This window comes from Phoenix dactylifera, chromosome 2, assembly GCF_051530095.1.
Source record: "Phoenix dactylifera cultivar Ajwa chromosome 2, Ajwa_hap1_PhDact_Kaust_v1.1, whole genome shotgun sequence".
NCBI classification, from domain to species: Eukaryota; Viridiplantae; Streptophyta; class Magnoliopsida; order Arecales; family Arecaceae; genus Phoenix; species Phoenix dactylifera.
The window spans coordinates 38360937-38505115 of record NC_143191.1 but is presented as its reverse complement, the minus strand read 5'-3'; the positions used below and the strand labels follow the sequence as shown (position 1 = coordinate 38505115).

Sequence of the window (144179 nt, the reverse complement as noted above, 5' to 3'; positions counted from 1 at the left end):
GTCTCGGTGTGGGCCGATGCAGAGGAGAAAAAACATGCTATTTGGCATGGAATCAAGGCAAGAGAGGGCTTACCGGTGGTGGCAGAGGCAGTGGGAGGAAGATCTCGGCCGCCGGTGCTCGATCCGGTGGTCAAGCGGCGGTGGCGGCGGTGCTTTCCGAAGAGAAATCCCAGAGGAAGAAGCTCGGAGAAGAAGGCTTGAATCTCGGCGTTTCTGGTGATGGAAATCAGAGGAGGGGAAAGAGAGCTCGTCGAATCTCAAGGCAGTGGCCGGAGGTGAGGAAGGAGGAGGAGGAAAGGGAGAAGAGGGAGGAGAGGCTCGGTGCTAGAACAATCACAAAGGAGGAGGGATTTAAAGAAAGATCCAAACGGCTCACCGCCGCGATTCCCGCGGCGGTTGAGCGAGATCGGCGGCCGCTCAAGCGGCCGCGGGGCAGCCGCGGAATAGCCGCGGGGATGCCGCGGAACGGCCGCGGCGCCGCCTCTCCCGGTCATGCTGCGGAAGGAGGAGCAGGGGATCACAATCGCGATCCCCTGTTCTGTTTCCTTTTGGGGGCCAAGGGCTGGAGTCGGCTAGGCCTGCCGACTCCAGTCCATTGAGGCCCTATTCTCACACGTAAAACATCAATGAAAGTCCAGCTACACAAGAATGATATAGCATACGATAGCTCATAAATCTTCATTATTGTTTTCAATGCTTTTTCTTTTCATTCTATATTAACTTGATTCGGATCAATTATCTTTCCGACTTTTGGCTACATCCCGGTCACGTTTCCGGCCCGTGATGGGGCAATCGATAGTATCACATTTCCAGCCTGTGACGGGGCAATCGATGGTATCACATTTCCAGCCTGTGATGGGGCAATCGATAGTATCACATTTCCAGCCTGTGATGGGGCAATCGATAATATCACATTTCCAGCCTGTGATGGGGCAATCAATAATAACGAGATAAGCCCAAAGTCCCTGATCATTTAATCAATTCACAAACACACATCCATTTCCTTTTCCACTTTATTTTCGGCCTAGACTAACCATGGTCACGTTTTCGGCCCGTGACAGGGCAATCAATAAAACATGGTTAGTCCATACCACCACATCCATAAATCCAATTATACAGGTGTAGGTTATACACATATATGCATCCATCACAACACCAATCACAAGCTAACACGATCAAAACATAATTAATATAAAACTATTTTGCTTTGTCTGGATCATAGCATATCAAATATATATAGTGCAAAAATATCTATATCATGTAGGATTGGCGTACAAGGGTTCTTACCCTTTGTTGAAATCTAATCATCCGCCCTCACGGTGATCTATGAACCGGAATGCACAGGACTCTGCTCAGCATCCTCTCGTCCAATAGATTGTTCCCCTACAGAACCAAGTCATTATTAAAATTTATCAAAGATATATGATGATCTAGGACCCCTGTTTAATCCTCTAAAGGGTCCTCTAAAATTTAGCATCCCAAGACTATCTAGAGTCCTCAAAGCCATGATCTCCCCAGATCCAAATGTAAGAAGGGAACCCAACAACAAAGAATATAATAAGAGAAAGGGAGGGGAAAGACCCTCTCTCTTTCTCTCTTCTTCCTTCTTCTCGACGGAAAGGGGAGAAGGGGGTTCGGCCGCCGGTGGCCCACGGCCGGCGACGCTCCCTGGTCGTCGGCCTGTGTGGTGGTGCCGGCGGTGCCACGCCTGGCGGCGGTCGGCCGGAATGGAAGAGGAAAAGCAACCGGAACAGGGGAGTTCGGTTCACATCGATTCGGCGGCTTGCCGGCCGGATTCCCAGGAAAAACAGTGGCCTAAAGACGAGGAGAAGGAGGAGGGACGACTCATCTTGCTTCCGGCGAGATCCTCCCGACCGGATCGACGGCGATGGCCCGATCCCTTCCACGGCAAGCTAGAACCCCAATCTTCCCTCTTCTTTTTTTTTTTTTTTTTGGTTTGTGGGAGGCTCTCGGTTGATGCCCTAGGAAGGGAGGGAGGAGATCCTTGGCCTGATTTGGTAGGGTTTTATCACCCTATAACCTCCCTTCCGGTGGATTCGGGAGGAGGGGGAGGAGGAATTCCGAAAAACAGGGGAGGGAGGGTGTTTTAATCGGGAGACTCCCTCCCCCTTGCACTCGTTGGGCCGCCCTTGCTCAAGGGCCGGCCCAACTCAAATATGGGCCTTCACATTCTCCCCTCCAAAAAAAAAATTTCGTCCTCGAAATTGACATACCTGAGGTTTCAAAAAGCTGTGGATGCTTGACCTTCATCTCTTTTTTCGAGCTCTCAGGTAGCCTCTCTTTCCGTTTGATTGTTTTATTGCACCTTCACAAAAGGAATGGTTTGATGTCGGAGTACCTGATCTTTTCTGTCCACAATTCATGTGGGGAACTCCTCATAGGTCAAATCCTCATAAAGATGTAATGACTCATATGCTATCACATTACTCGGATCTGAGATGTATTTCTTCAACATTGACACATGAAAAATATTGTGCACACTGGATAAAGCCGGTGGTAAAGCCAGTCGATATGCCACATCTCCAACCTTATCCAAAATCTCAAACGGACCAACATACTTAAAGCCCAAATAACCATGAAACTCAAATCTCATCACTCCTTTTGTGGGTGACACTCTCAAGAAAACATGATTCCCCAAATTAAAATTTCAGTTCTCTCCTTCTATTATCAACATAACTCTTTTAACGACTTTATGCTGTACGAAGTTATTTTTTTTTGATCACTTGCACCTTATCTATGGTCTGTTGGACTATCTTTGGGCCTAATAATTTTCTCTCGCCCACATCATCCTAATAAATAGGAGATCCATGTTAAAACATTCCAAGTCTAAGATCAACCAACAACTCATCAACCATTAACGCTAAATTTAAGATGCCCAAGGTTCTCCCAAAAATTGTCAACAATAGAAGAACCTACTGGTGAAAATTACATAGCTACCTCTAGATCATCTATAGAATCAACAACATTCTCCTCTACTAGAAACTAACTCAAGTGTTCCATCATAATACCTTTTAGATCAAATATTAATGTCCTTAACCAGTTTCAAAATAACTCAAACCACCACACTTCCGCTGCGCACTCTGATTCAATCCATTAAATACTCTAAAGCCTCTAAATGATTTATGATCGAAATATCACTTGCACTAGGGGTAAGAAAATCCAAATTTCGAAACTTTAATTGAGTAGAACCTCTAGATCTCTCTATCCTCAATTTATGTAGAGTATACTAACAATTAACTAACCTTCAAGGCATTAATGAGGTTTATGGTCACTACATGATCTTCACAACCATTTTAGAATTCAAAATATCTAGGTTTAATTTAAAATAAGTTAACCGTGGATTTCCTCAGCAATTCGATTAAACAATCTACGTTGATCTTCTTTCCAAAAGATTTACTTCAAATTCAATGGTTTAGGAGTCATTGAGCCAATACACTAGAATTTAACTCGATCGATCTCCAGATCTTCCTTCACCAAGATTCTTAATATCCATCAGTAATGCTATATATGATAATTCATGTAAGCATCTCATGAACGAAGTCTCTACTCAATATGACATTTATTAGTGGCTTCATCAACAACGACAAAAGATCCCTGCTCAAATCTTAAACCTAGGCTTGAGTTTTAAATTAACATATCAAATAGTCTTCTACAATTATAAGTAAAATCCAGCAGCCCAATCCAAACATGAGAATTCAAATAATTAGAATTCTCCCATCAATATGCATACTCTATGGCCTCAAAATAATCAAATACATCCATAGGAAATAGACCTATTTGCAATATCCAAACATGTCAATACCAAATATAATCTCATATACAGATTTAACCTCGAGGAACAATCTGCTTTAATATTATGAAAAATCGTTCTTAGCTCACTCCAATGCTATGATAGATCCATGCACAAACTCTACTCTAATAATTACCAACAAAACCAAAAGTACTATTACATCTGCACCCATATCATGTTTGAACTTTCAGATCACTTACACAACATCTAAACATGATATAACTAATATGCCAAGGCTAACCTTCCTATACATGCCTTAGGTCTAACCTCTCTTATCATGATCAAAGACAATTTATACTTTCCTTCCACACTCATCGAAAACCAAATCCGATGCATACATTTTATCACAATGCCCAGTGATCTCACACCTTAAGCACTGAATTTAATTATCATGTCCCAAATGATCATAACCTTAAGCTATAATATATTTCAGTCACAGTCCCTAGTGATCTTATACATATGCTCAGATTCCAATTTATCACTATCCCCAATGATCTTAAACCTTAAACTCTAATGCCACTAAGGCCACAATCCCTAGTGGTCTTAAACCTTAAATTACATTATCATTCCTGTTACAATCTCAGGTGATTATAAACTAAGGCTCTGATAGGTTTCCGATCATAATTCCCCACTCACACTCACCTAAACCTAAACCCTAGGATACCTTAACCTTAAGCTCTGATACCACTCTGTCACGCCCCGAACCCAGCACCCGGGTCCGGCACGCGACCGGCCGCATGAGCCTTAGAGCAGTGCCCTAAAGATCATGCAAGGCCTATGATTATCAAAAATTCCAATAAATCCACAATTAATTTAGTAATTCAAATAGATAAATCCAACATGTCCACACCAGATAAACAAATTAGTTCAATTACAAGATCTTCAAATGTTCATCAACATCAAAGAAAGATAAACAAACCAACTAACTAATGACTCGGGTACTCGCACTCTGCGCCCATCCCGTCCAAATCAATGCATCATGTAACTCTGGTAAAGAAAAAGAAGAAAAGGGGGCGTGAGCTTACAGCCCAGTAAGAACCCCTACACATCCACACCAACACAACAATAATATAGATTTGAAAACCACAAGAAATTGATGCACATGTCATAAAATCATAAACCGGCTATCAACAAGCTCAAATAATCAATATAAGTATATACGTAAAACATCAATGAAAGTCCAGCCACACAAGAATGATATAGCATACGATAGCTCATAAATCTTCATTACTGTTTTCAATGCTTTTTCTTTTCATTCTATATTAACTTGATCCGGATCAATTATCTTTCCGACTTTGGGCTACATCCCGGTCACGTTTTCGGCCCGTGACGGGGCAATCGATAGTATCACATTTCCGGCCCGTGACGGGGCAATCAATAGTATCACATTTCCAGCCTGTGATGGGGCAATCGATGGTATCACATTTCCAGCCTGTGATGCGGCAATCGATAGTATCACATTTCTAGCCTGTGATGGGGCAATCGATAATATCACATTTCCAGCCTGTGATGGGGCAATCAATAATAACGAGATAAGCCCAAAGTCCCTGATTATTTAATCAATTCACAAACACACATCCATTCCCTTTTCCACTTTATTTCCGGCCTAGACTAACCATGGTCACATTTTCGGCCCGTGACAGGGCAATCAATAAAACATGGTTAGTCCATACCACCACATCCATAAATCCAATTATACAGGTGTAGGTTATACACATATATGCATCCATCACAACACCAATCACAAGCTAACACGATCAAAACATAATTAATATAAAACTATTTTGCTTTGTCTGGATCATAGCATATCAAATATATATAGTGCAAAAATATCTATATCATGTAAGATTGGCGTACAAGGGTTCTTACCCTTTGTTGAAATCTAATCATCCGCCCTCATGGTGATCTATGAACCAGAATGCACAGGACTCTGCTCAGCATCCTCTCGTCCAATAGATTGTTCCCCTACAGAACCAAGTCATTATTAAAATTTATCAAAGATATATGATGATCTAGGACCCCTGTTTAATCCTCTAAAGGGTCCTCTAAAATTTAGCATCCCAAGACTATCTAGAGTCCTCAAAGCCATGATCTCCCCAGATCCAAATGTAAGAAGGGAACCCAACAACAAAGAATATAATAAGAGAAAGGGAGGGGAAAGACCCTCTCTCTTTCTCTCTTCTTCCTTCTTCTCGACGGAAAGGGGAGAAGGGGGTTCGGCCGCCGGTGGCCCACGGCCGGCGACGCTCCCTGGTCGTCGGCCTGTGTGGTGGTGCCGGCGGTGCCACGCCTGGCGGCGGTCGGCCGGAATGGAAGAGGAAAAGCAACCGGAACAGGGGAGTTCGGTTCACATCGATCCGGCGGCTTGCCGGCCGGATTCCCAAGAAAAACAGTGGCCTAAAGACGAGGAGAAGGAGGAGGGACGACTCACCTTGCTTCCGGCGAGATCCTCCCGACCGGATCGACGGCGATGGCCCGATCCCTTCCACGGCAAGCTAGAACCCCAATCTTCCCTCCTTTTTTTTTTTTTTTTTGGTTTGTGGGAGGCTCTCGGTTGATGCCCTAGGAAGGGAGGGAGGAGATCCTTGGCCTGATTTGGTAGGGTTTTATCACCCTATAACCTCCCCTCCGGTGGATTCGGGAGGAGGGGGAGGAGGAATTCCGAAAAACAGGGGATGGAGGGTGTTTTAATCAGGAGACTCCCTCCTCCTTGCACTCGTTGGGCCGCCCTTGCTCAAGGGCCGGCCCAACTCAAATATGGGCCTTCACAGTTTTGCTTTTCTGAGTTTTATGAATTCTGCAAAAATGAAAGTATTCTTAGACACTGGATAATTAGACATACATCATAGCGTAATGGAGTGGTGGAGCGCATGAACATGAGAGAATTGATGTGTCTATTTAATTTATAAGAAGTTTGCATACTTTTTTAGGACTATGCATTCCATTTTGGCTCTACCACACCATGAATTGGGTGATAATGGCCACTCCTTACTATTATTCTTCAATAAAATTATTTTACACAGAAGAATGTTATATTTTTCAAAACTACCTAATTTGACAAGTAATATGTCACTAAACATAAGAAGTTGGCTCCTCTTTTTTTTTTTTTTGGTGGTAAAAAAGGCTACTCATTTCATATAACTCTAACGTGAGTACAACATGCCAGATTATGGAAAAATAAAAAATATAAAGGAGGAGGAACGTCTGATGCGGACGTCCAAAGAAAATTCCTGGAGTGCCGGGCGATAAAGGAGGCGCCTCAATCTGCTGCCTTGTTCGCCTCCCTGAACACGTGTACTACCCGAAAGTCGCCTATTATTTGAGCCATCCTGAGAGTCTCCCGGATAAGGGGATGACTATTACCATACCGATCCGCCCCCCAGATCCAATTGATCACCATAGATGAATCTTCCTCATGGTACATCCTCTCAACGCCAAGTACCTGCCTTGCATAGGATATATCCTCCCAGGCTACTCGCAGCTCTGCCCCGACCACTGCAAGTCCTGGCGTGCACCTCCCTCCTGCTGCTATCATCCTACCAAGGTGGTCCCTGATCACAAATTCAACCTCTCCAGTCACACCATCCATTGACCTACTGTCGTCGAAGATTACTTTGAGATAGCCAAGGGGTGGAGGTACCCAAGAAATAAGGGCAAAACAGGGCACTGAAATAGCATGAGTTGCCTCGATGAGGCATCTTAGTAGTTAGTGGAGATGCCCATAGATTTATAAACGAGACCTAAGATAGGAGCTCGTCTTAGAGAGTACAGCCTACCTACAATTTGTGCCACACAAATGCTTGACTGACTAACCGGCATGGGCCACAAACACGGCCACTCTGCAATCATTCGAGCCCATAACGGGACATGGTCCCTCTACTTAGGCCTGTTAACGAGCCGAGCTGCTCGGGCTCGGCCCGTTAAAAGCTTGGCTCAAGCTCGGCTCGTTAGTCAAACGAGCTCGAGCCCGAGCCTAAAATGAGGCTCGTTTAAATTCGAGCTCGATTCCGAGCTCGAGCCCGAGTAACTCACGAGCCCAAACGAGCTCGAGCCACAATAGTGAGACCAAAAAAATGGGCCTCATTTTAATGATGTAAGAGCCTCATTTGTGGTATTTAATGTAGATTTTTGTTATAGGGCTCGAGCCCGAGCTCGAAACGAGCTTTACGAGCCCAAGCCCGAGCTTTTCTTTTACCAAACAAGCCCGAGCTCGAGCTCAATACAAAGCTCGGTACCGAGCCCGAGCCCGAGCCCGAGCCCGAGTTCTGTGAAACGAGCCGAGCCCGAGCTCGGGCTCGGGCTCGGCTCGGCTCGTTGACAGGCCTACCTCTACTTTTAATAAACAGTGATGAGCCCGTCTTCGTACTTGCCATTGCGGCCAGTGGAGCCTCTGGACTCTGGTCATAGCAGTCTGTCGCTCCGAATTTTTGCTCGGATTAGTGGGCAGATGTCTGCTAAAGAGACATTACAGACTAGAACCTTTTGCTACCCAAACACAAGCAAAGAATTTCGACAAACCTAGTGTTTTCTGAATTATATGAAAGTCTAAAAATAAGCAAACAAAAATGGCTCATGGTGACAGATAGGAGTTTGCTCGAGAAGGCCAACTAGAAAATTTTCTCTCCTTTCACCAGGTAGATTTAGAAGCTAATTTAACGAAAGGATCCAAAAGTCGGACAGCTACAGGTTTAGTTGGTGGATGCAGCCCTGTACATGGCCCTAGATTGATGGTCACAGGAAGGACTAGCACTTAGATGTTGGGGAGTTTGCATTAACAGCTGCAGAAGGTCCATTCTGGCGTTGTTCGACCAAAAAAAATAAGATAGATGCCTAGTAAAACATCAATCCATGTTATTCAACTATGGTAACTATGTTGGACAGCAGTAGCAGCAATATGGAGTGCAGTGATTGTGGTCATAACGGTAAAGGTGACGTTGGCGGCGACTACATAGGAGGTTGTTGGGGCAATGATAGCCATGGTGCTAACGAAATGGAATCATCATGGGGGCTCTCATGGCAACGATAATAATCATGAGTCCAGGATTTTAGGTGCAAGTGATAGGCCATCATAGGACTCAACATTAAATTGGTTTCAGGTCTGAATTTCACTCAAACTCGGCCATTAGCTGAAGGTCCGTATCAAGTCTAACTAGGTCAGTACTACTAAACTATACATTGAACCATGCGCTGAAACCATCACTGTTAGAATCAAGCACAATGCACTGTGAGATAGACGTATGCCAGGATTTTAGGTGCAAGTGATAGGCCATCATAGGACTCAGCATTCAATTGGTTTCAGGTCTGAATTTCACTCAAACTCAGCCATTAGCTGAAGGTCCATATCAATTTTATCTAGGTCAGTACTACTAAACTATACATTGAACCATAAGCTGAAACCATCAATGTTAGAATCAAGCACAATGCACTGTGAGATAGACATACGCCAGGATTTTAGGTGCAAGTGATAGGCCATCATAGGACTCAGCATTCAATTGGTTTCAGGTCTGAATTTCACTCAAACTCAGCCATTAGCTGAAGGTCCATATCAAGCCTAAGTAGATTTGGTCAAGAATTGGAAAAGAGATGGTGCTCTATCTTTGAACAATCAACTCGTGTATTTGGTTGGAAGTCAGGTGTCCAATCGACCATTCCCAGAACCTGCCAATTGTTTATCTCCAATATACCAGGCTAGTACCATATGCCTTCTGAACTCTTAACACAGAGTGCATGAATGAGCCAGACAACTAAGAGTTATATGCTGCAGTCCACCATTTCCTTTTCATATTATTAGCTTTTTATTCTTATATAAGCTTTGTCAAACCCTGTGTGTATTGCCTCCTTAGGGTCAATGCCCTTCAAAAAAATTAAGCTTGTCACAACAAAATTTTCAAATGTGACAAAAAGCATTGCATTATTAAGAAATTGGCATCTTAGGACTGCACAAGAAAATATCAGTCAAAGCACTTATAAAATCATTTGTACATAAGGAAATCAATCGTACCGGTAGTCATTGTTTAGTCTATGTTCGCCACTCCCTCTAAAAAAGTCATTCTAGACCTGTTAGAAAAGTTGCATGAACCTTCGATTATAAGAGAAACAGAAACAAATAATTGCCACATAAACTACATATAATATAGAGAATCAATAAACATCAAACCATGCCAAATTGGGCAGTTCGGGCATGCTGAACCAGACCAGTCAATCACCAACACGGTTCAGCCATTGGATAACTCTGCTCTCTTTTTCTCTTCTTTTTTTTTATATAAAACCATCAAGTAGCCTCTCGAAGCTTCCCTCTCTCGATTCTTCTCTCACCTCGTGGTCTCTCTCTCCTCGAGATCCCTCGAGATCCCCCCCCCCCCCCCCCCCCGAGCAGTCACCAAGACCCTCTCCCTCAATCAACAGATCAAACAATATCTTCCTCAATTGACATCGACACCCACACCTCCCCTCAATATGTCTCTCTCTCCCCCTTTCTCGGTTCTCCTCCTTCGAGGGTTAGGGTTAGGGTTTCACCCTCTCTCCCTTCATCTTCTCCCAATCTCCACAGCTCAGTATGGTACGTACCGATACTGTATTGAACCAATCACCAGCCATTACGAGCCCTACTATAAGTTTGGTGAACCTTGTATAGAATAAGATGCTAATACTTCACTAGCTCAATTAAACATTTAAGAATATATAGAACAATTTATTTTCAATTGTAGACCAAAAATGGGCCCTGTCTCAAACAATAGAAGATCCATTAGCAATAGTTACATGTCCAAATGTCTAGCCAACAACTATTAGAGCAGTTGGCTGGCACCTCACACCTAAGGGCTTGGCCCTTTCAAGGTCCAGGCTTCAAATCCCGGGTATTGCTCCACATAAAAAAAAAAAGTCCAACTACCTACACAACACTCTGATCTGCTACCTAGATGTTCGCAGGTCAATCACTGCCAACAAGATTTCATATTTCTCTAATTAAGCTTGCAATTATAGAAACATTACACATGCAGTTGGGCGAGATCTCTTTTGTAGAAGGGTGTTGAAAAATTTTATGTGGCATCAACAAAGGATTAAGAGTCTCATATGCAAGCCTACTTCGATATCTAAACATATACATACTACATTAGACAATTTAGACTATATTCAAATGAATAATACCTCAGCAATGTAAAAAGAACCATCGCAGCAATTATCCAAAACATGCATATTAAGTGTATAGATTTGGTTGTATAAACATTCTTTGGATATCTTAGAAATGATGACCACGGAAAGGGTGGAAAATCCTTTCTCCAATGACAAACACTTCCTCTGCTTCTGTTCTGCTATCTGAGTCAATCTGGGAATTTGTCATCACCATGTCCCACCTCCTCTTTCAGCTGCTCTGCCTCTGATTTCACTGCCCTCAATATCACAAGTTAATGTAACTATTTACAAGAAACACATAGAAATATGAGATTTCTAATACTGATATCTAAAGTTTACCTGTCTGAATGAAATCTAAGGAAAGATAGCTGTGGGTAAATTGTAATTAACTGCTAAATATGGACACTACTATTGAATGGCTGAAAGCAGTCCACTTTGGACATGTATCAAGTGTTGGAAGGCCCCACTTCCTTTCTTGGTGGGTGAAGTAGTAGCATCTGATCTTTCCAGAACAAAAAGGCAGCGAGAAACTGATTCCCACCATTTCCTCGAAGCGATACCAGCACTACATTGATAACATAGGCCTTTAAAGCCATTAATTCCACTTTGGACATGTATCAAGTGTTGGAATGCTCCACTACCTTTCTTGGTGGTGAAGTAGTACCCATCTGATCTTTCCAGAATAAAAAGTCCAGGAGAAACTGATTCCCACCATTTCCTCGAAGAGATACCAGCACTACATTGATAACATACGCCTCTAAAGCCATTAATTTGCTGTAGTAACTTTTTTCCCATTTGGTTAATAAAGAGGACTTTTGATTTTTCTAATATTAATAGCTAAAGATGACCTTTCTCTTTCTAATATATGTTGCAGAGTTGAGTGTGCATACATGTGTGTGTGTGTGTGTGTGTGTGTGTGAGAGAGAGAGAGAGAGAGAGCGATATTTGACAACTGGGCAACGAGAGAATTAAGATTCACCCAGAACCCAACTCTACAATATATAGAGATCCAAAGATCCAAAAACACAACAAAAGAAGAGAATAGAAGGAATCGTCGCTTATTTGAGAATGCAAACTCTTCATGTTCTCCAAGTACACATGCATAAATACATGTATGTGTTGTGTGTGCATGTGAGAGAGAGAGAGCGATATGTGACAACTGGGCAACAAGAGAATTAAGATTCACCCAAACCCAACTCTACAATATATAGAGATCCAAAGATCCAAAAACACAACAAAAGAAGAGAATTGAAGGAATCACCATTCATTTGAGAATGCAAACCCTTCATATTCTCCAAGTACACCTGCATGCATGCATGCATGCATGAATGTATACATGCAAGCATGGATGCATGGATGGATGTATGTATGGATGCATGGATGTATGCATGCATGGATGCATGGATGCATGGATGGATGTAATCTCTTTAATTTGAGAACGCTGTTGAGATCACAGGATCTGAGACACAAATTTTTAAGAAGCGGGAAACCCCAATGGAAAATTTTGAGGGAGAGGGTAGAAGAAAAAGAAATGCTCAGCCCAAGTCCTCACTAGAGATGGGCATTGGGCCGGGCCGCCCATGGCCCGGCCCGGCCCGGCACGAAGCGGGTCGTGCCAGGCACGGCCCGCTTGCTACAGTAACAGGCCGGGCCTAGCACGGCCCATAAAAGGGGGCCGGGTTGGGTTACGAATTCCTGGCCCGCGGGCCGAGCCCGGCCCGGCCCATAAGGGCCTGGGCTGGCACGATTCGTGGGCCCAGCACGGCACAGCCCGCAAGCCAGCCCGGCACGGCCCATAAGGGCCTGGGCTGGCACGATTCGTGGGCCAAGCACGGCACGGCCCGCGAACCAACCCGGAACGGCCCATAAGGGCCTGAACCGGGCCTGGGCCGGGCCAGGCACGGCTCGTCCCCCTTCAAATAAATGGGAATAAAATGGGAATAATTTTTTTTTAATAAATTAATAAATATTGGGAAGTAAGGATTTATTAATATAAAGCTACCTTAATGGTGGGGGGTTTGGCATAGACCCCTACCAGTTTATTAATTTAAATCAAAATGGTACATGAAGGGAGGTTTGGACCTTGGTCTGACCTCCAGAATACAATAAGAAAGAAAAAAAAAGAGATGACTCACTTTAACAATTAAAAAAATAAAAATGTACAATTATAAAAAATTAAGAAATAAAAATAAATGATCAAAATCTTACTAATCATCAGTATTCACTATTCAGTAGTGTTTGTATCATCATCATCAGAGGATGTTGTATCATGTCCACCTTTATCTTGAAGTCTCGCCTCAGCATCCAACCAATCTTTGAAGCAGAGAAGCATCTCAACTGTTTCGCCAGTCATCCTACTTCTCTTTTCGTCAAGAATACGCCGACCTGCACTAAAAGCGGATTCCGATGCTACTGTGGACATCGGCACAGCTAAAATATCGCGTGCAATTGCAGACATAACAGGATATTGATTTTTAACACTCTTCCACCAAGATAATACATCTAGACTCTCTATTTGATTTTCATTATATGCAGACTGAAGATCATTTCGTAAATAAAATTCTAGTTCACTACTTAAAGATGAAGAAGATGAAGATGAACTTGAAGCATGTGTGTGTTTTCTCTGTGCAATGAATGAAAAAATAGATGACGAACGAGAACTACTAGAAGAAAAAATAAAGCTTTGTACGAAAAATCTAGATCCACGAATTTTTTCATCATATATAGCATAAATATCATAAAGAAGTTGTTTTACCTCAATTTTAGCAGGTTCAGGATCTTGAATCATATTTTCACAATATGCATCAAGTAAAATTAGTACGCCATTCAATTTAACTCTTGGATCAAATACAGCAGCTAAGTTATGCATAGGACATATCTTGTCCCAATACTCATTTCATTTAGATTCTATTTGTTCAATAATAGGCATTAAAACATCATCATATCTATGTTCTGTAAATTTTTGACTAATCATATATGCTAGTTGTAAAAATGAACATGAAGTTAGATAATAAATACCAGAAAGAACATTAGTAGCATTATAAAAACTAAGCAAAAAATCTTCCAAAATTTTTTCTTTATTCCAATCAATTTCAGTCAATGTAAAGCCTAATCCACGATCGTTAATATATACACTTAATAAGTTTTTATATCGGTATGCATCATATATCATGCTATATGTTGAGTTTCAACGAGTAATTACATCAAGTTTAAATTTTTTAAAATGTTTACCATGATTTATACATAGTTCCTTAAATTCTTGAAGTCTTGATCTTGAAGTATGAATAAAAGAAACTGCATTTCTAATTTTTGAAATGACATCTTAAATCATGCCCATGCCAGCTTGAACAAAAAGATTTAAGATATGACATGCATATCTAATATGCAATAAATTTCCATTTAACATGGGATGCAATGAGTCCTTTAATAATGTAACAGCAGAATTATTATTAGATACATTATCAAAAGTAATAGACATAATTTTATCATTAATATTATATGAACATGCAGTTTGATAAATGGCATTTGAAATTTGTTGCCCGGAATGTGGAAAATCAAAAGCACGAAAAGCAAGAATACGTTTATTTAATTGCCAATCATTATCAATATAATGAGCAGTAATAGCAATAAAACAATTACTACCTACAGATGCTGACCAAATATCAGAAGTTAATGAAACTTTTACATTTAAAGTAGAGAGTGTTTCAATTAAACTTTGTCTCATTGCTAAAAAGTTAGTCATAGCTACTCTTCTAAATGTACGCCTACTAGTTCTTTTGTAAGGAGGTTGTAGGTTTAATTGAACATATTCTTCAAAATTAAAAGATTCACATAAACTAAAAGGTAATTCATCCTTAACTATCCATTTTACAAGTGCTTTTCTTTGATTTTCATGATTATATGCAAAATTACCTAAAAGTGATCCCCTTTGTATATTAAGGGTACTTTGAAGACGAGAATCATGCATCCTATGACTCTCTTGATGCTTTTTAAATAGCCTGTTCCCCCACTACTACTACAACTATAAAGTTTGGCACATTTTTTACATTTTGCTTTTCAGACTCCATCAACCATAATTCTATCAAATTCATTCCATACAGCACTAGTCCTCTTACGAGAAGAGGTTTGATCTTCACTCGGTTCACTAGTTCTAGAGGAACTAGGAACATGGGGTTGGGGATTAGTTTCTTCTCCCTCAGAAACAGGAGGAATGCCAAAATGACTTTCCTCAAAAGATGACATATCTAAATTGATGAATGCAAAAAATAAAAACTAACCACAAGGAGGAATTGAGTAGAGGACCAGAGGTAGAGCCGAGATTTGTGAGCTTCCTCGTGTGCTCTCAACAAGAACCTCCTTCTCTTCTCAACAAGAACCTCCTCTTGTGTAGCACTTGAACACTTGCTAAATGCAAACTAAAAATTAAATTGCTAGAAGAGCACTTGCTAAATATTGCTAGAAGAGAGAAATAATAGTAGTAGAGAAGGAGAGAAGAGTTGGTTTGGTGTGGTGAGAATGAGGGAGATAAGGGGTATTTATAGGACTCCAAATATTTTTTTTCCAAAATACCCCTCAAATTAGCCGTTTTATGATTGTTGGGAGGGGTATTTTGGGTAAAAACCAAAAACAGCCGTTATGGCAACCGTTTTTTTTGCCAGACGGGCCGTGCCTGGCACGGCCCGTAACGGCTATTTTTTGGTAGCCAGGCATGGCCTGTCTCGTGCCTGGCACGGCCCGTAACGGCTATTTTTTTATTGCCATACGGGCCATGCCAGGCACGGCCCGTCTCGTGCTAGGGCCCGGCACGGCCCGCCACCCCACGGGCCTAGGGCCGGGCCGGGCTTAGCTTTTAGGCCAATCGGGCCGTGCTTGGCACGCCCGTTTAGTAACAGGCCGGGCCAGGCACGGCCCGTTTAGTCTGTGGCCCGGTGGGCCTGGGCCGGGCCGGGCTCGGCACGGCCCGATGCCCATCTCTAGTCCTCACCTCTTCTTGGAGATTTGAACAAGGCATGAAGAAATTGGAGATCCATATAGGGGTGTTAAGTGTACCTCTCTCACAATTTGCATTTAAGTAAGTTACAAAAAGAGTACTTCTTGGAATACTGCACCCAGTATGTGTGCCAAACCATGATTTTGTTCGTCGTATATGTTGTAGGTCATTCATGGAGGGCTCTATTGCCCATTTTACCCCTAGTTGTTAGAAAAAACCAGGTTGGGACATGCTAAGGGGTACACAGCATTTTTTCTACAAGAATAACTATTTTAGACACTCCACATAATGTTTAGCATTAATATACTCGTCATAACCCTGCAGGCATGCGAGTCTGTGAGAATGGATGCTCATTTAATTTCCTAACATAATGCTAAAGGGAATGATTACCTGCTTATTATGGAGTAAAAATATATAAATATTTGGAAAAAAACTAATGCTGGCATGTATTACAAGAGAGAAAACTTGCTGACCGTGACCTGATATCAGCAGACAACAATGTCGGGTAGGCTTTGACTGAAGACCTTCATTGTTTCCTATCATTTGTCTTAAAACATATAGGCAGTGTAGCTTCTATCATTTGAAACAGGATTCGAAGATTAAATGATGTGAAAGATTAAAATTAGAGGATGACAAACATAATAACAATTAATAATGACCAAGAATGCAATTGCCAAAAAGATCAGATGATGAAAGACCACCAGGAACACAAACAACACAATATTCCACAATATCAGCAAAAAAATAGCACATATGGAGCCGAGAAGCAAAGTTTACTACTGTAAACCAAATTCATCAAGGAAATAAATTGATATCTCCAGTAATAGACACCATAAAGAAGGTGATTATAGTAAAAATGACTTAATCAGAAAAAGAAAGAGTTGCAAAAAGATCAGACGTTCTAGGACCAGCAGCACTACAAACAAACTGATATTAACATGAGCATGTATAAAATCAAGTGGCCATGTGTATTTCTGTGAAAGTAATCCCTAGAAAACAAATCTTCAGTAACAGATACTATGATTGGTGATAAAACTAGATCAACAAGAAAAGCAATACAGCAATGTTTAAATAAGTGCACAACCACAAAGTTATCAAGCATTTAAAACAAATGATTTCTTGCAAAAGTAAATATTGCATCAAGAAAGTTAAAGCGGATTAAACATTGGCAACACAAAGCCCTAATTGGGGATCAAGCAAAAGCAGATAAAGATCACACATGGAGAAACCCTAGAAATAGTTGCAGGCGGGTTCGGAAAACCATCAGGATGCCCAATTCGAAATAGGTTATCATAAAGATAACTATCAAAAATTTTGTCTAAATAACAGTTAAAACTCTCAAAAAAGAGCCTGGATCGCCTACGGACCAACTATACCTACAGCCCTTCCGATCTTTAAGCGACTCCTAGTTGAACGGCCTTAAAAGATGAGTAGTTCACTTCACAACGTACCGAGCATCGGAACCCCAATTATGCTAGTAAACCGATGGATCCACAGGGAATAAAAACATTAAAGGAACATCTACTCAAATCCTAAATCGAAGACCTATATTTTCTTGCAAATAATCTCAAGAACGATCTCAAGAAGCATAAATAATGATCAAGAGAGAAATACTGAGGAGGATATTTTCTTGCGATAGATCTAAAGAAGCACCAAGAACGATCAGAGGAGAAGACCAAAAACTCATACCTTGACGCAACGAAAAGAAGCTGACCTTCGTATGCGTACGATGATAGTGATTCCTCTCTGGCGGACGGAGGAGACAAATCGGAGTCGTTGCTCGTGGATGAGACTGGAGCCTGAGAGATTCGAGGAGAAGGAAGAAGAAGAGAAACCCGTCCGGTTTCGAAAGCGGGAAGGAGGGAAAGACTCACTCGAAGACGGGCATCAGGGCATGGGGCCGGGGAAGCGGAAGGGGCGTTTTATAAGCCAGCGATGGTATACGGTATGAGTCGCGTAGAAAGACGTTGTCATGTGTAAAACTAGGAGGTCGGCGTGACGCTCCAGGCGTGAATTGGATGCACCAAGGGATACAGTGTGAGTCGTATATAAATATTATATCTTTATATTAGCGCGCTGATGAGCCGTATAAAACTCTTAAGACGGTGGTCCTCACCATCGCTGCATTGAATTTAAGAATAGCCGTTGATGACCGCTATAACGGTCAAATTACCGATGTTTAATCTGTTTAGAATTTTTTTATACATATCCTCCTAAATATTAAAATTTATATAAATATCTTCCTAAAATTTATATTTACATATATATCTTTATAAAATACTTATTTTACATATATACTCTTCCTTTATTTTTCTTTTTTTCTTGCGGATGTGTCCACACCATTAGATGCTGTCAAGAAATTAGTGGTTTAAAATTAAAAATAACTAAAATATTCTTAATGTGTAAATATACAAAAAGAAATATTTATAAGAGTATATATGCAAATAATACTTTGTGAGGGTATTCATGCAATTTCATATATTTAATAGGGTTTACATGCAAAAAATTTTAATTTATTTTTTTTCTATTTTAAGCTATTTTAACATTCGGATTTGTCTAGTGCCTGCGCCTCGATGTTTTTCATGAAAATATTATTTAAGAAAAAAATGATTCGACAATTGCATAACAAAAAGAGTTATGAAAGCCCTTTCACTAATCATAGGATTATTCTATTTTATTCTTCTTCGTTTATAACAACCATATATCTTATTTCATCAAAACATAGCTTATGATATTTATTGTTATAGATGTATATATGAGAGCATGCATTAGAATATAAAAAAAAATTAAAATCTCTTAAAGACACATGATAGATTGCAACTATCAAGCTTTCTTACTACTGTTATGCTCATAAGTAGAAAAACAATATCAATCAACCCCAAGCAAAATCATTAAAAGACTTCAAATCTTTCAGACTTATTAACAATCTCATGGCCATGTGGTAGAAGGCCACCCCTTATGCTGTGTACCTTAAGCTATATTTTTTTTAAGAAAAAAAAGATCCAATATATGGGGCCCATCTTGTCATAGTAACTTTAAATCAGCCACTAGGCTATATATGAGAAATTTTTCAACTCTAAAAGATATACATTACAAATCTTATGCATGTACTAAAAGATAAATATTGCCAATCTCTCATAATACTTTTTTTAAATAATTTATAAAGCTAAATGTTTGACCATCTTCATATAAAAAAGATACAATGAATGGTTGTCTATGGTGGAGAAGGGAGTCAAAAGAATGGTTTTGCTTCCAAATGGAAAAAGAGAGGGTCGAGAGAGATCGAAATTTTTTTCAAAAGAGGTAGAGATATTAGTTTCTAGTAAGACCTGTTAACTTGTTACCCACTTTAGAAATAAAAAATATTTTAATAATTTTAACTAATTTTTAATTTAAATAAATATGATTTTGGCTCATCAAGTTAATTGATATGTCAAATTAAGGTATTCATACAAAAATACTGTTTTGTGAGGGTATGTACGTAAATACTAATTTGGAGAGCATTCATTCAAATTCTAGTATTTAGAAGGGTATCTATGCAAAAATTCAAGGATTTTTTTTGCATGTATCCCCTTCTAAATATATGAAATTGTATGAATACCTTCAAAATTGCTATTTGCATGTATACCCTTATAAACCTTTCTTTTTGCATATTTACCAACTAAGAGTATTTTTGTTATTTCAATTTTAAACCGCTAACTTCTTAATGGCGTTAGATGGCATGGGTAGATATATATATATATATATATATATATATATATATATATATATATATATATATATATATAAGAAAGGTATACATATAAAACAAGTGTTTGATGAGAATATACATGCAAATATCAATTTTAGAAAAGTATTCATGCAAATTTCAATATGTAGGAGGGCATGTATGCAAAAAATTCTTACTTTTATTATGTGCCTTGCATTAACTATTAAAACAGATGGCTATTAAAGTGTGACCTTTAGGAGACGGCTAGGATTTCTTTTTTGTTTAGAGCCTATCTTGAAAGATCCCCTCACTAGGTTAGATTAAGCAGACCAGATAAAAAGGGGCTTTGAATGTAGGGGCTCTTCTTATTTTACCCAAGGGATTCAATTGAGTCGTGGATCGAGTTTAGGCTTTCTTGCTTCTCCAGTGGGGACCTCTCCTTTTTTTATTTCTAAAAGTCAGGAATGAATCAATCAAGATCAACCTGTCTAATTTATTTAATAGAATAAGCCCAAATGCTAACCTAATCTTTCGATGCTTGGGTCCATCAACATGAAACCCATAGACCCACAAACAAAAATCCTTTGGTGCACACACCAGAGAATATTTTATGGGACGGGCTTCATATTTTGCCATGTTTCTTCTAACGTCCATCTTAAATAGACAATCTAAAAGTCAAATCAAGATGCGACTCCTACTACTAACGAAGTTCATTAGTCATGTAACTCTAATAATAAATAAATAAATAAATAAATAAAATTGTGCATGTGAAGAGAGACCATCCGTTCGCATTCTCTCTTCTTGACAAGCCTCTCTCCATCCATCCTCTTCATCATCCAACCATCTCTCTCCTTTATGAGGCCTTCCTTCTCCTCTTCGAGTCCCTTTCTTCTCCCTTTAATGTCTCTCTCTTTTCTAGGATCAAAGAAGGTTACGATATGTATTAGGAAGCCGACGAGTGTATATCACCTGGCCATATACTATATACCAATAATCAAACCATATTCTGAAAATTGTATGTCGATTTACCTAAAGGTATGTACTGAGATGCTAGATGCGTACTATTTTGCTAGATGTATATCATTTGGCTAGGTAGTGTGTACTAATTTATCTAAAGATAGATATTGGGGTGCTGAATGACTATTTTGCTTTGTATCACCTGACCATGTACTATATATTAGCATATACCATATTCTGAACATTGCGTATCAATTTACCTAGAAGTGTGTATTGGATTACTGCTGGGTGTGTATTAAAGAAGCTTATAATATGTATTAGAAAGTTAAAGAGTGTGTATCACCTAAAATTATGTACTGGTGAATACCATGTTTTGAAAATTATATATCGATTATTGGGATGCTGAATGACTAGTTTCCTACGTGTGTATCACATGACCATTTAATGTGTATTTGTAAACACCATCTTCTGAAAATTGCATATCGATTTATTCAGAGATGTGTATTGAGACATTGGATGACTATTTTGTTAGGTATGTATTATCTGATAATATGGTGAGCACCAGGTTCTTTAAACTATGTATCGATTTACCTATAGATATGTATTGGGATGCTGGATGATTATTTTGCTAGGTGTGTAATATTTGGTCATATATTGTGTATTGTGTATCATCTGGCCTTCTTCTGGTTTGTTTTTTTAAGTCATAGAATTGACAAACTCCATTAGCAGGAGGAATTCGGTCCCGATATGACTTTGAGGTTTCCTCTTTAAGACGAGCGCTAAAGAAAATGTGGCAAAGAAGAAAGCACACCCCACAACTTTCCTCCTCCATTCTACTATCTAGATTTCCAAGAAAACCCTTCTCCTTCCCAAGCGAGCCGACCAAAACGAACGCTATCCAATTTTCTAGGAAAGCCCTTCTCCTTCGGCTCCTCCAAACCCTCATGAAAATTGTTCAAATCACGACCCTTTTGAAACCTCAAGGACAAAATTGATATTTTGATCCTAACATGCTACCGAGGCACAGTGCTTGGAGCTAAAAAAAATTGGAGTTTGGATCCTCTGTGGTGCAACTTTGACACCACAATTCTATACTATCATGAATATATAGCCGCCACGTCATCCAACTCAAGGACGAACGATTCTCCTTTATTCCTGTAATGCCACAAGGCACTGTTAGCGCAATACACGGCGTGTCGCGTTGATGAAGAATAACTGACAATATCCAAAATGGATGGCATTGCGGCCATAGATATGGTGGTACAAGACTCTAGTGTGCAAAAATCACGCTACAGAGAACCCTGGTTCAAAAAGCGGAGTATAGTGTTCCAAATTGGTAGGAGATGTATTCAAAAATTACATTTTTTTAAAAAAAATAGCTATTATTTCATGAATAAGAAACATAACATTCATCACTCATCAGGCTGTCACAATAACTCTACACCGCATTTCCATTAAATGTTTTCAAAAATGTCCATACGCATAAAATAAAAAATCTTACATATTTAAATAGTGATGCTGTCGACAAGTAATGCTATGGGGTATTCCATTAGCCTGGAAAAGGTTCTCTCTATCGTGTGGTAATATGGAATCTTCCAGTGCAATGGAAGCAGGCCGCAGCGCAAGCTCTTGCATCGCGTGGATATGATCGTATCTTGCATCCATCTCAACACAAATCCAAGAGCCCATGTTATGTCAGACCTTGACCTCTTCTACGTGCAAGTTGCCAAGTTAGTGACATTGATGTATACTGATGAAACCAAACAGGTTACAGTTCTTTTCTGTTGTCGATCTATCTGAAAGAACGACGCATGAACATCTAACAGAACCTATTGAGGACAATGCAGTATGGTTTGTAAGTTAGGTAATGGGAGTTTGCTGATCATAGACCCATGGCTAAGAATATGGAAATGTAATTTTAGTTCCATTAATCTTAAGAATGGAGCAGTTCTATATAGTAAAGATGGGTTTGGCGCCTGAAATTTATGTTTAAAAAGTGATAAAGGAGGTGGTCAGTCTTAAAACATCATTCATCTCTCACTCTGTTTGATCTGTTCATTTTCTTCCTGCAATCGATCAAGGACATGAAGTCAAATGAGTTCCAACTTTGAAGCTGACACAAGGCTACAGGAGCTAAGACTTTCATGATATCATTCCGTGGAGAGAAACCAGAAGCTAACTTGTTCGTTTTGTTTGAACGGATGAGAATATACTCAGTAGCAAGAAAACGGATCACCATTACAACTGATGGGTGGTACGTAGCTTATTGGAAGAATATTGCCTCGTCCTTGCGCAACAAAAAACGAGGGTTTGCTTCCATCAGTCTACCATGCGCACAGAACTACTACAAGGCATTGCCAACTACAAAGACAGCATATTAGTGGTTGCTTGATCTGACAGCAATGGCGAACTAGTTGGATGGGTGCATCTAGAAGATCAAAGGTGCGTGACATCAGTCAAGGAAAAATCAACACAAGAAGGTTGCATGGACATTGAACGTTGGAGTCCACCACATGAGAAGAACGGACAGGAGTATTAATTGTACCTCCAAAAAACTAGTAGATGGCAAGAAAACGCGTGTATGTGCATCCACACAAGTATGTATTTTGATGCATGCATTTACGCTTTGAGAAGTAATAGGATAATAAATTTCAGGTTGATTCCAAGCAAAAGATAGATATATTGTCAAAAAACATTATTTATGCCTGAATCTATGCTAAACCAAAAGGCCGCAAAGTATGTCAAAAATATCAATAAGAAAATCCAAAGAATACTATCAAGAGACAGGAACATAGAAATGTCGCAAGAATGAAATAAACCTATAGAGTTAGGCAAGTAAAGATGTCATTTAAAATGCACTTATATAAAGCTGCATGCGGATGTCGTATGGAGAATATCTTTTTCAACAGTAGGTAGAAAAGAAATAGAATTTTGCTGTAGTAAAAGAAACACAAAGCCAACTGGTCTGCAGACAAGGCCCATTTGGATCTGTCAAGAGAAGCACGGCATTGACGTCGTCAACAGGCTGAGGTGGTCAAGCCAAAGGAAAGCTTCACATAAAGAAGATGATTCTGGGTGGCCTTTTTCAGCCTCCCTTATCCTCAAAAAAAAACATAAAGAAGATGATGTGGGAAACAAAGGTAATTAATGCCTTACAGAATAGGGCATTTGCTGAGGTTAGGACTTAGGATTGTTTCTACTTTCGACCAAGACTCATGAATATAAAAGAGAGAGAGAGAGAGAGAAAGATTAGAGGAGGTAGCTAGGCCAAAGGATGGGAACAAAAGGAGCTAGACCATGGAAGGCAGGTCAATCTCCTTTCCATTTTTTTCCCATGCACTTTGCTTAGCTATGGCGACCACGCCCAACTTTGCAGCACACACAAGTGGATATGCATCACCAACGAGCTTGAGGCAAAAGGTAGCTCATTGGAACTGGGAAAGCCTTGGATAAACAGAAGCATTAATATGCCCCCCACGTAGCGACCTAGTCGGAAAGCCACAATCCACCTTCATTCCTCCCCTCCTTTTCCTTTGTAGTAGCCTTTCCAGTTTGTTAATGGAGGCTAACCACAAGGATTGGCTTTGATAAAGCCCTAATACACCATGGGGCCGATTGATCGGGCGCGGAACTAGATCAAATTAGGGGTCCCAGAAACAAGTCACTCGTTGGACGGTGATGGAAGAGCTAAAGCTAAGAGGTAAATGAATTTAGGGGCGGAGCTCTCACCACCCAGAGATCAAGGTGAACTTTGATAAAAGTGTGTCCATAGATAGAGACGGTGGAGGTATCGGTTTTGTGATCAGGAGTCATGACTCCAGATTAATTATAATTGGGGGCACCACACCATTGATATGATAACCATAGGGACGGAGCGCGAGGCAGCTTGGAAGAGGGATTGTGGCTCCTTCTAAGCCCTGCACATATTCAGGGTGGCAGATTGGGTCACCTCCTTTACTACTCAATACTCAAAAAGATTCCATGGATATGTTATATAGCTACCCCTCCATCATTGCACCACATCCTCTCTTTCCCTAGACTCTTGTGGCATTGTTCACACTAGTGCTATGTGAGTATCCGTTATACCAGAAAAAGAAAAACGCGAATTTAGCCTACTCGGTTTCTCTAGTCTAAGTCGGTCTCCCCCCTTGGCGCCATATCAACTACTTAAACGAATCAAGAAAGCAAGAGAGTGAGGAAGGAAGAGGAAAAAGAAAAAGCTAAACCTCCACCCTTCGCACTATAAATCCCCTCTCTCTCTGAACAAAATGAGCGTCATCGAACAGAGATTCTTGAGAGAGAGGAGGAGGAAGGGAAAAATGGCAGCAATCTTTTCTTTCCCCTGTTTCTTTCTGCTAGTAATTGGCATGGCCTTCAAGGGCAATGGCGTCGGAGTGAACTGGGGGAAGATGGCGACTCACCAGCTCCCATCGGACATGGTGGTCAAGATGCTACTGGACAACGGGTTCGACAAGGTGAAGCTGTTCGACGCTGATGCCGACTCGCTCACGGCCCTCGCGGGGACCGACATCGAGGTGATGGTCGCGATACCAAATTACATGCTTGAGGGCCTGAGCAGCAATCCACAGGCCGCTGTAGATTGGGTGGATGAGAACGTGACCTCGTGGAATTACACAGGCGGCGTAAACATCAGGTCGATAGTCCCGTCCCCGATTCTTCTGCTATCTATATCTCGTTCTCCTTCTTCCTCATTGCAAGACGGGTTCTTTGGATTCTTTTGTTCTTCCGTGTTCCTCTTTTTAACTGAATCGATATCATCAGGGGTAGTCTAAATTGGATTCTTTCTTGAATATTTATTCTCCAATGAGATGAGTCTGCTCTCCCTTGTTTAAATTCAGATTTCGATCCTTAATGAGTTCTAGTTTGATGTCCATTTCTCGCTGTTTGGAGTTAAATCTTGAAAAAAGGGTTCCTTTCGCTCTGTTCCTATTTCTGTTTAGCAATTTTCAGCTGAGGATGCTCTTCTTTCGACATATTTGAAATGCTCGAGCTTTTGGTTTCGTCCATGGCCTTACTGGGTCTTTTACGTTTCCCCCTTTTCTCGACTGGGATTCTCTACTGCTCCATCTGATGCAGTCTTTCTCTGTTGTTGTTTGCTGGAGCGGTCTAAATTTCTGCGAGAAAACTTTATGCTTTATGTACGATGATATTACGCGGTGTTTCATCAAATTTTCAGACAGTCTTACTTGAAAAGGTGTTTACCAAGGTGCTACTTTCCAATATCTAATTTTCCCGGGTCAATCCCTTGAGAGCGTTGTGAGCTTAGTTCAGTATTATAATATCTGTTTCCTTCACTGGGTTATCAAGAGGAAGTAGTAATTGTATCTGATCGAGGACTTGCAGTTGGTCAGCCAACAGCTACCAAACATGGAGACCAATCTATGCATGCCAAATTTAATTCTATGGGATTTGAAGCTAACGCAATCTAAAATTTAAACGTTGCAGATATGTAGCGGTAGGCAACGAGCCCTTCCTCCAGACATACAAAGGCATCTATGATGAGCTCACTTTGCCAGCCCTGGTGAACATTCAGAAAGCCCTCGATGATGCTGGAGTGGGAGGTCGTATCAAAGCCACCGTCCCCTTCAATGCAGATATATACGACTCTCCAGGATCGGCCCCCATCCCCTCCGCAGGTGACTTCCGTTCGGACATCCGAGACCTCGCAATCCAAATCATACAATTCCTCTCGGAAAATGATGCTCCCTTTGTTGTCAACATATACCCATTCCTCAGCGTCGTCGGCGACCAGCACTTCCCCATGGACTTCGCTTTCTTTGAAGGCACCAACAGGAGCATCAAGGATGGCGATGCGGTATACACCAATGTGTTCGATGCCAACTTCGACACCCTGGTCTGGTCCCTGAAGAAAGCTGGCTACCCCGACATGCCCATCATAGTGGGTGAAGTGGGTTGGCCGACTGATGGAGATAGGAATGCGAATATAGAAATGGCAGAAGACTTCAACCAAGGATTGCTTCGGCATCTGATGAGCAGCAAGGGGACACCAGCAAGAAAGGGAAGCATCGATGTGTACTTATTTAGTCTTATTGATGAAGATGCCAAGAGCATAGCTCCGGGTAACTTCGAGCGGCACTGGGGGATCTTCGAGTATGACGGGAAGCCAAAGTATGGATTGAACTTATCAGGTCATGAAGAAGATATGAATCTGGTAAGTGCTCATGGGGTGAAGTACTTGGAAAGAAGATGGTGCATTATTGATCCAGATGCTACTGACCTCGCCAGCTTGCCAAGAAGCATGGATTTTGCCTGTACTTTCTCAGATTGCACTTCCCTCAGCTATGGGTCAAGCTGCAACCATTTGGATCTCCGTGGGAATGCATCCTATGCTTTTAACATGTACTACCAGGTGAGGAACCAGAAGGCTGGTGACTGTGATTTCTCTGACCTGGCAATGATAACTGATCGGGATCCAAGCGACGAGAAGTGCCGGTTCCCGGTGATGATTGCTTATGGTTCGGTGGCAGCACCAGAAATAAGAGTGCTGGATCTGTTAGCAGCTATTCTAGGAGGGATTTCGACATTTCTTTTCTTATAAGAGGGAGGTGATGGGCTTAAAGCAAATGCTTAGTTTGAATTTGCTGCTGCTTTTACAGTTCTCATCGATCAGATGTAATTCTTAGTATACATGAGTAGAATATCATGTCAGGATTACCTCGAGTACCAAAGAAAGCAGATGCAGATGCAGAGAAAATCTGTGTCTGGAACTTTATATTCTTGCATAGAGCTCTGTTATCCTTGAAAAGTAATTTCTCAGACTCGTCATCTTAAAACAGAAAAGCAATTTGGTCTATAGGAAAATGATCGGCCTTGTCAACTTGTTCATCAAGAAGACTGCACCTACATTTGAGACCATTTGAGACCTTAGTAGCTTTTAGGCAGACGGAAACATATATTTAGCTGCTTAATTTTGATGCTGTCTTGAAAGATGATGATGCTAGTTACATAGTCAAACTGCTTCCTCCAGAGCTCAAGCAATTCTCCAGAATGTTTTCAGTCATTTCCAGGAGTCAGTTTCAAGTACAATGTGGAGAAGAAAAGCCTCAGGTTTTAAATGTATCATTGGCTTAATTGTTATGGTATCGCAAAACCTAGTAAGAAACTGGAACTAGTTAAATCCCAACTAGCTGATCACTATTCCAGTTGATAGCGTAATTCAGAGCCATAAGATGTCAAAAATTGTATTGGAAGACAAAAGTCCCAGCTAGCCTTGTTGTACAACAGTAGGAACCTTGCAGCCTCAAACTCTCCATGTTATTCTGAATTCGGCATCAATGAGTTTCGGAGTTGCAATATTAATTTTGAGAAGGACCAACTGACCGAGTCCCTTAACCGAAGTTTTTGGAAGGTCTTCCATAAATTGGATTCCTTTGGCCTCGCTATCCTGGAGACTTACCTTTTAAACAATAATTCTCTGAGACTTCCTCAAGCTACCAGTAGACTAGAAAAAAAAACTTCTTGGGATGGACCCGTCTGCCAGCAAAGATGACCAAATTATCCAGTCCCAAACAAATTTAGGTTTTTATCAGGGTGAATTATACCGCAAAACAATCATTTTGAGATTACGTTGCTTAGATTGCCAAAGAATGATGCTGTGATAAACATTATGAAGACATTCTCACTCATTAACCTTTATCTACAATGGAGAAACTTTGGAAATCACAAAAGGTTAAACAGATAAAAGAAAAGGATTGTTGAATCTTTTGGACAACTTATAAATTCGGTCTAGTAAATTCACAGGCGACCAAAAATGTGATAACAATATCCTGAAGTGCCCAACATAGATTACATAAGCAAGGTCCATACATCCTTATGCTGCTATCTAAAGACAATCTATAAATCTTATTTTTGGCATTTCTCCTTGTCAGTCTTGCAGCATATGACATTCAATCAACTTACTGAAAATTTTCATGCTGCTTCTCCTCGTGTAGAAAACCTGCTAAGAGACACCTACTTTAAACTACAATTTTATTGGAGAAAGCTTCTGATCAATTTCACTGAGCTATGAAACTGATATTTTGAGTCGCACCTCCAACTTCAATTTATATGACATCCAATCAGAGACAAGCTTAAAGCTAACTAATTTTTGATGGAAAGTTGGTATTTTGAGATCCATCTTCAACATTTAGTATCTGAACATCATCATCCAGGGATATTGGCTGCTCATCTGGAAACAGGTTCTCCAAGTTTTGAGACTCAGTGAGGTTTGCATTTGCTTTGAGTTGCTGCTCAAACATTTGCCGAAGCTTTCGGCCCTGTGCTTCGATTCGCAATTGCAAATTTCGTTGAATCTGGTAAAAGAACCGTAAGACAAAAAACAGTCATGTTGTCATCTAAACAAAATCGTAAACCAAAGAAAATAAAAGAGGCCCTGCTATATTGCTGAAAATTAGTGTACCTCCAGCTGCTCATGAAGACGCCTTTGGACATCAAGTTGAAGCTGCAGTGCTTCTGTGATCTGCATTCCACTGCAAAAGTATGGAAACATCAAATTACCTAAAGTAGTTGGAGCCAAATGAAAGGTCATATATTTGATGAAAACGATACATTTCAGAATATGAAAACAAAATGTTGTTTTGATTATCTAACAAATTTTTAAGGAATAATGTCAGCAGAAGGTACGTTTTTGGATCAAGCTGTCGCATGTCATTTACAGAGGCTCTTTTCTCAAATTTGCCTGCAAATATTAGGAAATATAGTCAAAATATGACGGGAAATTATTTACTAAAACTATTAAAGGAAAAAGGATGAATTTGTTATGGTTGTACACACACTAACGATATGCCAAAGTACATGAAAAAGCTTCTTTTTAAAAATCAAATGTTCTGTCCAATTGGAGAAACAAGGAAAATGAATATCTAGATAAGTGTTGGATCTTTTTTGATGAATGTGTACTATTGAAAGTGCATAAGAGTGATTAATATTTTTCGAACATACAAAACCCAAGGCAGTGCTGATACAGGAGAGTTCCAGAAACTGATAAAATGTGATGTTCATATTGGACTAGATTTACTAAATACACCATGAAAATTTACTGATTAACCTATTCACTATCTTTGCTTTTCCCAAACATTTAATTTTTAGAATATACTCACAGACTGTCTGCAATCTGCCAAATTTGTAATTATAGAATCTTAAGATTTTCCTTTACACATCATCAAGGAACGAACATGAGCAATACCTGCTTCATTCAACTCTATTTGACTTGGACCTTGTTTGAAGTGAACAGGATTAGCAATATGTTAACAGTTTAAATTAATGGTAAAGATGCAATACCTATTGGTCTTGACAGGAAAAATGAAAGTGTGAGTCATATGGATGGGCTAGCCTTTGTTTTCTTCAGGCATAGATAGACTGCTAGTGTCAACATATATTTTTGGCCGATTCTTTTGGGATCATTTCCTTCTAGAATTAATTATTAGCAAGTGCAAAACAACAGACTTAATGCAAGAAGAATAAAACAGGCTTCCTATGGAGACATATGCAAAGATTCCTTTATGAATCGCTGGAAAAGCTTCAATCTGGCTGATGCTCAAGTCAGTCAATGAGGTAATCAAAAAAATATAGGACGAAAAAGGAACACAAGTCAAAAGATGACTAGCTTATGACAGGTAGTTTTCTGAGGCTGTTTACAGAACTCTTAGAAAATCTCATATTCTTAGCAATGAACATCAAAAAGTTGTCAAAACAAATGGTTATAAGTGCATGGTCTTATTGTCATGCACATGTAAGCACCTCAATGAAGGAAAAAAGGACAAACAAACACCTACAACTCCTAAATTGGTTTCTACATTTTCTTTTCTTCGTGATCCATTTAAGTTTTTTTTAAAAACCTACAACTCAACATGTTTGTGTTGAGTTGAACACTTTACATGATCACAGTAAAATTGGAGTTTCTAAACATTACAGGGAAGTTGATGCCGTATTTTTTGCCACATGCAAGATGTTCAGTATTTGGCCCTGGTTATTTCAAAAGCAAAGCCAAACTATACCACCATATATCCTTGACTTGTAGAAAGTTCAAGCAGGAAGGACAAGTAATTCCTCAACCAACTTAATCATACAATGATCCTCTGACATCTTTAGAAGAAAGATAGCAGAGAAATAGTTGTAGGTGAGGGGTTTATTAGCCATAAGAAGATGGAATTCAATGTTTACCTACGACCTAAAGAGTTTAAGCGAATTCATGCAAGGACACAATGCTGTTCTGCATATCAATTTCCATAAATAAACGTGAACTGGAGATTCATTTGTGGGATGCCGAGGACTTCATAACTCAATTACATTATAAATCCCTGCAATATTTTTTTAAAATCTCATACAACGTTGACAAAGCCTATTCCTATGCTGTTTCTATGATTTATACTCTTTTTGACTTTGCATACGATTTATGAAAGGCTTTAACACGCTTGCCTCACTTAACCAGAAGGTTTTTCAATGAATATGAAGCTAGTGCCAAGGAAGCAGGATAAATTTACCTTCGGAAGACTCCGGCATGTACTTGGCAATCCTGTATTTCTGCACATAAACATAATTTAGAATGCCCAGTTTTCAATTTTAAACTATATAAAAGTCATCTGTATCTAACAGAATTACCTGTAAGTGGCTCTTGACATGATATATGGTTAATCCATCCAAATTCATCAGCTTCAGAATTCCCTTAGGAGTTGCCTCTGCATACAGTAAGCCAGTGCATGTCAGAATCCATTTCGACTTTTGATGTGTGAGAAGGACTCAACTGCATTTCTCTTCTGCGACATACGATACTTCGACTACTTACTCTCTGCACCTCCAAGGCGATTAATGCATTCGACAAACCGCTCGTGGAGATCTTGAGTCCACCTAATCCGTGTTTTATTTGGCACAGATGTTCCAGATGAAACACCAGTAGGAGTAGTAGGGCGACCCACCGAAGTTTTCACTAGTTGTTTCTCGGTTGGAGGCTGAAAACTTGGTTTTGCTGCTGAAGCATTCGATAGATTATATCCAACCTTGACAAAAGAACAAACCATCAAACAGTTGAAGAACTTACTCTAGAAAACGATCGAACAATTAACAAGCACAAAGAAGCAAGAATCTGTAAATGTTGTAACAGCTTTTATCTATCAGATAAATACTTACGCAAGGTCTACCAAAAATAGAAATACTTACACAAGGATCATGAATCCCTTGAGGTGAATATAAGTGCCTGGAGTCCAAAGCGGAATACCCATCGCTTTGCTCACTTTGCAGCAATGATCGAAGCTCAATCTCCTGACGATCTCTACATGGAAATCTGCTGGTATTATCAGAAAATCTAGAAGTTCTACTTTCTTGCAGAGGAAATTTCGTGACCGATTCTAATGCATCCCCAGTCTGGCAACCGAAATCACTTTGCTTCACTGTATTAACACACATATATGACTCTGAAGGCCTATTGTGTGAAGCTTCCAAGTGAATCCCTGGCGATTTAGACAGCAATGGAGGGGTGCCAAATTGGTACTCCAATGGAGGAAAACCCATTAAACGTTCAGCAGCATAGAAGTCAGAAGGTGTTGATCCAACACAAATAGGAGCAGTAATAGAACGATTAGGAGCCATGAAGTCTGGCTGCGGCGAGCCTTTCTCGGAGGAGAGGGACGAATCAGAGGAGTTGGCAGCGTATTGTCGAGGGCTACAATCCAGTGATGTGGTCTGGAAAGGAAACCCTGTATTCCATGCCTGCTGAGAAGTGAAATTTCCACAAGAAGGGTTTAGGAGTTCAAATGAAGAGCTGTTTAATGAATCATCGTTGCGATCATGGAAGTTGATCCTCCGGGTGTTCATTTAAGGACAATCTTAAAAAACTTTCAGAACTCACAGATCTTGTAAGCAACAACTACTTCTCACAACTTCAGAAGAACAAGCACAAACGCAACTACAATTTACTCAGCAAATTTAAAGCAGAAGCCAGACGAAGCATGCATGCACCAAAAAAAGGGAAGCAAGCAGCCGACGCTGCCAAAATTCAGAGGTTCCATTTGGAGAGCTAGTGTGCCTCATATTCCACGAGACTTCATGCACAAGAGAAGAATAATTCTCAAAATCTTGAGTCCACTTTATTTATTCCTACGATGGATAGATATGATGAATGATTTAATTGAAACAACAAGATAACACGTAACTGAGAAATTTACAAAAAAAAAAAAAAAAAAAAAAGACAATGAAACATTAGCACAAAACAAGAGCGGTGGATCGGAGATAATCAAAACTCACCAATTGACTTACAACCCAGATAACGAGCTAACAGAAGAAGATATTGAGAGACACTGAATTAAAAGAACAAGTTACAGAATAATGGAAGCCTTTTCTTATCTGAAGATGGGATCGCAACCAGGCTTAATAAATACAACTCCGAAAAGAACAAGATAGCTTCTTGCAGCTGTCCCTTACATCAATGAGCTTCTTCCAGTCATCTATAGCCGCAAAAGTCCAAATTTGCCCCAAGAAGTTGAAGTTAACGAAATCGGCCTTTCTTCAAACACTAGAACCAAGTAACAAAAACCAAAAATATCACAACATGCATGTGGAGCCAAAAACCAGGCATAAAGAAGCTGCTTTGTGTGTATCAGCCAGTCGAGGCGATACCCTGGCAGAAAGACCGTCTCTTTTAACTCTTTTACATGATACTGATATGTAAATGCCTTTCCAAAACGAACAGATGAAGGACACCAAGGCACCTCAACATAAAAATACCTTTCCTTTAATAAAAAAGAAAAGAACTTTATATGACCACAAATATACTAAAAAAACAACGACAACAGCCCAAAAATTTAATTTTGAAAGTCCGGGTTTTTTTTGGTTCCCATATTGGAAAGTTGGTGCTTCTTTTTTTTTGATGAGAAATAAGCTAAACGGGTATTGGAAAGTTGATGCTAATCAACTTTTTGGGGAAAAAAGAAACAAAAAGAGTAGGAAACTGGAAAAAGAAAAGAAACGTTCGCTCCTCCCATTTTCTGGTAGGGTGTTTGGAATTTGAATTCGGGCGCTTTGGAATCTCCAAGCCACCGGCCGCTGTCCTAGAATATCAGCAGCGCCGCCCAGGCCCCACCGGCCACCGGGCTCTGCCGAGCTTAGGATGTCCCGCGGAGGAATATAAGAATTTCGTGTTCCATTACCCATTTTAGGGCGGAGGGCGGTTACCCCTTCTAGGTAGGGATTGCAAAATATGACCCGACTCGCTAATCTGATCCGTGTTCGACCTGCCATAAACAGCTTTGGGTTTGGCCTAAACAGATTCGAGTCGTAAACAGATTGACCCGTTTAACCTGTTTATTAATTGGGTCGGATACGGATTTTAGATGTCTGATCCGTTTAAACCATTTAATCTATTTAACTGTTGGGCAGGTTAAACAGGTCTAAATAAATTAAACGGGTTAAATAGGTCGAAACAAGTTAAACGGGTCTAAATAGGTCGGGTTGGGTAGGTTAAACAGGTTGGGTTGGGCAGGTTAAACAGGTCTAAATAGGTTAAACGGGTCGAGTTTGGCAAACAAGCTTAACAAATCAGATCGGGTTGGGCAAACAGGTTATCTGTTTATTAAACATGTTAAACGGATCAGGTCGGATTACCTGTTTATTAAACATGACAAGTTCATGTTGTAATTTCTGATTTGTTTAATAAACAGATCAGGTTCAAATTTATGATTTTCTGTCCTGACCTGCATGTGATCCGGCCCGATCTGATTGCCATCCCTACTTCTAGATCCTCATACATGTGGGGTCCACGTTGAATAGCTGCTTGCTGCCAAATATTGCACAGATACGGAGACACGTTCATTTCCTCTTGATAGGATTGTAGGGCCCACCACAATTATTTGTACTGCGGGGATCAAGGTAGTACAAATGCAAGCGTGGGGAGATTGTGCTCCAAGGGTAGACGCGGTTCACGTAATGCCGGGACCTGTTGCTGATAATTATTCTCTAGAGATGGAGAAGGAATAACGAATGAAACGTGAGGGATCAATACTTAGTTCATGATATATATATTTGCATCACCTTTGGGTTGAGCATAAGACTGTTAGAGGGTAGAAGGAGTCGATATTTAGATTTAATTCAGACGGAGTCGAGCTATTTTGAGCTGTGTAGAATCGGTTAATTAGAAATAATTTTATCTGAACTGCGTAGAATTGATAAAGTAAAAATAATTATCCCTCCTTTCTTTGCAAATCTTAATCTCTCTCAATTTTTCATCTTCAAAATTTTAGACCACTTGTTTGCTACAATGTTGCTGCCATCGATCGCCGGCTTATTGCTGCCAAATACCCTCAACGAACATCCTTGTGACCTTGTCTATCACCACCAAGGTGGTAGCTCAGTTGGAACGGGGCGTTTACTTCCAACCAAGTGGTTCCAGGTTCGAAACGCGCGAGCGTCGATTAAATTTGGGGACCGAATGCTCCACGCCTGGACACGGGGTCTGGAAGTGCCACTGGTCGGCTGATAGCCTGGGTGGTGCCAGGTGTGACGTACTCACACGGAGGGTCGGGTCGGGTAACCAAGCCGGCTCACGGGTGGGGAGGGTATAAGTAAAATAGGTCGGCGTGCCCAACACACGACCCGGTTTGCCCGCATCGAACATTCTCCTGGCGGGGTGGGGGGCCCAGTGGGGGCTGCTACGCGGGGTTGGGCTTGTCCCTTCCTCCCCCCTGCTCCCCTTTTTTTAGCAAAAAAAAAAAACATCCTTGTCTATCACCCTCATCAGTCACTAGCTACCAATCTCATCAACATATCATGTATCAGTGTATATCGATACAAGACAGTACCATAACCACTCTATTTCCGATTATTGAGGATTTGAGAACCTTGGAGTGACAATTACAAGCAAGAATATGATTAGCTTTATTATGCATCGAAGTATGCACAGGCTTGTCTATTTTCTACATTTTTAATATGTGGATGGCATGGTAAAGACGAAGACTAGATGAGCATTAGAACCATTATTATGTTAGAGAGCGAAGGACATCATTAGAGAGGCTATAGAGTTCAAGCTCGGCTACAGTACTAATGTATATGAGATAGCAAGACTCTTACTCTGGCAAGATTCAATCTCTCCATGACAAAAAAGGGTTTGCACTTGGTCTCGCACTTAATAATTAGGAAGCCTTCAAGCTAGTGCTGCGCAAATTGTTGCACTTGTTAAATAAACCTTATTGTTGTGCAAGTGTTGCATTGTGTATGATGCTTATTCTAGTTTCGTAATCATTGGATGTTACCATATAACAGTTTAGTGCAATTGTGCAAGTGTTGGCTCCTATATATATAAGTCCAACTAGATGTAATGGCAAGCAACCAAATGCACGAAACTATTGTTTGAACAATCAGGATATAGTTGATAACAACATAACTAGTTTGACAACAAAGGTGGGAGAGCTGACCCACAACATGAACTATTGGATGACATAATAAGTGTCATATACTCGACTAGTGCGAGAGATCGCATATCAGATGCAATGCATGGCATCTATGGGTAACCATTCACTCTCTTTGCTCGGATGGATAATATAATAAATATCTATTTTGATTCAATTTATAAAGCCAAAAAAACCAGCATGCACACTTTTTTTTTGGGTCACCATCCACGACCCACCTGCGTTTAACTAAACCACTTGGCCGGTCATCTGTTTTAATAATTTAAACTGATGGTATAGAATAATGACCCTCATTTGATGCACTTAGAGCCTTTCTATATCATGTTTGAAAATTCTTCCAAGCAAAAGAACAAAATCATTGCCAAAATATTAAGAAATTAATCTCCAACAGCACAATCCGACATGTCAGATGCATCAGAAGCAAAACAAGCCGAAAGTTCTTCTAATCTCCATTTCTATCATTGTTGATAAGCAATTGATTATTATCATTGTTTTTCTCAACTTACGTGGTCTATGTTCTGTCAAGTGGGTGAAGAACAAGTATGAAGCCAGAGCTCACGATGCACCTTGATGCAACCAAAGAGTTGCCATATGGGGGACGCGATTTTATCTTTTGCATGAAAGAAAGACTCTATCTTTCACATGAATCCATCATTGGATCACCCACTGCATAGATTTCAAAGTGCTACAAACTTTATCGCATAGTGCGAGCCGCACCTTACTTGAGAATGAGATCCCATGCAGCAAGTGGCCTTGCACCATTCCGGCCAACCGCCATGCAGACACAGAGAGCATGCATTGGGAATCAAGTGCCAAAACATATGCTCCCACAAAGTAAGATATCTAGATGTTTATGCGGCCAAAAGATACGTGAACTAGTTTGGCGACAAAACCATGCTTAATTATATAAAGAACCGGGGTCCTATGACAAGCAAAGCAAAGAAGATTATTATGGATTTGGAAGGTCTTTTGAATGAAGCAAGTTGTTAAATAATAATGAGCTGGAGGAACCTGTCAAGATTCTATGCATTGCACAATAGATTAATTAGCATGTCCCTTGGAGATTTGAAAGGATAATGGCCCTAAAGGAGTCTGACCCCTCGTTTCAAATGATTGGAGGGTCCTAAGGTTCCCTATGGGTACATTTTGTTGGATCACTTCTTCGGTGGAGCTAAAACAGATGAGAGAAGGCTCTACAAGGAAGAATGGAGAATTTGGCTCTTCGTCATTCATACAAGCACGTCCCGAACTCCATCTCCAAAGCCAAACCATAGCGACTATATATTATTGGTCTTTTTCTAACAACTAAAGCTTTTCGGGTTCAGAATTCACTCAACATGGTATAAGAGCTCAACTTTGCTAGAGTCTGCAAAGATCGAATCCCCTTCATACTAATTATTTATTTAATTATAGAAACAAGCGCTATGTAATCGTGCCCTGTATCTTGCGCTATAAGTCTGCAAAGATCGAATTCCCTAGTGTAATAACTACATTACAATCAAGTGTGACTATGACCCAAATCCATAATCTAGATACATTGATCAGAAAGTTATTCCAAGGCCAAGGATATGCAAGGGTGCTTACCTGCATCATTAGGGGATGTTTTAGTATTGTATAGACAAATGTGCTTTAAAGTAAAAGAACTACTTCTTGATAAACATAAATATTGCCATCAAGATGGTAGCCTGGTGGTAAGGGGGCGATAATTCCATCCGAGTTGTCTGGGTTCGAAATGCGTGGGCGTCGATTAAATTAGGGGACCGGATGCCCCATGCCTGGACGGCTCGTTGACGGATATGCTTTCCTTCCATCTGTACCGAGGTGGCGCTGGGGTAACGTACCCACATGTGAGACGGTGAGCCCACGGGTCGGAGAAGGCACGCGAAAATCTGCGACATGTATCGAACATTCCCTAGTGGAAGGGGAGCCCAATAGTGGGGCTGCCACACGGGTGGACTGGTCCCTCCCCCTCCCCTCCTATTATTTACCAAAAAAAATAAAAAATAAATAAATATTCAATAATATCATATAAAAAATGTTTCTATAAGAAGAAAGGTCGTCGAAAAAGAAAATTTAGAAGAAGCTAAAAAGCCTATCTTATGGCTTCTCCTCTTCTCGTAAAGTAGAAATAATATAATGGGTATGGAAGACACTTAAGCTTAAATAGTTTTCTACCTTATTTACTATGTAATAAAATTTTGATTCAAAAATAGAACCAAGCCCATTCATCTTAAATATTAATTTAGTGCATTTATTCTGTAACATCTCGATAGGCACTAAGTTTTTTTCCATTTTTTTGTCAAAAAAGAAAAGAAAAGAGATTAAGTTTTTGATCCAATTAATATGTGTTAGATTTTCATCTTTACTAAGGTCCAACCTCTTTAAAATAACCACCACATGGTTACTATCTCAATGTTCACCCTCTTTAAAATGGCCACCACATGGTACTGCCTTGATGCTCTCCTTTGAAGTTTGAATACAAATTAGCTACAGTAGATTCACATTTTGGTTATATTTCATACTTTCGAGGCCATTTCTCTCGGAAAAAGAATAACAATGTTAATCAAAATTACAAGGAAGATTCGTCTTTCCCCCATTATATAGAATCATCGCTTGAAAGATTCGTCTTTTCCTCATCTTTTATCTTTGGCCTTCCATAGTTTGTGGAAGAACAATTCTAATGGGTACTTGGTAGCAATTATTCATGTCCTTGCCGATGGTAATGGGGAAAGAACCTTCAAACCCTAGAATTTGTCACATGGATTTGCTTATTTAAAACAGGAACAAATTAAAGATGGTCTCCTTTGGAGGACCATTTGCAGTCACCGTATATTCCCTTCTTTAATGGATTCCACCGTCCACTAAATCCCTGACAAACACCTCCTACAAAACCTCGCTTTGTCAAGAAGGTTGCTCGCCTTTTGCTCCCCTCAATTTGCCTGCACTTCTGACTTGCCCAATCCTCCCCGAGGGCATGCATGGTGGGGGCCTTTGGATAGCATCTTTCGAGAAATTATATTCTACACGGCATGGACCAAATGATGTCGCTTGTTTCTGTAATCGTGCACCAAAATAAGCGCAAGATGAATGAGGCTTATAGAAATAAGTGGCTGTGATTGGCAGTCTGCATGGCCATATGGTGCATGCAAAACAAGTGTAGGAATCTTATACGACAGTCATGCTCCCCATTTTGGAAAGAGACCGTAAACCTTTCCAAGTAACGCCAAGTAAACAAGATTTTTAGTAGCATAGTTATAGACATTCAATTGATTTTGAGATGCAACACTATTAGAGACGTTGGTGCAACATTGGCGTCGCACGTTGAGAGACGTTGATCTATCTTTTTGGAAAAGGCTGACTCACATCAGGATACATAGCTTATATAGTTGCATATTGAAGATACAGAGATTTTTCAAATTACTTATGAAGTTATTCAGTTTGTTGAATAGTTTAACAAGTCTACTTACTGATCACTATCTTTTATAAAATATTTTAATTGCCCTTTTGTATCTTTTTTAGTGCAAATCTTTTATAACTAATTTCTGTAAACTCTTTTTTCTAATAAAGGTAGGGTGGCTTTGCTTCCCTCTTCATCATAAAAAAAAAAAAGAAAAAAAAGAAGAAAAAAAAAGAGATGCAACACTATGCAAATGTGGAGATATCTAAGCTATTTGAAGCAATTAAGTATGCGCTCGCTAGGGATTCTTTCTTGATTGGTTTTTAGAAAAAAGAAGAAGAAGAAGAAGAAAAAACTGTCCATATAATACTTCACCCTACATTTTCTCTCTTCATTTCAGCTACAATTTCGACTAAGATTGAAGAGATAATTTGACATTATTTACTCTTTATTTCTTTTCCCTATTTAGAGGAAATAATTAATTTCACTGATTCTAAGAAAACAAAATCTGAATCTCATAATTGTTGGCGATCCCATGCCTATCCATTTATCCACTCTTTCAGAACATAGTAGTCTCTACCAGCCAACATTCCACAACCCAAATAAGCTTTAAAATTTAAAGAAAGATTCAAAATGAAAATACTCCTTTAACTCGACACAATTTTCCCAGTAACCACTATATATACATTTTGTTATGCACTATAAAATAAACTTATCTATAATAAGCTGTGATACCTCAACATCAATTTTCCCATACTATACTTTAGCTGCATGCATTGAAATGTGTCAGTGGATGCAGTTAAGATACTGGCTATTTGTTCCTTCATCTCCATTTAGCTTTTCTGAAATTTACTTCCTTCCTTGGCCACTTTAGACAGCCCTCTTATTTAGAATAAGGGGAACCTCCACAATTTGACCGTTGCAACAGGCTGTAGGTATAACGTATTCTCTCTGTCGTTCTCCTCTCTCCCTCACCTTTTGCATCCTCACTCCCTCTCCTTGTCGGGTGCCACATCACCATCCAATCAAAAGAATAAATAATTCAAATTGTCAAATGTCTTTGTTTAGTGAAGTGCATAATTTCTGCTATGTTGATGTGCACAAAATATTAGGAGGCACCACATCCACATTGGACCATTTGGGTGCTCTAGATGTTGCACCATTAATGGTGATCAGGGTTTTGGTTAATCTCCTTCGTGGTGACATACTTCAAGAGCAATTAGGATAGATCCTCTGCTAATTCTATTAACATTTTGGCTTATTTTTTCCATGTTTTAAAAAATAATACATTCACTATGAAATATTAGAATTTCAAAAAAGAGAATTTACTACCGAGGTGGTAGCATGGTTGGAACGGTGCGCCCGAGGGCGAACAAGCTACGGATTAAGCGACTAAGATTCCACCAGAATAACCCAGGTTCAAAACGCGTGGACGTCGATTAAATGTGAGGAACGGATATCCTCCACCTAGTTTGCCCGGTGGAGTCGCCATCTGGTCTGTCGTTACTTAGGTGGTACTAGTGTAATGTACTCACATGTGGAAGGGACTGCCATGTTGGTGGGGTTCTCCCGCGGGTGAGGAGGATATGAGTAAAACTTATCTATCCGTATCGAAAATTCTCCAGTGGAAAGGATGCCTAGTGAGGGTTGCTACACGGGTGAGGTTCTCCTCACCACCCCCCCCCCCCCCCCCCCCCCCCCCCCCCCCCCCCCCCCCCCTTTTTTCTTTTTCTAAGCAAAAAAAAAAAAAAAGAGAATTTCAGTGACATGGATGAGTCTTATCCAATTCCTTCATCTAATGATGATAATCATGTCATCCTCTGTGATTAGTTGCTAAAAAAGCATCTTATACAGTTATATCATGGAGCAAGTATGATAATTTTGCAATGGGCCAAGATAGTGCTAGGTGCAGTATTTTGATTTAAACAGCATTATTGCTGTTCAGAATTTTTTTTTTTGAAAAAAGAAATCTCATCTTTCTCTTTATAGGGTTCATTTTCATATTAATTTAGTTGTTTAAGTTATATTGGTTTTGCACTATTGCGGCCCCCCCCCCCCCCCCCCCCCCCCCCCCGCGCGCAGTTGAAAGGCTTTCTAGAGGCCTCTTTGAGGAAGTGATAATCACAAATACAATTCCAGTAGCAGAACACAATTACTTCCTTTAACTGACTGTCCTTATTTTTCTTTTTGTGCTAGGACGGGTAACTCATACCTAACGTGTATGAATACACCCAATAAAATCAGAAAACAGAAAATCTCGAAGTGCCCGGGGCAACTCTCTATCCCCAACCCATAGGGTACCACCCGTATAGCTGGCCACCCAATCTGCAACTTCATTGGCTTTGCAAAATACAGGCTTGGCCTGAAAGGCCCCTTCATTCGTCGTCATTGCCCAGATGTCACGAAGCAACGGATGGTTGCTACCGGCACCTCTTAGACCCCCTAAATCCAACTGATAACTGTGAGCAAGTCACCCTTCAGGATGACTGAGTTGGCTCGTAACTCAAGCCGGGTGTGTCGAAGGCCTGCCCGGGTAGCCCTCAGCTCCGCACTAGGCATGGAGATGTCGAATAGCTGACAACCGCCTGCTGCCACCACCCTGGCGTCTGGATCCCTGATAACAAAACCTGTGCCTCCCCTCATACCTCTGTTGGAGATGGATCCATCAAAATTGATCTTGAGGAAACTCGGAGGTGGGGGCTCCCAGGTGAAGAACACCGTACTGGGTATTGCCTGAGCAGAATGGGAACCTCAGATGTCTTGAGCTATCAAAAGCCCTTCTAAGGATGAGATATGATTAATTTTCGCCGCCTGTGCTCGGGCGCTCTCCACCACGAGCCTCGGCGACATTCTGTACTCGCCAAAAGTTCGAGCATTCCTTAACAGTCAAATCTGGTAGGCTGTGCAGATCGCTCTGACAACCTCTTGGCGTAACAATGGCATACCCGACCATCTGCGAATGGCCAGTAAGAACTGGTCCCGTTAGCTCGAAGCCTCCACGGGAATCCTGCCACCTACCACGTCATCCTTGCCCATATGCACTGAAACATCACATTGTCCACCATCTCGTCAACACCGCACACCTCGCATACCGAGGGAATCCTCAAACTATATCCACTAAACACTGCTCTCGTCGGTAGGCGATCCCAAACCACCTTCCATAAGAAGGTGGCAAACCTTCTTGCTGAGATGATCCGGCGTGTTCATGGTGATGGCTCGGCGAATAGCATATTTCGATGATATCTTAAATGGTGGTGCAAATATTTTCCCCTCTTTCACTGCTACCAGCTGCAAATTTGGCTTCCCAGCCCCTTTGATTTCAGTTCTTAGGTTTGGTAAATCTACAGTTTTACTATTTTACCGATCAAGATCATACAGTTAAGTAACAATCCATCCTGCCAATTTTCCCACCTGCTATAGTTCAGGGGTCACAAGATTATTATGCATCTTTTATATGGCTAGAGTGCATGTTTATCTGCATATCAGCCACAATTTTTGTATACCATGATATTAGTTTATTTTCTTCATTATATATTTCGAATATCTGCAAATGATGTCTCTTTTTATTCTGTTTCTATACAATCTTTATCGGTCGAAGTTGCTTGTTGTGAACTACTGTCATGAATCTTACAAATGTTTTTACTTGGACCTTAGATGCATTTTGAGTTATCAAGAAAGTTTGATAGTGAAGAATGTGCCTCCATACCTGACAGCAGGAATAGATAGAAACTAGAAACTTGGATAATCTAGAGTCTTCTTGCAGGGACAATATATCCAACGGTAATATATATGTAAGCAATAAAAAAAATTCAGTTAATTTAGAACATTTGACTGAATGAATGCAGCTTCTGTACATGGATTCCGCCAGTGCACAGAAAACGCATTGCTCTTTGTCACCTTCTGCATTGAACGCCTTGGTGATGACTCTTCCTGGATACACCACAAACCTCTAGACTGTCCTCATGTTAGTCTTCGCCTCTTCATCATTCTCCACCGAAAGCTTGATTTTGTAGCTCAATTTAGGATTTTCAAGCTGGGCAATTAGTCTTCCGCTTGGCTCAGTTCAAAAATAAGCTTAACTTTAGCTTGAAATAGTGGTAAACAAACCAGATTGATCTTTTGTCAAGCTTCAAATTAATTTCAAACCAAGCTTGATCAGGCCCAAGCCCGATCAATCCTGGCTTGGTTACAATCCCTAGCTTGGATTCAATAAGAACACTAGAAGAAAATGTGCAACAAGTAGGTGAATACAGATGCACCAAAAAAGAAAGTAGGAGAATACCGGAAGAACTGCTTGAGGCTATACTATTTGTTACCATGATGTACCTGATGCTCAATATCCGTTGTTTTGAGAACTGAGGAGAAATCCCAATCGAAATCAAAGTGACGGCCGGACTTGAACCCAGGTGTTTGGCACCAACTTTCAGTTTAGTTTGACTTGACCAAATACATTTGGGGCCTGTTTGGAAAATCCAATAGAATTGCGTTGGATTTTCTATAGTAAATAGGCATATTAGTTTACCTAGCCTTTTTTTCTCAAAAAAAAAGAAGCTTATCTTAGTCTTGGCCAAAATCTCATCTACAGGCATGTAGGACTACGTGATGAAATAGGATTTGGGTAGTATAGGTCTTACTCAAATAGACTGTAATCCATGATCCAACAGAAAATCCAACCCAATCTTGTTGGAGTTTTCTAATATGCCCTCAAAGTTTTTTTTTACCTTTGGATGGAGAACTTCCTATTCCTTCTCTTATCACGCCAAATAATCTTTTTGGCCAGGATGGCTTAATTTTCTCCCTAATTGCATACGGAGATATCCCTCTCTCTTAAAGGATAAGTTTATGTGTAGAGAGGGGTGGAATTAGGGATGCCAATTTATGACCCAACTCATCAACCCGATCTATGAATGACCTGCTTTAAGCAGGCTCGAGTTTGACGTAAATAAATTTGGGTCATAAAAGAATTAACCCATCTAGACATGTTTATTAAATAGAATTGGTTCAGGTTTAAACTTTTGACTCGTTTAGCCCATTTTGACCAATTTAATAATTGGGTCGGGTCATGTCATAACCGAACCCAAGTAATCCGTTTAAGATCTGTTTAACTTGTTTAAAACCTACTTAACCTATTTCTATCATATCTAAATTGACCTGCTTAATCTACTTAACCTATTTAAATCTGTTTAATTTGTTTAAAACTCGCTTAACCTATTAAAACTGTTTAACGTGACATGACATGTTTAATAAATGGGTTACCTTTTTAATAAACAAGGCAGGTTCAAATCTGAATTTTTCACCTGTCTAATAAATAGATCAAGTTTGGGATGATGAAATTTTGATCTGACCCATATTCGATTAAATCCGACCCAATTGGCACCCCTAGGTGGAATATGCTTATTTCCTCCCACATCATAAGCCAAGTTAGCTTTTTACCTTAATCTAGTTACTGTTAAGTACAAAAAATAAAATGTGAGAGGGTAATTTTGTCTTTATGAAAACCAATCAACATGAAATTCAAAGCGGATGGAATGTACCATATTCCGTTTCCTTATCTCCTCCCACTTATTTCTCAAACCAAACGCAAAAAGATGCTTATCCCACAGAATGTTACGATGCTCGGATAATTTTTTTCTTGCTCCAAATTTATTTCACAACTAGATGTAGCCAAAAATCCTAACTCAGGCTATCTATCTTGATTTTTATCGAAGACTAAGAATATCTCAAATTCATAGATATACTCAGAAAGACACTTCTACAAAAATATCCATCATTGTGGCATCACATTGATGTATGTTTAAAAATTTAAGAATATCTTAAATTCATAGATATACTCAGAAAGATACTTCTACAAAGATATCCATCATTGTGGCATCACATTAATATATGTTTAAAAATTTAAGAATATCTCAAATTCATAGATATACTCAGAAAGATACTTCTACAAAGATATCCATCATTGTGGCATCACGTTGATGTTTGTTTAAAAATTTGATGAGGGTATTGGATTGAACTCAAGTTGCCACTATTTTCTTCTTGGCTATTTTAGCTTGGCACCGGATGAGTCAATTCTTGATCACCCTAATTATATCTAAACAAAAGGATCCAAACAAGTGCAAGTCAATTTGACCCATTTATGTTATTATCATTGTTATTATTATTACTATTATTACTTTTTTATTTTTTCAAATAGAGGAGGCTAGATAATATGAACTCATAGCCCAAAAGCTTAAGTTGTTGGGAGAAGGACCGACCTAGGCTAATAAACCCACGTGTCACCCCTTTTATTAGTCAACATAGGACTATGATAATCTACCCCATACAACCTCGTGATGCCCTCGTCACAGTTGGCTCCTACTCGATAGGGAGGCCCACCTAGGGTCTGGGTCCTATTTGACCCTACCAGGTCCTACTCGACCCTAGTAACCACCAGTGAGGGTTCCATGTGACTAATAAAAGTTGTGACATACGATGAGCTTGACTTTGATACCACTTGTCACATGTTTTTAGGCTATGAGTTCATGACAAATCGTATCACATCCAGATCTATCATACATCACAATCTTTATTAGTTATATAAGATTAGGTTGAGAAGAACCCAAGCCCTAGGCTCGCCTCTCCCTCTCAGGTAGGAGCCAATCGTGATGAGGGTATCACGAGGTTAGGTATGAGAGATTATTATAGTTTCAAATTGACTTTTAATAGAAAGGGTGACACATTGGTTTATTAGATTGGGCCGGTCTTTCTCCCAATAGTTTAAGCTTTTAAATTGGTTTATTAGCTTGAGCCAGTCTTTCTCCCAACAGCTTGACCCATTTATGTTATTATCATTGTTATTATTGTTACTATTATTACTTTTTTTTATCTTTTTCAATAGGAGAGGCCAGACGACATGAACTCATAGCCCAAAAGCTTAAATTGTTGGAAAGAAGACCGACCTAGGCTAATAAACCTATGTGTCACCCCTTTTATTAGTTAATATAGGACTATGACAATCTCCCCTATGCAACCTCGTGACGCCCTCGTCACAGTTGGCTCCTACTCAAGAGGGGGGCCCACCTAGGGCCTGGGTCCTACTCAACCCTACCAGGTCCTACTCGACCATGGATTCCATCAGTGAGAGTCCACACGACTAATAAAAGTTATGACGCACAATGAGCTTGACTTTGATACCTCTTATCACGTATTTTTAGGATATAACAAATAGTATCACATCCAAGTCTATTGTGCATAACAATCTTTATTTGTTATATAAGATTGGGTCGAGGATGACCCAAGCCCTAGGCTGGCCTCTCCCTCTCGACTAGGAGCCAACCATGACGAGGGTGTCACGAGATTGGGTATAAGAGATTATCATAGTGTCAAATTGACTTTTAATAAAAAAGGTGACACATGAGTTTGTTAGCTTGGGCCGATCTTTCTCCCAACAGCTTAAGCTTTTAAATTGTGAGTCTACAATACAGAGTTATCCTATCTCTTAAATCGTCCAACCTCACTAAGGACAAAACCCAGTTAGCCTAAGCTAGTAGAACCAAAATTTATAAAAAAGTGAATTTCTCCCTTCGAGGAATTAGAATTAGAGATTTTTTTTTTAAAAAAAAAAAAATCCAGCCTTCTTACATATTAATATAGACAATAGAAAATGATGAAATCAAAATAAATAAGAAATAATTGTAAACTAAAAAGTAATAAATATTATGAAATGAGGGCTAAGGCTACATGGAATCGAACTTTTAAATTCTTGTCTAAAAGCTATGTTTGGTGGTGACCTGACTAATTAGATTAATCAGACAATTACATGCATAGACCTGAACAAAGTTTTAGTTGACTAGGTCCAACTTAACTTTGCAGCTGCATTTTTTTTAACCTAACTGCAAGTCACTCAAAAGGTCTGATTTTTGACCTTCAATGGGGGCTCTTTAACCTAAGACGCCATTGGGTCTGCATGGGCCATTCGTTAGGCACATGGTCGATCGCATGGTAATGTGTGAGCAGGCAGCGTTGTGCACACACTTAGACATGGTTTTTCTTGGTCAATTGATTGTAGACTTCTTCCCCCTCGCCCACCACCTCTTCTTATTCTTAGATACGTATATGGTGAAAATTGCATGGATATTATCAGTCGCAAATGTGTGGTATAATTTTTCTCCGAGCCAATTCCAGTACGTCCTTGATGTTCATATCATATATGATATGCTTATTCGGTGTAGTGGTGGACAAATGGAAGAAAATTTTAGATGAGTATTCTTAGCTTCAACATTGTTAATCATGGTCGAGTTCCCAACTGCACTTTTGGACAAGACTGCCATGTATTAGAATGCTATATACTAAGCCCGTAAAAGAAGTCCACCCTGATTATAAGATGCCTACAGCTTTGGAACTTGAGACCAGATGTTCTGAAATCAAAGCAGTGTTGACTGCTGAAGGAATAAATCATGTAAATAGTATTACACTGAAGTTCATTGAAACCTGGATGCTGTTCTTCGTCTCCATCTTAGGTCTGTATTCTAATTGAATTGCAAAGACAACTAACTCCATTACGATGTATGAAGTTATGCTTACAAAGAACACATTGATTAATCCGCGCCTAAAAAAAAAAAAAAACAAGAGTTGGCAGGAGGTAGAGCACGCCCCTACAGTCTTTTGGGATCCTCTAAGGGGGGTCCTATTTCATAATATCCGCGCCTGAATCAAGTAGAGAACTATATCTAGGTTTGAGATTGCGTTTAACTAGGTTATGGTTGGGAGTTTTTGTTGGATCTAGAATTTTATTGCCGCACTTAATTTGGTTTTCTAGATGCAAGTTTCGATGAGCCGAAAACATTTTCAGGCCCATGCATGGTCAAAATACAGAACCAAGTTGAGCACCGGATCTAAATGATAATTCGCATTTCAAAAGATTAGGTCTAAGCATGGTCAAATTTTGATGATGCTGAATTTGGGCTAGAACTTGGGAACAAAATTTCCTGCATAGAAATTTTTATCTAGTGTGAATGAACAGAATAGCCATAGCTCGAAAATAAAAAAAACAACCATCATGACATTATGGTGGCTGATATAATAATTCTTGTAATCTATAAAATATGTACTTAAAATATGACCATATTTAGCTGTTACTCTATTATAACTGTCATGATATATAAAATTATGATATGATCTAATACAAGATTTATAAATATTTATTAATCCAATCACTGTTCACGCAAATCATGGCTCAGGTCCTGGAACATACGGAACCATTACAGCATATCCGAACTTGAGAGGATCTGACTTGACTTGAAAATCTCACTTTTTTCTCTTTTCTTGGAGAAGTGAAAAATTATATTTTATTTTCAAGCAATTCGATCATAATGTCCCACCAGTTGTCCAGAAACTTCACGTAATGTTGTTATTTTCAGACCTTAAGCATCATGCATTACTTCAACAGACCGGACTCGAAAGTCCATTTCAAACCTCACAAACCCCTGAACGTCTCTTTCTTCGCAATGGTCAACAGCTCTCCGATTCAACGAACGCATTCACCATGCGTTCTTTTTCCACCCTTTATTGATTGAAAAATTAAGTCCAATCGTATAAGTTGGTTCGCCGAAAGTACAAAGTACTGCTAGGAAGTAACTTTTATCATGCCATAAGTTTGTGCTTTTTTTGTCAGCGATATAACTCCGTGTAAACACCGTATAAGCCAGGAAATCTCCGCGACTCTTTACCTACACAAAGCAATATTCTTAGCTCCTCAACTGCTCACCTCCTAACAGCGGCTATCCTGGTCGAGCCTCAGAAATTTAGGTGCATTTGTTTGATATTAAAATAAATTAAAATAAAAATTAGAATAACCAAATTTTTCGATGCATTTGGTTTATGATTGAAATTCGAAGTCGAATTTAAATAGGATTTAAATATAAGGAGGGAGTCTAAATTAGATTTTGAGGGATTGAAACTTTTTTATTTTTTCTAAAAATCAGAATGTAAATAGAACTTTTTCCAAACATAGTCGGCAAAAGAGTTACTCAGTTCCAATTTTCATTCCAGAGCCCAACTCCTCCCAACAAAAATATGCACTTTAGTTCATTTCGGATATAAATACATCAAACAAAGGCACGTCAAAGATCAAATATAAAACTCATCCAAGGGCATTTCATGGAGTGTGAGAATAACCTATGCTGAAATTCGTCATATGCCTGATGCTGTTCTTTGTTTTTCTCTGTACATCAGGATTCCAACCTGCAACTCCAAATGTCGTCATCTTCTAGGAGCTCCAAGCAGCAACAACGCAATCCATAACAATATAAATGTATACTTTACAGTGTCGAAAAAGAAACAAACATGAATGCTACAATATGCAATTTTAGAACATCGATTAACCAAAGTTAAAATTTTATATGGTACAATTTTTCCCTTTGTTGATCTGTTTATGCTTGGGAAAGTAGCTGGTAAGAGAGCAACAGATATTCTCTTTCCAGCAGCCAGCATGATTATGATGCTACAAGCAGAGGAAAATAACAGAGTCTGGTACAGTAGTCGGGAAATATAAATTCTTCTTCCTCTTCTTCCCTTTCTTGTTCTTCTTCTGCAAGGTAGACTCAATCTTTTCTGGAGAAGCTGAGGTGAGATTGTGTGCCTGCTAGGTTGGAATTATAAAAGAGATTCCAAAATTAACATATGGCATAGGCCAGAAACATAGAGAAGTAGAACTTAGCGGATTGAACTGATGTAGGAGGAAGGGTCTGGGGGAGCAGGAACCGCAACTGCTCCTTCTAGCATCTGAATCACCTTCTGCATTGAGGGTCTTAGAGATGGCTCTTCCTGGATGCACCAAATGGCCACCATTACAAATCTCTCCACTACACTCATGTCCGCCATAGCCTCTTCATCCTTCTCCACCAGGAGGTCCAACCTCCCTTCTCTGTAGCAGTCACAAGCCCAATAAGTGAGCACCATCACCACCTCATTTCCCACCCCTCGTTCTAAGCTTTTCCTGCAACAAATAATCTCAAGCAACACGACGCCAAAGCTGTAGACGTCCACCTTTGCGGTGATGGGCGCATTTTTAAACCACTCGGGAGCAACATATCCTCTGGTTCCCCTGATGCCAGTGTTCGTTCGGTGAGACCGGTCGGTTCTTAGAAGCTTGGCCAACCCAAAATCTGAGATCCTAGCGACAAAATTGTCATCTAGGAGTATGTTTTCTGGCTTTATATCACAGTGGATAATCGGAGCGCTGCACTCTTCATGCAAGTATAGGACTCCCCTGGCAATCCCCAATGCGATTTTGGTTCGCCGGTTCCAATGTGGCCTCTCGCTCGCGAACAGAAAGCTCTTCAATGATCCATTGCTCATGTACTCGTATACCAGAAGCCGATGCACCCCTTCGTTGCAGAGACCGAGCAATCTGACCAAATTCTTATGGTGAGTCTGGCCGATCGATCTCACCTCGTTCATGAATTCCTTGTCGTTTTCGTGGAGCAGCCTATCTAACTTCTTCACTGCGATCCACGTTCTTGAGTCCAATGTTAATGACCCCTTATAGACCCTTCCAAATGATCCACTGCCCAATTCCTCACTAAATCCATTTGTAGCCTGCTCGAGCTCACCGTAAGTGAAAACTCTCATGTTCATTCCGGGCACGCTCGATTCTGGTTTAATCGGCCTCCTGTTTCCGTAGCGACAGAGGGCATTCACCGATATCACAGCCAGGAACACCATATTCAGAAGCCCGGAGCTCCCCAGAAGCAACGATCCAACTAGAATTAAAGTTTTCCGATCCTTCTTCTCGACAGCTGCGGTCGAACCGGGCGGCTGAGGCGTGGAAGGGTTGCTTTTGGCCACTTTGATCAGAGCTGTCCCGGGGAAAGACGACGTCTTCCTCCCGTTGGAAAGGGGAAGCTTCTTCTTATAGCAGTCTCCATTCTTAAAGATGGTCACGGCACACATGCAGTCGCTCAGGCAGTACTCTTTGCACTGGTCTTCGTCCACGGTCGTGTAAAGCTCGTAGTCTGACAGCGGCCAGTCGATTTGGGCTAGCGGCTGGAATTCGAACGAATCTGTCTGGTTCCGCTCGCAGCTCTGCGGCGCAAAGCTCGGCATGCACCCTAAATATTTCCTCGTCGAATCGATGAATGAATAGTTGGGCGGGCACAGGCAGTCGGGCTTCCCACTGTCGCCGTTCGACACACAGTAGCTGTTGTATCCACAGGCCCCGCTCCCGTAATCGTTCATGATCGCGGTGCAAATGTTCGGAGGGGTGGTTCCCGCCACCTGCCATTCCTGCTGCCCATTGGATGCGCTCTTCGGATAGACGTAAAGCGTGAAGACGCCATCGGGGTCGAGCGTCGCCCTCTGGTAGTAGTCGTTGGTCGAGTAGGTGCCGTTGGAGAATATGGCCATTTGTGTACCGTTTGTGAGAGCAAGGTAAAGGCTGCCGGACTCGTTGAAGACGAGCCGGGAGTTGGAGCCGGAGTCCACGGTGCCGGTGGCCCAGTAGGCCTTGTACAAGTTTCCGGCCGGCATTGCCGACGGGTAGAGCACCAGGTTGCCGTCCTTCTGGTCGAGGAGTTCGAACCGGCCTTCGGAGTAGTCCAAGTCTGTCAGCCGTGACCGGAGACTGGATCCTGGCAATAGGGTTTGGCCCGGGAGGAGGGTGTCGTTCGGCGAGGCGAAGCTCTGCCACAGAGGGGAGGAAGAGCTGGAGGAGACGAGGATGAGGTTGCCGGAGTCGAGGAGGGCGGCGTAGGAGGCGTTGCTGACGCCGGGGTTCCAGACCTCGTTGCCGGACTGGTCGGTGAGGAAGAATTGGCCGTCGGAGGTGAGCTCGAGCTTGGACCCGGCCAGGACCGGGTTGTGGCCGTTGGCAAACCAGACAATGGCCTGGGGGGAGGTGGAGTTGTACCAGATGGCGAGGAGGAAGAGGGAGGCGTTGGAGTCGAGCGCACGGAAGCCGAAGGCGAAGTCGCCGGAGGGGGAGGGCCAGGAGTTGGTTGAGCCGAGGGGAGTGAGGATGGTGCCCTGGGTTACGTTGGTGTAGGTTTGGGCAGTTGCGGAGAAAGCTTGGCTTAGAGCAAGGAGGGCAACCAGGCTTACGAGATGGCGAGAGAGAGGAAGGGTTGCTCCCATTGCCATGGTATGGGAGTTTAGCCTTCTGGGAGAGGGGATTCCATATTATATCATATGTATTAATTTGTAAATGTAAATTTCCCTGTAAAATATTATTTTGACTATTCTGCCGTTTCAATTGCCTTCAAGTCAAAATTTGACGTCGGCTGCGAGGTTTGAGGTTCTTTCTTCTTACCTCTTGACCTGCTCGGTCGGGCCGGTTGGCCCGTCTACCAATTCAACGCAGTAGGTGATAGCATACGACGCTTTACGGGTCCTCACTGGCGATCTCTAGAAGTGCAAAGTCGGAGAACGAGTCCACGCGGTTGGGCCCAATTAGGAGTCATATAATATAATTGCCGGTTCCACGCGCTAGGTGGAAGAAAATAGACAGGGATTGAAGCCATGGTGGAAGGGCCGGTTCAGATTTATCCTGCTGCGGCTAAGGTGTGCAACTAGCACCACAAAGAGCTATACAGTTCTAAATAGCCATCACTTCATTCGATTATAAAGACAGACTGCTATTGATTAAGATATGCGTTGTGTGTCATGCATTGCGCATATTTTTGTATCATACATTGCACGATATTTGATAGCCATTCATCTTCATGGTCGAAATAATAACATAACAACCATTTTGAACTGTACAGCTCTCTACGTTGCAAGGCACACCATAAAAGATCGTGGGTCCAAAGAAGTTGGGCCCATATTTAGATATCGAATACCTAATTTCTAGATATTATCTATAAACAGAAAAAATTTAGAAAATAATTACTAAAAGTTTAGAGATTGAAATTTATTTTATAAGAGAGTCCCAATAAATCTCAAGAGGTTACCGAGGATTGTCCTAAAATGTTGGATGATTGATTATGATAAATAAGTGATTTATTTTGTTCTTATATTTTCTTTTTAAAAAAAAGGAGCAGCTAATCCCGGCTTCTACCCCAAATTACCTATTCTACTGCTTAAGTGGCGACGAATGGTACCTTCAGAGAAAGCATTCAACAGTTTGGGAAAACAAAAAATCTTGTTATTACAAAACGAGGATACTAGGTTTTTGAAGCTCATTCAATTCCTCAAAATTCACAGTGGTTGTTGCTGGCTTCTAAACGCTTTCACCCCACCTGTCCTCCAGAAGATAATATCTGGGTATAAAACATTTTGTCACCATCTTCTTTCCCATTATTCAAGATGGATGTTGGATTGGAGGCATCTAAGATTTGCATTTGGCTGACAGATCAGTCAGGGATGGTGGCTTGTGCGGAGACCGTTTGACCTACCAAAAGGTTGGGGAGGACTGGTCAAACTTTAATTTCACGGAGCCATATCCTGCTTTAAATGCCAAAAAAAAAGCAATTTGTTGTTAGCATTAACTAGATTTTGGCATGTTTAATTCGCATAGTTTACTATGGTTAGCCTTTGATTTGATGACGAGATCATTCAAAACTAGTTCAGCTAGGAAATAAATCAAATTGTGATACTTTTTCTAAAGTTTCAATCATAAGTAAGCCCAAATAGAATGTCAAGTCAAGTCAATAATCAAGCTCATTGAAGTTGAGTTCAATTTTGGGACAACATGGGGTCATGAAAAATCAAAACAGAAGTTCTCAAGCATCGCTCAGGCTCCACTTGATTACCCTAATATATGTTTTTTATTTTTTCATTTGTGCCACTCGTTTATTTAAAGATTGTGGGGATTACACTTATATATGTAATGAGACAAGGCTGAGCAATTTGCTACTTGGCTTAGCTTAGCTCATGCCTACTGTTAGTTGGCCTTGGACACGATAGACCCTTATAACTAGGGCTGATTATGGACCGAACTTGGGCACAGAAAAAATTAAATTTTAAATAGGTTCAGCCCAAAATTTGATTAAAAATAAATAAAATTTAGGCTCGAAGCTCGGTTCATGATCAGCTCTATTTATAAGTAATGAGACAAGGCTGAGCAACTTGATACTCCCTTTCGTCTTAACTGATAATGATAGCCCACCGGGCACCTCCAGTGATTGTTGATGACATGTTTCCAGCTTAATGTCAGATTGCCAGTCTTCCACTTTAATTTTATTTTGCCCCTCCATCTACTGCAATGATTATTTCCCTTGTCATCAAAAAAATATTTTAAAAAAATTAGATGGGCTACCAGCAGGAAATCAGAGATCCATGCACGGTTAAGAATTCTTTGTTCGAAAAAAAGAGGCCCATTCTTTCCCACTTGCTTCAGGTTCCTTATCATCCCTACTTTCCATTCAAGAAAAAATCGAAAAATTAACAAGCAAAAGAGCCATCATTGATTATTCTGCAAGACCGAGCCAATGACAGAGTTTATACTCCAGCGGAAAGCAGGAAAATAGGAAGAGAAAAATCATGTTTGAAACACTAGCCATCCTTTTCAGAGAGAGACTGGAACACTGGTCGCCCCTTTTTCATATATATGTATCACTAGTCACCTGTGCTCAGCTCTGAAAAAGAATTGTGAGTCTCACCTCAGAAGACCAATGGAACAGTAACAACAGACGAGACATGAATCAGAGGGAAGAGAAGAGGGGTACACCAGGCAATGTGGTACCAGCATCGACGATGAATATACTGCCCGACACGTATTCTGATGAATCATGGATCAGATACCGGACCAGCGACGTCAGTGCCGGATCCGATGTGTCCAATGTTTGCAAGGGAACAGTCCTCTTGGTCACTCTGTCAAGCCATCCTTTCTGCATGAGACCCTCTGTTATCTCAGATTTGAACAACCCGGGTAATTGCGTTCACCCTGATGCTATGAACCCCCAATTCCAAAGCCATCACCTGTTCATCAGATTCCAATTTCAGAATACTGGTGACGCGATTGAAAACATTGGAAGCAATTTGGAAGTAACAATCCATCAACTGAAAAGGTGAAGGGTGTTTCATTGACTACAGAATTCTTCCTTCTCAAAAGAGTTGGTGTCAAGGCTAATGTTTCATGGAAAAACAGACAATTACCTTGGTAATGGCACCGACACCTGCTTTTGATGCAGCATAGGCAACACCTCCAGGTAATTCTCCACGTTGAGTACCAGAAATAGATGAGATATTAATCCCTGATCCATTCTGCTTCGTGTCATGCATCCGTCTGCAGATATGTTTGGATACCAGCCATAGACCACTTAGATTCGTGGAAATGAGACTGTTCCATTCCTCTTCAGGCCAATCCAGAGGAGAATACACACAACCTGAGGAGCGTAAATAATTGGGGTCAGAGCTAGAAGCTGGAGTGCAAATAGACCATAAACAATTAGCTGGTCATCAGGGCAGAAGATGAGATCAATACAAATAAGCAAGCAAGAAGAATGTTTCATTTGAACCATAGAAGGATCCACACTGAAGTCTAGTCCCATTATATTCGGCAGTCTGCCTATACTACGAACCCTTTATCAGGAAAACACATAACTAAAAGAAAACATTCACCTACCAGCAATTAGTTTCATTAGAAGGTCATTATATAACGATTCAAAGTTGATAGTAAAAACTTTTCGTACTATAATTTAAACAGAAGTTGCTCCAATAATGAGAAGCAGATATCTAGCTTTGGGAAATTGAATATGAGAAAAGCCAAACAAAGCATGCAAATCTAGTATATCTTGGTATGTGCTCAGGTTTAATTGCTACCTAACTTTTGCTAATAAAAAATTTGGCAAATCTGGAATTCCATCTACCAGGTTCAAGGGAAAATCAGACCTTTATGACATCTCTATTATAACTTCTCAAAAAAAAAGAAGAAATAAAGTTATTACTATTGTGTTAGTTTAGACAGAAGTTTATCAGGAGTTGCTAATTTCTTTTGTTGCGCTTAGAAATTATTTGAAGTCTTCTATATATCATGTCAAAAGCTTTCTGCTATCTAGCTCCACCTCGTACGCACATTTACTGATGCATCCACCAGTTGAGTTGTAAATCTTATCTGCCACCTGAATAACTCAATGTCTGCTTTTACCTTTTCTAAATTTACATCATTGAATTTCTTTTGAATTTTTCTTTTCATCACCTTATGTTGTTATCCTTAGATATGATAACTATTTAACAAGAAATTAAAGTATATTATATTATTTTAAATCGACGTTTCTACTTAAGAAATGCCTTCCTAAGTAAATTTAAGAATTTCACCAAGTGACAGTGGGCTCTCTCTTGGCCACTAAGTAAATTTTATCTACTATTTTCCCTATAATGATGTGATGAGGAATGTTGATGTGCTTTGTCCTTGCATGAATACAGGATTCCTTGCCAATTGGATAGCACTCTCTAATAAAGTGATGGTGAACCTCAACAAAGAGGAGCAATGTAACCACTACTCTGAATTAAATCATTAGGCAACCTTGTGAGCTAGGTCATCCTCAAAATTAGCATCGTGGCCGCATGATACTTTGCCTATGTAGAAAATAGTGCAATAATAGACTGACTTTTTTTTTTTGCTTAGGGAAAAAGAAAAAAGGGGGGTGAGGAGGACTTCACCCGCGTAGCAACCCCCACTGGGCCCCCTTCCCGCTGAAGAATGTTCGATACGAGCAGACAAGTTTTACTCATAGCCTCCCTACCCGTGAAGAAGCCCCACTAACGTGGCAGCCCCTTCCATGTGTGAGTATGTCACACCAGCACCATCTAAGTATCGGCAGACCAGATGGCGACTCCACCGGGCAAACCAAGCGGAGGGCATCCGGTCCCCGCATTTAATCGACGCTTGCGCATTTCGAACCTAGGCCACTCCGGTGGAATCTTAGCCCCGTTCTAACCGTGCTACCACCTTCGTGGCATAATAGATTGACTTTTACTGTACCAAGAAAAAAATATCAGATCCCAAGTTAAAAGAATTACCAATCGTAAACCTACACGTGCCTATGTCACTAGCATAGTCTATGTGTGTAAAGCCTAGTAACTTGACTGAAGAATTATAAGTATATAAAATATCATAATCAACGGTTTTAATAATATGCCTTAAAATCCAGAAAATTGTATTAAGATGTGGCCACCAAGCATGTTGTATACATCGATTCACAATGCCATGTGCTTTTTTTCTGAATTGTTTAAATTTATTATTCCATTTTCTTCTTGCAATCTCGTCATTAAGAGTATCTATTGGCATCATTTTTGACTCTTTAAGATATCCCACAAATTTTGTTCTATCATATATAAATTGATAATAGATTTCAAAAGGGATAACAAGTGCTATTCAAACTTTTGGAAATAAGTGAAAATAGTAAAAGTAGCCAAGTTGATAATGGTGAAGTCGGATATGCTTATCCTAATGAGAGAGATGGTTGTAGCATCAACTATTATAATTCACATCTTGCATCACCAAAATAAAAATCCACATGCTTACATTGCTATATAGCAAATTAATGAAAATTCTTCAATTATACAGAGCTACATATGCACAAACCATCAATCTGAAAGCATGTAGCTCATATACCAAGTAGAGCCCTAAATACGCGAACTAGCGTTCTCAAAAATCTATAACTCTGATACCATGTAAAATAATATGCAATTTGGAATAAGCCAAATGCGCCAGCTTATGTTCCAGAACAAGTATCAATTAAACCAAGCAAAAGAAATGGAGAAAAAAGTTAGAAAAAAAACTAAATTTATTGAAAGAAATAAACAACGAAATAATGAGTTTAGCTTCTCTCACATAAACATCTCATGCTTCTCCAAGAAGCCTCAAAAATTCTCTCCATAAAATTATCACTAAAAGACAAAATAAATTATACTAGGATTACATATATTTAGTCTAAAGCTCATTCTAAACTAACTTAAACCAGCATATAAAAACAATATATAAATAAATAAATAATACTTTGGAGTTCATGATGACGTCAGAAAACTTGTTGGTTACAGTGTAAAAAAGGAAAGGAGGAAAAAACAATATAGCTATTTTGAAGCTTAATTTTGGAAAAATAAGGGCTAAAATGTTAAAACACCTGAAGCAATTTTCGATGTTAAAAGCTTTGAATGGTCTTGTGGATGAGGAGAGAGGCCTTAGCGGCCAAACATGTGGCCCGATATTTGCTTGAGCTTGAGAGTCTGTGGAGTGCTTTGATGAGAACTAAGTACAGCAATTGGGTCGCAGCGACTGAGTTCCAAATGAGTCAGCATTTCCCTTTTATTTGGCGCAAGATGGGTTCTCGGGCTATGAGAGTGTTGTCTCAAATTAGATGGGTGATCGGTGATAGCCAGTCAATTGATGTGCTAGATGATGTCTAGATCTTCGAACTACTATTGCAGTTATGGCCCACCATGGTCCATGTATACAGCTCAGGTCTCAGGGTGTGCAACTTTTTTTGTCCAAAAGAGAGGAAATAGGATGCGGAGACAGTGTGGTGTCTCTTTGGGGAGCAGTTGGCTTAGAGAATCCTTACTTTGGCAGTATTTAGGGGGTGGCCTGGATAGAAGGACTTGGGGTACGACCTGTAGATCCAAGGTGAGGGTCTCCGACCTTGGGAATTTGTATCGAGTAGAGGCTTCACGATCGATTAACGGTAGATGGTTATGAAGACTCTGCACTCATCTCCGAGTTACCTTATTCCTGTGGAAGGTTGCCAGGGTTTATCTTTCAACCAGGAGCGTCCTTTGCCTGAGGGGCATGAGGCTCTCCCTACTTATGACAAATGCTTCGAGATAGAGAAATTAGTAGAGCATGCTCTGTTTGGATACTTTAAGGCTATTTTGGTGTGCAACTGGCTAAAGTTGACTAGAGTTTCTTGCAATCTTCGACTCTGGTAGCGACGTTCCTAGCTTACCTAAAAAATTTTGTGGAAAGACCCGTCGCCATAGCCAGTGGTGTTAGATGTGCTTATATCGCCTATTATGTCTCACTGGATAGAAATGCCAAGGTCTTTGAGGGCATGAAGCATTCTGTGTTAACGAAAAAAAAAACAAGCTTTGAATGGTGTTTTGAGAGATTTTAATCATCCCGCGGTTTACATGAGATTTACCAGAGACCATGGCCCTCCCTGGTAAATCTGATCCTCTGTTTATCGTGGCCGCCAGAAATGTTTGATTGCGTCATCGCACACGTTTTATTCCACATCATTCTTTGGGAAATGGAAGGTGCAGAAATATGATTTGAATTTTTAACTCGATACGATGGCCTCATGCGGCCATGCCACTGCACGGCGCACCAAAACATACCAAGTGTAGACGCATCGAAAAATGGTGAGAAGACGAGGCGGCTGACTGGGTGGCTGCTTATACGGTCCACCACTCAGGATACATTCTATGGTATCCGTAAAAAAAAAAAAAAAATGGCGAAGAGACAAAGATTCCTCGACATTCTGGAATCCAACCACCGAGCCACATGCCGAGAGCTTTTGAAGTTGTACTACCGCGCAACTTTTTGCCACCTACACTAACGTGAGTTGCTTTAAATTCAGCTACTCTTGTGCTCAATTTCTACAAGAGCTACCTCTATGCTGAGATTTCTCTCTTTACTCATTCGAAATCCAAAGAACTTCTTTGAGGAGCCATGGTTTTGTCATGGTCCATAATTTCAAGTGTTGGGGGAATATGGTTTTCCCTCAGCGACATAATTACCCCTAAGAAGTCGCACAACCGCCGACCTTGGACAGCCGAAGTCGGCGTCCGACCTTGGAACGTCCGACCTCAGAACCTCCGACCCGAAAAATTTCCGACACCCGAGGTCTATTCTTGTCGACCACCTACTACGGCCGTACCCCTCCGAGGTCCGGCCGAGGGCCATATCCTGCCACTGCCCCAGCATTTATTGCGCATGACCCCTGCAAACCCCCGGTTCACTCAACCATTAATGCGGATCTCCGGCTTACTCCACAATTAATGCGGATCTCCGGCTTACTCCACAATTAATGCGGATCTCCGGCTTACTCCACAATTAATGCGCGTGGCTCCTGTTATCTACGGACCCGCAGCTCTCCATGGCAAGTCAGCCCAGCAGAGTCCAATCAACTATGATAAGTCTCTGATCTCGACCTTACCTCCGACATCAATGCAATGATTCGCCCGATCGCGTGCCAGCTCGGGTCGTACGACGACCTCACCTCCGACATCAATGCAATGATTCACCCGATCGTGCGCCGATCCGAGCAACATGCCGAGCCGTACAATGACCTCGCCCCATCACATCACAGGTAAACCGACCCCCCTATAAAAGGGAGCCCTTGCTCCTCAGAGGGGGGTTGGACACACCATACACTACAGATACTGTTCCTGCTCTTTTCCTCAAACACAATCTGCCCCCCCTCTGACTTAAGCATCGAAGGGCCGGCGCCGGAAGACCCGGCCACCGGCTTTTCTGCAGGCACCCAGACGGAGGACGCCGCCCGCCGACGGACCGCCACTCCCCTGTGAGCACCTGCCGCTCCCTCTCTTCGACCGACGATCGCCCCCGGGTCTAATTTCCAGCAATAGTTGGCGCTAGAGGAAGGGACCGAGTCGCGATCATGAAGTTGAGAAGCAAGGGGGCCTCCAACATCTCCCGGCGTCCCCCACAGAGTCCTGGACATTCCGTCCAGAATTCGCCTACTCCTGCTGACCCGATTCCTCAGGTCCAGCCGGAGCAATTCAATGCCCTGGTGCAGCAAGTTCAGGCCTTGGCCGCCGCCGTTCAAGGCCTGCGGCGTGAGGAGGCCTTACCAACGCTACCCCCGCAGGCCCAGGTCCTGCCGGAGTTTCCCCCTAATGGCCCGGTTCTCCCAGGCCAGAACTTTTATGGCTCCTCCAGAGCCAACAATGAGGGGCGGACCTCCCCCCAGAGAGAGCTATCGAGGGAAGGTCTCAACAGAAGACCCCAACCCTCTGAAGCTGAATCAGCCCCAGACCACCGTGAGCCGGAGCAAACCACGGTGACGATTCTACGGGTAGGGGAGCTCGACAGGAAAGTTGAGCACTTGGAGCGCCAGATTGAAGCACTCCACAGTAAGAGAACAAGGCAGGAGGGAGATTTTGAGTTCACCACCAAATCCCCCTTTTTCCGCCAGATCGAGGATGAGCCGGTCCCCACGAGGTTCAAGATGCCTCAAGTGGAGCCCTACAGCGGAACCACCGACCCCCTCGACCACTTGGAGAGCTACCGAGCTCTCATGGCCCTACAAGAATCCTCAGAGGCCGTACTTTGTAAGGCCTTCCCGGCGACTCTTCGAGGGACAGCCCGGCTTTGGTTTTCTGGGCTAAAGCCGAGCACTGTATCTTCCTTCGAGCAACTCGGCAGGCAATTTGCTACCAATTTCGCTGCCAGCCGACGCCAACGGCGGACGTCAGACTCCCTCTTGGACATCAAGCAGAAGGAGGGGAAATCCCTCAAGGAGTATCTGGACCGTTTTACTGCCGCCACGTGGAAAGTTCGCGAGCTAGACCAATCAATAGCCATGTCGGCTCTGAAGACTGGAGTTCGCTCCTATCGATTCCTCTTCTCCATTGAGAAGAGCTTCCCAGCCGACTTCACCGAAATGCTGGCCCGAGCCCGGAAGTATGCCAAGGTCGAGGAGGCAGTTGCCTCCAGGCGGGGTACGATTGAGCCCGCCTCAAGGAAGCAGAAGAAACGCCGCGAGAAGCGCGGCCGACAGAGAAGCCGATCCCCCCGTCGAGAGAAGAACCTCCCCCAGCTGAGGAGCCCCCCTCGGCAGCAGGGACGAGCTCAGAGGAGGACCCCACCTCGACCAAGGTCTCCACCACGGCCTCGGACGTACCCAGGGAGGTACGAGAACTACACACCTGTCAATGCCCCCCGGGCCGAGATCTTGATGGAAATCGAGGGTCGGGATTTCTTCCGACCCCCGCCTCCTATGCGGGATACGGGAGTTCCCCGCAATCCCAGGAAGTACTGCCGCTTCCACCGAGACCGTGGGCACAACACGGAGGATTGCTTCCAGCTCCGGGACGAGATAGAGGCGCTCATCCGCCGCGGAGTACTCAACCGGTTCGTGAGGAACCGACGTGAGGAAAGGAGGCCGACGGAAAACGCCACACCGCCCGAAAACCCGGACGACAACAGGCCTATCGCCGGCACCATCAATATGATCGGAGGAGCCTCGGCAGGAGGAACAGCCCAGGGAGTCTCCCCGAAGCGCCCGCGTACTGATGAAGTCATCTCGTTCTCGGACGAGGACTTGGAAGGGGTTGAGACCCCCCACGATGACGCTGTGGTCATCTCCATGATTGTAAATAAGTTTGATATAAAACGTGTCCTAGTTGACAATGGAAGTTCAGCTAACGTTTTGTACTACCATGCCTACCAAAAAATGGGGTTGCCAGAAGGACATCTTCAGAAAATTAATACCCCACTGGTTGGGTTCACCGGAGACTCGGTCCCAGTTGAAGGTGAGGCCAGCTTCCTTGTCACAGTTGGCCTCGCTCCCCAGAAGAGCACTGTGAGGACGGACTTCCTTGTGGTCCGCCTGCCCTCAGTCTACAACGCCATCCTTGGGCGGCCAGGGCTAAACGCCCTTCGAGCCGTGGTCTCAACCCGCCATCTGCTCATGCGGTTCCCCACCGGCCAAGAAGTAGGCGAGGTCCGTGGAGACCAGATGGTTGCCAAGCAGTGCTACATAGCGGCCCACAGAGTAAGGCAACCGACCGAGGCGCTGATTCAGCCAACGGGCCCCTCACTACCCATAGAAACCCTGGATGCGAGGGACAACCTTTGGAAGAAGCAAGTAGAGCCTGGTGAGCTTCTTGTTCAAGTTCCACTACGAGAAAATTTTTCCGGGCTAACTGTGCAGGTCGGCTCCGGCCTTGGCGCCCGCGAGAGGGATCACCTCATCAGCTTCCTGCGGGACAATGCCAATATCTTCGCCTGGTCGCCCGCAGACGTACCGGGAATTGACCCTGAGGTCATGGTCCATCGACTTCAGGTGAAGCCAACCAGCAGACCTGTAAAGCAGAAGAAAAGGGGCTCCGCCCCGGAACGGCAACGAGCTGCGGCCGAGGAAGTGGATAAACTCCTTGAAGCCGATTTCATCTGGGAGGTCTCCTACCCAGACTGGCTCGCCAACGTAGTCCTCGTAAAGAAGGCCAACGGGAAATGGCGCATGTGCGTGGACTACACCGACCTGAACAAGGCTTGCCCAAAAGACAGTTTCCTCCTTCCAAGCATCGACCAGCTCGTCGATTCCACCTCAGGACACCAACTGCTGACTTTCATGGACGCCTTCTCAGGGTACAATCAAATCCGAATGGCGCCAGAAGATGAGGAGAAGACGGCCTTCATCACCGACAAGGGCACCTATTGCTACAAGGTGATGCCCTTCGGCCTGAAGAACGCTGGAGCCACCTATCAGAGGCTGGTCAGCCAAATTTTTAAAAACCAGATCGGCCGAAATATGGAAGTTTACATGGACGACATGCTGGTGAAGAGCCGAGCGGCGGAGCACCATGTAGCTGACCTCAACGAAACGTTCTCCAAGCTCAGGAGATACCGAATGAAGCTCAACCCAGCGAAGTGCGCGTTCGGAGTCACCTCGGGCAAATTCCTGGGTTTCATAGTAACCCAGCGCGGAATCGAAGCCAACCCCGAGAAAATTCGAGCGCTGCAAGAAATGGCGCCTCCGAGGACAGTCAAGGAGGTGCAGCGGCTTACCGGGTGAGTTGCCGCCTTGGGGAGATTTGTCTCCCGATCGGCTGAGCGCTGCCTCCCATTCTTCAAGATCCTCAAGCGGCCAAAGGACTTCCGGTGGTCAGAAGAATGCCAGCAGGCCTTTGAAGAGCTCAGGAGCCTTCTGGCCTCTCCCCCGCTACTCACCAAGCCTCAGAGGGACGAAGTTCTTTACTTATACCTGGCCGTCTCCCTAGTTGCAGTGAGCTCAGTCCTCGTCCGGGAAGAGGACAAGCTCCAAAAGCCGGTCTACTACATCAGCCGGGTCCTCAGGGATGCTGAGACCCGATATTCCAAGCTTGAGAAGACGATCTTTGCTCTTATTATTTCAGCTCGAAGACTCCGGCCTTATTTCCAAGCGTATACAATAACCATACTGACCGACCAGCCTATGAAGCAAATACTGCAAAGGTCGGATCGTGCGGGGAGGATCGCCAAATGGGTGGTCGAGCTCGGAAAATTTGACCTCGAATATCGGCCCAAGCTGGCTATTAAAGCTCAAATACTCGCCGACTTCATCGTAGAGTGCACCCTGCCAGACGACCCCGAGCTACCATCTGCATCCATGGAGGAAACCCCAAGGCTACCATGGGTCCTACACTCGGACGGGTCGTCAACTTCGGAGGTAGCGGGGCTGGACTCATCCTCACCAGCCCAGACGGAGTGGTGGCCGAGCAAGCCTTGCGCCTTGAGTTTCCGGCCTCGAACAACGAGGCTGAGTATGAGGCTCTCATCGCCGGGCTCAAGTTAGCAAAAGAGCTGAAAGTGGAAGACCTGACGGCCTTCAGCGATTCCCAGCTGATAGTAAGCCAGATCCAGGGAGACTTTGAAGCAAAAGAGCCATCCATGCAGAAATATCTCCAAAAAGTGCGGGAACTCGTGTCTACCTTGAGCTCTTTCAGTATCCAACACATTTCCAGAGCGGAGAATCTCAGGGCAGACCAGTTGTCCAAGCTAGCGACCTCCCGCATGAGCAAGCTTCCCACGGGGACAACGCTCGAGTATCTTCAGACTCCCAGCACGGAGAAACCAGAACCCACCATGTGCATCGACTTCGAACCGAGCTGGATCGACGGATTCGTCTGCTATCTCCGGGACGGAACCCTTCCCCATGATGAAACAGAGGCTCGCCGGATCAAGCGCCAAGCTCCCCGGTATGTCTTATATAAAAACAGACTCTATCGTCGATCATTTACTTCTCCTCTTCTCAGATGTCTCCGCCCCTCTGAGGCGGACTATGCCCTCCGAGAGGTCCACGAAGGAATTTGCGGAAATCACCTGGGAGGTCGGGCATTAGCCCATAAGATCCTGCGGCAAGGATACTACTGGCCCACGCTCCAGAAGGATGCGACAGACTTCGTTCGGAAGTGTGACCGGTGTCAACGGAACGCCAACATCCAACGCTGACCTTCGGCCCTGCTAACTTCAATCATCGCCCCCTGGCTGTTTGCCCAATGGGGGATTGACATTCTGGGGCCCTTTTCTCTAGCCACTGGGCAAAGAAAATTTCTAGTCGTCTCCATCGACTACTTCACCAAATGGGTCGAAGCCGAACCTGTAGCCCGGATCACCGAGCAAAAGATGCGGAACTTCGTGTGGAAGTCCATAATTTGCAGATTCGGACTTCCCCGTATCCTTATATCTGACAATGGCCGGCAGTTCGACAATGTCCACTTCAGGAAATTTTGCTCTGAGCTCGGCATCGACCACCGCTTCACCTCGGTCGCCCATCTCCAGACAAACGGAAAAACTGAGGTAACTAACCGTACCATTTTGCAGGGACTCAAGGCTAGGCTTGATCGGTCCAAAGGACAGTGGGTCGAGGACTTGTACAACATCCTCTGGGCGTACCGGACTACGTTCCGACTGCCCACAGGAGAGACCCCCTTCAACCTAGCATATGGCACTGAGGCCGTCATCCCGCTGGAAATCGGCCTCCCTTCTTCAAGGGTGGAGCATTACGACCCCGACACCAACTCTTCCCGGCTCAGAAATAACCTGGACCTCGTTGAAGAGACACGAGAGGTCGCCCGGGTCCGTATGGCAAGATACCAACAGAAAACGGCCCAATACTACAACTCCAGAGTCAAGTTCAAGCTCTTCAAAGTAGGGGACCTCGTCCTCAGGAGAGCCGAGGCTTCTCAACCGACCGAGCAGGGAAAGCTCGCCCCAAATTGGGAAGGGCCGTATCAAATCGCCCGAGTACAACGACCCGGAGCATACAAATTGAAGTCCCTAGAGGGGACTCCGATTCCGCGAAGCTGGAACTCCGAGAATCTACGAATGTACTACCAATGAAACCCCTAGGGGATCAAGACAATCAGGAATATGAACTCAGTCTCCTTTCTACAAATGATTCGCCCATTTCAATGATTATGATTATCTCTTCTAATGTCGGGTCGTCTGTGATCCTCAGATTCCTCGACTAAAATCGGGATGCCTCGAGGCTCGACCGTAGAGTCCCAAACTCCCTCGACCTCGGAAAGTATCGCAGGACGATGAAGTATCGACTTGGCGCAAGATTCCTCGACTAAGGTCGAGATGCCCCGAGGGTCGACCGTAGAGTCCCAAACTCCCTCGACCTCGGAAAGCGTCGCAGGTCGATAGAGCGTGCCCAGACCCATCGACCTGACGAACGATTCCTCGACTAAAGTCGAGATGCCCCGAGGGTCGACCGTAGAGTCCCAAACTCCCTCGACCTCGGGAAGCGTCGCAGGTCGATAGAGCGTGCCCAGACCCATCGACCTGACGAACGATTCCTCGACTAAGGTCGAGATGCCCCGAGGGTCGACCGTAGAGTCTCAAACTCCCTCGACCTCGGAAAGCGTCGCAGGTCGATAGAGCGTGCCCAGACCCATCGACCTGATGAACGATTCCTCGACTAAGGTCGGGATGCCCTGAGGGTCGACCGTAGAGTCCCAAACTCTCTCGACCTCGGGAAGCGTCGCAGGTCGATAGAGCGTGCCCAGACCCATCGACCTGACGAACGATTCCTCGACTAAGGTCGGGATGCCCCGAGGGTCGACCGTAAAGTCCCAAACTCCCTCGACCTCGGAAAGCGTCGCAGGTTGATAGAGCGTGCCCAGACCCATCGACCTGACGAACGATTCCTCGACTAAGGTCGGGATGCCCCGAGGGTCGACCGTAGAGTCCCAAACTCCCTCGACCTCGGGAAGCGTCGCAGGTCGATAGAGCGTGCCCAGACCCATCGACCTGACGAACGATTCCTCGACTAAGGTCGGGATGCTCCGAGGGTCGACCGTAGAGTCCCAAACTCCCTCGACCTCGGGAAGCGTCGCAGGTCGATAGAGCGTGCCGAGACCCATCGACCTGACGAACGATTCTTCGACTAAGGTCGGGATGCCCCGAGGGTCGACCGTAGAGTCCCAAACTCCCTCGACCTCGGGATGTATCGCAAGTCGGCAGAGCGTCCCCAGACCCACCGACCTGACGCAAGATTCCTCGACCAAGGTCGGGATGCCCCAAGGTTCGACCGTAGAGTCCCAAACTCCCTCGACCTCGGGAAGAGCCGCGGATCAATGAAGCCTTCCCAGATCCTCTCAACCTCGGCGGGCGTCATCGGGTCCGTAAGAAGCCCGAGCCCCCCAACAAGTCAAAGAATGACTTCGAAAGTCGACAAGAAAATGGAACAACCCACTCCGCTATGTGGAGCACGACTCTAGAAATGCAAAAGGTACATCCTACTCGACACTCGCCTTGTCATATTTTATCTACGCGTTGCTAGCGAAATCTCGGTCAAAGTCGAAACCTTATTTTGGCCAAAATCGGACTACTCCTACGAGTCGGTTTAAGACTAATCTCCCACCGACCTTATGCATACTCCGTCTGTTGAACCTCCACGACGACTTATGTAAGTCTTCGTAAACTAGGGCCCAACTCGGCCCCCATATGCGGACCCCAATGTCGAGCTATGAAAATAACCTCGACCGCGGGCGTACTGATCGAGTTCAAAAATGCCGAGGTATTCTTTAAGGGTTCCAACCTCGCTCACCGAAACCTCGGCAAGGTCCGAGGACGATAATTATAAAAACCCTGGCGACAACTCGATTATTAGCTCATGCTCCCTACGAAGGATAACGCCAACCCTTCTTGTGGTCCTACGATCCGGGAGCCGAGTTCGGAAGCCCAGCTAGACTCCTCGGATAGCGGCCAGCGCAAATCTAGCACGGCCCCGCTTGGAGGACTAAGGCCCAAGTTCGGTGCCTCACAAACCTAAAAGCCAAACATGTCAACCTTTGCGATCTTAGAATCCGAGCTGTAGGACTTAGAAAAATTTCCTAAAAACCTAAGCTCGGAGCTCCCTTTGATTAGTGTGATCAGAACTAGCGAAAGCGAAGGTATATCCAAGGAAGAAACACGCCTCTGTTAAGCAGCTTGAAAGCTAAGATATAAAGTGGACAGCCGGTGGAACGATAGGTTAAGATTCCAGCCTCGTTTACAACAAAAGAAGAAAGAAAGACATAAAGTGACAAAAGGGATTTTCCATTAGTAAAACGCCAAAAGGCTAAGTACAAAATTGGAAGTCGGTCATTCAAAAGTTTGAAGGCCGACCTCGATTACAATGAAAATGAAAAAGTAAATCTAAGTCCTAAGGGGCGGCGATCGCGTCAGCATCCCCCTCGGGATCATCTATGGCGATGACCGGAGGGTCTTCAGCGGGCACGGGCTCGGGGTCTGCGGCAGGGGCTTCGGCGGGTACCTCGGGGATGCCCTCCAACTCGGCCGCCGCCGTCGCAGGCTCGGCTATGCCAAACTCGTCCGACTCCGCCTCGGATGCTAGGACGGCGGGAACCTCGTCCGAATCAGAGCTGTAACCCAGCCTCATCCTCGGACGGATCGTTGACAAGTCGAATTGAGGGCAAATCCGGGCCATCTGCCTCCGGAAGTTGTCGAAGCCCCGGAGGAACCCGTCGACGGTTTCCTCCTCCAACATGTCGAGGAACTCCTCCGATTCTTTGAAGGATTCCACGGCATGTTCGGCTCGTTCAAGCGCCCTCCTCTCTCGAGCCTCCAGCTGCTCGATCTTGAGGCGCAGGACTCCGCCCTCATACCTGAGGCCCGCGGCCTCAGACTGGACTTCCCCCAGGCGCGCCTCCGAGGCGTGAAGGGCCGACTTCGTCAGAGAATGGGCGGCCCTCTCCTCTTCAAGCACCTCGACCATTGCGAGGCGCCCGGCGTCAGTGGCCTCCCTCCGAGCCTCGGCCTCGGCCAGCGCCGCCCCCAGCTCGGCGATCTTCTTCTTGGCCAGCTCAAATTGCCGGCCAAGTCGTCGGGCCTCCGCCTGACACCCCTGAGCGATGAACACCAGGGTGTCGAGTTCATGAATATGCTGCAAAGAAAGGAACAAAATGATCGTGAGTTGAAAAACACATAGGTTCGCTAATAGTTTTAAGGAAAATCAAGAAGAGAGCTTACCCGGACGGTGTTGCGGTAAGTACCGTCAACAACCTCTTCCAGCGGTAAGTTCCGGAATTCGGCCCGGTCTGCTGGAAGCATCGCACGCCGAAACACGGAGCGTGCGACCTCGGCGTCATGGAAAGCCGAGCTCCCCTCGGGGATTGGGGAGTCCGGCTCGGCCGACTCCTCCCGGAAAACCCTTGAAGAGCTCGGCCCATCCGAGTTTGGGATTTCGGGGCCGCTTGCTTCGGGGCCTCTGGTCGGCTCAGGCCCCGGGCGCCGTAAACGAATCGCGACCGGACCCTCCCGCTGGGCGATGGGAGCGGGGCAAGGAGGGGCCGCTGGCGGCCCGCGTCCGCCCCAGGTCAGCTGCGGAGACCCCCGCCTCTGGGCCTCCCGTCCCGGCCGATGTGGAAGCACCGGCCGACCTCGACTTCTTCCGAGGCTGGGGAACAGCCCCCCCGGCCTTGGCCTCCCGCCTCTTCAGTCGGGAGAAGAGGGACGTGTTGCTGGTCGGCATGTGAGGAATATCTGAAACCAAAAATTCTCCCAAGTGTCAGACCAGTGTTAGTAAAAAGAGAGAACGAATAAAAATAAGGTGATGCAACTACTCTTACCCTCGGGGCGCCCCGAACTCAGGCCCACGCTCGCCAGGGCGTCCTCCCGAAGGAGCTCGGTCAGGTTGAACCCCTTCCCGAGGGCCCGCATGGAGTCCAAGACTCTCAACTCCCTCCCCGAGGGCTCGGAGAGCCTATTGAGAGCCTTCAACCGAGGATGCCCCCACCTCGGGTTGAACCCCCATGGCACCTCGGACGCAAGAAAGAAAAATTTTTCCTTCCACTCATGAATAGAGGAAGGGGCACCCTGAAAGAGTGACATACCGCCCCGAAAGGCGAAGTATAGCCACCCTGCATCCGCCGAGTTTTTCTTCAATAAAAAACACCGACGGAAAACGCTCACAGAGGTCGGGATCCCGTGCCCGAGACACAAGGATAGGAACCCGATTATGGTCCTCCACGAGTTCGGAGCAAGCTGTGCTGGGACGAGTTGGTACTCTACCAGCAAGTTGTTCACGAACTCGTGAACAGGGAACCGCAGGCCGGCCCAGAGCGTCTCGCGGTGGACCGCGATCCGACCTGGGGGCGGCCGCGTCGCCCTATCCTCCGGACCCGCAGTTTCGAGACGAAACCCGGGCTGGAAGAAGAACCGGGAGCGGATCAACTCCAACTCCTCCCCCGACAAACTCGACCCTACCTCCTCAGGACCGAGACCCATTTTGCAGAAAAGTGAAATAAACTAAAAATAGAGGAGGGAGGAGGAGAAGGAACCCTAGCTAGCACAGGGTGGGAACCTACGGGGAAATCGCCGGAAATCGCTTCGGGCACCGTCGGCAAGGTTTGGTCGAAAGGTGGAGCGAAGGAGGAGACGGCAAAAATGAAAGGCAACCAAATAGAACTCTTAGGGCAGATTCGTGGGGTTTATATAGACCCTCCTGACGGCCCAGATCGACAAGATCGGTTCCCATTCCCCGTCCGGATTGCGCCGCGTGTCGGCCTCAGAAGCCGAAGCACCACATTCGCCCCGGATCAATAAGTCGGGTACGAAATCGAAGCGCCGTCCCATCGGATCTCACGGCCTCATCATGGGTCCGCAAAACCGGACCACCTTGAAAGACGAGCGGACGTCACCCCCGCTCCCTTCATTTAATAAGCCTCCGGGACACGTGGAGCACCGATGTAGCCTCCGCCTCCCCAGATCAGTGATCCGCTAATGCGAAATCGGAAACGTCCGACCTCGGATCATGCCGCGTGTTTATTTTGAAGCACGAAACGGCATACCCATTCATGAGGGGGGGCCTCGACCACGAGACCGAGGCGCCGCCTGATAAGTGCTAAATAATTACAAATTTATCTATTTTACATAGCACTTATTATTATTGTTATGCACATATTTTAAATATTAACAGAAGAAAATGTGTTTCCCCTCTCATTTCATTTGAATAAATTATTAGAGGTAATTCAAGTTTGGTTTAATTTTCTATATTAATTTAGTCTAATGTGTGTGCAGGTCGAGTCATCCCATTCACGAACTAGTCTCAATCTGTTCCATGTGTGGACTACTTTCTCCCACATGTGCATGAAGCTACCCATTCCTTTGTCCACGTCATATTTTCCGTGTGCACCAAGCTTCCCAACTTGGCAAAACAAAGGCCTCTCCCATTTTCTCCACGTGTCCAAACTTCCTTTATTTTAGATTCAGAACAAAGCCCTTCCAACCTACCCGAGTGGACCCCAACCACTTTTCTTAAAAAGGAAGAAGAAATATAAATAATAAAAAAATTCATATATCCTACTCATTCCCGTATTCATCTTCCATGTCAATTTCTTTTATCTTCTCCTCCCCTGTTTTGGAACAAGCCGCATGATCATCCTTTCCGCATCCAATCCAGCGCCCAAAGATTTTATCCCAGCTCACGAATCATTTCTTTCCCCTGTTCCACGTCCTCCCCTCCCCCGCCTTCGCGATTCAAAGCTCAACCTCCAGCCATCCCGAGCTTCACGGATCTTCTCCGCATCCTCCCAGCGTATTCCCTCCTTCCATGAATAACTCCCAGCCCAGCCATACCCTTGATCGCCCCCGGATCACGTTAAATAAAGAATCAAAACCCCTGTTTCAAGATCCTCTCCGCTTCACCGAGCCTCATCTTCACCCAGATTCATTCCAAGAAGAAATCCTTTCTCCTTCCCAGCGCTGAAACGGGAGACCTTCTTCCCAAATCAGCCAGCCGGTGACTTCTTTCCTTCCCAGCACACCGAAGCAGATCGTCCCGGATTCCTCCCGGCGATACCGCACCGCGTCCCCATCTTCCGGATTCGAGAGCCCCTGCATCGCGCCTCACGGCCGCTCTAGCATCCCACGGATCATCCATTTCCAGCAGCGGTCCCACGGCGCCCTCCACGGATCCTGCGCCCGTCTGCCATCTTCCTTCTCCATTTGAAGATCCCGTACCAGCATCGCTTCCAATCCGGTGATCCCGAAATCCCAGCACCATTTCCGCTCCAGCCGTCCGCGTTTCTCCCATCGCGTGCCAGCAGCCCACCTTCCGCTTCAGCTCCCAGCACCGCGTCCGTGAATGGCATCCTTCCGTGATGCAGCAACGCACGCTCCTCCCGACGAGTCCGTGATTCCAGCCATCCACGTGCTTGCGGGGGATCTATATAAGGGAGCCATCAGCAAGAGAGAGAGCAGCTCGGTTGGGGGTGGAGTCCAAGAGAGGAGAGCTCGGTTTGAAGAAACAGAGGATACTCTGTTTCAGTGAAGAAGAAAAGAAGCCACCAGCCGAGAGAAAGAAATAAAAAAAAAGAGAGAAGAGAGAGGGGGGAAAGAGAATAGTTGTGATATTTTGGGAATAATGGGAGGTGATCAATTTCATTTGAAGATGGGAGGTCGTCCGGAAGCCATGCTCGGCTAAACGTCTAGTCTAGGGCTGGATGAAGCCCTAGCAATGTATCAGGGCAATTGTGGTTCTTATTTTTTTTAATTATTTTGGAGCCTGTTTAAATTCTTATCTTCAATGAAATATTTCTCTTATGATGTTTAAACCTTGAGCATGCCATTTACTATTCGTGTTTGCTAAAGTAGTCTAAGATAATCCATGCCTAGGAAGATGAGGTGTGCTGCACCCTAGATTAGCATACTTAGGTAGACACTTCATTCTATACCGAAGATGGATTTTCCTAACACTCTTTATGCTTTTATTTTAAAAGGCTTGTAGCCAATATTGCATGCCTCTCCAAAAGATAAAAACTAAGAACACAATCCTTGATGCAATGCTATGTGGTGGATTCCAAACCCTAGATCTATTTACTTTGATAAAATTTCAATTCGTACTCATAGATTAATTTAGTTAAATCAAGTTAGCAAATCCTTCTTTTTGATTTATTTTTAAAAGAAAAATAACTTGTCTCCAATCCCTGTGGACCGACACCCGTAATCACTATCCTACGGGATACGTGCTATTGCGTGGTTTATTTTCAAAATTGAAATAACCGATCAATTTTTGGCGCCGTTGCCGGAGATTGCTAGCATAGTTATTTTTCTTATTAAAAAAAAATTATTTAAAAAAAATTTAAAAAAATTTCTATTATTGTTACTTTTCTTATCTTCTTTTTCTCCCTTACTAATTTTTATTTATTTATTTAGTTTTTTTTAATCAGGAATCGAGGAAAAAAAAATCTGGGATGATCAAAAGGAGAACTGCCGGAAAAGAAATGCTGTAGAGGTTTGCAAAAAAAAAATAAATAAATAAATTGCTGGGGAAATTCCCTTTGGTAACCTCTAAACTTTTCTTATTTAAATTAATTATTGGTTTGAAATTTTGTGGTGATTGTTTGATTTTAATTATAGCAAAATTGTGAATGCATGCTTGATACACATACACAAATCAATTTGCACATAGTAAGGGCAATCACCCCAACAAGATAAGAGCCGGATTTCATCACCGGACTCTTGCCCAACTTAGGTGAACTCAATCTCACATAGTGTCATCTTTAATTAAAATCAATTAGACGTTGGCCCCTAGGGACATTCGAGCTCAATAGGACGAAGATCACCGAAGGTTGCACCAATTTCGCTCTGTGGCTTAGTTGATGTCTAGGCAAGCTTTGTCCCTATAAGGGAGACAGTTCATCTGTTCGAGGCAAGTGGGTTTTAAGTGGGACCTTTGCGAACGCATCGTGACCCCTCCACTTACCTGGGAGCTTACCTGGTCAACTCGGTTCATTAGACCGGATTGGAGGCTTAGGTGCCCTCTTCAAACCAGTTAGGAGCTGTCTAGTGATTTTAGGACAAATCAAGGACTGATGTGTTTTTCTTTTATTGCATGCTTGATTGATCGAGTACTAGTGTATGCACGGTAGTCGTTCTAGAGTACAAAACCTATTACCTTTCGACCCTGAAATAGAACGAACCCTTAGGAACATTCGAGCTAAGATCAAAACATTAGGATCATCCCCACCTCTTAAGATGGCTGAAGAACAACCCAAACTCCTGAGGGAGTACTTTACTCTCACTATTTACACTTCCCCATCTTGCATTCGATTACCTGAGGTAGCAGCTGTACAATATGAAATAAAGTCTAGTGTGATCCAAATGCTCCCATCTTTTTATGGGCTCACCAACGAAGACCCATACAAACACCTAGATGAATTCCTTGAGATTTGCACCACTGTCAAGATTCAAAATTTCACTGATGATGCTTTAAAACTTAGATTATTCCCCTTCTCCCTTAAAGATAGAGCTAAGCAATGGCTGAATTCTTTAGAGGCCAATTCGATTCATTCCTGGGGTCAAATGCAACAAGAATTTCTTAAAAAATACTTTCCCATAGGAAGAACGAACCAGTTTAGACGTGCCATTACAAGCTTCTCCCAAACCGAGGGAGAAGAATTTCATGAAACTTGGGAGAGATTTCGTGACCTAATCCGTAAATGCCCACATCATCAAATACCTAAGTGGCAGCTAGTGCAATGCTTCTATGATGGATTGACTGAACGAAACCGTCATATGATTGATGCTGCATGCGGGGGGACTTTCATGCTTCGAAATGAGCATGAAGCATGGCAATTATTTGAAAATCTTAATGAAAACTCCCTCCACCATGCTTCATGTTCTCGTCAAGCACCCCCGAATTCTCAAAGAAAAGGAACCATTTGTGAAATAAGTAATTCTATGGACCTGTCTAGCAAGGTAGATGCATTGTCCCATAAGATTGACCAACTGATGGTAGGGGGACATGTCATTAGCTCTTCCCAAGCACAAGTATGTGCTATCTGTTCTAGCCCATCACATTCTATTCATGAGTGCCCCTCAGCACCCCAATATCCCGAACTCGTGCAAGAACACATCAATGCTGCCCAAACACAGCCCAGACCGGATAATGATCCATTTTCCAATACATATAATCCGGGATGGCGGAATCATCCAAATTTTTCTTGGAGGCAGCAAGCTTCTAATACCTCCCAACCCTTCTCCCAAAATTTTCAAAACCCTCAGAATTTTCATCTCTACCGTCCCTCAACTCAATTTCAGCATCCTCCTCCTCCAACCCAAAGAAATACAGCCTTTGAGGAGAAGGTGTTGACTGCCCTTCAAGGTTTGGAGGCAAATACACAACTATTGCACTCTCACACACAATCAATTGCTAAGCTAGAATCCCAAATGGGTCAACTAGCCAATGCATTAAATAAACGAGAGGAAGGTAAGCTTCCAAGTCAACCAATGAGTAATCCTAGGGGACAATATGTGACTCAAGAAACTCGACTAAATCATGAGCAAGCTAATGCTTTGACTACCCTAAGGAGTGGACGTATAATAGATAATAAGGTTGGGGAGGGTAACAATAAGGAAGATGAAGAAGAGGAGAGGAATATTTCACATGAAAATCCAAAACCTTCTTCAGCTAGTCCACCATCTGTCACAACCCACATTCCAAAGGCCCCATTTCCTGAAGCTCTTACTTCACCCTCTCCATTTGGCAAAAAGGGAACTTCATTAGAAGAGATGATAGAGATCTTCAAACAAGTTAAAATCAACCTCCCACTCCTTGATGCCATCAAACAAGTTCCCTCCTATGCCAAATTTCTCAAAGACCTTTGCACCCAAAAGCAAAAATCTAGGACACATGTGCCTAAAAAGGTCTTACTTACTGAACAGGTAAGTTCCATTCTCCAATACAACACCCCTCCAAAATTCAAAGATCCTGGCGCTCCCACTATTTCCTGTGTCATAGGAGATAACTCCATTGACCGAGCACTCTTAGATCTAGGGGCAAGTGTGAATCTTCTACCCTATTCAGTCTATGAAAAATTTGGGTTAGGTGAATTAAAACCTACCTCGGTGTCCTTACAATTGGCTGATCGATCTGTGAAGATACCACGGGGGATGATTGAAGATGTTCTTGTCAAGGTAGACAAATTCTATTTTCCAGTAGATTTTATCGTCCTTGACATGGAACATGTGCCCAACCTAAAAAAACAAATCCCTGTGATTCTTGGTCGTCCCTTTTTAGCGACAGCCAATGCATGCATCAACTGTAGAACTGGGGCAATGGATATATCATTTGGGAACATGAAAATTAAATTGAATGTGTTTCATGCCGCTGACCAACATGTGAGGGAAGACGAGTGTTGCCTAATTGACGAAATGGATGATCTTGTAGAGGAAGCCCTTCCCTATATCTTAGCCGATGACCCCTTACAGGCATGTCTGGCCCATTTTGACATTGACAACTTTGATATAGACAAGGCCATAGAAGAAGTTAACATCTTACTTGACAATCAATCTCCTGTGGGTTCTCTTCCTTGGAAGAGCCGACCTGAACCTCTTCCTCCCATTGCTAGCGCACCACTTTGTCCTTCCATTGATTCACCACCTAAACTTGACTTAAAGCCACTTCCAACAAATCTTAAGTATGCCTTTCTAGGACCAGAAGATAGCCTCCCTGTAATTATCGCAGCTAACTTATCTACTGAACAGGAGGGTAAACTTTTGAGGGTGCTAGAAGAAAATAAACATGCCATAGGATGGTCTGTAGCCGATTTGAAAGGGGTTGACCCCTCTGTTTGCATGCATCGAATTCATCTCGAAGATGATGCAAAGCCTACCCGAGAAATGCAAAGAAGACTCAATCCTAACATGAAGGAGGTAGTCAAGAAAGAAGTGGTGAAGTTATTAGATGCCGGAATCATTTATCCAATTTCTGATAGCAAGTGGGTGAGTCCGACACAAGTGGTACCCAAGAAATCAGGTATCACTGTGGTTGAAAATACGGAAGGAGAATTGATACAAACACGCACAACCACGGGTTGGCGCGTGTGCATTGACTATAGAAAACTTAATTCAATGACTAGGAAGGACCATTTCCCTCTACCTTTCATAGATCAAATTTTGGAACGGTTGGCTGGTCAAGGTTTCTACTGTTTCTTAGATGGTTATTCTGGATATAACCAAGTACCTGTCTACCCGGACGATCAAGAGAAGACCACCTTTACTTGCCCATTTGGGACATTTGCATATAGGAGGATGCCTTTTGGACTATGTAATGCACCCGCAACTTTTCAACGATGCATGATGGCCATCTTTTCAGATATGGTGGAAAACTTTCTAGAAGTGTTCATTGATGATTTCTCAGTTTTTGGCCTATCTTTTGATGATTGTCTAGACAATTTGACCTTAGTTTTGAAAAGATGTAAGGAGACCAACCTAGTATTAAGTTGGGAAAAGAGCCATTTCATGGTTCAAGAAGGATAGTTTTAGGACATATCGTATCCAAGAGGGGCATTGAAGTAGATAAAGCCAAAGTCGATCTTATTTCCAATCTCCCTCCACCCAAAACTGTGAAACAAATCCGATCATTCCTTGGCCATGCTGGTTTCTACCGTCGCTTCATTCAGGATTTCAGTAAGATTTCCAAACCCTTGTGCAATCTTATGGCCAAGGACACTCCCTTTGTCTTTGATAAAGCATGCGAGGAGGCATTTGAAAATCTTCGCTCGAAATTGACCACTGCACCTATCATACGGCCCCCTAATTGGACCCTTCCATTTGAACTAATGTGTGATGCATCCGACTATGCTATTGGGGCAGTCTTAGGGCAACGGCTAGATAAAGTACCTCATGTCATTTACTATGCTAGTAAAGCACTCTCAGATGCACAATTAAACTACACCACCACTGAGAAAGAATTGCTAGCGGTAGTATTCGCACTAGACAAGTTTCGATCTTACTTATTAGGATCCAAGGTTACCGTATTCACTGATCATGCTGCCCTTCGACACCTTCTTGCAAAGAAGGATACCAAACCCCGTCTGATTCGATGGATTCTTTTACTACAAGAATTTGACCTAGAAATTCGTGACAAGAAAGGAACTACAAATGTCGTAGCGGACCACTTATCTAGGATTCTTCTTGAGCCCTCTTGTGAAAATACCTCACCCTTGCACGATTCTTTTCCAGATGAACAATTATTTGAGGTACAAAGAATAAAAACGCCATGGTTTGCAAACATAGTGAATTACCTTGCCATAGGACGAATTCCTGATGATTGGTCAACTCAAGATAAGAACCGATTCTTTTCACAAGTAAAGTTCTATTATTGGGATGATCCTGATTTATTCAAGTATTGTCCCGATCAAGTCATCCGTCGATGTGTCCCTGAATGTGAATTTCAAAGTATTCTTTCATTCTGCCATTCACAAGCTTGTGGGGGACATTTTGGGGGTAGAAAAACTGCAGCAAAAGTTTTACAAAGTGGATTTTATTGGCCCACACTTTTCAAAGATGCCCATAACTTTTGCCAAACTTGTGAACGGTGCCAACGGATGGGTACCATCTCTCGTAGAGATATGATGCCTCTCAATCCTATTTTAATTGTAGAAATCTTTGATGTCTGGGGTATTGACTTCATGGGCCCTTTCCCACCATCTTTTGGTTTCGAATATATTCTGGTAGGGGTTGATTATGTTTCAAAATGGGTAGAAGCTATCGCCACTAAAACTAATGACCACAAGGTTGTGATTAAATTTTTACATGAAAACATCTTTTGTCGTTTTGGTACACCCCGAGCCATTATCAGTGATGGGGGATCTCATTTTTGCAACCGATCTTTCGAGGCTTTGGTTCGCAAATATAACATCACCCACAAAGTTGCTACCCCATACCATCCCCAAACGAGTGGACAAGTCGAGGTGTCCAATAGAGAGTTAAAACACATCTTAGAGAAAACGGTACGTCCCGATAGAAAAGATTGGTCTCAAAGGATAAATGATGCACTCTGGGCTTACCGTACCGCCTACAAAACTCCTATTGGCATGTCCCCCTACCGATTAGTTTTTGGTAAAGCTTGTCACTTACCGGTAGAACTTGAACATAGAGCTTTCTGGGCTATAAAAAAATTTAACTTAGACATGGCAGTAGCTGGTCCTCACCGAAAACTCCAACTAAGTGAACTTGAAGAATTGCGTAATGAGGCTTATGAAAATGCTAAAATTTATAAAGCAAGGACTAAGGCTTTTCATGATAAAAATATTAACCGTAAGTCCTTCGAACCTGGTCAAAAGGTTTGGCTGTTCAATTCCAAGTTGCGACTCTTCCCGGGTAAACTTCGCTCTAGGTGGGATGGACCATTCGTAGTGAAAAAGGTTTCTCCTTATGGTGCAGTAGAGATCCAACACCTCAATGGTGGACATGTTTTAAAGGTCAATGGTCAAAGGTTAAAACCTTATGTAGACTGTGTTGCCGACGGGCAATTGATCGAATCCCTTAATTTAACGAACCCTGTTTATCAAAATAATTAAGGACCCACTGTGTCTGGCTGAAGACAATAAACTTAGCGCTTGTTGGGAGGCAACCCAATTCTCTTAGATTATTTCTTAACATTGAGGACAATGTTAGGTTTAGGTTTGGGGGTATTCATCTTGATTTTCATCAAAAAAGTTAAAAAATAAAAAAAATCATCTTTTAAAAAAAATTAAAAATATTTTTTTTAAAAAAAATATGTTTATAAAATAATTATTAAAAAAAGTTTTGTTAAAAAAAAAAAAACCTAATTTATATACATTTATGCGAGAATGATAAACACACAAGGTATATAAAATCTAAAAAGTCCAATGACTAGTGGGAAGTAATACAAATTTAAGTTCTTTTTATTAAGTCTCTCTTAGGGAGTTGTAAGCTAATTAATACTTTGGAATTTCACTACACACTGGCCGACCCTTCTAAGGTCTAGGCTCGATATTATGTTGAGAGTATGGTAGCAACCTTGGACCCTGATGAATCATACTTATCTAATCCAAAAAAAAAAAAAAAAAAAAAAACATCAATAAAAATGAATTTAGTCAGGAACATCGAAAAGGGCTACCTATTGTCAAAGGTCAAGTGGGCTTGTGATGAGAACTCCGAGCATAAGTCCGTAGGGGAGTCTTGATGCCCGACACCTTATGCCAACTGGTGTGAGAGTTGTCGACTGATTGCTCGTTACACGGAAAAATCACCACAAGAGTAAAAGTGCACAATTTATATATCTTTCTTTAAAAAAAAAAAAGAAAAAAAAGAAGAAAAAAAATGTTGTATTGACCGAAAAGACAATAGTGTGAAAGCCGTCGTTGTAAAAATTCGAGTAAACTGGAATATTACAGATAAAGCCCGTGAGGTACTAAAGTAAACATCCACAACTCTCGAAATCCTGCAGATAAGATGATTTTGAATCAGTGAGTAGGTCTTTTCGACCAATCCTTGGAAATTACTAGTATTAACAATATTTTGGAGATCCGAACCCTTAGCTTGTGTACGGTCCAGATTTCACCGAGCACTCCAGTATAAATAAGTCTTACAACTCCCTAACGGAAACTTAATGACTTCAACTTGAATTGCATCTTGACCTAGAATTTGGGCTGACTTAGTAAATAAAACCGTGTGTGTTTTGAAATTCTTATCATTTATGTATCTTGAATTAGATTTTAATATAAAAAAGAAAGAGTTTTTGAAATTCTTTACTAGTATGCATTTGAAATTTGATTTTCACTTAATAGATCAAAAAAAAAATAATAAAAAAAAGAATAAAAATAATAATAAAAAAAATATAATCATAACAATAAATGATTTATTTTAATATTGAAGTTTGTGGGTATCTTCACTGGAAACCCTCACGAGACTATAACTCGTCCACTAGGGTAACCTAGGGGTTTAAAGCCTTGTTGCATATGGTAAATGCAATCGCGATGCCTGCGAAAGTGAGTTAGAGTTCCTTCTTTTCTAATTTTATTTTGCTCGAGGACTAGCAAAATGTAGGTTTGGGGGTGTGATAAGTGCTAAATAATGTACAAATTTATCTATTTTACATAGCACTTATTATTATTGTTATGCACATATTTTAAATATTAACAGAAGAAAATGTGTTTCCCCTCTCATTTCATTTGAATAAATTATTAGAGGTAATTCAAGTTTGGTTTAATTTTCTATATTAATTTAGTCTAATGTGTGTGCAGGTCGAGTCATCCCATTCACGAACTAGTCTCAATCTGTTCCATGTGTGGACTACTTTCTCCCACATGTGCATGAAGCTACCCATTCCTTTGTCCACGTCATATTTCCCGTGTGCACCAAGCTTCCCAACTTGGCAAAACAAAGGCCTCTCCCATTTTCTCCACGTGTCCAAACTTCCTTTATTTTAGATTCAGAACAAAGCCCTTCCAACCTACCCGAGTGGACCCCAACCACTTTTCTTAAAAAGGAAGAAGAAATATAAATAATAAAAAAAATTCATATATCCTACTCATTCCCGTATTCATCTTCCATGTCAATTTCTTTTATCTTCTCCTCCCCTGTTTTGGAACAAGCCGCATGATCATCCTTTCCGCATCCAATCCAGCGCCCAAAGATTTTATCCCAGCTCACGAATCATTTCTTTCCCCTGTTCCACGTCCTCCCCTCCCCCGCCTTCGCGATTCAAAGCTCAACCTCCAGCCATCCCGAGCTTCACGGATCTTCTCCGCATCCTCCCAGCGTATTCCCTCCTTCCATGAATAACTCCCAGCCCAGCCATACCCTTGATCGCCCCCGGATCACGTTAAATAAAGAATCAAAACCCCTGTTTCAAGATCCTCTCCGCTTCACCGAGCCTCATCTTCGCCCAGATTCATTCCAAGAAGAAATCCTTTCTCCTTCCCAGCGCTGAAACGGGAGACCTTCTTCCCAAATCAGCCAGCCGGTGACTTCTTTCCTTCCCAGCACACCGAAGCAGATCGTCCCGGATTCCTCCCGGCGATACCGCACCGCGTCCCCATCTTCCGGATTCGAGAGCCCCTGCATCGCGCCTCACGGCCGCTCTAGCATCCCACGGATCATCCATTTCCAGCAGCGGTCCCACGGCGCCCTCCACGGATCCTGCGCCCGTCTGCCATCTTCCTTCTCCATTTGAAGATCCCGTACCAGCATCGCTTCCAATCCGGTGATCCCGAAATCCCAGCACCATTTCCGCTCCAGCCGTCCGCGTTTCTCCCATCGCGTGCCAGCAGCCCACCTTCCGCTTCAGCTCCCAGCACCGCGTCCGTGAATGGCATCCTTCCGTGATCAGCGTCCCTCTTCCGTGATGCAGCAACGCACGCTCCTCCCGGCGAGTCCGTGATTCCAGCCATCCACGTGCTTGCGGGGGATCTATATAAGGGAGCCATCAGCAAGAGAGAGAGCAGCTCGGTTGGGGGTGGAGTCCAAGAGAGGAGAGCTCGGTTTGAAGAAACAGAGGATACTCTGTTTCGGTGAAGAAGAAAAGAAGCCACCAGCCGAGAGAAAGAAATAAAAAAAAAGAGAGAAGAGAGAGGGGGGAAAGAGAATAGTTGTGATATTTTGGGAATAATGGGAGGTGATCAATTTCATTTGAAGATGGGAGGTCGTCCGGAAGCCATGCTCGGCTAAACGTCTAGTCTAGGGCTGGATGAAGCCCTAGCAATGTATCAGGGCAATTGTGGTTCTTATTTTTTTTAATTATTTTGGAGCCTGTTTAAATTCTTATCTTTAATGAAATATTTCTCTTATGATGTTTAAACCTTGAGCATGCCATTTACTATTCGTGTTTGCTAAAGTAGTCTAAGATAATCCATGCCTAGGAAGATGAGGTGTGCTGCACCCTAGATTAGCATACTTAGGTAGACACTTCATTCTATACCGAAGATGGATTTTCCTAACACTCTTTATGCTTTTATTTTAAAAGGCTTGTAGCCAATATTGCATGCCTCTCCAAAAGATAAAAACTAAGAACACAATCCTTGATGCAATGCTATGTGGTGGATTCCAAACCCTAGATCTATTTACTTTGATAAAATTTCAATTCGTACTCATAGATTAATTTAGTTAAATCAAGTTAGCAAATCCTTCTTTTTGATTTATTTTTAAAAGAAAAATAACTTGTCTCCAATCCCTGTGGACCGACACCCGTAATCACTATCCTACGGGATACGTGCTATTGCGTGGTTTATTTTCAAAATTGAAATAACCGATCACCGCCCCATCGGGTCGAGGGACCCTCATCATGAGTTCGCCGTACGAGGCGATCTCGGAGATCCAAGGGGCGCCATCCCCGCTGCAGCCGCTTCGGGATACGTAAGGACGCAGACCCCATCATAAGCTCGCCGATTAAAGCGACCTCGAAGCGCCAAAGGGCGCAGGTTCCGTTATAAAAGCTCCAAGACGCGTAAGGGTGCGGACGTGATTCCCTCCAACTTCAATAATAATCTCTACTTCCCGCGTCCGAGCCTGCAAGCTGCTCGAACTCGGAAGTCGGAGGGTAGTGTTGGGGGAATATGGTTTTGCCCCAGCGACATAATTACCCCTAAGAAGTCGCACAACCGCCGACCTTGGACAGCCGAAGTCGGCGTCCGACCTTGGAACGTCCGACCTCAGAACCTCCGACCCGGAAAATTTCCGACACCCGAGGTCTATTCTTGTCGACCACCTACTACGGTCGTACCCCTCCGAGGTCCGGCCGAGGGCCATATCCTGCCACTGCCTGGCATTTATTGCGCATGACCCCTGCAAACCCCCGGTTCACTCAACCATTAATGCGGATCTCCGGCTTACTCCACCATTAATGCGGATCTCCGGCTTACTCCACAATTAATGCAAATCTCCGGCTTACTCCACAATTAATGCGGATCTCCGGCTTACTCCACAATTAATGCGCGTGGCTCCTGTTACCTACGGACCCGCAGCTCTCCACGGCAAGTCAGCCCAGCAGAGTCCAATCAACTATGATAAGTCTCTGATCTCGGCCTTACCTCCGACATCAATGCAATGATTCGCCCGATCGCGTGCCAGCTCGGGTCGTACGACGACCTCACCTCCGACATCAATGCAATGATTCACCCGATCGTGCGCCGATCCGAGCAACATGCCGAGCCGTACAATGGCCTTGCCCCATCACATCACAGGTAAACCAACCCCCCTATAAAAGGGAGCCCTTGCTCCTCAGAGGGGGGTTGGACACACCATACACTACAGATACTGTTCCTGCTCTTTTCCTCAAACACAATCTGCCCCCCTTTGACTTAAGCATCGGAGGGCCGGCGCCGGAAGACCCGGCCACCGGCTTTTCTGCAGGCACCCAGACGGAGGACGCCGCCCGCCGACGGACCGCCACTCCCCTGTGAGCACCTGCCGCTCCCTCTCTTCGACCGACGATCGCCCCCGGGTCCAATTTCCAGCAACACCAAGAAATAAAATTAGTTTCAAGAACATGAAAATGCAATGCTAGTTATATGATAACTGAGTAAATATGCCCATGAAGATGCAAAGATAGTCAGCGAAATAAAATTAAAGCTATTAGATAGCGGGCAATTAGTAAATAAAGATTGCTAACAAAAGAAAAAGAAATGATTAGAACGTGGCTAGTAACATAAATTTGAGCTCTAGTCTAACTCATCTTGACAATCCAAAGATTTTTTTTTTTCACACACTTATGTGAGCATGCGTGCCTAGGAAAGGAGCCAAGTTTGAACATGTCTCAAAGATCATTACTTGTAAATGCGTTGGAACGCTTTGATTATAGAGCTTAATAGTGTTCAAATTTTTTCATGCTTAACTCATTGAACAAGTCAGCTAAGCTTGAACATATCTCCTTAAGCTTGGTTAGCCTAGACTGAAAAGTGAAAACCCACGTTCATATAATTGGTCAAATCTAAAACCCTTATTACCTCACAAGGTGCGCTAGTGGCAAGCAGCGGAGTGTGGCCAGCTGGCTGAAATCAGCCTAAAAATAGGGCCGACGGCGGGGTACGAAAGCCTAATCATAGGTTAACGGCCGAAAGTGCCGGTGATGATGGTGGTAGGAAAAAAAAGGAAAAGGAAAACAAGCTAAGTCAAAATAGAGGATGCATATAGAAGGGTTTTCTTTATCATTTTCCAATGGATTTCTCAAGAAGTAGTAAAATCTAAAAAAAGGAAAAATAAGGAAATGGGAGACAAAGGCTTACCTTGGTTCCAACGAGCTCTCCGACCTCGATTTCTGGCAACCACAAAGCTAGGAAACGGCCAGAAAGAAGAAGAAAGAGGGAGAAAGAGAGAAGAGCTCGTAGATGGAGGGTTGTGGAGGAGAGGGGTTCTTATTTACTGAGGAAACTTAGGATTCTGGTCGCGTTAGGTCTCTGATTCCCATTCAAAGCTGCCGAACGAGAATTTAAGTCTCTTCTGCTTCTTGTCACATATGTAACATACATTAATTGGTCCAACCATGGGCCAAGCTCTACGTCAGGCCGACCAAATGGATGGAGCCCGGATTGAGCCTTCATAATGTATATGGGTTTATATGTGTGTGTGTGTGTGTGTGTGTGTGTGTGTGTGTTATTTTACTCCCATGTCTTACGTCAACAATCCCTCCTTGCTTGATGTCATCATCGTTGCAAGTCAACTTTCATGATTCATGCAGACGTTACATGCACCCAAGGAGGACAGTGACTGAAGCCAGTGGAATCAAGATGGAGGGGAATAACTTGATTTGAGGTCAGATAAATCCATTGTTTTCCGTCTCATCATTAATTTAGATTGCCATCTGTAGTAGACTGGCATCAATTTCACCATCTAGGAAACTTCTCTGAGTAGGCGCCTTTTCGACAGAGTGGCTTTGGGTGCCCAAGGTAATGCATGACAAATTTTTGAAACTAGCTCAAGAAGGAAAGATAGGGTGATTTATTAGAATATCACCGTGGAGGCATACAACGATCCTATTTGATCTTTTCAATCGGGGCGGTAGAAAAGTCCAGGTCATTGACAACCCCTACCAACTCAGAGGATGGTTTGGGCTCGATAGATACATACATACATAACACATACATACACTATATATAGTATGCATGTCTGTATTTATGTATGTATGTATATATGTGTGTATATGTATATATGTATGTAAATATATATACATATATACACATAAATATACATATATATATATATGTCATTTTTCAAGTTCGGACATAATATGATCATGCTACCGAGGGTACAATCCATGCTAATACAAAGCCAACAATCATAATCAGTCTGTTTATATTTTCTAAAATCATGTTTCATTGAATTATATTTTCTTAAATCATAATACATTTGCTTTTAAATCATACATAAATAAATTGGTTGAAAAGCATTAAATTACATTATTGAATTTATAGTCCATATACTACAGGAAAAAGGACCTATCCCGACGCTTTTTTGGACCTTTAGCAACGCTTTTTAGCATCGGCTAAAGTACCGCCGACGCAAACAGAAGCGTCACCAAAGCGTCGGCGACATTTGGTGATATCGCCGACGAAAAGCATTCTTCAACCTGGATATCATCAATCAGGATAAGGATAGTTCGAAAGCTGCAAAGGCAGGAAATCTGGAGGCCAAGGGAGATCTATAGATTGAGGATATTTTGAAAAAGGGGGGGGGGGGGGGGGGGGGGGTGATTCCTCCTAAAGATTTCAATTCAATTGAAATTTGGTTATTCACGATGTACGATGATCCCTTTTAAGCATCCATGGCTGAATGGTTAAAACGCCCAACTCCCTTCCTTCTAGGAAAAAGGCTCTCTTGCTTCTTTTGCTTTCCCACCCGAGCCACCGCTCACATCACAGTAGTCGTAGTTGCGTAAAGGCCGTCAGTCGGGGTGCGACCATGGAGTGGAAAAAGTTTTTCCCGACGCTCTTGAGAAGTGTTGTAAAATGTCGATTTTTAGCGACGCTTAAAAGCATCGCTAACGCCAAAAAAAAAAAAAAAAAAAAAAAAAAAAAAAAAAAAAAAAAAAAAAAAAAAAAAAGGGGCATTTAGAAAAGAACGCCCAACACAGGCTTCCCAAATATTTATATTTGGCCACCGTATTAATTGGCCACCGCCTCATCTGCCCTCCCAGCAGCAGTAGAGGCTCGGCCCTTTTCGTTTCCGTTCTTGACCCACGCCGGAGTTACGGCTCGCCACCTCCAGCAGAACCGTTGCTACGAATCCAAAACCCCAACTCCAACTCCACCCTCCGCAGGGGAGGTAGCTCCGAGCGCCACCAGTCTCTTCGGTTCTTCCACCCCCCCAAGCCTTCTCTTACGTGCTCCGACCACCTCTCATCCTCCTCCCCGGATCCCGAGGAGGCGAAGAAGATGGGGTACCAGAAGTCCAAGAAAGCGGAGCCCATGGGCCGACCCCCGAAACGAAGACTGCAAGAGCAAGAAGAAGAAGAAGAAGAAGAAGCACAAGAAGATAGAATGAGAGGATCGAGAATATTACCACCACCCTTTTCTTGGTGGTGGTGGTGGTCGGTTTGCGGTGTTTGGAGTGAGGTCGGGTGCTCCGCCGCCTCCTCCTCCTCCTCCTCCTCCTCGATCGTGTTCAGATCGATCCCCATCCTCTCCCTCCCAACACCCCACGCCAAAGAGAAGCAGAAAGAAGAATGGAGAAGCCCAAAGGTACAGTAGATAAAGAAAAGGGGAGAACGGGTGGGGTCTCCAGTGTGGGACTACAAGAAGAAATTCGGCTGAGGAAGCAATGCTGCGTGGATGGAGCGGCTGGGTGAAAAAGGAGGGATCAGGGGAGTCGGGCCCCTTTTGGCCTCCGACGACGCTTTAAAGCGTCGTCGTATCTAAATTTCACCCCACACTAACAAGAAGCGTCGGCGAATTTCGAGCGGGGGCCGAAATTCAACGACGCTTTTTGTTAGCGTCGGCGGGGAAGAGTCGGCAAAACCATATTTTCTTGTAATGATATAAAGCATTCACAATAAAAATAACAGTCATGGAATCATTATTTTGCGATAATAATGAATTTTATAATATTGTATGTTCGATCCTTAATTTTAAGAAAGCATAATATCATCAATAATTAATATTATTTATAGATTTCATATAAATCATAAACATGAAAAATAGGTGAAATTTTGAAAAGTGTTAAGAAGTGCCAGGACTAGTTACCTCTTTCGCCTTAGACCTTTAAACTTTACTACGCAAATCTGCTAAACCAATTTACAACATTAGAAGCAACATTAATTCTATTCAATGATTTTATTAATATTAAAATAATAAAAAAAAGGAGACAATTGGCCGGATGACGATGTTTGGCAATTCTAGATAGATCAGATCTAAACGATTCGATCAATGAATCATAGGACATATGCTCGATCAAGGCCAAAATTGTTCAACAAGGTTCATCGTTAGTGGGTTTCAGAGACACTCGATAGAGATGAGGGCGATCGGTCCAACAGACTGCTCGGTGCTAGAGCGGTTCAGGGTCTCTTTACTAGGGTCAATTTGGGTCCAAAGAAAAGAAAGATGGTATTCTTCATTAGGGTCCATATATCTGCTAGAGAGAGAAATAGAGAGAAAGAAGAGAAGAAGAGAGATAAACAAGCCAAGGAAAGAGAGGGATAGGTTTCTCCTTCATTTTTTTGGCAACATAGAGGAGGAGGAAGACCTCTGCTTCTGATTCCTAAAGGAAGAATAAGAAGCGGAAGGAAGGGGGTGGTGATGGTTCGGCAAGGCGTGGCAGTGGCGGGCAGCAGAGATCGGCCGGCGGTGACTGCCGACTAGTTAAAATCAACTCAAAAATAGGGCCAAATAGGGGGGATTCTTAGCTCGGTGGATTTCGAGTCCCAACCTTTGTCCTGAGGTGAAGGCTCCAGTGCTGACCGAGGATAACAACCGAAAGTGGGGATAGCAATCGCGCGTCGGGTCGAGTCAGATATAGGATGGATTGGATCCGGGTCGGGTCAACAATTCATTAAGCCAAATCTGACTTATTTATTAAATAATCAAAAATTTAAATCTAAATATGACCTGTGGAGGGATGGAGTCTTATTTGTATAGAAGACCTAGGATTCCGGTGTCCCTAGGTCTCTAATTCCCATTCAGCGTCATGAGAGAGGAACAAAGCTTCCCTTGAGTGTCTTCCGCTTCTTGTCGCACAGGTAGCATGTGCCGGGCCTACCATGGGCCGAGTCTCAAGTCGGGTCGATCAAGTGAATCGGGCCATGTTTTGTTGTCACCAGTTCCTTCTTCCTTGATGTCATTGTCGTCGGAAGTCAGCTTTAGCAATTCATGCAGACGTTACATGCACCCAGAAAGGACAGTGACTGAAGCCAGTGGAATCAAAATGGAGTGGAATAACTTGACTTCAGGTCGGATAAATCCAATTGTACCCGTCTCATCATTAATTTACATTGACGACCTGTAGTAGACTAAAGGGTCAATTGGACTGTCATGATTTGCTTTTGCTCCAAACATTTCTAGACGCTACCTCAACTTAATAATGTACAGAGCGCCCATGGTCTATACAACGTCAGGCCCCACCTCCACCATCGAGGAAACTTCCATGAGTAGCCGCCCTTTCGACGGAGGGCCTTAGTTTGGGAATCCTAACTCGACAAGGAACTTGGGACGAATTCCCAGTATCTCTGATACCTTATTCTCTCATGCGCTTTTATCTGGACAAAAGTTTATAGATATACGATGAAAGTATACATATTACTCTCATATTCGTGAAATTATTTTTATTCATAAGTTTTGTGATTTTTTTTAACCTAGTAGTTAATTATTGAAAACTTGAGTTTTATACACCGGGGATGATCATAATCCTATGAATTAATGTCCTAGCCTATTATGATCCAGGATAACCAACCCTTGGACTCTTAGACAAAGGCCAGGTCAATTTTCTTGTTCTCCCCTTCTCTCAGATGGAGAGATAAGCGCATGTAATTAATTATCCAATTTTAGATTTTTGGAATGCGTCATCCAAGAATCGAGTCAAGAACCTGGTTTCTGGGCAGAAAAAGTTTGATCATCATCACAAGCTTCAAAAATGTCAGTGAATACAGAATCAAAATGGCATCCATCGTCACAATGCTTAATTATTGATTATAAATTGGTATAGCAGTGCTATGAGTTGCTCATTATTCAAGGTTGACACGATAACAAAGTATATGAACTCCAACAACAAAACAGGAATTACAGGAGCAGAAATTATATTCTATAACGCTTAGCAGCCACCTTGCAAATGCTCTTTGAAGGTTTATTTGCTCAGCTTCGCGGAGGAAAGAGTTGGGGAATCCACCCCATTTTTGTCAATAAACTCAAAAGGATACAGAGGAAGTAGAAGCTTGCAAATAGTATTGGAGTATTATGATCCACAGTTTGGAGGACCAATGAAGCTGGAGAATAAATGGATCATAGAGAAGAGAAGAGGGGGACACCAGGCAACGTGGCACCAGCATCAACGACGAACACATTTCCCGACACATATTCTGATGAATCATGGATCAGATACCGGACCAAAGACGTCAGTGCCGGATCCGACGTGCCCAATGTTTGCAAGGGAACAGTCTTCTTGGTCACTCTGTCAAGCCATTCTTTCACCATGAGGCCCTTTGTTATCTCAGATTTAAATATTCCAGGACTTATAGAGTTCACTCTAATATTATGCACTCCAAGCTCCAGAGCCATAACCTGTTGGTTAGAATTTAAGAAGACAAAGAGGGGAAAACGGTATAGTTATTTCAAAGCTTAATATCAGAAAAATAAGGACTGAAAACATCTGAAGAAATTTGAGAAATAAAAATCTTCTTGGTGAAGCTGTGAATGGTGTTTTGCAAAATTCTCCATTCACGATACCAAAGTTGGTCTAACAGCTGATGTTACTCAAATAAACAGACACCGAAGTTACCCTGGTAAGCGCGTTGACCCCTGTTTTGGATACAGAGTAGGCAAGATTTCCAGGCAATTGCCCACGTTCTAGACCGTTGATCGACGAGATGTTGATTACTGATCCTTTCTGCTTTGTGTCACGCATCCGTTTGCAGACATGCTTGGATACTAGCCATAAGCCAGTTAGATTTGTGGCCATAAGGTCGTTCCATTCCTCTTCAGGCCACTCCAGCGGAGAATATATACCGCCTGAGAAACATAAACAGTTTGAATCGGAAATAGCAATAACCAAGGAAAAAAAGAGGTGCGAGTGGAGCAGCAGCAATTAGCTAGTCATCAGATGTGGAGAGAGAAGGAGGAAGAAGAAGAGAAGATGAGGGGGAAGAAGAAGTACCAGACTTCTCACTTGAGTTTCAGGGAAAAAGAATCTATTTTTATTTAATCATTTAATAATTCTAAACAAGTGCATAAATTCATATATATATATATATATATATATATATATATATATATATATATATATATATATATATAGGATTAAGAAATAACAAAAAGATTCCTAAAAAAAATAGTTTTATAAAAATCTTAAAATAATAATATGCAAACAAGCTCAATTAATATAAAATAAAATAACATAAAATCAATTTAGCCACAACGAAAAATGGTTGGACCATCCTTCTGCGACGACCGTGGCTCTGGGTAACAGACGGTCCGGTACTAATTTTTGCACAAGAAAAAGCCGAAAAATTATATATCATAGTGGATAAGGGAATTCGGTTCTGCTAAATTTTTCTTTAGAAGCTCCATGCATTTAATAATTTTTCACAGATTAGCAGATATCCATCCATCTCATTGGTTGGATCGATCCACCTAGTATATATTGAGTTCTAAATAACTCTGTTACCGTTATTCCCTACATTATGATTCCGAACGAACTCCCACAGAAGTTTGAAAGCGAATAAATAGCTCTTATCTGAACATCACTGACCACCTAAAAACGCAAAAACAAGTAACTCAAATATCGAGATTACCTCGTATTCCGGCGTTGTTAATTAAAGCATCGATCCGGCCGAAGGCATCCCACGCCTTCTGCACCGAAGCCTCTATCGCGGAGCTGCGGGCGCTGACATCAAGCTCGACGGCCACAGCTCGGACGGCGGAGGCCTCTGGGCCGGACGATGACAGAGACAGCGATCCAAAGCTATTTATCTCGTCACACAGGGATTTCAGTCGGCCGGTCCGCCTCGCAGCCGCGACAATGTTGCACCCAGCCCTGGCAAGGTCGAGGGAGAGCTCCCGGCCAATGCCGGAGGAGGCGCCAGTGACCATCACCACCTTCCCTTCCAGTCTCCGCCATGGCTGATCCGTCGCTCCCTCTGCCATTGCTAATCTCTCCACCACCTCGCTCCTTAGCTTACTTATTCCTCTCTCTCTCTCTCTCTCTCTCTCTCTCTCTCTATTCTACTCGATGGCTATAGCGGGGAATGGGGACTGGGACTTATATAGGAACCAGCGGCGGTCAAGCGGCGAACGGTGGCACACGCCCTTCCTAATGCGCGCATAAAAATATTATGAGTGTTACGACAGATCTGGTCGTCAATTTGTCGATGATGTAGAGGGATGGATAAGATGGACTGATGGAGGGGACCGGACGGCAGATAAGGCGCCCGTATAAAAATTTTATGGTCGAGTAGAAGGATGGCGTCGAGCGGGATGTTAATTATGGTAAAGGAATTAATAAAAGCAGACGACGGAGATGGCGTCGCCATGAGAATGGTTTGGTTGCGTCAGCTCACACGTGGGATTCCACATGATTGTTTTGAAAATGGTAGGTGCAAAAATCTGATTTGAATTTTTTGACTCCATACCATGGCCTGTTGCGGGCACAGGCACTAGTGCACAGCTCACTGGAAACATGCAAAAGAAACCATGTATAGAGACATTCTGAGATTGTCTTATCGAGAAATCATGACGGTCCACGTCAGGCACCACCTCCACAGTCAAGGAACCTAACCTGAGTGCCCAAGGTACTGCATCATTTTCTTGAAACTAGGGAACCTGGATATTCAGGTACAAATAGGCCGAACCTAACTCTAGTCCTTATACAGGACAAATAGGCAGTCGACATATAATTTGGTTCTGACTCAAAAAATTTGAATCCAAATTAAATTTGAGTTGGATATAAATAATTCGAAAGGGTACGGCTGTGTCTGTGAAGCACAAAACAATCTTAATAATTTTTTTTTTGATATTAAAAGATAAAAAATTACAAATTAGATAAGATTGACTGGCTGCTAAAATAGCATGGAAACATGAAAAAGCAACATCAAAGTATAGAGACATCGAACGAAAGGATGTGAGAATGTCTTATGGGGAAATCATGACGGTCAAGGAACCTAATCTGAGTGGGCACCATGTGGATGGAGGGGCTTTGTTTTGGGTGCCCATGGTAATGCGGCATTTTCTTGAAACTAAGTCAAGAAGGGAACATGGGTATATAAATCGGCGGAACCGCATGGAAATCCGAGATTGCTCCACCAGCTTGCTTTTCTGGCCGGCGCCCACCGATCCGACGGCGTTATCCAGGGGTGACAGCTTGGGCGGGTTAAAATGTTACGGTCCAGTCGACTGCACGCGGGGGCGGCAGAGCCAGACAGGCGACAACACGTTGGGTTAGGCGCGCCGAGGGCGGCGGAGCGAGACAGGCGACAACACGTGAGGTGGGGGCGGGAGAGAGAGAGAGAGGCGAAGACGGGTTCGGGTAGCGAGCCGGCCAGTGAGAGACGGCAGGGTGTATTTTGTTAATTGGGCTTTCAATGATACCCGAGCCCAACTTAATCCTTTCAGGCCGAGGCCCAAAATCGCGCTAAGCTGAATCCGATGGCCCCTTTCCAACCCAAATCTGGAACGCGATGAATGTTGCGGCCCATCTCTGGGATAACTGCCAAATAAGTCGAAAGTATAGTCTATGGCGTTTCTCGGCCCCACAAGGTTTAATACAGAATCGGATCGGCTCCATGATTATAGGTGAAATCCAACATCAAGCTAGAATGTCTTAAAAACTCATGAATTATAAATATTTTGGTAATATTGAGCAATAATAAATAAGTTTTTTTTTTTTTTTTTTGCATGTATACTCTCCTAAATATTAGAATTTACACATATACTCTCCCAAAATTAATATTTACATATATACCCTCATTAAACAGTTGTTTTGTATATATATATCCTCATTTTTCTTTTCTTTTTTTTTGTGTATGTACCTATGCCATCTAATGTCGTTAAGAATTTAACGATTTAAAATTAAAATAACGAAAATATCTTTAACGGATAAACATGCAAAAAGAAATGTTTATAAGGGTATACATACAAATAGCAATTTTGGAGGGTATTCATGCAATTTCATATATTTAGAAGGATATATACGCAAAAAAAAAATCTTAAATTTTTGCATAAATACCCTTCTAAATATTAGAATTTTTCATGAATGCCCTCTTAATTGATATTTATTCGCATGCCCTCACTAATTTTGTATGAGTACGTTTGATATAGCGATTCAGCTAATGCAATTAGCCAACATTATATTTATTTAAATTAAAAATTAATTAAACTTATGAAAGTATCTTTTTATTTGTGAAGTAGGTAACAGGTTAACATGTCTTACTAAAAACTAATATCTCTACTTTCTTTGATAAATTTTTTGATCTCTCTCAACTCTCTTTTTCACTTCTCTGTCCGAAATCAAAACGATTCTCTTAACTCCTTTCTCCACCATAAATATTTCTTCATTGTATCCTTTTTTACATGAAGATGGTCAGATCCTGCCTTTAGCTTTATGAATTATTTAAAAAAAAGTGTTGTAAGAGATTTGCCACATTTATTTTTTAGTGTATGAGATTTTCAATGTTTATCTTTTAGAGTTGAAAAATTTTTCATGTGTAGGCCTGTAGCTGATTTAAATTACTGTGACAAGATGAGCCCCATACACTAGATCTTTTCTACTTTTAGAAAATTGAAGATCCAAATAAAATTAGCTTAAGGTACACAATGTAAAGGATGGCCTTCTAGCATATTGCTGCAAAGGTTGTTAATAAGTTTGAAGAATTCGAAGTCCTTTAATAATTTTGTTTGGGAATAATTAATGTTGTTCTTCCATCCATAAGAATAAAAGTAGCAGGAAAGCTTGATCATTACAATCTATCGTGCACTTTTAAAATATTCTAATTATTTACTATATTCTAATACATGCTCTCATATATACTTCTATAACAATAAATATTATAAGCTATGTCTCGATGAAATAAAATATAGTGGTTACTATAAATGAATAAGAATAAAGCAGAATAATCTTATGATTGATGAAAGAACTTCTATAACTCTTTTTGTTATCTAATTATCGAATCAATTTTTTTCTTAACCAATATTTTTATGCAAAATATTGAGGAGCGGGCACTAGATAAATCCGAGTATTAAAATAGGTTGAAGTAGAAAAAAATAAAATTAGAATTTTTTGCATGTAAACCTTTCTAATATGTAAAATTTTATGAATATCCTCATAAAGTATTATTTGCGTATATACCCTTATAAATATTTTTTTGCATATCCACACATTAAGGGTATTTTAATTATTTTTAATTTTAGACCAGTAATTTCTTAACAACGTTAGATGGTGTAGGCACATATGCAGAAAAAAAGAAAAATGAAGGGTATAAATGCAAAACAAGTATTTTATAAGGGTGTATATATAAATATCAATTTTGAAAAAATATTCATGAAAATTTTAATATTTAGGAGGATATGTGCACAAAATATCCTAAAAATAATGAAGAATATATAGATATCATAGATTCAATAATGACCATTATATCAAAATTAAATAGAGAATAACATTACCAAAATGATTACTTAATATTCCAACTTGACCGAGTCATGATCTTAAAAAAAATGAGAATGTGGTTCAATTTTTTTGACTTGATGACCTAATTGAATCATAAAAGACTTAACAAGTTCTAACCGAGTTTTGATCTTCTTTTTAAATAAATTTTTGAATGCATATCCTTCAAAATATGAGAAATTTTATGAATACCCTCATGAAGTTGCTATTTACGTGTATATCCTTATTATTTTTTTTGCATATTTATCCATAAGGATATTTCAGTCATTTTAGTTTTAAGTCGTTTATTTTTTAACAATGTTAGATGGTTCGAGTACATATGCAAAAAAACAAAAAAAGAATATATATGTAAATAGCAATTTTATGAAGATATTCATGCAATCTTATATATTTAAAAGGATATTACATGCAAAAAATTTAAAAGAAAAAAGAAAAAAAGAAAACCATATACAAGAATGGTATTGAGCACTATAGTCAGCCATTCATCCTCGAGTCATGGGCGCTATATACAGCACGTTAAACATGTCCCTCAGCATAAACCATAAATTATAACTTACCGAACAAAATTCAATATATTTCAAATCTCGTCATATTTGAAATGAGCATTGGTCCATCATTCAAATGTTGGGTATTATTAAGAAATAAATAAATAAATAATGTTGCCGCTAGTCTCCGCTCAACTCTCTAATCCTACATAGCAATCAGGATAGACAAGAAGCAGATCGGTGTCAAGTGATCATTCAACCATTCTACAAGCGTCACATGTATCAATGGTGGATTAGACGTCGGGGAGTGCACAAGAAAGTTTAGCAAAATTATTATTATTGATTGCTATCTTCAGCAAACTAAGGTTGTAAATCCATCAGTAAGAGGCTTCAGATTGTATTTTTATGCGAAAGAATAATTCACCTTACGACGATTACCATTGGATCATGCATTGACTACTTTAAAATATATGCAGGTGGATGAAAGAAAAGTTCAAAGCGCTTGCGAAAGAAGACCAATCATTCTTTCACGCGAAAGATATAAGCTGAAGCCTCAATAAGAATGGCAATATCAATATAGTTGATACGTCCACGAAGACATGCACATGTCATAGCGTACAGATGATGAGGGCTAGCCAAGTTCCTTCTTCCACCAAGTTCAAATGATTGTTAGGGTGAAGTCATTTTGAAGTACAGAAAGATCTCATTTCTGCCAAGCCTCTCTTTTTTGGAGCACACCAAATGGATGAATAGCAATTCTGGCCTCAAGCTCATGGCTACAAGTCTAGAAACTCATAGCCCCATCCCATCTATGGAAACACATGATGCCATTAAACGGACAATGGAAGTGTACTGTTCTGAAACTCCACCTTCCTCTGAAAGGAACAAGGAACCAATCTCCCTCCCCGGAGGCCTCTTTGGTCATTTTGATACGCACGCTTTAATTAGCGTAAGATGTGACAAAAACCTAGCTTCGATAAAAGATGGCAAGTTTGTACCAAGACATGGGAAAAGGGTCAAAGCTTGTGGTACTAGTAGCTTTTCAGTTGGGCGCCCTAATTCAGTAAACTTTGAACTGAAGCAATTAAAGAGAAGGCTGATGATGTTATCGGATTCCATCGCCGATCAATCTCCATCACCTTTTCCTTTTTACGTGAAGTACAGCACGTGCCATAAGACCCCAACCATTCGCTAACATGTAATGCCGGCATCTTCTTCATCTGGCCTAGAATAAAAATTATTAGTGAAGGATGGTAAAGTTTTTTCCCCTGGCAAATATTTATAATCTCAGGATTTTATGTTTCAATGTTGTAAAGTATGATCATTGTTCCACAATTAATTGATATCTCTTTGTAAGTAAAACAATATGTAGATAATGTGATCAAATAAAACTCTTGGTACCTTGATCTCTCTTATATGATGAACAATTTTGATATAGGTTAATTTTAGTAATTATAGTTGTTCCTAGATGTGTAAGATAAGCCTCTTTGCAACGTGTTATTAATCAACAAAAAAAAGTTCATAAATATAAGCATATGATGTTTTAGATGCCAAAGTAAGAGGTTTAAAGCAAAGTTGGCCGAATCGGTACCGAGACCCGTACCGGTCGGCGTCTAGTACAGGTCGGTACTGGTTTGAATCGAATCAAACCGGATAGAGGTTCTGTCCGATTCTGGTTGGTTTCGGCCAGAGCCAATCAGGTTCCGGTCCCTAGAAAGTCGGAACCATTCTCTACCTGAACTGACCAGTTCGCCTTGGTTCAACTTTTTTTTGGTTTAAAGAATTTATATTCTAGCTAGGTTTCAAGCCCCATCTTTATCTCTCTCAAAATTAAAAAGCTTGCAGTCTAAGCTTCATCTCTAATTAAACATGTACAAGGGGGGAGAGAATAAGAAGTGGTTAATATTGAGCTTAGGAAGATGGGCTTGTTTCCTTAGTTTTTCTCTACTTAGATACGTAATCATGGGTACCTTTCAAAAGAACCTCAAACCTAGAAAGTTGAATGTTTTGGAATGCTTTGCAGACGATATTTGACTTAAGAAAATACTGGAATAAACAAGGACGATATATCACGATTTTCCATGTGTTTGGTAAATCTCTGGTACAGACATGAAATCCTTTGGGGTTCACCTACTGTTACTGCTCCCGTTGCTTTGTTTCCTCTTTTCCAGAGATTCTCTTCACATATGTTAATGTCAGAGAAGCCACACCAACCTTCTCCTCCTTCCCAACCATCCTCAAGACGCCGTTCTAGAACCTTTGAAATAATGCCATCATCTACATGAATTAACTAGAGGAAAGGGTCATCTTTCATCCTGAAGCAAAGCCAAAGTTACTTACATTCTGAGCTCGACAAGCGGCACATAAGCCATGTTCGTCGACCAAGTTTGTTCTGTGGTTGTAACGTAATTGGATAGTAAGAAAAAAATGAGACGGTAAAAGCAATTCAATTAGCTGGCTTTAGATTCACAAAAATGATCAGGATTAAGGCTTAATCTTTCCCTAATTAAAGAGGAGATGTAATGAGTTAACAAACTAGAGATGAAAAGCTACAAACATATGGATAAAGAAGCCAACCAACGTTTTCAGAAAAAGGGGCCTTCTGTTATTTGGTTCCACTTGAGTGGCAGTTGTGTGGCCCAACCTGTTTATAAGGTCATTTGGGGGTCACAAACTGAGGTGCTGGACCTCATGGCTCACCAACCCCATCTGAATTCCCTGCACTCTCTCAACCCTTTCACGGTGAAAACACCATACCCAAGTTCAACCTCTAGCAAGATAAAAACCCTGCTTCAATCCTATGTCTTTCGACATGTGTGCCATGTATTCCATGCCATCATCAATGCCAGGTCCATGGTCATGGAGCTTCTCAACGAGAAGAATAGCATGGCCGCCAACCACACCATCAAGCTAAGGAGGAAGAAAAATAAGAAGCTCCTTGGTTCCATTAGGATGCATTTCAGCTGGTCCTCTTCGCATGTCATACCCATGCCGGAGCCTGCAAGCATGGAGGTCTTCGGCGCGAGTCACATGTACTACGACCCGACATGGAATTCGATAATTTCTACTGAGGAAGGCGATGAAGACATTGAGCTGCCACTCTCTGGGTACCTTCATTGGCTTGAGGAGAAGAATTCTGAGGCTTCAGTGAGGGATGATGATGGGAGTGAGATTGACCAGCTTGCGGAGAAATTCATCGCGAGCTGCCATGAGAAATTTAGGTTGGAGAAGCAAGAGTCTTATAGGAGGTACCAAGAGATGCTTGCTAGAAGCATATGAAGAGTGATAAATGTAGTGTGGTAGTCTTAGTCGCTGAGCTTTTGGTGGTGGTAAAGTAAAATAGGTGATGTGGGTTGAGCTGTGTGTTTCTCGTCCTACTTTTTGTCTTTCTTCTTAGTTTATGTATGGGCTGTGAAAACCGTAGAGTTGATGACAATTTGGAGGCCCTACAGGTTGATTAGAGATGCTAAGTGCAGTTGTTACAAGTTGAAAGTTCTTCACTCTTATATTATATGGTCATTGGTATCTCTTCCAGCCGACATCAATACAAAGCTCTCTCTCTCTCTCTCTCTCTCTCTCTCTCTCTCTCTCTCTCTCTCTCTCTCTCTTTGTGTGTGTATATATATACACACATACATAGACGCTCACAACTTCCCCCTAGACCTAGTTGCTGCCGAAGTTCCATCTACAAATGGATAAGACTTTTGCCTTAATGTATATGAATTGTTGAAGGAATGGAGCAATACCCAATATCTTCTTTTAGTTGGGTATTGCTCCATTGTTTGATTCAATAGTGGTGTTTTGCACACAACACACAAGTATTAGTATATCTATGTATCTCCCTCTACCCCATCCTCTCTTTCTCATTTGAGGTGCTGTTTATTTCCCCCTAAACTTGCGAGGTTCAAATCTGGGGGCATATATTAGGCTTCCAAAGTTAAAAATGTTTCCTCAGTCATGACTTAAAAGTTAATCACTTTAAGAATGGGTAAAATGTTAGGTGAACAAGAATCAGGTATACATATAAAAACATGTGCAATTCGATCAGTAGTATACATTTTTCAATAAGCATGAAATTTCCCATATATTTTGCAAGATCAGATTATAATGAAGCATTAAACTACGGTGGGTGAGCTTGATTAGATGTGAGTTGCAACAAATAGCTCAGGTAGAAAATATCCCGGTTTTAGTGTTGCTAGTTGCTGTCTCAGTTTTATGTTACCAACCTGTTCATCTTTTGTCCTTATAAGAAATTGTCAGAAAGCGTGTATGAACGAGACCTAGTTCTCACACTAGATAAATCATAGCCATCAATCTATTTGAATTTGTGTTAAAACACAAATCCAGATAAACCAAATGTGAGGGCAGAATATATATTCTATGCTCTAGTGTGGGATGAGCCATTAAAGCATGAGGTACTATTTTACTTCTTCATGACTTCCAGACATTTTCTCTTACAGTTAAGCAGGCTTCTGAGATGAAACATCTGCTCATGTAATAGCTAACTAGCATTGGTTACATGTAGAGGCACTTAAACAAAGTAATGGGGCTCCCTAGGTTCTATTGGATTCCCAAATGAAACTTTTTAGAGGCACACAAATGATGGTTCCATGACTGCAAGGCATGCGATCAGTTCCTGAGAAAATTTGGTAGAATGGCTCAACCAACTTTATTTTCGGGTGCAGTTCACACCCAAAACCAGTGCATCACAATTTCTCTTCTGTTTCGAACAGTTATCGGCCCCCAAAATCTTTTCTTTTCCTTCCCTTTTTTTTTGTGAATGGACCAAATCTTTTCCGATGTCATATCAATGTCATTGTATTGCTTTGTTCTTTTTTTTTTTTTTTGAGAATATATTGGTTTGCTACTAGGGTTGAACATAATATTCTTGAAAGGGAACCCTGTCAAGCAATGCTTGGGGGGGTCCAAGATGCTTCTTTTCTTTTTCTTCTTTAATTATGCCCTTTATTCGGAATCACTGCTTTCCTAGTATCGAGAGCTTTAGCAGGAGCTAGTGGGCTTCTCTGTGCTGCCGAGGCCTCATCTTTTCTTTGCCTTTAGATTTGTTTGGGTAAGAGAGCAATAGGTGCTTCTGAACTTCGCTAAAATGGATTCTCTTGGCGAAAGGAAGGCTTTGTCTCAGGCATCTCTACAGCTGAGGCCAGATGGTTGGGCTCATGTGGGCTCTTATTAAGAACTTCCCCATGCTACGTACGTACTGGCCTTTGAGCTAGGACCATGCAAAATTCTGAATATGCTTTTAAGGAAAGATTTATTTTTCTATTTTTAAGCGCCGAAGCTCCAGAAGAAGTGGAAGCCATGTGTTTGGATTGGTGAAGCGTGATATTTACAAACTACTGGTAAGGAACTACTTCCGAACTTCATTATACCTTCTTCATAGCATTTGCTATCGCAATCTCCTTCGTAAATCTTTATTAGCAAATTAAGACGTTTCATCCATCAATATCCACTAAACATGATGGTTAAGTTGTAGCCAAGGTGGCTTCATGTTGTTCAACTATTTCTAGCACCATCAGTTCGTCATTCTCAGGGGCTGTTGCTTGAGCTGCATGCAGCTCAAGCTATAATGACCTTGTTTGTATGGTGCTAGTGGTGGGGGTGGGGGCCAGAGGCAATGGGAGGAGGGTCAGGGCAGGAGAGGGAGGCGTCTCATGTGGAAGGAAGGAGGCTAAGGCAGGGGACATGGGAGGTGAAGGGGGTGGTGATGGGCAACGGTGGCGAGGGAGGGAGCCAAGGGAGGTGAAGGGGGTGGCAATGGGCCGGTAGCAACGAGCAGTTGAAGTTGAGGGCGGATGGAGTCAAGGTTGGGTGGACAAATTGGTTTCAGGAGGGGTGTTTTGGAGTGGGAATCACCTAAATTTTACGAAAGAGGCAAGAGGCTGCAACTCGTCTCGCGCCTGTTCCGGCCATGGCCCAAATAATCTGCAGGCAGCTTGAGGAGTCCAAACAATCCCTTAAAGGAAGTGCACATTTCTCTAAAGAATTGATGGATTTGAAAAACTAAGTTATACTCCTAGGTTGGCTCCTTGGACGGGAGGCTTGTCTTAATAACCATAGATTCTAGATTCAATTCTCTGATAATATTTTTATTAAAATCGAGATCCATAAAAATGCATCACAATCACCTATTACTCTGCATGGACCATAGGTAGACCTGTTCATCGGGAAGGCTGGGCCAGATCCGGGCCGGCCTTAGTTCAAGGTATAGCTTCCCAGCCTCCTAGCCCGATATTTACTTGGGCTTCAGGCTTCAGGCCGGGCCTCAAGCTTCCTGGACCTAGTGGAATGCTTTAGGCCCAATATATGTAAGTGAAGCTCTCGGCATGATTTGGCTGGTTGTACTCATGTTAGACTTATATGAATGAGTAGCCGTTTTTTACCCAAAAAAAAAAAAGCTCTCGGCATGCCGAAGAATTTCATGAAATATTTATATATTAAAATTAGTTTTTTTTTTTAAATAGCAGGAGAGAAAGAAATGGAGAGGAGAGGAGGGGGAAGAGAAGAGAGTGAGAAAGGGGGAAAGCCGCCTCGTTCTTCCGTTAATCAAGTGAACCGGAACGGTGGCTACTTAATTAGATCGAACCGGGCAGGCTGGGTCACCAAAACCAGGTTCAAAAGGTGGGCTAGGAGTCACAAGGCTATATATGATATATATTATATATAAGATCCAAGCCCGATGGGCCGGCTAAAACTCAAGCCTGATCCATTGAACAGGCAGACTCATATTTCAAACCCGACCCGTGAGCTTAAAACGTAGGTCCAGTTCAAAATATTTTGGGCTTGAGCGAGTTGGACATGCCGTCCGGACCGTATAACCCGTAAAGAGCTCCTGTGAACTGCAGAGAGCCTGCTTCCCAATCACAGTTGCCCGTCATTGGTGTTATAGTCATGTGCTTCGAGAGATTCCATGCTGGTTCCATGCAAAGCATAAACCCTTGGTCGTGAAGCTTATCCATGAGATTCATATTTGAATATCAAAAGTTGGGCTTGGGAGTTAAATCAATACTCCATTTCAAGTTTGGTTTGGTAAGTTCAATCCTAATTCAAACTCAGCTTCCTTTCTTAACTCATAATAAGAAAAGAAAAAAAAATTCCAGTTCTACAGATAACAGCTTGTCTTGCTGGTATTTAAAATGCATATAAGTTTATTTCTGATGTTGAACAATCAAGGGTGTAGGGAAAGGGCTTCAACATTCAACTTCTCGGAGTCTAACGGCTAGTTTGCTCCAGCGAATGCTCTAAGAGATGTGTGACTACGGCCATGGCAGAGAGACCGATTGATGTGAAGCTCACTGGCGAGGCCATTGCGCGGGGGAAGGGGGGGTAGTTAGGCTCCGCTGGCTCGAGGAGAGGTGACGAGTAGTCAACTGAGGCTAAGAGGTTGGGTCACGCAGCCGATTTTGGGGCGGGGGGAGTTAGGCTCCACCGACTCAAGGAGAAGCGATGAGTAGTCAACCGAGGCTAAGAGGTTGGGTCACGCAGCCGATTTCTGAGGGGGGGAGTTAGGCTCCACCGGCTCGAGGAGAGGCGATGAGTAGTCAACCGAGGCTAAGAGGTTGGGTCACGCAGCCGATTTCTGAGGCAGAGGTAAAGAAGCTCCGATGCCTCTTCTTAGTGGTCCTCGACCTGCCGAAGGAGCTGATCAAAGCTCTGCGTCGTGAATGGGAGGACCAGGCGGTGGTCGTCCGGAGTCTGGGCCGCCAGGTGCCAGTGGGGTGAAGGATGTGGCTGCCTGTGCGAAAACAGAGGCCGAGGTGGTGCCAGTGCCTCTCGCCGACGACCACCTGGCCCTCCGGTTCAAGTCGTCGGCCAACAAGGATCGAGTGTTGTCCGGCGAGCCGAGCCAAGCCGAGCCAGGGTCTCCGAGAGGATCAATAGGGTGGTTGCATCTTCATATTGGATTCAGCGCTTTCCGACATACCAGGTGCGTTATCTAGCCTGGATTGCCTTTGACCATTGTCCACTCCTGATCTCTACAGTAGATTGCGTTAGCTATCACCCCTCATTCCAACTCCCCAAGTGGAACTGCATGGTAGTAGAGGATATATTCAGGAGGCTGAAGGAGGTGGAGGCATCCATTGCTAAGCTTTAGGGGAGGGAAGACCATTTGGTTGGGCTACTAGAGGACGACTTGAGTGATCTGCTGCAGTAGCTCACCACACACCACTCCCTACTGAGACAGTAAGAGGTGTTTTGGAGACAAAAGTTCCAGGTCCAGTGGATGAAAGAGGGCGATAGGAACACTCGCTTCTTCCACTGGTCGACCATCATCAGGAGGCAGAGGAGTATGATTCGTTCCTTGAGGAATGGGTCTGGGCAACAGGGGGAGGAGGAGAGCTCGAACCGACGAGTGCTGGTGGACTTTTTCAGATCCAGGTGACTGAGGATGGCGGATCTAAGGGCGACACTGTGTTTTTGCAGCCGGACTCTGCTGTGTGGGCGGCAGAGAATGATGTCTTGGTCAGAACAGTTTTTGAGTCTAAGGTCAGGGGCAGTTTGGGCTCTAGGGGAAGACAAAGGCCCAGGGCCTAACGGTTTCCTCCTTCTTTCGAAGGTACTAGAGAATTGTTGGGAAGGCAATGGTGAAGCAGTCTAGTTATTCTTTAGCATGGCAGTCATAACGGACGACTGGAAGGCCACCTTGGTTACCCTGATTCCAAAGCGGCGCGATACGGGAGAATCGAGCTACTATAGGCCTATCAGTCTCTGCATCACCCTCTACAAGATGGTAGCTAAGATTCTGATAGATAGGATGAAGCTACTGCTGTCTGGTCCCATTTGTCAGGAGTAGGAGGCTTTTGTTGGGGGCGTAACATCTTCGACAATATTATGATTGCCCATAAGATGATGTGGGACCTGCACCGAGCTCTGAGGCGGCATTGCTTCATGGTAGTGAAGCTTGACATGGAGCGGACATATTACAGAGTTTGGTGGTTCTTTCTCAGGAGGGCGATGGAGAGCTTTGGGTTCCATGAGACGTGGATCGCCGGGTGCTGGGCTGTGTGATGAGGCCGTCCTTCTCTATCTTGGGCAACAGCACGCCGTCACCTTTCTTTCGGTCGACAATCGGACTGCGCCAAGGTTGTCCCTTGTCTTCTTACCTTTTCATCACTCGTGCTGATGTTCTCTCCCATGTCTTGCAGGCTGCTTGTAGGGAGTGGAAGCTGGAGGCTTATATTCCAACCCCTGGGGCCCATCCAATCTCTCACCTTTTGTTTGCAGATGATTGTCTCCTCCTAGCCAAGGCTAGGATTAGGGATGCTCGGGCCCTGAAAAGGGTTTTAGAGGATTACTGAGAGGCTTCTGATCAGAGGGTAAACTTTCACAAGTTCACAATCTATTTCAGTCCGAGTACGGAGTTGCGAGTGCGGCATGAGATCAGAGGATTGTTTGGCATGAGGGAATAGGAGGGGCCCTGGTGCTATTTGGTATTCTCGTTCATCGGGAAGAGACTGCGGGTGTCAAAGTGCCTCAGTGTGGTTCAGCGTATCCAGGAGTGGCTGGAGGGATGGAGGGCGGCCTCACTATCCATGATGGATAGGGTGACCCTGATGAGGTCGGTCTTCTGCTCTATGCCGATATATCTCATGTCCAACACCGTTATTCCGAAAATGATGCTAACGAGGATCGAGCAGCTTTTTTGGGCCTTTCTTTGGGAGTCTTATGGCGGTGGCCGCAGGGTGCATCTTATGGCTTGCGAATCTATTTTCCAGCCGACCCGAGTCAGAGAACTGGGGGTGCAGTCTCTCTTGACGAGGAGGGAGGCACTGATCGTCCGGCATGTAGCCAAATTTGTCCTGAAGCCGCATTACTTTTGAAGTCAAGTGATGGAAGCCCAATATGGTCCTGCTCATATAGGTGAGGGACCAGCGAAGGGTCGAGGATGCTCTTCCATTTGGCAAGAGTCCGCAAGTATGTGCCTTTGGTCTTAGCCGACTATACATGGCTGATTGGCGATGGGCAGGGTGTGGATGCATTGGACAACCCCTAGGTGGACTCGCTTCTAATCAGGCATTGGTCGACTATGATCAATGTCGAGACCCTAGGAGGACTTTGGGTATGCAACCTTCTTCGCCTTAGAGGGGCAGAGTGGGACACTACCTGGATTGCCCAGCTGTTTGGAGATCAGCTTGCAGAGAGGATCCGGTTTGTGCCAGTTCCAGGATGGGCCAGCCCCGATGTGAGGTATGGAGCTCGACCTGCATATCCACGGTCAAGGTAGGTGATGTCTACAGCATTCTCCAGAGCGAGCAGCACCCCGAGGTAGATTATGCCTGGATCTGGCGCTTCGGTCTGCACCCGAGGGTGGCTTTATTCCTCTGAAAGGTTGCCTAGGGCCGGCTCCCAACAAGACTCATTCTGAGTGGAAGGGGCTTGGATATTCTCCCCCAATGCCCCTTATGCCAGGTGGTTAAGTCAGTGGACCACGCCTTGTTCCAGTGCCAGCGTGTGAGGAGGATCTGAGAGCTTTCCATAGTCCCACTGGAGGTTTGGTGTCACTCGACATCATTTCTGCATGTGATCAAATAGTGGGCTATCACCCTGCAATTTCGACAGGCGACTATTGTGGTGACCTATATGGCTCATCAGATTTGGCTATCCAGAAACGTCTGGATATTTGGTGAGAACTGCCCTCCCCCCACCGAGGGTCATGGTCAAGCAGGCTCGACTCCAGGCAACAAAGATTGCTCAGTCACAGCTGTTGGATGGATCTTTAATAGCTCGAGATACTTGGAGCTCTACTTCTGCTCGTGGAACGTCTCGTATGGTGTTTTTCACCTGGGATTCCCCACCCTCGATTTTCCTCAAGGTAAATTTCGACGGAATCATACTGAATGGCTGGAGTAGGAGAGGTGCCGGCTTTATCATCAGAGATCTGGAGTCTGGGGTAATTGCAATTGGTGGTTGTCAGATCTTCAACACCTCGGTCCGGGGGCTGAGCTGAGGGCGACTTGGGCTGGCTTGAGTTATGCTCGGCAGGTAGCCTAGAGCCATACTGCTCGAGGGCGATTCGGCAGCAGTCATTAGCTGGATCCAATAGAATGTGGGTGGGGTGGGCGACTACTACCTGCTGCTTAGAAACATCCGGGTTTTAGTTTGTAATGGGATGGTCATACAGGTGAAGTATATGTATAGAGAGGCCAACGAGGCAGCGATTGAATGACCTCCTATGTGGCCAACCATTTCGAGGATACTCTTTGGATAAGGGAGAGAGAGTTATCTGGTACGCTCCGGAACCTATTATTTTTTATTTTTTTTGCTGTATTCATATCCCTAATGTATGATACATCTGTTTTAGCAAAAAAAATAAAAAAAAGAAGCACATCATATGGGCAGGAAAACAAGCTTAATGTCCCCACATATCACCCTCACAGTTTACAACGACATCAGATCTGTCTTTCACATGGGGCAAGAGCATGCACAATAAGTTAATGGCAAATGCAAGCAATATATGGACCTAATCTTCTTAAGAAATTTTATTGTGTTCACATCATCATATACTAATTTATAATGATCTAAAAATGTGCTGAGGCCAGGCTTCCGAAGTTGATGGTATGGGTTGAAATCACATAATATCAGGTGGGACGATCAACCCAGTGACATCTTTACTTTCACAAAAAAAGAAAAGAAATGGTGAAACCTTCTTCTCAAGAGGGACATCCATTAGAATCAGACGATGGTGATTGATGGGTTCGTCCCTTAATAAATAATCCATCTAGTGGAGTCGTTGGGTCCACGTAACAAGAGACACGCCTCCACCCGGTTCTCGCTCGCACGTGACCGACGACCGGGCGGTCGTGCCCCTACGCGGGGTAGACGAGGGCCTATAAATATCCGGCCATCCACCGGCATCGCAGAAAGAGGGGAAAAGAGTGGGCGCGGGGGGGAAGCTCTTTTTGGTTCTTGCTTCCCATAGCCATTCTTTTGATCATTGGAAAGGCCTGATATCTCTCCTCTTCCGCAAGAGTCAAAACCCAAACCCCTCCGATCAAGATCCCTGTCGCCTCCGGAGGCTCGAATCTTGAAGGTGCGTCAGTCTCCACCTATTAGGGTTTTATCTCTTTGTGCTGGAGCTCGGAAGTGGAGATCCAGGTGTTTTTCTTTGAATTCTCAGGTATTGTACTGTATTTTGTTGTTTAATTGCAAATCGAATGGTAGAAGAATGATCTCTGTGTGGTTTCTTGTTCATTGAGCTACGAATCCATCAGTAGATAATGGATCTGGGGGTTCCGCGCTTCAAATATGAAGCTGAAGTAGATTTCGGACCTTGATATGTGGATCGTTTTGGGAAAACACTCCTCCCTAAAATTAGATCTTTATATAGCAATCGGATCCAATCAAAGTCAGTAGATTGCTGCAGGATCGGTTGGGTTTAGTAACAATCAGTTGTTTGGATTGTCATTGCTGTACTTTGAGGAGGTTTATATATTCTAAATCTTGCTGATTTATAGTTCCCTTCATGATTTCAGGGCATCTAACAAATATTGCACGCAAGTTTAAGCATATCAAAAAGATCTGAAGTTTGCCAGATTTAGGTACCGATTAAAGTGTTGAAACGAAAAGTTTGACTCGAGAGTAAAGAAATTGTGAACCAGTTCAAGGTTTTTAGTTTTAGTTTTCTAGTACTATCAATGCTCTGTTGGTCCAATTCCTTCAGATCGGATTGATATATTTTGGTTCAATAATCATCAAAAAAGAAGCTGCACCATTTAGCAGAGCAAGGTGTTAATCTGAGTGTTGTAAACAAGAAGTTAGATCTGGATTCAGAAAAAAACTTCATATTCCAAAATTAGCTTTGGACTCTACACTCTTAATCTAGATCCAGAACTCTTTTGATACTGATTAAGAACCCTTTGAAGGTTTCAAGTTGATAAAGCTCGGATTGTTAAGTTTTTGTTCTGCTCATTTTGATCATGTGGAGGTTTAAGCAGTTCATGCCAAAAGAACAAGCTGGCCTGGAAGGTCGCACAGTTGATGTTGGCAGTCTGAAAGTCCATGTCCGAAATGTCATAGCGGAAGGGGGATTTTCCTGTGTCTACCTCGCCCGTGATGCTGTAAACTCATCCAAGCAATATGCACTGAAGCACGTGATTTGTCAGGATGGGGAGTCATTGGATCTGGTAATGAAGGAGATTTCAGTGATGAAGCTGCTCAAAGGGCATCCAAATGTTGTCATGCTTGTTGCGCATGCGATCCTGGACATGGGTCGGACGATGGAGGCAATGCTTGTGATGGAGTTCTGTGAGAAGTCATTGGTTACAGTGCTGGAGAACAGAGGGGCAGGATACTTTGAGGAGAAGAAGATTCTTTTGATTTTCCGAGATGTTTGCAATGCAGTGTTTGCCATGCATTGCCAGTCTCCACCAATTGCACATAGGTATACCGTTGCTTGTTGATATCTTGATCTTGTGTGTATATTCATTCAATGAGTTCTGATAATTTATGTAGCTCTAGCTTGATATTAATGCTATATGTTCGCTTTTGGTCGGGCAGAACTTGAGATATACATTCCTTGTTCTGGTGAGGTTTGTCCAAATAGATGCATCAATACCAGTCATATTAACGTACTAAGATAAGCTTAAAAAGTTTGTAGTCCTTAATTTGTTTTTTTGATTTGTTAGTCCTTTCTGATGCAATGTCCTTGGATTTTTCTTTAATAAAAAGAAGATTTGATAACTGACCATAATGATTTCTGATAACTTATTCTGGATATTAGACAATTCTTTCATTACAAGGAGAAACCAGATCTCACTATCTCACATTCTCTCCTGAGAAGAGAAAGTAGTGCTATCTTTAACTCTGTGACCTGTCATCACATGGGCTTTTGTTGCATTATCCAGAGATCTGAAAGCTGAAAATGTTCTACTTGGAGCTGATGGAGCTTGGAAATTGTGCGACTTTGGTAGCACCTCAACCAATCACAAGTGCTTCAACAGGCCTGAAGAGATGGGCATTGAGGAAGATAATATCAGAAAGCATACTACCCCTGCATATAGAGCCCCTGAGGTTTGATGTGCAGACTTCTTTTCATGGCTTGACATTGATGTGTACTTGATTCATTTGCTAGGAAAATGCTAATTTGTTCCATAATTTGTTGGTTGCAGATGTGGGATCTATACAGAAGGGAAGTTATCAGTGAGAAAGTAGACATTTGGGTAAATCCCTCATATAACCCTCTTGTACTATATTGAATATTACCTTTCTATGTTTCACAGATTAAGGTTTTCTTTTCTTCTTCGTTTTTCTGCTTCACAGTTTGAAATGTTGTTGGTCTGATACAAAGTTTAAAGAAAAATATGTTTATGCCAAGTATTTGAGCATTATCACTTACTAGTAACCAACATAGTGCATCAAGTTGATGTTTGTGGTGAATCCAAGGGAAATGTACTCTGTATGAACCTATATATAGTGATCATGGATTTTTTGTGTTCCCAGCAAATGGAAACTAGAGCTGAAGTTGTTTTTCGCTCCGTTGCAGGCTCTTGGATGCCTACTGTACAGAATTTGCTACTTTAAATCTGCATTTGATGGCGAATCAAAGCTTCAAATCCTTAATGGAAATTATCGCATCCCAGATTCACCAAAGTTCAGTGCTTCTGTGACGAGTCTTATTAAAGACATGCTTGAAGCCTCTCCAGATGCCAGACCAAACATCACGCAGGCAAGGTCTTTGCTTGATTGCCCATTCATCTCCATGAATCTAGGTTAGTTTTAGATTGTTGCATGTGTGACAGCCCATGAGATGCCAAGCTCACGCTCCTCTTTCTGATGCCAAATCATTTCTTATAACAGGTATGGTCCCGTGTTAATGAGCTACTGCCGGCAGAGCTGCAGAAGCGCTTGCCTGGTGGGTCTACATCTGCTTTAAATGTTGACATATGCCCACCTGCAGCAGATGTGCAGGATGAAGGTGGGAGTATTCCAAACTTTTATGCTTAGCATTTACATATTTTGGATTTACTTCATGCATGCTTTAAAAATTTATCGTAGAAAGTTTCATACTATTGAATTTTTTAGATCCATGTGGGCTCTTCTTGTTGGTGTTGGCCATTTGTTAAAAGCAAGAAATATTCCACAAATTATTACTGACTTCCTCAATATAGGTACTAGAATTGGGTTATATACAAATGCAGCTTCTGGAAGTTAAATGACATAAAGAAGATAATGATAACTTTTTCTGATTGCATTCTCATTATATTAAACAGAAAGAAAGAAAAAATTGTTGTCACATTTGCTATAATGTTGAACTTTCTGAAGTTTTAAGTTCTATGTTGACCTGTAACTTTCTTAATCCTAATGCACTGGCTTTGTTTTGGCAGGAATTCGAGAGAGGACATCGGCAATGCCTCATAGGAGCCCTCCACCTCCACCACCATCAAGAGAACACATTCAAAGTACCTCGCATTCATCAGCTTCAAAGGTTGCTGGGGATGGCGCACACTTGGGTGCGTTTTGGACCAGCCAGCTTGTGCAAGATTTGCACACTGAAGAGGATAAGGGACCAATATTTGACAAAGAACCAGCTAGCAAAATGGCATCCAAGCACAATCAAAGAAAACCTGAGAATAGAGCTAGTCCTCCAAAAGAACAGCATCTCCAACGGAGTGTCCGTAGGAACTCTCCAGAGAGATTTGACACTGCCCCAACTGAGGACTTTGAAATACGATTTTCTCCTGGTGGCTCAGAGCAAGGTTTAGAGAAAACCAGAGCATCTGATCCTGATGGTATAGCCAGCTTTCAGGACAAGGCATTCAGCACATTTGTGGCTGAGTTTGATACCAGTAAGCACCAGTCTGCAAATGCTGCTAGTAATGTTAACGATAAGAGTAGATTAGGGGACAAGGGTTTGGAAGCAGAGTTATGCAGGCTGAAGGAAGAGCTGAAGCAAGCTAACATGGAAAAAGAAGAAATAACATCGAAATATGAAAAGTTGTCTGCCATTTGCCGCTCCCAGAGGCAGGAGATCCAGGAGCTGAAGCGTGCCCTCGCTGCAGCAACCTCATCACCTGCAGGCAAAGACAGTTCAAAGGCCCAGACATCTCCTGGAAGCACGCAGTCGGATACTCCGGTAATAAATTCTTGTATCATGGCTTCCCTTTAGTTATTGTAATAGCATCTGAGTTTCATGTAAACTAATGCAACCTTCCTATGATGATCATCGTTGCAGCCAAGGGAGAAGATAGGATCGGTGTGGGAACTCCAGCAAGGTATGTTTGCCGATAGCCCTGCAACACCCAGCCCAGATCCCAAGCCGTGGCAGGCATTTGCCGAAGAGCCAAAGGTGCAGGGCACACCAAAGAGCATTCACCCTAGATCAGTTCGAACAGTTAGGGCAGCCAATGGCAGCAGAGATACTACCAAGCAAGCCGCCACCTATTCCGCCAATGAACCATGGGGCTTTGACAACGATAGTTTCAGGGCAGTCCCTTCTGGGTCGGAGGTGCCGAGGACATCGGTTCAAGGGAATACTTCACAGCGGTTCGGTGGCGGCCGTGAAATGAAGAAGGCTGAAGCCAACCAGCCAGCTGGATGGGCTGGTTTCTGAGGTATCGGTACAGACGGAGATTTTATAGTTACTGCTGTAATTGTTATAAATAAGCTTTATATATAAGTGGGGATGAGGATGTTGGAGGGGTGACGCAGGTGTCTGGCATCATTTATCCTTGTGGATGAAAAAGGAGCAGGGAGAGGGACATACGGCATCTAACCTGATTCTGGAGGGGAGTTGCCTGGCATTGGTGGGGGCTAGAACAGACGGGAGCCGCGTTGTTCGGCTCTTTTACTCATATCCTGGGGCCCGTCCATTTTTCTCATGTGTAATGTAATTGAAGTGGTCCTCATAAATGGTTCTCGTGTCAGTATTAGTTCTCTTACAAGCTATCGCAGCTATTTTCATGTGGCACTCATTGGCATTTCTTTCATAAATAAATTCCTTCTGCACTCTATTGGAGTTAAAACTTGTTCTTTTTCCGGTTAAACCTCGCATTTTACATTCTCAGAAGAACCAGCAGTATTGGTCTGCGTGCTTCGAGTTGTGTGGCCTGTTCGGGGACTATTTTACGGCCAATGGGACCTGCAATTAAGCGGCTGTTTTTCTGTCTGCCTGGCGGCTCATTAGTGAGGAAGGAACAAAGATCCAAGTAAAAACAGACAATGGGAGGTGGGCTTGCTGGCTCGTGCCTTAGGTTTGCCCTTTTTTCCTCTGTCTTTGTTTTCCGATAAAATCTTTTTCCTCCATCTTAACTATACTCTCTCACAGCCTTCCTACTTTTCACTCTTTAACGAGTGAGATACTGGCTCACATTAATCGTGCCTTTCTTAGCCATTTGGCTAACATCAAGTGTAATACATTTGCGTATATCTCTCGCAAATATGTTACTATTCAATCATTTATTGACGTCCAACAAGAATAGCAGACATTCTCGTCTTGCACTAGACAATACACAGAAACACTACACATTACACCGATGAAGTAAGATGCTGATATTGACATGCTGTCTTCATATTTCATTGTTACAGCAAAATTTTTTCATAAGTGATATTTACTATACAGTAGGGGCGTAGGAACTTTCCTCAGGAAGAACAAGACAGCGTGCACACGCCAGGCCTGTAAGCCCATGCCGGTGGCAAGCGTGCATACTTCTCCATCCCTGGCTGTTCATCGTATGGACGTTCCATAAGTTTCAGAAGCCTGCGAACTTCTCCGTAGTCACCTAGTTCGGCAGCATCGATGGCACTTTGGCATAAATAATTCCGTAGAATATACTTTGGGTTAATTGAGTCCATTGCGACCTTTCTTTGCTCATCAGGAATGCCACTGGCGACCAGCTATCAAAAAAGGGGGTAAAATTGTCAAAAGAAAAGAATTGGATTTAGGAAATTATTCTTGTACTTCATGAATGTTCCAGTAATTATAAATTTATAACTGTGCACTCCAATGTTTTTATAAAAAAAAAACATTTCCAAAAGAAGCTCCTAGTTGCACCAAAAAAAATATTACAGCTTACCTCAATTACAAGCGAATCGGTTTTAGGGAAATTCACCACACATTTCCATCACCAATTGATTATCACACACTATATTGAGTCAACTGTATTCCGCTGACAATACTACGATGAATTTCCTAGAAAACAAATCAAGTATGCCTCGTCTCTGGTTTCACTCTTCAGAAAAAGTGCAAGTGAAATAAGAACAAAGGTAAGAATGAGGAGAAAAAATATCATGGACCAGCCATATCTCATAGTTATGGCATCAGGAATCAAATATACATGTCCTCCTTGGTTGTCTATTCCTCCCCAAGTTCTACATGTCATTTCTTTCTATCAAGCTATGCATCCTTGGTTAATTCCAAGACAAATATCAAGCTCTTTAATAAACTTCCACCATGCTTTCTTTAAGCAGGACTCACCGGTGCCTCAATCCTTCAAAATACATACTTGCTGTATGGAAAGTGAGCACGTCTTTTCTTTGTTGCTTGCCTCAAAACCATCATAGTCAATTCTCCATCAATCTTCCCTAATTTCTGTGAATACTAAACTTTTTATAATTTATTCATGTCTAACTTCTTTTCCTATTGTACCACACATGCTCTCAGAATTGAGAGAGAGAGAGAGAGAGAGAGAGAGAGAGCAATCACTAGAAAAGAAGAGAGACAGCAGAGGCAGTAGGCATGTGAGCATAAAAAAGAAAATGAGTTATGAGGGTCGAACCTCAAATCTTCATGAGAAAATGTATAAAAAGTCGTAGAATAACAAACAGAATATAGGGAAAAACATCGCTGAAAATTACCTCCTCGATGTAGGTTTGCACCCAGCTGGTCCATGCTTCTTTTCTCTCCTTTCCAATGTCTAGCAGCACAGCTTTAAGAGGAACAAGTAGCTCATCTTTTGGAATCTTAGGGTCTGCTTTGATGTTAGAAAGCAACCGAAAAAAATTTGTATAGTCGACTTTATCCACAGCCATGTTGTTGAGGAGCTTATTTGTCAGCTGCTTGTTGTACTTGGATAGACCAAGTTTTCTTGTCATCATTGACTGGTATTCATCCATGAATTTAATCCCATATCTGTAGTGCCACAGGAATAAGCATCACTGACAATGGGCAACATTTTCAATCATGATTGCACAACAAATGTACAATACCTTTCCATTGCATAATTTGCCTCCTCTTTACTAATCAAATGTGCAGCTGATAAAGTTGCAGTAAACTGTGCGATGTTCCACAAGCCAATATCTGGCTGGTTGGCAAAAGAGTATCGTCTTCCTGGAAGGTCTGTGGTATTTGGGGTATAACTTGGATCAAAGGCATCCAAGAAACCAAAAGGTCCATAGTCAATTGTTAGACCCAGCACGCTCATGTTGTCTGTGTTCAGCACACCATGGGTGAAGCCAACACCTTGCCAGCTGCCAACCAAGGAAGCAGTGCGCTCAGCAACCTCAACTGACCAAGCTGATTTGATCCATGGCAAATACATTAATAGTGATTACAATCTTCCAGATGAATTTCCTCATTCATTTAATAGTACATCATATATAGAATAAAGAACTTGACCAACCAAAAATTCCATATGTAGAAGAATATTACCTGCATACTTGTTAGATGTCAAATCAACTGCTGAAGAACCCTCCAGGCTGACCTCAAAAGATATGTCATCACTTTTGCTCATCTTCTCTATGTGAGGGAAATGATGGCGGATAGCATAATCTGACAAAGCACGAACAATATCAAGGTTTTCTTTTCCCCTAAAGGTGTGCATTTGGTAAGTACCAAAACGCAAAAAGGACTGAGCAACCCTGCAAATAATCGCACCCGGTTCCTCCTTGGGATTGCCACTGCAGGGACAACAGCCACAAAAATGAACAGTGATATCTCCAAAGAAAACATAGTTTGCACTACTATTGAACAAAGTACAGAACATTACTAGTGTAGCACACAGAGATTTCACTTAGAATTGAAAAAATTATACTTTTTCCCAAGATATAGAAACACGAGCATCTTGAAATGCTCATGTGATCCAATCTGGTGGTGGAATCATAAGGTTTTCCTATATGAAAAAATGTTGCTTCTTTTAAGAAAGTTTTCAAAGCCAAGTATTGAACATCCATTTAAATTAACGGAAGTCACACATTTTAAATGCATCCATGTCTGGTTGGCACCTCCAGGTGCAACAGTGAAAAATTTCCTTGAAAATCATACCAATGTGATGATACCAACTCCACAAAAATGTACATAATGCTGCCAGAAAGCAGGTGAGAACAATGGAAATTAATGACATACTCATAAAACATGTCGCGAGTAACATATTTGCCAGTTGTAACAAGGCAAAGCGCACGAGTTGTAGGAATTCCCAGTCCATTCATTGCTTCACTGCAGAGGAATTCACGAATGCTACTACGCAAGACTGCAAGGCCATCTGCAAATCGGCTATAAGGAGTCCTCCCAGCACCCTTAAGCTGTAACTCCCACCTTTCACCTCGAGAATTTAAAAGCTCGCCAAGGGTTATTGCACGACCATCCCCTAGCTGACCTGCCCACACACCAAACTGATGCCCACCGTAACATTGAGCATAGGGCAAACTACAGAATATATTTCATCTTCTATGTTAATGCAGTGTTCCACTAACAAACATTTAATTTAATTGGGGAACAGAGTACAGTGAAGAAACAGATTGAGAACTAACCCTCCCTTCAAAGGCAATGCTCCAGAAAATATTAGTGGGAAGTCTGGTCTTTCAAATCTGTAAAGCCAAAAAAATGTGGATGCAAGTCAAAAGATGACTTGATGCCAGTAACTTATAATCAGAAACCTACAGTATTTACAAAAACTATGGTAAGTTGACCAATACAGGAAATAAATTCTGAAATAATCAATAATCCAAGGTTCCAAAGAGGTTGTTCAAATACTATCCAGCCAAGAAGGGAAAATAATTGTTATTATAGTCAACTAAGAATCCTAACATTCCAATGGAAAATAATTCCAATGCGAACAGGAAATCACTTGCGTGGAGTGAATCCTTAATGTTCTTAACCAAAGCAAAACAGCAAGAGATGGCAAGCTCCTTTTCTATTATTATTACTGAAGAAGTGACAACATCATTCTCATAATTGCATAGATGGAGTGAACATATTCTTTCTATGATCTCATCACCAAAAGAAGAAAATATGAAATATTTAAGGGAGAAAAGGAAGTAACCATTGTTATCTGAAAAGAATCCAGTAATGAATGGGAGCCTGTTATTTGACCAACACCATTCTTAATTTGTTAACATTGTACACACGGCTTGATAGCCAAACAGGTCAATAATGTAAAATAAGGAGAGCTGCCTACTCTTTAGGATCCAAATCAAGCAGCTTGGCAACAGATTCTGACCAAGCTACAAGCTCGGGCTTCCCCACCTCAGCAGATGGTGATACTTTACTGTAACATGCATGGAGCACCTGAAAACCATATGACAGACAAATTCATCACTTCCTAAACAAGAACCATAGTCCATAGTGAATATATCTTAATCAGCAATGATAAATTAGTACCTACAATGACACAACCTATGCGTGCTAGGATAAAAATGACAATTCTAGTTTCCACAGATTGTAATATCTAATTTTGCAAATTTCTGAGAAATAAGAGTCATACAATCATGCAACAAGTGTAAATGACATCAGACTTAATAAATAGGATATGTCAAATTTGAAAGCCACTTGCTTATATGTTAAATTACTTTTATCACTTAGGCTCCTGGAAAATATTCCAAGGGTAGACTGTATACTATATAACTTCTTCAAATCAAAATGGTTTGAGATTATCAAACTGTAATGGTTGGTTCACATAGACAACAAGATAGAGTATGTACAGTCATAGGAGGGATCAAGTTATCTCTTCTTGTGGATTCAAATTCAGAATAGAAGGTTCATACTGGAGAAATTTTCGTGAATCTAATATCAGACAGCACATACAGTGACTTCCATAAATATTACGAAGAGTCCATTACATCTACAGTCTAAATGGATAGGATGCAGAATGCAGAATGCAGAATGCGTATGCCTGCATGCACAACTTAAGGAGAAAGCATATAGAGAATTTAGTTTCATTCTTGAGTAATGACATAGTGGTGGTTTACTTTGTCACTTTGTACAATACTTCTGTTACAAGGTTACCTGGACAATAAATTGATGTACAATTGTGCATTGTTACAAACTTGTAGCAATGACTACCAGCCCACAACAGCTTATCACAACATATTGCATATATTCGTTATAACAAAAGTTGACAAGTGTTAGTATCGCATCCAATTACTATCCAATTGATGGATTATCCATGCATACAATATATTATGATGTATCTTAGGACTCGTTTGGTCCATAGAAAAAGAAAGAGGGAAAGTATGGTCAACGGGAAATGAAGAAAAACCTTTTGTTTGGTTGGAGTTTTCAAAGGAGAGATGGAAAAATAACATTCCCATAGGAATAAAATTCCTATATTTCATAGGAAAGAAAAATCCATGAAGGACATGAAAAAGCTACTTTTCCTACCGGTTGGAACTTGGAATCCTTTTTTTCCAAAACTACCCTTAAACCATCAAAATATATGGATAAGGTATTTTTATTTATTAAAGGTATAATAGATATTTCACATAACTTTTTCAGAAAAATAGATGCTCAACCAAACATAAGCCATTCTGTAATGTACCACTTTTTTATGGTCCACCAAACATGCCAAAACTATTTTTTCAGGCATCATAATATTCTCAGAAATCAACTTCTCAGAAAAAAAATATTCCGGTGAAAAAAAATCTTCCCGCGAACCAAAAAAGTCCTTAGAATAGTGATCATTGGTATAAGCTTGCTAACAAAAAAAATTTAATTTTACATCCTGATATAAGCTAGTTTTGTTAGATCAAGACCCCTAGAATTAGACTTCTTTAAATAGCTTGATACCTATGAATAGATAGTGTCCCTCGATAAATCTCATGCCTTTACTACATAGATCAGTCAATTCTTGTTTCAGTCTTCAGAACATAAAGTTAGCCTAGATGCCTGTTTGGAAGTGTCACATAAACTTTCACGGTGATACATACGTAGTGTTGGTGCATACAGGACACTAGCTGCTAGCAGCATAGGCAAGTCTTGCAATACTCTAGTACTTGATGGCAAGGGTCGCTCACAGATTGAAACGAGCTATCAACAATTAACAGTAAGATAAACAAGGCTGAACAAGGGTTACTTTTGAATGTCCAACCATCTCCATTGCAACTACATAGATCTTAACATTGACCATGCACAGAAAAGTAGAGAAAGGATTTAACAATTACTGTTATATTACTCCTTGAGTAAACATAGTCATGCAAACTACTCCAGTGAAAGCATCATTACGTTCTAGGGGTGTGATTCCAGATATATGAAATATTCATAACAAATGTTTTTTCTTTGTAGGCACTCACAACAAAGTTTGCAATTCAATGAATAAAGCATCAAAATATTGTGCTATATGTCCAGAACTAGTCTCGCTATTACTTCGGTACATTCATTTGCACCTACAATGGACTGTTAAGTACTAGGACTTCATGAGAAGTTTGATTTTTTTGTTTCACTCATTTTCAGATCATCGTTTAAATTTATTCACGTATACCATAATAGTCTCTTTGGACAAGCTGAAGATATCTACCACAAGATGTGTACACGGTTGTTTCCTACTTTCTTTTAAGAGGACTTAGCTTTAAGATTAGCATGCCTATACCCAACTGGAAATACTTTAAAAAAATGAGGTGACTGGAATTTCTATGTCGAAAAAAAGACATATTATATCAATTCTAAAACGCAGAGACAATATTTCCACAACCAGGGCGATTCCTCATGGTCATATAGAGGATAAAATAGATAGAAACAAAGAAGAGATATAGATATGAAGAAAGTAGCAGGAACATTGATTGGTCATCATCAAAACCATACCTTCCCCTCTTGTCCATAGCCAAAGGCATAACAAGAGTTCTAAATAAGACTCCTTATTTAAATAAGACACCTCGAAGTCATAACAATTTGATAATTAAAGTTGCAATTTTTATAATATATTATTTTTTCCTTTTTCTAAGAAAGAAACTTGTTAATCCTAAGCCAGACTCATTCACAAGACTTTTAAAGTGCACAACCTAATCAATAGGAGCATCTATAATAAAAGCCGAACCCTTCTACCCCTAAAAAAAAGAAGACAAAGTGGACTGCGTAAATTCTTGATCAAATATACCACTGCATCAAAATCTCAGATGTCTAATAAATTAATAAAACTATGTTCGGAATACTAATAAAATCAAAAAAGAAGTACCTCCCGAGGAATTGTATCGGTTCTTGGATCACCAGGAAGCTCCCTGATGAAGGAGTGGTCCCAATTCAGCTCCTCGAGCTTCAGTTGAACCTCTTGGCTGCTCTCAGCAACCGCCGCCGGAGATTCCATCCCCTGATCCCGCCCATCCACCGGGGATTCCATCAATCGAGCCGCAGTAGATCCTCCTCCGATATCTCCGGCAAGCCCTCTCCGCCGCAGGAGAGGAGATCTCCGTCCGTCCGCCGGCGGGCAAAGAGGCGTGGATAGGCGGGGAAGAGGAGAAGATGGGATCGAGGAGATGGCGGAGGGGGAGAGGAAGGAGAGGTTGTTGGAGAAGAAAGCGGCGGCGGCGAGGAAGGGGAGGCGAGCGGAATAACGACCGGAGATATGACCGAGCATCGCCCTTCTCCAACCCTTTTTGTAGTGTGTAGGTGCCGTCTCGGTCTCGCCGTTTCCTTCCAGCGAGCGAAGAAAAAAAAAGCCAGCCGCTGCGGTGGTCAAAGTTATCAGGGTCCGTCCTTCCATTGCGTCATTCTTGTTTTTTTTTTTTTTTTTTTTTTTTTTTTTTTTTTTTTTTTTTTTTTTTTTTTTTTTGCTCCACGTTCCGCTAAGACGGATGGATCATATTACGAATACATCTAATAAAATCAAAAAAAAAAATATCTCAAAATGATAGAAGCAACTCTCAATCTCCAGCCCACATGGTGCTACCAGAGTGACTAGCTACATAAGCAGTCATCCAATCCGTAGCCTCATTAGCTTCATGAAATACATACTTAACCAAGAAAGCTCCTCCAGCCCCCACCATTGGATTGCGTCATTCTTGTTCATTTTGAGCTGTTTAAAAATGCACTAGGGTTACTAGTATTCATTTTACAAAGCTAGGTGATAAACTAAAATGCCAACAAAAATCTATTCCACTATCTATTTTTACTTGCTTTCATAATTCTTCCATATACCAAAAAAAAACCTTACTTTAGAGTCCATCAAATGAAAATGTTATAAGAAGCATAGCTAGTTTGATGTCTTGGAGAAGAAATCAAGATTGAATATATCTTCACACTATCTTCTATTTTATTGTTATCCAGACTCTCAAAAGCATAACTCCACTTCCAATTGAACTCTACAGTTATTTATTATTGGCTAATCATATGCATTGCATGCAAGAGATAACAATTTTTATAATAATTCTAGAAATATACAATAGTATAAAAAATATGCATAGCAAATAGTTTATGAAAAAAATGGAGAATTTTCTGTAGTAGTTGGTAATTATGAGTTTCTAACGAAACTATTTTGGAAAATAAACTATAAATGCCAATAATTAGTAGCTCAACTAGTTGGTTATCACTCTCTTTTTAAAGTTTATGTTTAAATCAATGAGATGGCCAAGAAAATTACATTCTTAAATAGGAAAGTAAACTAAGAAATACTTATTGTTTATAGTTATCTATTTTATAATTTATGGGACCAAAATCTTGGATGGTGTGCGTCAGGTAATACTGGATTCCAAAAATGAAAGAAAGGGACTCTATATAGATACCAGAGCTATAATTTACGAACGGGCCATAAATGGATAATTAATTATTTCTTATTTGTTAGTGTAACTTTATTTTTTAAGAACTAAAATGGAAGAAAAAGTTTGTTAAAATAAGGCGAGAACAAGGTTTAAATCGCCGATATCAATATCTCATAACTTGTATTATTTGTGCTGCATGATTTACATAAATAGATCTTTGTAAAGATTATCTAGGCCACCGACAATGAGAAATGAGCTAGCGCACTTAAGCTTAAGCTTGTTCACAATTGGCGATTAAATGAAATATAAAAAAAATCAAGATTTTTCTTTTCGATCTCTCTTTTAAATTCTTTATCACCATTTTAAAAATATAAAACAGCAAAATCAAGAAATTAATGGATAAAAAATGACAAATGCATCAAACTATTTGTAACTTAACATCTTCTCTCCATCTTCAATGTTGGCTCCCAACATCATGGAATGAAATTTTTATATTTCTCTATTTATTTATTTATTTTTCTCTTCTCAACCTGGCGGTGACCATACCGTGGCACTCTCGGGCACAACAGGAGCTGGACGCGTGCCGTTTATAGTACGCAAGTCCATTCGGAACGCCATATCACATAATTCGCCGTCCACTCCGCGGCCGGAACTCAAAAGGCGTTAACTGTTAAAAATTCGGCTATAAAACGCGTTTGGAGTCCGCTCTTTTTCGGCTTCTTTTCTTCGAACCTGACTACGCTCGCCCTCGCCCTCTCGCCCGCTCGCCCTCCCTCTCGCCGTTGGCTTCCTCTCTCTATATCTACTGATCTCCACGAAGCTCCCCTAAATTCCACCCCCGCGATTCGAATTCTCGATTGAATTCGCTTACGGGCGCTCGGAACGGAACGGTTCTTGCGGTAATCGGGGAAAAAAATGGATGTAAGAGAGGCAGATCGCTAGGTTGTTGATGCGCTTTCGGCCTAACTGAGGAGAAAGCGCTCTCTTTTCTCTTTTTCGAGGCGTCCACAGCATTTTTTAGGGTGTCCGCGCAAAAGAATTCCTCTCCGGGAGGGCCCTGTCATGGAGTACGATCCCTCTGATAGCAGCGGTAAGTCGAATCAACCTTTCTTGTGGCGTAATGGCGATTTCTCACGTGTTTCTGGGTTCTTGGTTAAATAATTAGAGGGGTTTCTTTTAAAATCATGTACTGGAAAGAACCTTGGCGTGGATTAGTTGGACTAGCTCGGGTAGCTTGGGGGTATTGCAAGATTGGAAAATTAGGGTTTAGAGTTATATTTATTGGTAATTAGGCCTAGCTTTCTTGAATCCTTCATTTTTTTCATGAAATATTTCTCCTTCGGTTCCTGTATGCTTGCTGGTGTTTAATTTGTAAGCCGAACGGGTTGAGCTCTGGTTCTTGGAAGAACTAGGGTTTTTATAGGTCAGAGTTCATGTTTTTCCTGTCCCCGTTGCATCAGATAGAGGTTAGGGTTTAAATCAGGTAATATATATGTACTAGCGAGGCTTTGTTAGCATTCAAGATAGTCTGGCTTGATTGTGAAACCTGAGCTGGTCATCCGAAATCTCAGAAGTGTAAATATTTTGCATTGAAGGCGTCTTGTACTTTATAGGGTGCAAAGGGAAATATACTTGTATTTAATAATGGAGGCACTAGATGTGGGAATCCAAGCTGCTTTATGAAATTCAATCTCTAGCTCGTAGTGTATAGACTCATTTTCCTCTATTTAAAAGATACAAAGAAGTGCAAATTCTTATAATGTCCTATTGCAATACATGTCAATGTGATGTGGTTACCATGATAAGAAGTGATCCAGGAAGCAGTGAGACAAACTGAGGGAGAAATCTTGAATAGTAGTTTGAATTGAAATGAGAAAAGAAGTGGAGTATGTGAAGCATAATTTGACATACATTTTTTGGGGAAACAAGTTTAGTGGTGAATAGCTCTTGGCTCATTTTGTCCAAACAAACTTGTATCTTTGTCCCTTTTAAAGTTGATTTGTGCAAGCCCTTTTATATATGATTTTGAGAAATGAAATCTTCCATAAAGGATGTGAATGTTACAATTTTCACAGAACATATATGGCACAAAACAAACATTCAAAGTTATTGGTCTTGTGAGTAAGGACCCTAGCACATTAGGTTGGCACGAACACTTTATAAAAGCCTGAGGGCAGGGAAAGGGTACTACTAAGTTACAAAACTCTCTTGACTCTGAATCTAAAAGCAACAGGAATAACCTGATTTCTCATGGTTCAGTACTTTTCATGTTGGTAAGGATATTTACAAGTTCCCTTTATTTCTATCATGTTACAGTACTCCACATATTTGAGGGATAGTCAGGAAAACCTGATCTTGTTGCTTCTCAATTGCAAAGGGAATGAAGAATCTGCTCCTGAGATGCTAATATGTGCTACTAATATGAACTGTGTAAAGGATGTGAATATCCAATTCATTTTATTTTTTATACTACTAATGAATTACACTTTTGAGTTCACCAGGTTTATTTCATATATCGGTGGAAGAGACTAATTAATTGTAATCAAATTGGAAATATTAGAATTTTATGTAGCTAATCAACTAGTTTATTAACATTTCTAATTTATTACAAGGATCCATGGTTTTCAGTTTTACGTAATCAAAGGTCTTTTTCATCAAAGCAGGTGATTAAATGTGGTTTTGTTGAACCAGAAGTAGGTGACTCATGTTTGAAACTTTAGAATGTCTTCCCTGGAAAATTGCATCTAGCGATTCCCCTTAAAGGAACTTGAGATTGTTATTCATACCTAACTTGGCTGAAAACCTTTCCTCCCATGAATCTTGGGTGCTCAGTAAATCGGATGATATGAAGCAGCATTGGGGAGGGGATTTGATAGAGATGAGTGGAATTTGGATTGGGGATTGAGCTGTATCTTGCTGGCACTTCATGTTCTGACATGTGATTTGAATAAAAGTGAACTACTTGCTATATAGAACACAAAATTTTCAACTTTTGATGACCTAAGGTCTAGGGATTTAAGTTTTAAATTGAGTTCTAAGATCTAAGAACAAAAGAAAACATGGGTTGTCTTTATTTACTTTGCCAAGCAAATTTTGGATTCATGTAAGCAATGCAAGAAACTTTCCTAATATCCCTGGTTTCTTGTGATTAATGTGCTGAAAAGAGCATATGGGTGGCTGAAAATAGATCAACTATAAACGAAGATAATATCTTGTTACAACAAAAGAAAAGTGGAAGTTTCTAAGTATCGCATAATTCAGATTCCTATGGAACCCAGCATTGTAAAAACATCAAAACTATTTTAAAACAGCCATAGTGACCTTAAAACTTTTCTTACAGATTGTATATATATAAAGTAGGGCATATAGGCACTGATCCTACTCAAAATAGAACTTCGAAACTGCTAATAATATTCCTGAAGTTTAATCAAGTAAAAAACTGATATTTACAAAATAGTGCCTTTGCATCACCGAGCTGGACATTACAGAAACAAATTTTGGTACATTGATACTGTGAGAATCTCATTGGTGGATATGTAATGCAAACATCAATTGTTGTCCCAAATACCAAGGTTGGCTTTAGAGCCCTCCATATGTCTAGTATTCTTGCATGCAAGTTCAAGTTAGCAAGCAATACTAAGTTATGTATGTACTACTTTTATAATAAAATCCAACGAGTTCTCATGATAGCTGTTTTGAATTAAGTTCAGATATTTAATTCATGATGTATGCTACTACATATTGGAGTTTGAGTCCCACTAGCTTCTAGTGAATTAGGTCCAATTAGCTCCATGAATGATATATTATTATATATACTTTTTTGCTTGCTCTCTAACTGCCACTTTTTTTGCATTTACTGTGCTACCCTTATTCTTTTGTCCTTCTTTTACTTCTTGTAGTGTTAATATGCTCCCTAAATGATGTATTTTGTGCTTTTCTTGGAACATGTTATGATAATTCTTGAAGTTTGAAGCTTTCTACTTTCTTGGCATTGGTCAAGTCAAAATTGTGAAGTTACTACTTGCATTCTTATCTCTTGGTGTACCCCCTTTTTCCCCTGCTAAAACAATTAGCTAAATTCATCATAACAAATTGATGGCAAGCTGAGGTTTTTTGCAAGAAGGTAAACCTCCCAACTAATCTTTCCCAAAAAACTGTCCTGGTCCTTGCTAGCCAATTAGGAGGACCATTTTTTCACCACATTTAGAGGCATTTATAGAATATGAACTTTCCAAAAATTCAGCAAATATTCTTTAACTCTAGAACAAAATTTGGGTATCAAAGACTTATCCCACTTATCATTCTTATCATCTCCGACGAAAAATATTCAGTCCGTATATTTGCAGAACACCTGTTCCAAACTTTATTGCCACACCATGTTAGCTTTATCTTGACCATGCATGGAATAACTGTCATTAGCAATATCTTCTTTTTTTTTTCTTTTTTTTTTTTCTTTTTTTTTTAAGAGAAGTGTCATTGGCAATATCACGGATTCTTTTTTGCACTATTTAGCTCCAGTCCTACATAATATACTTGGGGTCTCTGCAAACTACATACCTGATCAGCCAAAATGCATGAAATGTTTGTTTCATATGTATCTATTGGCAAGATTTTATTAACTGATACAAGAATAATGTTATGCATTATTTAAGGTAGTATTAACTCTTTGCATTGATGCTTTTCAGTTCATGGTATGCACATGATTTTTATAGAGTTATGTTGTTATGGTGCTTATAGTTATGCTGCCATGGAGCTATTAGGTTTTCCTTTTATCTTATAATGCACATACAAATGACTTTGGCTTAACATTTTTTTGGCAGTTGCAGAACTGTTGGTTATGCATTCAGGTTTGTGTGAAAATAGTGACAATTGCCAAACCATTCTATATCATATTATTCCAAGGTCTAATGTTAGTAGTGATTTTTAGATGAGTTATACGTTGACTATAGGGGCCTAATGACTGTAGATTAAGGTTTATAGAGTAAGTCTCTTCAATTCAATGATGGGAAACCAGATATTTTCATGGAGGTTAGCATTACCATTGTAATACATTTGCCACTTTTCCGCTTTTCCATGTTTTTCATCAGTTGAAGAGTTGGGATAGGCTTTAGTTGGTTAGATTTTAGAGATATGCTTCTCTACAATTTAAATTCCTAATTATATAAGAGGGAGCGCTTCTTTGACGTGAAATTGTTTGATGTTTATTTTTTTATTTGCAATCAATGTTGGGAGACTTATGGCAAAGTTATCATCATCTCAACATTTGAAGTTTTCAGGATTTTGATGCTGTAAAATTTAAATTGTGCCTTAGCAATATTGTTTTGCGCATGCCTTTTGATAGCAACATGCTAAGTTAATCCTCAATGATTATGGATTGACCTCTTATAAGCTGCAATCATATGGAACTCCTCTGTCATCCTTTCCTCCAATCATAAATGCCTCCTTAATTCAACAATTCCATTTAGTTGCACTCTGGTGTGATGTTGCTTGAGCTTTCTTTATGTCATCAGAATCTATTTCCTCCCTACATAATTATACTGGTTATCTTGTGATATTCTATCATCCCTGAATTGACTGCAGGGACTGATGATGACCTTCCACCATCACATCAGAACAGGGGTGCAAGAGGAGGGCGTGTCGCCGGGAATGGAAGAACCATTCTTGGTGCTATTTCATACCCCAGGGTACAGAATGATATGGAGACCCAAATACATCGGCTTGAGCAAGAAGCATACAGTTCAGTTCTTCGAGCATTTAAGGCTCAGGCGGATGCCATTACATGGGTATCCATCCAACTATAATCTTATCCAAAACAATATGTTCTTTACTTTTCCTGTGGATATTTCTTGGAAACCTTGTGAAATATTTGAATTCTTCAGGAGAAAGAAAGTCTTATAACTGAACTGAGAAAGGAACTGAGACTATCCGATGAGGAACACAGAGAACTATTAAGCAGGGTTAATGCTGATGACATTATTAGGAGAATAAGGTCTGTAATTAATAAATCTTGTTAGAAGGACCCACTTACGATAAACAATACAGATGACGAATTTTGCCCTCTTCTCTAATTGTTAGCATGAATTGTTTGACAAATTTTATATAGGGAATGGAGGGCAGGCGGACACCAAACTGGCTTGCTTAACAGTGCTCAACTCACAAATGATCCAGTACCTAGTCCCACTGTTTCAGCTTCTCGCAAGAGACAGAAGCCATCTCAGACCATTCCCTCTCTATCTTTGGGTGCACCATCTCCTGTATTGCACTCACAGCCAGTTGCCACTTCCATTCAGCCATCATCGACAGCAGCAAAACGGGGAGCTGCAGCAGGGGCAAGGGGCAAGAAGCCTAAAACAGTAAGTTTATGATTCCAAGCATGAATGTTTTGTAAAGTAATGTGCATTCTCCATTTTCTTGTCCATTCCTTTTTCTTGATGTTCATTTGTTTTTAATTCCTCCAATTTTCAGGGTCAGGCATTGCCTGGTGTATCTTCAATGAAGTCCATGCACTATCCTTCTGCAGGTCCAAGTGGAAGGGGCCAGGTTGCGAACAGGAGTTCTACAGGTGCTCTTGCAGAAGCACCACCATATGATCCACTGGTTGGGCGGAAAGTCATGACAAGATGGCCTGAAGATAATAACTTCTATGAGGCTGTTATAACTGATTATAATCCAGTTGAGGTGTGTTTGGTTATTTTGGTGCTCATTTTCACCGTGTCGGAGTTGCATATTGCCAAGCTTACCATTTTGCAATTCTCAGGGTCGTCATGCTCTGGTATATGATATAGGAACAGACAATGAGACATGGGAATGGGTTAATCTCAAAGAGGTGATTCAATTTCTTCTATGACAAATATTTAAAATCATAACAGACTAATTTGTTGTACAATTGCATGTTGCCTTGTAGCCCTTACCAATGCTTGCATTTACTTGGGTAAAATTTTAAATAGTAAATTTCATGAAGTATGTTCGTGCATGTTATTGTGTGAACAATATATTATCACCAAAAGTTGCTCTCTCTCTCTCTCTCTGTGTAGCTGCAATTATCATTTCTAAGATGTGCAAGAATATATGCGGGGAGTCTAAGCTATAGAGATGGGTTAATGCTTGTTAATTATGTTTGTTGTGTATGCAATTTTTTCTATTTATATTGAAAATTAGGCCATGCTTAAGGAATTTCATTGAAGTTATTTGTGGCCGAAAATTTTAAGAAATTTATAGAAACAAAATGTAGATGACTTAATCCTTTTAGGAATCCAAAAAGATAGAATTACTGCATGCTGGAGTTTTGTTGGTTATGTCATTAACAATTTTCATGTGCTACCAAAGCCATGGATTTTTTTATTATTAAATTGCAGGTTAGTGAGACATGGTATTATGTTTTACTACCTGATAAGAGGGGATGTAATTTTCTAGCATGTTATTTGAGCTAAATTGGTGATTATTTGATAATGTATCAGGCCTACAAAACTTACTTACATAGTCCCATACTACAATTTGTTCATACAGCATGATTTATGATTTTTGTGACAGAAACATATTGTTCATCTTATTATATTTATGATTGGCTGGCATATTTTTTTATATGCTTGTTGAATTATATTTTTTACTTAGTTGACATTATTAATGCACCTTTTGTTAAAAAACTGATGGAATTAGTAAAGTTAGTAAGCTCAGTTATGATGACTTGTTTGTTGAAGTGATGTTATATATGGAATAATGTGAGGGAAGATAAGTCTGATAGGGTGCTGCATGGTTGGAGGATAACTTACGAATGATCTTTGCTACATCAAAATATGACAAGCTAAATTTTTTAGAGTGTCAGGGAAATTATTGCAGTTTTAGGTCTCTCACAGCTTGTTAGCTGAATCATAACCTACAGAGGGTAATGGCAGGAAAATAATGAGACGGATCTGAAACAGTATTTTAAATGACTAGATTTATGCTTGTGATACTTCAATTTACCTACTCCTGATGAGCGCTTTTCTATGTCAAGCAAGGTGGCTTGAAATGGAATTTAATATTGAAAAGACTAAGTTTGCAGTTTTTTTGAGTAGTAAGGACAAAGCTCAGCCTTGACACCTTTTACCTCAGTGTTTAGGAATTATGACAAAGATGGATCTGCACTTATTGCATTCCAAGAGTTACATAGAAAAAGATGGTGGATTGGGAAAGCAAATTCCAGTTTCACGACATCTCTCCAGAAGGGATGAAAGAATATATGAATTATGTTTATGTAGCGTGCCTTTTCATATGGTTTTTAAGGTTATTAAACAGGGTATTGGCTGGTCCTATTCATACTCCCCTTTGTTGGTAGTCCTCTTAAATTTTTGGGAAGCATTTGGTTGGCTTTTCATTGTTGATAAGGATGTAGGTCCTTTGAAAGGAATACAGTTATTGGTTTACCTGTAAGTTGGTTATGGATAAAGCCTGTATTTTGCTGGTTTAATCTTTGTCTATATTCTTCATTAGGTTTTGTTCCCAGACTGAAGTGAATGGGTAAAACTTGCATTACAGTCCCCATTTTTCCATGACTTTCTATTGCTCCTGTATATGTTATTTGCACTCCCAATGGTTGGGTCTTGTTCTTGGAGGGGCACATCCCTTAATTTTGTCTCCACCCAGGAAGGGGCAGGACATGTGGCTCCACAGAATCATCTTTAATCATCTGCTCTCATAAGTGTTTCTGATGGCATTCAGATTTTGATACATGTTCTTGGCATCACCCAGTTATTTAGATATTATATGGGGCTTAAGGAGTGTGCTGGTTGTTTTCACAAATTTGGGGGCTCCTTCAAGTGATAAATAAGAGCATTTCTAGACCTATACATGGGTGTAGGTGAAGGAAACTGACATGTCTTGTGGCTACTGGCTGGGCTGGTTTCTATCAGTTAAAAATCCTTATGTTAGACTGTTACCCTGCTACCTTTTCTTCTATCCATCTGCCCTGCCTCCTCTCTTCTTTCCTGTCTCTTGACCTGTTACCCATTTTTTCTCTTGTTACCAATATCTCCTCCTTCTCCCTTCCACATCTATCTGCCACCTCCCACTCCACATTCATCTTTGACCAAGCCTTCATAGTGGCATAAAGTTTCTCCTTCAAGTCCAAGTTCTGATTTTTTCCCCTCTTTTTTTGTGGATAAATACAAAATCAATGAGTAAGCCAGGATATCTAGAGTGAACATCCTGTCCCTCCCTCTTGTTTTTGGTATGAGAAGGCATCTTTCTTTTGGCATAAGATGGAAGAGGAGTTCGAGAATATGGCAAAGAAGAATCTCTGTGGCTGGGGCCTCTTCAGCTTTAAAGGTGAGGTTGTGACCAATTTGCACAATAAGATAACCAATTGATTCAAGGTTGGCAACAATTATTTGCATCTCTCTTATGCTTAGATCCAAACTCAGGTGACAAAAAGGAGATTGATTATTAGATAGCTTGTTCACAAAAGGGCAGCCTAAGCTCTGGAACCTTGCTGCTGGGACAACAGACGGTACATCCACCTACAGCCTCGTGGGTTTGGGATGGGCATAAAGGATGAACAGGCAGGAACCATCAAGAATAAAGGGCTCAAGCAAGAGATGGAGACAACAGAGACTAGAGGAAGGGAGATGGTGTGCCGTGATAGTGAGTTGGGGAAGAATGCGTAGCTCCTATAGGTTATCCAACCCAAAAAATCGTTTTGGATTCATTAACATGCCATGTGTTGGATACTTTGGATCTACATGGTGTCTAGGCCTTATTCACCTACATGCCTGTGTAGGTCTAACAACACTAAATAAATTTGAGTTGGTGTAGCGTATGAATCCACTGCTTTGAAATGTAACTTATATTGCTGGATGCAGAACTAATTATGGGGAATTTACTGCTTTGAGAGGGAAAAATGTCCATTGTTTTTGGATCTGGAATAGAAATGAATATCTGCTTATCAAATTTATATGGAAGATAATTTTCTCTTGGATTACATAGTTCCGGATTTTGTTACAACTTTTGACTTGTTCAGTTCCTTTCTGGTATGCAACAGAGCTAAACTCAGAAAAAAAATACAGCAATTAGTGACTATAGCATTATAATATTGTGAAGATGAGGCTAGCAGAGATGCATCTTCATCTTTTTCTTGCACATTGGTTGCAAAATTAGTTCTCGCCCCGAATTTTTGAAATAACTGCCACCAAGGTTTGCCGTGCCGGTTGGTGGTACCGTACCGTATTGTGACTGAACCTGTATACAGTTTTTACCATGCCGACACTCGGCACGCCTTGCCATTTCGTATTGTACCGCATACCGGTACTATAATAGGATGGTACCGGTATAAAGTCTAGTATCAAAAAGGAGAACTTTGATTGCTACAATTTTTAAGAAATAACTTTTCCTTTTCCATCCCACAGTCTGCTTTGTTTTTGGCAGTTCTAGATGCATGATTGTTAAACCAATAGACTTCCCCCTTAAGTTTGGCTTTATCTCAAGCTTTTGTTTTCTTTGCCTCATACTTTCTGGGGCCATGAGGTAATATTCAAATAGCAGCTGAAAAGAGAAACATGGATTTCCAACTTTTTGTCAGTTTATAAATCAGTAGATATTTAAAAGGTAGGCATTTTTAGTCTGTGATGGAGTTTCCTTGCTTCATATATGATGTTATATTTGTTAGCCATCTGCTGGCAGGGTTTCTTATGAGCAGCTCTTTGATGCTCTTGGGACTTGCATATCCTCCAAGAGCTAGTATGTAAAGCGTAAGAATGTTTTCATTATCCTATCAAACCCATCTTATATGTTAAATATGGGTTTTGAGCTTGAATCTGTATATTTGCTATCTTTCACTCTGTCGGCATAGCTCATGAACATCACGCCATCAACATTGTGGGTATGGCTTTGGCACCTTGAAGAGCTTCAGTAATTTGCATATATTCCATTCATATCATGCAGGATCTTATAGTAAAATTTACTGCATTTGAATTATGTTATGTGTATATATATTTAAGGTGGCGAACATGTCGTAGGATTATGTCTTGATGCCAGGAGATATTGATTTGATATGTAATTCATATTGGTACAGTTTTCAACACACAGAAAAAAAAAGGGGAGAAAACAATAGAAAGAAAATCTCTTCATCATTTTCATATTGCTACTAGTGAGGACCAACTAGGTGTTATTCCATCATTCTCAAGCCGCTGGGGCTTCCTTTTGCATTTAACTTTCCAAATGCTCATCCAAAACTCCTTGTCATTTTCTATTTCTGATTGCTGGGTCAGAGTATTTCCATTTGTTCGCATTAACAGATGCTTCTTATATTGTAAGCCCCTCTAAAATTGTTCTGTGAGGGATGTGACTTACCAAGCAAGTTGTCTGGGGCTTTTCATATTTGCTTTAACAATTTCTTTGACTGCAGATTTCACCTGAAGATATTAGATGGGAAGGTGAGGATCCAAGCATCATTAATCGGCCAGTTCGGGGTGGACCAGGCCGTGGGGCTAAGAAGTCTACAGGCCGTGGTGGTGCCATTCCAGGTGCAGGAAGGGGAAGGGGGTCCTTGAAGAATCAGGCCAAAAAAGATTTTCCCCCATCACAAAATGGCATTGGGAAGAAGCCCACTGATGACATTGAAATACTTAACACAGAGACTCTAATAAAGGAGGTATGCATTTGAGAAACTTAGAAGGCATGGAGTGCAAGAATATTTTGATTTAATTTCTTTTTTTCTTCTCCGATTTCACTTTATGATGCCAAGCAGGTGGAGAGGGTCTTTGGTGCCAGTCATCCCGATCCCCTTGAGATTGAGAAGGCAAAGAAAATGTTGAAAGTAAGATAACTCCTATAAACTGTTATTTCGTAGATGATTATTGTATTTATCGACAAACATAGAGGGCACTTCTTGTTTGTTTTGAGGAAATAGAGGATACTTGCTATTATTGCAGGAACATGAACAATCACTGATAGATGCAATTTCGAGGCTTGCTGATGCGTCTGATGGTGAAAGTGGTAATACTAATAGTCCCATCTTTCTGTTCAATTTTACATGATGTTCGGTATATCAAGAAGGCGTTACTTATCTGTATGAGTTGTCTACTTTTCTGTTAATTCTAGATAAGATCTTTGCGCTAATGCGTCTAATGGTGAAAGTGATAAATACTAATAGGCACATCTTTCTGTTTAATTTTACATGGTATCCAGAACAAGAAGGCTTTTTGTCTGTATGAGTTATCTACTTCCCGTTAATTCTAGGTAAACTCTTTGCACATACCTTGTTGATGTGATAGAAATCATAGAATAGAGAAAGAAAATTGGTTAAATGTAATATTTTTCTTCAATAGTTTAAGCATTTTAGCAATGTTTACGGAAGTCTTAATATCATTAGGGTTTTTTGCATATATATCCTCCTAGATATTGAAATTTGTATGAATACCCTCCTAAAATTGATATTTGCACGTGTACCGTTATAAAATATTTCTTTTGCGGGTATACCCTTTATTTTCTTTTTTTCTTGCATTGTGCCCACACCATCTAATGCCGTCAAAAAATTAGCGCTTTAAAATTGAAAATGAGTGAAATATCCTTAATGGGTAGATATGCAAAAAAAAATATTTATAAGGGTATATATGCAAATAATACTTTGTGAGGGTATTCATACAATTTCATATATTTAGGAGGGTTCACATGAAAAAAATTCTAATTTTATATTTTTTTCTATTTCAACTTGTTTTAACACTCAGATTTGTCTAGTGCCTGCTCCTTAATGTTTTCCATAAAAATATTGCTTAAAAAAAAATTGATTCGACAATTAGATAACAAAAGGAGTTATGAAAGTTCTTTAACTAATTATGGAATGATTCTACTTTATTCTTTTTCATTTATAACAACCTCTATATCTTATTTCATCAAAACATAGCTTATTTTATTTATCGTTATAAATGCATATATATAAAGGCATATATTAGAATATAGAAAATGATTAGAATCTCTTAAAGGCACACGATAGATTGCAATGTTCAGGCTTTCTTGCTACTACTATGCTCATAGGTAGAAGAACAACATCAATCATCCCCAAGCAAAATCATTGGAATTCGAACCCTTCAGACTTATTAACAACCTCCATGACGATGTAGTAGAAGGTCATCCTAGACAAATTTGAGTGTTAAAGAAATAGAAAAAAATAAAATTAGAATTTTTTGCATGTAAACCCTCCTAAATATAATGAATTACATGAATACCCTCGCAAGTATTATTTGCATATATACCCTTATAAATGTTTTCTTTTGCATATCTACCATTAGGGATATTTTAGTCATTTTAATTTTAAACCGCTAATTTTTTGACGGCGTTAGATGGTGCGGGCACATATGCAAGAAAAAAAATAAAGGGTATACATGCAAAATAAGTATTTTTTATAAGGGTACACATGCAAATATTAATTTTAGAAGGTATTCACGCAAATTTCAATATTTAGGAGGGTATGTACGCAAAAAAAAAAAAAAACTCATATCATTAATCAATCGAAAGTTTTCATTTGCCTGGAACTCTGACACATCTTGGTATGATTTTGCTCTTTATCAAAAAGAAGAATTCCCACATTTTTTTCTCCTACCATTTAGAATCTGCTGCATTCTGACATATTGGTGCATTGCATTTTGTTTCATCATTCATCTTCTACACACTGTTTCATCATAATATGTTTTGCAATGTGGGGAAGATAACAAGTCTCACATAATGAAGGAAGCTTCTTAGCAAGCCATTGATGCAATTCTTAGTCCAAAGTCACTACATTTTCTAAATAACTCATGCATTTATCTGAGTTCTAACCCATCCATTTTCCATGACACAGATGGAGGCCATCAGTATTCACACGGGCAATCCATGGACCGAGATCGAGGATGGAGGAGCCAGCAATATGCTGGGAACCAACATGGAGCAAACTATGAGGATGACATGGCAGGTGAAGGTAGAGAAGGTTCTGATGGTGTCCGCATGGCTGGGGATGGTGTCGCATCAGACTACCGGCATGATGGTGATGATGATGACATATAACTTGTGCTCCACCAGCCTTCACTAAATTTACCACCGTATGAGGCCCAGTGAAGCCCCATGTTCTGTAAACTGGCGTTGCTAAGATTTATTTCTTACCACATGGAAAAATAACAGCTCCTTATATTTAGTGGGAAGGATATCTCTGATGAGGGGTCAATCTAAGTCATCCTAAGCCCCAGCCATAGAAGCACAATGGGGAAAGCTGCCTCTGTAAAGTTATTTCAGTGAATAGCCTGTGACATGTAAATTGTTTGGATGGCCTTCAACTTTTTGGTGTTTGCAGGTTGCATCAGCTGATTCTGTAAGTTATATCTCATTCTGATCGCTTTGAGTTTGGTGCAAGTTAAAAAGCCATAGTTAACAATGAGGTTTATCCTGATGAGAGTTTTTGATCTGCCTTCCAAATTGTTCTGACGTGGATCAAATGGCGGTAAGAAATACTGCTCAGAATACATGGTTGTGAACGGTGCGGACTTGACATGAATGAGATGATGCAACTATTCGAGCGTCTTTGGCAGGTCTTCAGTACTTAGAAATGAGGCAGCTATTTTTGAAAGCATCTTATGTTCGCTTGGCCAGCTCCAGATTTTAGTTTATCATCCAGTGATTAATAATCCTGGTGCGGATCCTCTCCAGTTTGGGTTGAACTGAACTGAGAACAGAGGTCCAATTTCTGTGATGTCCATGTAACAATGCGATGGCCCTCGTCGAGTGGGCTCTGTCCATGTAATAATGCGATGGCTCTCGTCCAGTGGCCTCAAATTCAGTCTGTGGGATGTTCCATGCTATGACACTACATGCGATTCTCCCCAACCAATCATCACCATCATGCATCAAAGACTGGGAGACTGGACCTCTAGTTTAGCCTCAAACCAAAGAGAGTGGAACATAGCACGGCCATGCTTCCTAGAATCTCTTGGCACGGAAGGGGTAAGCCTAAGGTTCCAAACATAACAGTCAACACTGGTCGTGCATTTGGTGCTTCAACAAGAAGTAATATTTAGCTATTAGCAAGGCATCTTTAAGTTCCATGTAGTTGTCGATAGAAAATATAGAGGGTCTGTATGGAGTATAAAAGGGTTACTAGAGAGGCAATCTACATTTTTGATGCCCATAGAATAATGAATTTTGAAGATATATGTATAAAAGGTTATTAGAACGGATTCGACTTCCTAAAACTTATAAATTTGAGACATATGCTAAATGATATCTATATTTTGTTGAGACTTTACGGTATAAAAGAACATTGATTATTGTTACGATAAATCAACTCCAGAGTTTGCCGACTAGCTAACTCAAGCTGATTATGGTAACAATTTAGGATCTCACTCAAAAAAGGTTGCCAGAAGGTATTTTTGCATTCCTTAGTCTTGTATAAATACCTAAGATCTATCCAGCGAATAACTAATGTGGGACTAAACATACGCCCATACGGATCCTCATATACTCCCTTCGTTTAAGTCCTAATGTTCTCGTCATGCTAAGAGTTCAAATCCATTCAAATCTAATAACAAGTACCGTGATCGGCCCCAATGGATCTGTACTGTAGTGTCTCCTAACCACATAGGTTATGGGCCAGGTTCGCTCTGATACCATTTGTAACAATTTAGAATCTCACTCAAAAGACTAGCCCGAAGGTATTTTTGGATTTTTTAGTCATGTATAAGTACCCAAGATCTACCCAGCGAATAACCAATGTGTGACTATACACACACCTGCACGGATCCTCACAGTTATCCTATAGATATGTGTATAACCAAATCAAACTAAAAGAACAAAGAGTTAGCGGATGCAGAATTGAAAATAAAGAAAAATAAAAGATTAGCAGTAGTTAGGACAAACAAGTTCCTCTGGATAACGAATTTCGCAGATTTGGTTCCAAAAATTAGAAAACTAATTAATAGGGAAGAAATCAAGAAGATAGAAAATTCATTCAAGGGAAAGGGGCTTCTAAAGAATATGAGATGACTCAACAATCCATTGTAACAGAAGCATAGAAAAAAGAAGGTTCTTATGAAAAAAGATGATGATAACAAGAATAGACGAAAGAGAAGAGGAGAGGAAATGTAGCGTAATTATAAATGCATCACATCCATGCAAGCGCACCAACAATCACATTCATGTAATAAAGGATAAAGGCATTGACTGGCTTCACTAACAATCAAGGCTGTAAAAGAAAGGCACAAAAATTCGAATTCAAAGAGACAGGGTTTCGTGGTTGGGTAAGGGGCGGGGGGTCGGCGGTCATAGACAATCCCGTTAACTCAAGGGGCATGCCAAGTTCCCCACAAAACCGGAAGATAAGTCACTACTACTCAGCCAACAAATCATCCTTGGCTCTTAATTTTCCTTTGAAGAACCACCTTTTCCAATCTGAATCTCTTACTGTAATGTGTCTTGCCATAATAAATCTTTGTTCAAGTATGTATCTTAAGTAGCAGGGTGGGTGCAACCAATGATGGTAAATGATAGCCTTTTTTAAATCCTTTTAAGAAGGTAGATGAGTGCATCAAGTAAGAGATCATCCTGTATTTTATCACAAAATCTTGAACATGATATCCATATTAAATCCTCTTCTGTGAGCTTTTTGCATGTAAGGATCTCTCTAGGTGGAGAGACCAAGCTAAGACTTGGCTGTTAAACCCAGACAGAAGGCTGCAAAGCCCTCTTTGGACTTTCTAATTGAGTTCCCTAATCCATGAGAGCTGTACAAAAGGTTGAACATCCCTTTTAAATGCCTGCACCTCAAGCCATCTCCCTTGGAAACAAAGATTAAACATCACAGGTTATCAAACAAGGAGGTAAGCTCTTTAGTTTTCTTCTTTTCTTGGATTCCTCGGCAAAAAGGCAGCATAACATCTCATCATCCGTGCCTTCATTACTCGACTCCCTTAGAATTTATTGACATTAGACAATAGGACAAATAATGAAATGAAAGATGTGTTCCCAATAAATCTTCAATTTAAATGATGTTCTATCAAGTATGACTAAATTCCGATGATAAAGTGCATTTCCAGTCTCAATTTCAAGAAGGGAGAACGATCATCACCTTGTTATCTTTTACGTGTATGAGGTTACATATAAATTTGAAGGGAGAAAAACACAACTTGATGCAATTTTCTGGACCTACTTTATGTGATCTTAAACATTGCAAGACTCGAGCCCATAATCAAACAATCCTGACATCCTTGGACACTTGAATAATATACTAATATTCGATGGTAAACTATGAATTAGAAAAAACCCTTGGATGTGTGTGTGTATACATATGTATGTGTGTGTGTGTGTATACATATGCATGTGTGTATGTATACATATGCATGTATGTATGTATACAGATGAATGTATGTATGTATGTATGTATGTATATAGATGGATTCATGTATGTATGTATGTATGTATGTATACAGGTGGGTCTGAACTGGCGTCCTTTCTCGTTTTTATCTTTAGTGAAAGGTGATAAGGCTCTAGCAGGCCGAATTTTCTTTCAAAATTGGTACAATATAAGAAGAGGCCTATTCTCAATAATGAACAAGATGATGCAGAGAACGGGGGTGCGACAGGAATAGATTCAGGAGGAGGACACGGATATAAAAGAGTTCGGCTACGAGGATCAGAAGAATATGGATATAGATATATCATAAGAAGGCTTCAAATGAAATTCTTTATTCTCTCTATATCCATAGCCATTGTTACCCTACCCCGAGCACTTCAACTTTTAATCTTCTGAAATGCTAACAATCTAAATATTTAAATGCTCAAGTGATGACACTTGAGCTAAAAAATTGTCGTTGATATACGAACGAATTAAAAAGATCAAAGAAACGCGAAGCGCTTTCCAGTAAATTATGTCACCAATCAGTCACGCAATTCAAAGTGCCACAGTAAACAAAGGAAATTGCTAACCGGCGCTTAAACTCATAGTAAAATTATTTCCAAGACATCATAGAAAAAACACTGATGGAAGATTACAAAATAAGAAAAAAATCTGAGGAAACTGATGACCATACCTGAATTCGGGGCGTTCCAAACATGAGAGGAGGCAAAAGGAAAGCACACAAACAGATCCATTTCACCAAACCAAGTAGAATCTAAAGAAAGAAAGAAGGAGAAAGAAGAGGTGAGGGGGGAGGAGGGAGGGCAATACCTGGGAGATGGTGACGGTGTCGTGGTTCAGGGAATCAGATGCTGGTGAAATGGAGGGGTGCAAGGGGCTCGAAAAGGGCCCTTGGCGTGGCTGGTCGTATTGAGAAAAGGCAAACGTAACTCCATCTTAATGACTACCACTAATACCGGATCCGAATATTATCACTAATAATTGTGACGAGTCTTTATTAGACAATATATATATATATATTATATGGTCTTAGGGTTGGAAAGGTGGCACCGTTTCAATATAAAGGAAGGTTTAAAAATTGTGGAGATGGAGTTTGGAAAATTTTGCCTTATAAATAAGAAAGTTTTTAAGCTGCGCATGCAAATCTGACAACCCTAGGCAGCATGGGTGGTAAATGACCATAATGGATCAAGTAATGATGTGTTTAGATTACTACATGCAATAAACAGCTAAGGGGCATGCAAATCAATCAAAATTAACTAGAAGAGCGATAAAATTTTAATAGAATTTTTGTATATATTCTTGTAAATATGGTTAAGTGTATATTTAATTCTAGAAAATTACGACTTCCATATATATATATATATATATATATATATATATATATATATATATATATATATATATATATCAAATCATCATGTTTTTGCACAAATTCTTCCCCTATTCAATTTTTGGTTGACAGGATTAATAAATAGATATTTAAGTATTAGAAGACTATATTGCCCTTTCATATTAGTAATACAAAAAAATTTAATATTTATTTTATTTTTCAAGAAGATCACTGGATCTGATATGGATGGAGACCATCAAACGAGCAAGCTATTCATGAGCTAGCTCATGTTCAGTTTGATATTCAGCTTGGGATCGACTTTTTTGTTTAGTGAATGTGCCAAGTTTGTGTCGGAATAATTACCTCAAAAGAATTCAAATAATTCACAAGTAATTTAATTTTACTGAAACAACCAGTTCCAATGCATACCTCTTCGAAGTCATTTTCTTTCGATTCACAATAAAATAAATAATACCTCTAGGTCGGTCCGAGGCGTGTAGTCGCTATCTTTGAAAGAGATTCGCCTCCTTACGTGCATCGGATTTTGGCAATCTCTTTCCAAGATACAACGGACTGTTAGATTTGCAGACGTGCACAATATTACAAATTCTCTTAAACTCAACAGGTTCTTTTCTGCATGCTCGTACACGATAGTCTGATGTGCGATGTAGAAAGAATAGAAAAAAGAAAGAAAATAGGGCTTGAAAGGCTTTTCTTCGCGTGAAACCGTGAAGAAACAAAAAAGATATGAAGGATAGGAAATGAGAATGAGAGGACTCTCCTATCTCTCCCTCTCGGTTAGGCCTTTTTTAGGCTTCACCTAGAGAAATGTTGGAGCCCAATGTCTCCCTGTTCAAGACGGTTTTGAAACCGTCGTCCGTTGATTTTTTTAACGGGCAAAGCATTTAAGTTGATAACTGTTGAGTTCTTCAACAGGCAAGTCATTCAAAGATCGGTTTAAATTTCAAAAATCTCTTACAATTTGAGCTAGGCTTATCTTGCTTGATTTTGGCTCGCTCACCAACTAGAAAGTATATATATATATATATATATTAATGATGTATTAAAACCAGTTGTTAGATTAAAGTCCAATTGCTGTATCTATCATTTTATTAGACATTGAGATGCCCTAGCCCTAAGAGAGGCACCAGCTTTACCGCCTCTATTCTCTTCTCTTGAACTCTGATCTCTCGCTCTCTCCCTCTCTCCCATTCCCTCTTCTCCCTTCATCTAACTCTACATTGCAAATAATTCTAGCTGGTTGACTGATTGGTGGCATAATTTATTAGAAAAGGCCTCATATTTCTTTGGACTTTTTATTTCGTTCAGATACAATGACAACTTTTTAACACCAGTGTCCTCACATGAGCATTCAAATATTAATAGTGTCAGCATTTCAGAAATTAAACATTTGCTCGGGGGGTAGGGAGTGCCTCAATTTTGTTCCCCGGCCACTACTTGATCTACTTCATCTTTGTAGAGTTGACGACAATTCAATTTAATTTTATTATGTAGAGAATATTATTATTTAGATTATATTTTTACTAGGCAAGGAAGACGAAGAAGAAAAGGTGGCATTGTGTTGTGTCATTGCCCAGCATAAAATGGTAGCCAAATAAAAAAAATATGCGAGCCCGTGGTTAGCCTCAATAGATCTGTGCTACAGTATCTTCTAGACTAAATAGATTATAGACTGGATCTGCTCTGATACTATTAGTAATAATTTAGGATGTCATCTAAAATAGCTAGTCAAAAGTTATTATTTAGATTTTTTGATTTTGTATAAGTATCCAAAATCTACCTAACAAATAATCGATGTGGACAAAATATACGTCCGCATGAATCTACGCACCATTTTCGATTATTTGTGCCCTGTTTTTTTTAAGGCAAGGCGTCCAACCAGTATTGCAGAAGCAGAGATGGGTGATGGCTCCGACAAGGACAAGGATGGAATGTAGGGGACGCCCTCCATAGGATGCAAGATTAAGCAAAGCAAACAAGTCTCGACAATGATGAGTGACAGAGTTCGGAATGTTTCAAGATTTGTGCAGTTGGTGTTTCATGCGAACATCAGGTTGGCCGGCTGGTCCCACCCACGCCGGAAATGCTTTGAAGTTTGTGTTCGGTTGATGGAAGAAAGTTTCAAGCAAGAGCAATGCTTTCATTTAATTGAATGGCACGCTCTCACACGATTCCAATTCAAAGGAAGCGATGAGAAATGCACCACGTCCGGATGAATGGCTTTTTTCGAGTTACGGAAGCCTTTTGGTTCAAACAATCAACCTGCACCTCAAAGGCCGTGGGTATAACGCGAGTCGATGAACAGCAACATTAGCCTTCACAAATCATAAGCACGCACCCGAGTCACAAGGGGGAGACGAGTTCTATGAAGCCAAACAGGGACTTTTTTGAGCCATTAAGCAGCGTTTTATGCTTTTCCAAATATAGCATGCAAGTGCCGGACAGGATTGTATCTTTTATGTAAAAGAAGGATTCACCTTCTTCATGCAGTTGGATCGTGCAATGGTTGCTTCAAGATCTATGCAAGTAGGTGAACAAAGAAATACTATCTATAGAACAACACGCTACATGGAGTAGATCGACCGTGCTGACCCAAAATCTAAAACAAACACCAAACAAATAACAAAAAAATTGGTGGATCTTATGTTTAAAATGTCTCATCTTACTTAGATGAGTGGATGACCGAAGAATATCCAATGCTTTCTTTAGCTCTTGTATATTTTGGATATAGAGATAATTTTCTCTATTAACTGAAACTTGAATAATCTACATCATCTTTCTAGATTTTAGAATCTACTTTCTTCTCGCAACCTCGTTGTTGAGAGTATCTATTGGCATCATCTTTGACTCATCCAAAATATCTCATAAATCTTGTCCTATCAAATAAGACTTAACAACTGCCTTCCAAATTAGAGAATAGATGTTGTCCGGTAGCAGCAAAAGCAGCCATATTAATGTTGGTAAGGTCAGGCACGAATTACTGGAAGCTCTTCAACCACGCTAAACTACGAATACACGAAC

The 144179-nt window shown here is 41.6% G+C and overlaps 8 protein-coding genes and 1 pseudogene across 12 annotated transcripts; 4 read left to right on the top strand and 5 right to left on the bottom strand.

Moving 5' to 3' along the window:
* Positions 1-24739: 24739 nt before the first annotated feature.
* LOC103705439 (glucan endo-1,3-beta-glucosidase 8) lies at positions 24740-27420 on the top strand. The gene is made up of 2 exons (XM_008789147.6): positions 24740-25252; positions 26065-27420. Exons 1-2 carry the CDS (start codon positions 24867-24869, stop codon positions 27176-27178), a joined length of 1500 nt encoding a protein of 499 aa, XP_008787369.6. The 5' UTR covers positions 24740-24866; the 3' UTR covers positions 27179-27420.
* A 921-nt stretch (positions 27421-28341) lies between these two features.
* LOC103705440 (myb family transcription factor RLI1-like) lies at positions 28342-33659 on the bottom strand. Of its 2 annotated transcripts, XM_039127976.3 has the most exons (8): positions 32875-33270; positions 31792-32727; positions 31421-31631; positions 31237-31313; positions 31119-31158; positions 29263-29317; positions 29039-29108; positions 28342-28931 (listed from the first exon to the last, which is right to left on the bottom strand). In XM_039127976.3, the coding sequence occupies exons 2-8, from the start codon at positions 32443-32445 to the stop codon at positions 28716-28718; spliced, it is 1323 nt and encodes a 440-aa protein (XP_038983904.3). In that variant the 5' UTR covers positions 32446-32727; positions 32875-33270; the 3' UTR covers positions 28342-28715. The 2 variants fall into 2 exon arrangements, with proteins under 2 accessions (XP_038983904.3, XP_088572432.2); XM_088716306.2 differs by having other exon boundaries at positions 31792-33659.
* Positions 33660-49761: 16102 nt separating this feature from the next.
* LOC103705441 (G-type lectin S-receptor-like serine/threonine-protein kinase LECRK3) lies at positions 49762-52568 on the bottom strand. Its single transcript, XM_008789149.5, has one exon. The coding sequence runs from the start codon at positions 52537-52539 to the stop codon at positions 50116-50118; it is 2424 nt and encodes an 807-aa protein (XP_008787371.3). The 5' UTR covers positions 52540-52568; the 3' UTR covers positions 49762-50115.
* Positions 52569-54681: 2113 nt separating this feature from the next.
* On the bottom strand, positions 54682-87938 carry LOC103705443 (uncharacterized; annotated as a pseudogene). The gene is made up of 5 exons (XR_015974802.1): positions 87642-87938; positions 86827-86888; positions 85549-85676; positions 55495-55724; positions 54682-55317 (listed from the first exon to the last, which is right to left on the bottom strand). The product of XR_015974802.1 is annotated as an uncharacterized LOC103705443 (transcript).
* Positions 87939-90393: 2455 nt separating this feature from the next.
* LOC103718430 (uncharacterized) lies at positions 90394-92701 on the bottom strand. The gene is made up of 3 exons (XM_008807256.6): positions 92256-92701; positions 91244-91473; positions 90394-91026 (listed from the first exon to the last, which is right to left on the bottom strand). The coding sequence occupies exons 1-3, from the start codon at positions 92605-92607 to the stop codon at positions 90748-90750; spliced, it is 861 nt and encodes a 286-aa protein (XP_008805478.4). The 5' UTR covers positions 92608-92701; the 3' UTR covers positions 90394-90747.
* Positions 92702-99107: 6406 nt separating this feature from the next.
* On the top strand, positions 99108-100157 carry LOC103718438 (uncharacterized). Its single transcript, XM_008807264.6, has one exon. The coding sequence runs from the start codon at positions 99145-99147 to the stop codon at positions 99880-99882; it is 738 nt and encodes a 245-aa protein (XP_008805486.4). The 5' UTR covers positions 99108-99144; the 3' UTR covers positions 99883-100157.
* An 8242-nt stretch (positions 100158-108399) lies between these two features.
* Positions 108400-113582, top strand: LOC103718429 (uncharacterized). 2 transcript variants are annotated; one of them, XM_088716304.2, is made up of 8 exons: positions 108400-108652; positions 109095-110002; positions 110466-110631; positions 110730-110780; positions 111104-111286; positions 111418-111535; positions 111945-112693; positions 112793-113582. In XM_088716304.2, the coding sequence occupies exons 2-8, from the start codon at positions 109539-109541 to the stop codon at positions 113168-113170; spliced, it is 2109 nt and encodes a 702-aa protein (XP_088572430.2). In that variant the 5' UTR covers positions 108400-108652; positions 109095-109538; the 3' UTR covers positions 113171-113582. The 2 variants fall into 2 exon arrangements, with proteins under 2 accessions (XP_088572430.2, XP_008805476.4); XM_008807254.6 differs by having other exon boundaries at positions 108411-108739.
* Positions 113583-113987: 405 nt separating this feature from the next.
* LOC103718428 (uncharacterized) lies at positions 113988-121438 on the bottom strand. The gene is made up of 8 exons (XM_088716305.2): positions 120939-121438; positions 117951-118060; positions 117304-117360; positions 116900-117199; positions 116207-116454; positions 115765-116071; positions 115414-115687; positions 113988-114453 (listed from the first exon to the last, which is right to left on the bottom strand). The coding sequence occupies exons 1-8, from the start codon at positions 121335-121337 to the stop codon at positions 114199-114201; spliced, it is 1950 nt and encodes a 649-aa protein (XP_088572431.2). The 5' UTR covers positions 121338-121438; the 3' UTR covers positions 113988-114198.
* Positions 121439-123150: 1712 nt separating this feature from the next.
* LOC103718427 (protein EMSY-LIKE 3) lies at positions 123151-136733 on the top strand. 2 transcript variants are annotated; one of them, XM_088716303.2, is made up of 11 exons: positions 123158-123547; positions 128038-128240; positions 128337-128446; positions 128561-128810; positions 128923-129135; positions 129215-129283; positions 133835-134080; positions 134177-134245; positions 134361-134424; positions 134617-134667; positions 136265-136733. In XM_088716303.2, the coding sequence occupies exons 1-10, from the start codon at positions 123520-123522 to the stop codon at positions 134640-134642; spliced, it is 1278 nt and encodes a 425-aa protein (XP_088572429.1). In that variant the 5' UTR covers positions 123158-123519; the 3' UTR covers positions 134643-134667; positions 136265-136733. The 2 variants fall into 2 exon arrangements, with proteins under 2 accessions (XP_008805473.1, XP_088572429.1); XM_008807251.5 differs by lacking the exon at positions 134617-134667 and having other exon boundaries at positions 123151-123547.
* Positions 136734-144179: the final 7446 nt, after the last annotated feature.

What these genes read in the sequence shown, in the direction of transcription:
- LOC103705439 (XM_008789147.6), top strand. Translation starts at nt 24,867, where the DNA reads ATGAGCGTCATCGAACAGAGATTCTTGAGAGAGAGGAGGAGGAAGGGA. An exon ending in ACAGGCGGCGTAAACATCAG is followed by an intron (nt 25,253 to 26,064) that starts GTCGATAGTCCC and finishes TAAACGTTGCAG; the next exon opens with ATATGTAGCGGTAGGCAACG.
- LOC103705440 (XM_088716306.2), bottom strand. Translation starts at nt 32,445, where the DNA reads ATGAACACCCGGAGGATCAACTTCCATGATCGCAACGATGATTCATTA. An exon ending in TCGCCTTGGAGGTGCAGAGA is followed by an intron (nt 31,314 to 31,420) that starts GTAAGTAGTCGA and finishes TACTGTATGCAG; the next exon opens with AGGCAACTCCTAAGGGAATT. An exon ending in CATGCCGGAGTCTTCCGAAG is followed by an intron (nt 29,318 to 31,118) that starts GTAAATTTATCC and finishes TAATATTTGCAG; the next exon opens with GCAAATTTGAGAAAAGAGCC.
- LOC103705441 (XM_008789149.5), bottom strand. Translation starts at nt 52,539, where the DNA reads ATGGCAATGGGAGCAACCCTTCCTCTCTCTCGCCATCTCGTAAGCCTG.
- LOC103718430 (XM_008807256.6), bottom strand. Translation starts at nt 92,607, where the DNA reads ATGGCAGAGGGAGCGACGGATCAGCCATGGCGGAGACTGGAAGGGAAG. An exon ending in TAACAACGCCGGAATACGAG is followed by an intron (nt 91,474 to 92,255) that starts GTAATCTCGATA and finishes TATGTTTCTCAG; the next exon opens with GCGGTATATATTCTCCGCTG. An exon ending in GGGTCAACGCGCTTACCAGG is followed by an intron (nt 91,027 to 91,243) that starts GTAACTTCGGTG and finishes TCTAACCAACAG; the next exon opens with GTTATGGCTCTGGAGCTTGG.
- LOC103718438 (XM_008807264.6), top strand. Translation starts at nt 99,145, where the DNA reads ATGAAAAGCTACAAACATATGGATAAAGAAGCCAACCAACGTTTTCAG.
- LOC103718429 (XM_088716304.2), top strand. Translation starts at nt 109,539, where the DNA reads ATGTGGAGGTTTAAGCAGTTCATGCCAAAAGAACAAGCTGGCCTGGAA. An exon ending in GTGAGAAAGTAGACATTTGG is followed by an intron (nt 110,781 to 111,103) that starts GTAAATCCCTCA and finishes GCTCCGTTGCAG; the next exon opens with GCTCTTGGATGCCTACTGTA. An exon ending in AGCAGATGTGCAGGATGAAG is followed by an intron (nt 111,536 to 111,944) that starts GTGGGAGTATTC and finishes TTGTTTTGGCAG; the next exon opens with GAATTCGAGAGAGGACATCG.
- LOC103718428 (XM_088716305.2), bottom strand. Translation starts at nt 121,337, where the DNA reads ATGCTCGGTCATATCTCCGGTCGTTATTCCGCTCGCCTCCCCTTCCTC. An exon ending in GCATTGCCTTTGAAGGGAGG is followed by an intron (nt 117,200 to 117,303) that starts GTTAGTTCTCAA and finishes TATATTCTGTAG; the next exon opens with TTTGCCCTATGCTCAATGTT. An exon ending in TGCAAACCTACATCGAGGAG is followed by an intron (nt 114,454 to 115,413) that starts GTAATTTTCAGC and finishes CTTTTTTGATAG; the next exon opens with CTGGTCGCCAGTGGCATTCC.
- LOC103718427 (XM_008807251.5), top strand. Translation starts at nt 123,520, where the DNA reads ATGGAGTACGATCCCTCTGATAGCAGCG. An exon ending in CGATCCCTCTGATAGCAGCG is followed by an intron (nt 123,548 to 128,037) that starts GTAAGTCGAATC and finishes AATTGACTGCAG; the next exon opens with GGACTGATGATGACCTTCCA. An exon ending in AGGCGGATGCCATTACATGG is followed by an intron (nt 128,241 to 128,336) that starts GTATCCATCCAA and finishes TGAATTCTTCAG; the next exon opens with GAGAAAGAAAGTCTTATAAC.